The sequence below is a fragment of the Oncorhynchus clarkii genome, chromosome 3 (genome assembly GCF_045791955.1).
Source record: "Oncorhynchus clarkii lewisi isolate Uvic-CL-2024 chromosome 3, UVic_Ocla_1.0, whole genome shotgun sequence".
NCBI classification, from domain to species: domain Eukaryota; kingdom Metazoa; phylum Chordata; class Actinopteri; order Salmoniformes; family Salmonidae; genus Oncorhynchus; species Oncorhynchus clarkii.
In genome coordinates this window covers 89,939,152-90,083,330 of record NC_092149.1, presented here as the reverse complement: position 1 = coordinate 90,083,330, position 144,179 = coordinate 89,939,152, and the positions used below count along the sequence as shown (strand labels likewise).

The following is a 144,179-nucleotide window of genomic DNA, read 5'->3' as shown; positions in this document are numbered from 1 at the left end:
GCTAGATCTACTGTCTCTATTATAATACGACAGACCACAATTCAATATTGAATTAATTCTAACTGCAAGCAAATGATAGTCTACATTCACAGTAATGGACTTTAGACCCTGAACTATGAAACCAGATTTTCTGAAGGAAAGTTTTCTTAAAGCACACTTCCATTAGGATCCTGTTTGGCAACCACAAACATCCATAATTAAAGTAATCTTCAAAAAATGTATGTATATATGTATGTATGTATGTGTATATGTATGTATGTATGTATGTATGTATATGTATGTATGTATGTATATGTATGTATTTATGTATGTGTATATGTATTTATATGTGTATGTATATGTATGTATGTCTGTATGTATATGTATGTACATGTGCATGTACAGTGGGGCAAAAAAATATTTATTCAGCCACCAATTGTAAGTGGCAAGTGGCAAGTTCTCCCACTTAAAAAAATGAGAGGCCTGTAATTTTCATCAAAGGTACACTTCAACTATGACAGACAAAATGAGAAAAAAAATCCAGAAAATCACATTGTAGGATTTTTTATGAATTTATTTGCAAATTATGGTGGAAAATAAGTATTTGGTCAATAACAAAAGTTTATCTCAATACTTTGTTTTCTACCCTTTGTGGGCAATGACAGAGGTCAAATGTTTTCTGTAAGTCTTCACAAGGTTTTCACACACTGTTGCTGGTATTTTGGCCCATTCCTCCATGCAGATCTCCTCTAGAGCAGTGATGTTTTGGGGCTGTTGCTGGGCAACACAGACTTTCAACTCCCTCCAAAGATTTTCTATGGGGTTGAGATTTGGAGACTGGCTAGGCCACTCCAGGACCTTGAAATGCTTCTTACGAAGCCACTCCTTCGTTGCCCGGGCGGTGTGTTTGGGATCACTGTCATGCGGAAAGACCCAGCCACGTTTCATCTTCAATGCCCTTGCTGATGGAAGGAGGTTTTCACTCAAAATCTCACGATACATGGCCCCATTCATTCTTTCCTTTATACAGATCAGTCGTCCTGGTCCCTTTGCAGCTAAACAGCCCCAAAGCATGATGCTTCACAGTAGGTATGGTGTTCTTTGGATGCAACTCAGCATTCTTTGTCCTCCAAACACAACGAGTTTAGTTTTTACCAAAAAGTTCTATTTTGGTTTCATCTGACCATATGACATTCTGCCAATCTTCTTCTGGATCATCCAAATGCTCTCTAGCAAACTTCAGACGGGCCTGGACATGTACTGGCTTAAGCAGGGGGACACGTCTGGCACTGCAGGGTTTGAGTCCCTGGCGGCGTAGTGTGTTACTGATGGTAGGCTTTGTTACTTTGGTCCCAGCTCTCTGCAGGTCATTCACTAGGTCCCCCCGTGTGGTTCTGGGATTTTTGCTCACCGTACTTGTGAACATTTTGACCCCATGGGGTGAGATCTTGCCCCAGATCGAGGGAGATTATCAGTGGTCTTGTATGTCTTCCATTTCATAATAATTGCTCCCACAGTTGATTTCTTCAAACCAAGCTGCTTACCTATTGCAGATTCAGTCTTCCCAGCCTGGTGTAGGTCTACAATTTTGTTTCTGGTGTCCTTTGACAGCTCTTGGCCATAGTGGATTTTGGAGTGTGACTGTTTGAGGTTGTGGACAGGTGTCTTTTATACTGATTACAAGTTCAAACAGGTGCCATTAATACAGGAAACGAGTGGAGGACAGAGGAGCCTCTTAACCTGTTGCGACGACCAAACCCGGATCCGGGATTCTATTTATAGACCTAAGCTCATTACCATAACGCAACGTTAACTATTCATGAAAATCGCAAATGAAATGAAATAAATATGCTAGCTCTCAAGCTTAGCCTTTTGTTAACAACACTGTCATCTCAGATTTTCAAAATATGCTTTTCAACCATAGGAAAACAATCATTTGTGTAACAGTAGCTAGCTAGCGTAGCATTTAGCGTTAGCGTTAGCTTTAGCGTTAGCATTTAGCAGGCAACTATCACAAAAACAAGTAAAGCCTTCAAATAAAATAACTTACCTTTGAAGAACTTCTGATGTTTTCAATGAGGAGCCTCTCAGTTAGATAGCAGATGCTCCGTTTTTCCAAAAAGATTCTTTGTGTATTAGAAATAGCTCCGTTTTGTACATCACATTTGGCAACCAAAAAAAAAAAAAAAAAAAAAAACGAAAATTCAGCCCTCAAAACGCGAACTTTTTTCCAAATTAACTCCATAATATCGACTGAAACATGGCAAACGTGGTTTAGAATCAATCCTCAAGGTGTTTTTCCACATATCTCTTCAATGATATATCCTTCGTGGAAGCCTGGTTTCTCCTTGCTCTCAAATGGAAAAATAATTGCACCTGGCTTTACGCTCCAATTTCGACGCAGGGACACCAGGCGGACACTTGGAAAATGTAGTCTCTTATGGTCAATCTTCCAATGATATGCCTACAAATACGTCACAATGCTGCTAACACTTTGGGGGAACGACAGAAAGTGTAGGCTCATTCCTTGCGCAATCACAGCCATATAAGGAGACAATGGAAAACAGAGCTTCAGAAATTCTGCTCATTTCCTGGTTGATGCATCATCTTGGTTTCGCCTGTAGAATGAGTTCTGGGGCACTTACAGACAATATCTTTGCAGATTCTGAAACTTCAGAGTGTTTTCTTTCAAAAACTGTCAAGAATATGCATAGTCGAGCATCTTTTCGTGACAAAATATCGCGCTTAAAACGGGAACGTTTTTTATCCAAAAATGAAATAGCGCCCCTAGAGATCAAAGAGGTTAAAGAAGAAGTTACAGGTCTGTGAGAGCCAGAAATCTTGCTTGTTTGTAGGTGACCAAATACTTATTTTCCACCATAATTTGCAAATAAATTCATTAAAAATCCTACAATGTGGTTTTCTGTATTTTTTCCCTCATTTTGTCTGTCATAGTTGAAGTGTACCTATGATGAAAATTACAGGCCTCTCTCATCTTTTTAAGTGGGAGAACTTGCACAATTGGTGATTGACTAAATACTCCCCCCCCCCCCCCCACTGTATGTATGCATATGTATTTATATGTGTATGTATGTATGTATGTATATTTCTATGTGTATGTATGTACTTTATATGTACATATACACTACCGGTCAAAAGTTTAAGATCACCTACTCATTCAAGGGGTTTTCTTTATTTTTGCTATTTTCTTCATTGTAGAATAATAGTAAAGACATCAAAACTATGAAATAGCACATGTTGTTACGACTTCTGCCGAAGTCGGTTTCTCTCCTTGTTCGGGCGGTGTTCAGCGGTTGACGTCACCGGTCTTCTAGCCATCATCGATCTATTTTCATGTTCCTTCATGTTTGTTTTGTCTGGTTGTCGCACTCACCTGGTTTCAATTCCCTAATTACATGCTGTATATGTTCCCTCTGTTTCCCCCATGTCCTTGTCGGGAATTGTTTATTGTAAGTACGTGTGCTTTATGTGACTGGTGCGATACGGGTTTTTGTGCCCATGTGTTTTGTTACTTTTGTATGCCAGTAGATATGTACTTTAAAACATCTTATGGATAGGGGAGACGCTAGCGTCTCAACTGGCCAATTGCCGGGGGAAATTCAGAGCTCCAGATTAAAATAAAATGCTATAAAATTCAAACTTTCATTAAATCACACATGTAAGATACTCAATTAAAGCTACACTCGCTGTGAATCCAGCCAACATGTCAGATTTTTAAAATGCTTTTCGGCGAAAGCATAAGAAGCTATTATCTGATAGCCTCACCCATCTGCACCAGCAGTAAACAAAGGAGCTAGCGTAGCAGGCGCTACACAAAACGCTGAAATAAAATATAAAATATTACCTTTGATGAGCTTCTTTTGTTGGCACTCCAATATGTCCCATAAACATCACAATTGGTTCTTTTGTTCGATTAATTCCGTCCATATATATCCAAAATGTCCATTTATGAAGTGCGTTTGATCCAGAAAAAAACACCTTACAAAAACACAACGTCACTACAAAATTTGCCAAAATATTTTAAACTACTTTTGTAATACAACGTTAGGTATTTTTAAACGTTAATAATCAATCAAATTGTAGACGGGGCAATCTGTATTCAATACATGAACGAAAAGAAACCAGCTCTGCTTTTCACGTCTTGCGCAAACTCACAAAAGTGTCCCCAGTTCAGAGTTGGCCTACTTCTTCAATGCACAAAGGAATAACCTCAACCATATTCAAAAGACTGGCGACATTGTGTGGAAGCGGTAGGAACTGAAAATTGGTTTCTATTAAATATCCAATGGCAAAGACAATGTAGTGAACAGAGATGGGAAAAAAAGAAAAAAGATTCTGAACAGTTAGTCCTCAGGGTTTTGCCTGCTACATAAGTTCTGTTATACTCAGAGACATGATTCAAACAGTTTTAGAAACTTCAGAGTGTTTTCCATCCAAATCTATGAATAATATGCATATCTTATATTCTTGGCATTAGTAGCCAGAAGTTGAAATTGGGCACGCTATTTATCATTCCAGGTGAAGCTGGTTGAGAAAATGCCAAGAGTGTGCAAAGCTGTCATCAAGGCAAAGGGTGGCTACTTTGAAAAATCTCAAAAATAAAATATATTTAGATTTTGATTTAACACTTTTTTGGTTACTACATGATTACATATGTGTTATTTCATAGTTTTGATGTCTTCACTATTATTCTACAATGTAGAAAATAGTAAAAATAAATTAAAGGACATGAGTAGGTGTGTCCAAACTTGTTGTCCAATGCCTTTATTCATGTTATCCAATGCCCTTTATTCATGTTATCCAATGCCCATTATTCATGTTATCCAATGCCCTTTATTCATGTTATCCAATGCCCTTTATTCATGCTATCCAATGCCCTTTATTCATGCTATCCAATGCCCTTTATTCATGTTATCCAATGCTCTTTATTCATGCTATCCAATGCCCTTTATTAATGTTATCCAACGCCCTTTATTCATGCTATCCAATGCCCTTTATTCGTTATCCAATGCCCTTTATTCATACTGTCCAACACCCTTTATTCATGTTATCCAATGCCCTTTATTCATGCTATCCAATGCCCTTTATTCATGTTATCCAATGCTCTTTATTCATGCTATCCAATGCCCTTTATTCATGTTATCCAATGCCCTTTATTCATGTTATCCAATGCCCTTTATTCATGCTATCCAATGCCCTTTATTCATGTTATCCAATGCCCTTTATTCATGCTGTCCAATGCCCTTTATTCATGTTATCCAATGCTCTTCATTCATGTTATCCAATGCCCTTTACTCATGCTATCCAATGCCCTTTATTCATGTTATCCAATGCCCTTTATTCATGTTATCCAATGCCCTTTATTCATGTTATCCAATGCCCTTTATTCATGTTATCCAATGCCCTTTATTCATGCTATCCAATGCCCTTTATTCATGTTATCCAATGCCCTTTATTCATGTTATCCAATGCCCTTTATTCATGCTATCCAATGCCCTTTATTCATGCTATCCAATGCCCTTTATTCATGTTATCCAATGCCCTTTATTCATGTTATCCAATGCCCTTTATTCATGTTATCCAATGCCCTTTATTCATGTTATCCAATGCCCTTTACTCATGCTATCCAATGCCCTTTATTCATGTTATCCAATGCCCTTTATTCATGTTATCCAATGCCCTTTATTCATGCTATCCAATGCCCTTTATTCATGTTATCCAATGCTCTTTATTCATGTTATCCAATGCCCTTTATTCATGTTATCCAATGCCCTTTATTCATACTGTCCAACACCCTTTATTCATGCTGTCCAATGCCTTTTTGAGTTCATTGAGAGAGATTTGGGCTCCCTGCGAGGTGGCTTCCTCTGTTGAGAGAAGAGGAGTTCTTGATTCTTAAAGAACTTGGTGTGGATTTAAAATCAGAGGTGAACAGTTCTTTATAGAAGTGGGATAATCTTTGATTGATTAATTTGGGTTCCGATATTAAGTCCCCAGTTTCAGATACAATAGTTGCTTTATCAGCTAATTGATCATTACTACCTGGTCTGAAAAAGTGAACGCTCTAACGCAGCTAAACAACATTTCCAATTCTGATATCTTGTTTAATTGTGATTTATTCAGCCCAGATGTCACGACTTCCGCCAAAGTCGGTCCCTCTCCTTGTTCGGGCGGCGTTCGGCGGTCGACGTCACCGGCCTTCTAGCCATAGCCGATCCACTTTTCATTTTCCATTTTTTTTGTCTTTGTTTTACACACCTGTTTTCAATGCCAGCAATTACTTGTTCATTATTTAACCTTCTGTTCCCTCATGTTTTTTGTGAGTGAGTGATTGTATGTATTTGTTCCGTTATTGTAGGCTAAGTTTATTGCGTTGATTATATTTTGATTATTGAGTAAAGTAAGCTCATTACTAATTTCTGCTGTCCTGTGCCTGACTCTTCCACAGCAGCTACACACAGGGCGATTACACCAAATGCAGTTGCATTATTTTTAATAAAAACTTTGGTGGCATTCCAGAATCCGGGGGTCATCGACTGAATTTGTATTTGATCATTATGAATTAATTAAGTTAAATTTCAAATTGATCACAGAATATAGGATTTTGTAGTAATGAAACATTGAAACGCCAGCTTGTGGCTCTTTTAGTAGATTGTAAGATTTGAAGTTGGCAGTTGTAAGCGTGGTGATCGGACAACCTGTTGGTCAGACTCATGGTGGTCAAGCTCATATGTCGAATTTATATTTTCTTAATTTGAGAAAAAAAAGGCACTCGTTTGCTTCTGGATTATGTGCTCACCAGGCATCAATGAGGTTATAATCAGAGGATATGATGGAAAGCCTTGGTTTTCTGTGGATTGTATGTCTAAAATGGCCTTCATGTCTGTCCCAATAACCAGATGGAATTCTAGCAATAATGTTCAGAGAATCAAAACACTTAAGATCATATGAATTTGGAGCGTACACATTAAAAATGCCATTTTCTTTCCATTATGGACATCACTCCCTGATCTGTTTCACCTTTCTTGTGCTTGTCTCGACCCCCCACCAGGTGTCTCCCATTTGTCCCCATTATCCCCTGTGTATTTATACCAGTGTTTTCTGTTGCCTGTTCGTCTTGTCCCCTCAAGTCTTACCAGTGTGTTTTCCCGGTTTCTAGTCTTCTTGGTTCTGACCATACTGCCTGCCCGCTGTTCTTTACCTCGCTGACTCTGCCCTGGATTACTGACCTCTGCCTGCCCCCTTGTATAATACATATTATGAGAACTGTACTGTCCGCCTCCTACATCTGGGTCATGTCCTGAGTCGTGATAATGGATCCATTTAAGGAAAGTGATTCTGCCTTCTTGGTCTTCAACTTCACCCAATATGGTGAGTTTCTGATGCATCATCAACTACCTTTAGTTTGGTTTGAGGCTAATGAGAAGGCAGACAGTTGGTACAAATGCTTCTGCATTCTGTGTCCTTATGGAGCAGGTGTTGTCTATTCTATGAGTCCTTATGGAGCAGGTGTTGTCTATTCTATATGAGTCCTTATGGGGCAGGTGTTGTCTATTCTATATGGGTCCTTATGGAGCAGGTGTTGTCTATTCTATATGGGTCCATATGGAGCAGGTGTTGTCTATTCTATATGGGTCCTTATGGAGCAGGTGTTGTCTATTCTATATGGGTCCTTATGGAGCAGGTGTTGTCTATTCTATATGAGTCCTTATGGAGCAGGTGTTGTCTATTCTATATGAGTCCTTATGGAGCAGGTGTTGTCTATTCTATATGAGTCCTTATGGAGCAGGTGTTGTCTGTTCTATATGAGTCCTTTTGGAGCAGGTGTCCTTATGGAGCAGGTGTTGTCTATTCTATATGAGTCCTTATAGAGCAGGTGTCCTTATGGTGCAGGTGTTGTCTATTCTATATGAGTCCTTATGGACCAGGTGTTGTCTATTCTATATGAGTCCTTATAGAGCAGGTGTTGTCTATTCTATATGAGTCCTTATAGACCAGGTGTTGTCTATTCTATATGAGTCCTTATAGAGCAGGTGTCCTTATAGAGCAGGTGTAGTCTATTCTATATGGGTCCTTATGGAGCAGGTGGTGTCTATTCTATATGAGTCCTTATAGAGCAGGTGTCCTTATAGAGCAGGTGTTGTCTATTCTATATGAGTCCTTATAGAGCAGGTGTCCTTACAGAGCAGATGTTGTCTATTCTATATGAGTCCTTATAGAGCAGGTGTTGTCTATTCTATATGAGTCCTTATGGAGCAGGTGTTGTCAATTCTATATCGGTCCTTATGGAGCAGGTGTTGTCTATTCTATATGGGTCCTTATGGAGCAGGTGTTGTCTATTCTATATGGGTCCTTATGGAGCAGGTGTTGTCTATTCTATATGGGTCCTTATGGAGCAGGTGTTGTCTATTCTATATGGGTCCATATGGAGCAGGTGTTGTCTATTCTATATGGGTCCTTATGGAGCAGGTGTTGTCTATTCTATATGGGTCCTTATGGAGCAGGTGTTGTCTATTCTATATGAGTCCTTATGGAGCAGGTGTTGTCTATTCTATATGAGTCCTTATGGAGCAGGTGTTGTCTGTTCTATATGAATCAAATCAAATCAAATCAAATTTATGTATATAGCCCTTCGTACATCAGCTGATATCTCAAAGTGCTGTACAGAAACCCAGCCTAAAACCCCAAACAGCAAGCAATGCAGGTGTAGAAGCACGGTGGCTAGGAAAAACTCCCTAGAAAGGCCAAAACCTAGGAAGAAACCTAGAGAGGAACCAGGCTATGTGGGGTGGCCAGTCCTCTTCTGGCTGTGCCGGGTGGAGATTATAACAGAGCATGGCCAAGATGTTCAAATGTTCATAAATGACCAGCATGGTCGAATAATAATAAGGCAGAACAGTTGAAACTGGAGCAGCAGCACAGTCAGGTGGACTGGGGACAGCAAGGAGTCATCATGTCAGGTAGTCCTGGGGCATGGTCCTAGGGCTCAGGTCAGTTGAAACTGGAGCAGCAGCACGGCCAGGTGGACTGGGGACAGCAAGGAGTCATCATGTCAGGTAGTCCTGGGGCATGGTCCTAGGGCTCAGGTCCTCCGAGAGAGAGAAAGAAAGAGAGAAGGAGAGAATTAGAGAACACACACTTAGATTCACACAGGACACCGAATAGGAGTCCTTATGGAGCAGGTGTTGTCTTCTATGAGTTCTTATGGAGCAGGTGGTGTCTATTCTATATGGGTCCTTATGGAGCAGGTGTTGTCTATTCTATATGGGTCCATATGGAGCAGGTGTTGTCTATTCTATATGGGTCCTTATGGAGCAGGTGTTGTCTATTCTATATGGGTCCTTATGGAGCAGGTGTTGTCTATTCTATATGAGTCCTTATGGAGCAGGTGTTGTCTATTCTATATGAGTCCTTATGGAGCAGGTGTTGTCTATTCTATATGAGTCCTTATGGAGCAGGTGGTGTCTATTCTATATGAGTCCTTATGGAGCAGGTGTTGTCTATTCTATATGGGTCCTTATGGAGCAGGTGTTGTCTATTCTATATGGGTCCTTATGGAGCAGGTGTTGTCTATTCTATATGGGTCCTTATGGAGCAGGTGTATATTCTATATGGGTCCTTATAGAGCAGGTGTATATTCTATATGGGTCCTTATGGAGCAGGTGGTGTCTATTCTATATGAGTCCTTATGGAGCAGGTGGTGTCTATTCTATATGAGTCCTTATGGAGCAGGTGTTGTCTACTCTATATGGGTCCTTATGGAGCAGGTGTTGTCTATTCTATATGGGTCCTTATGGAGCAGGTGTATATTCTATATGGGTCCTTATAGAGCAGGTGTATATTCTATATGGGTCCTTATAGAGCAGGTGTTGTCTATTCTATATGGGTCCTTATGGAGCAGGTGTTGTCTATTCTATATGGGTCCTTATGGAGCAGGTGTTGTCTATTCTATATGAGTCCTTATGGAGCAGGTGTTGTCTATTCTATATGTGTCCTTATGGACCAGGTGTTGTCTATTCTATATGGGTCCTTATGGAGCAGGTGTATATTCTATATGAGTCCTTATGGAGCAGGTGTTGTCTATTCTATATGAGTCCTTATGGAGCAGGTGTTGTCTATTCTATATGTGTCCTTATGGAGCAGGTGTTGTCTATTCTATATGTGTCCTTATGGATCAGGTGTGTTTCTAAGAGCGTTGTTATGTTAATGTTCCTTTTCTAACGGTCCACATTTTTTCTATCTATTGTCACTTTCAAAATGTAATGTATTTACATGTTTTCTGTCTGGACATGATGAGGACATTTTGTCAATGAAAAGAACAAGTAAACAACCCAACGTGTGTTTTTTTCTGTTATTATTGATGAGGCTTCACAGTCACTAAATGTTTTTAAATGGACCAAAAATAAGAAACTCTTAGAACACAGAAACCCCAGAATAAGAAAATCTTAGAACAAAGAGAACCCAGAATAAGAAACTCTTAGAACACAGAAACCCCAGAATAAGAAAATCTTAGAACAAAGAGAACCCAGAATAAGAAACTCTTAGAACACAGAAACCCCAGAATAAGAAACTCTTAGAACACAGAAACCCCAGAATAAGAAAATCTTAGAACAAAGAGAACCCAGAATAAGAAACTCTTAGAACAAAGAGAACCCAGAATAAGAAACTCTTAGAACACAGAAACCCCAGAATAAGAAACTCTTAGAACACAGAAACCCCAGAATAAGAAACTCTTAGAACACAGAAACCCCAGAATAAGAAACTCTTAGAACAAAGAGAACCCAGAATAAGAAACTCTTAGAACACAGAAACCCCAGAATAAGAAACTCTTAGAACAAAGAGAACCCAGAATAAGAAACTCTTAGAACACAGAAACCCCAGAATAAGAAACTCTTAGAACACAGAAACCACAGAATAAGAAACTCTTAGAACAAAGAGAACCCAGAATAAGAAACTCTTAGAACACAGAAACCCCAGAATAAGAAACTCTTAGAACACAGAAACCCCAGAATAAGAAACTCTTAGAACACAGAAACCGCAGAATAAGAAACTCTTAGAACACAGAAACCCCAGAATAAGAAACTCTTAGAACACAGAAACCCCAGAATAAGAAACTCTTAGAACACAGAAACCGCAGAATAAGAAACTCTTAGAACACAGAAACCCCAGAATAAGAAACTCTTAGAACACAGAGAACCCAGAATAAGAAACTCTTAGAACACAGAAACCCCAGAATAAGAAAATCTTAGAACAAAGAGAACACAGAATAAGAAACTCTTAGAACACAGAAACCCCAGAATAAGAAACTCTTAGAACAAAGAGAACCCAGAATAAGAAACTCTTAGAACAAAGAGAACCCAGAATAAGAAACTCTTAGAACACAGAAACCCCAGAATAAGAAACTCTTAGAACACAGAAACCGCAGAATAAGAAACTCTTAGAACAAAGAGAACCCAGAATAAGAAACTCTTAGAACAAAGAGAACCCAGAATGAGAACCCAGAATAAGAAACTCTTAGAACAAAGAGAACCCAGAATAAGAAACTCTTAGAACACAGAAACCCCAGAATAAGAAACTCTTAGAATAAAGAGAACCCAGAATAAGAAACTCTGAGAACAAAGAGAACCCAGAATAAGAAACTCTTAGAACACAGAAACCCCAGAATAATAACTTTTTGAAAAACGTTCTTTATTGCTCTGATCCAGGCTGGTTAGCAACGGTCGGTGCAATCCGGGATCCTTGGGACATCCCAACTCTGATTTTATCTCATTGACGTTGAAATTTAAAAAGGGTGAGGTAAGGGTTGTGGTTAGGTTGTGAGTGAGCTGTATTACAGAATCTCCCGTTGTGAAACACTGTCTAAGAATGGATCCTCCTCAACTAGGACTGAACTGCAGTACAGACTCTAGCCTATGGACTAGTATATTAAATGAACTGCTGTACAGACTCTAGTCTATGACCATAGTTCTTATTCCATGCTTTCTTCGTATCATTTTCTCACTCGCAATAAAGCAGAAACAACTTAACGTGGCACTGTTTACAGCCGACTCTATAATTCTCAGCTGAGCCACGCCAATAACCTAAGGTGGTGTTTACGTCCCAAATGGCATCTTATTCTCTATATAGTGCACTACTTTAGACCAGAGCCCTATGGAACCCTATTCCCTATATAGTGCACTACTTTAGACCAGAGCCCTATGGAACCCTATTCCCTATATAGTGCACTACTTTAGACCAGAGCCCTATGGAACCCTATTCCCTATATAGTGCACTACTTTAGACCAGAGCCCTATGGAACCCTATTCCCTATATAGTGCACTACTTTAGACCAGAGCCCTATGGAACCCTATTCCCTATATAGTGCACTACTTTAGACCAGAGCCCTATGGAACCCTATTCCCTATATAGTGCACTACTTTAGACCAGAGCCCTATGGAACCCTATTCCCTATATAGCGCACTACTTTAGACCAGGACTCTATGGCACCCTATTCCCTAAATAGTGCACTACTATAGACCAGAGCCCTATTCCCTATATAGTTCACTACTTTAGACCAGGGACATGTAGTGCACTCTATAGGGAACAGGGTGCCATTCAAGGTATTTGAATGCCTCTGTTATTTTCATATTACAAAACGTTTTTCTGACTTGTTTCCTTTAAGGCCTACCTTTCAGGTGAGATGATATCAGCTATTCATTCGTTCTCCATCGAGCTGCTAAAACAGCACTTACACTATGGAGACATTAGACGTGAAGTGACAGTACTGTCTGTCCAGAGGTCTACAGACTGTCCTCCTGGAGACAGTCCTGTCTGTCCAGAGGTCTACAGACTGTCCTGTCTGTCCAGAGGTCTACAGACTGTCCTCCTGGAGACAGTCCTGTCTGTCCAGAGGTCTACAGACTGTCCTCCTGGAGACAGTCCTGTCTGTCCAGAGGTCTACAGACTGTCCTCCTGGAGACAGTCCTGTCTGTCCAGAGGTCTACAGACTGTCCTCCTGGAGACAGTCCTGTCTGTCCAGAGGTCTACAGACTGTCCTCCTGGAGACAGTCCTGTCTGTCCAGAGGTCTACAGACTGTCCTCCTGGAGACAGTCCTGTTTGTCCAGAGGTCTACAGACTGCCCTGTCTGTCCAGAGGTCTACAGACTGTCCTCATGGAGACAGTCCTGTCTGTCTAGAGGTCTACAGACTGTCCTCCTGGAGACAGTCCTGTCTGTCCAGAGGTCTACAGACTGTCCTCCTGGAGACAGTCCTGTCTGTCCAGAGGTCTACAGACTGTCCTCCTGGAGACAGTCCTGTCTGTCCAGACATCTACAGACTGTCCTGTCTGTCCAGAGGTCTACAGACTGTCCTCCTGGAGACAGTCCTGTTTGTTCAGAGGTCAACAGACTGTCCTCCTGGAGACAGTCCTGTCTGTCCAAACGTCTACAGACTGTCCTGCTGGAGACAGTCCTGTCTGTCCAGAAGTATACAGACTGTCCTCCTGTCCTCCCAGATGTCTGTATTCAGACCATCAGCCCCAGATGTCTATATTCAGTCCATCAGCCCCAGATGTCTGTATTCAGACCATCAGCCCCAGATGTCTGTATTCAGTCCATCAGCCCCAGATGTCTGTATTCAGTCCATCAGCCCCAGATGTCTGTATTCAGTCCATCAGCCCCAGATGTCTATATTCAGTCCATCAGCCCCAGATGTCTGTATTCATACCATCAGCCCCAGATGTCTGTATTCAGTCCACCAGCCCCAGATGTCTGTATTCAGTCCATCAGCCCCAGATGTCTGTATTCAGTCCATCAGCCCCAGATGTCTGTATTCAGTCCATCATCCCCAGATGTCTGTATTCAGTCCATCAGCCCCGGATGTCTGTATTCAGACCACCAGCCCCAGATGTCTGTATTCAGTCCATCAGCCCCAGATGTCTGTATTCAGTCCATCAGCCCCAGATGTCTGTATTCAGACCACCAGCCCCAGATGTCTGTATTCAGACCACCAGCCCCATATGTCTGTATTCAGTACATTAGCCCCAGATGTCTGTATTCAGTCCATCAGCCCCAGATGTCTGTATTCAGTCCATCAGCCCCAGATGTCTATATTCAGTCCATCAGCCCCAGATGCCTGTATTCAGTCCATCAGCCCCAGATGTCTGTATTCAGTCCATCAGCCCCAGATGTCTGTATTCAGTCCATCAGCCCCAGATGTCTGTATTCAGTCCATCAGCCCCATATGTCTGTATTCAGTCCATCAGCCCCAGATGTCTGTATTCATACCATCAGTCCCAGATGTCTGTATTCAGACCATCAGCCCCAGATGTCTGTATTCAGTCCATCAGCCCCAGATGTCTGTATTCAGTCCATCAGCACCAGATGTCTGTATTCAGACCATCAGCCCCAGATGTCTGTATTCAGTCCATCAGCCCCAGATGTCTGTATTCAGTCCATCAGCCCCAGATGTCTATATTCAGTCCATCAGCCCCAGATGTCTGTATTCATACCTTCAGCCCCAGATGTCTGTATTCAGTCCATCAGCCCCAGATGTCTGTATTCAGTCCATCAGCCCCAGATGTCTGTATTCAGACCATCAGCCCCAGATGTCTGTATTCAGTCCATCAGCCCCAGATGTCTGTATTCAGACCATCAGCCCCAGATGTCTGTATTCAGTCCATCAGCCCCAGATGTCTGTATTCAGTCCATCAGCCCCAGATGTCTGTATTCAGTCCATCAGCCCCAGATGTCTGTATTCAGTCCATCAGCCCCAGATGTCTGTATTCAGACCATCAGCCCCAGATGTCTATATTCAGTCCATCAGCCCCATATGTCTGTATTCAGACAATCAGCCCCAGATGTCTATATTCAGACCATCAGCCCCAGATGTCTATATTCAGTCCACCAGCCCCAGATGTCTGTATTCAGTCCACCAGCCCCAGATGTCTGTATTCAGTCCATCAGCCCCAGATGTCTGCATTCAGACCATCAGCCCCAGATGTCTGTATTCAGTCCATCAGCCCCAGATGTCTATATTCAGTCCATCAGCCCCAGATGTCTATATTCAGTCCACCAGCCCCAGATGTCTGTATTCAGTCCATCAGCCCCAGATGTCTGTATTCAGTCCATCAGCCCCAGATGTCTGTATTCAGTCCATCAGCCCCAGATGTCTGTATTCAGACCATCAGCCCCAGATGTCTGTATTCAGACCATCAGCCCCAGATGTCTATATTCAGTCCATCAGCCCCATATGTCTGTATTCAGACAATCAGCCCCAGATGTCTATATTCAGACCATCAGCCCCAGATGTCTATATTCAGTCCACCAGCCCCAGATGTCTGTATTCAGTCCACCAGCCCCAGATGTCTGTATTCAGTCCATCAGCCCCAGATGTCTGCATTCAGACCATCAGCCCCAGATGTCTGTATTCAGTCCATCAGCCCCAGATGTCTATATTCAGTCCATCAGCCCCAGATGTCTATATTCAGTCCACCAGCCCCAGATGTCTGTATTCAGTCCATCAGCCCCAGATGTCTATATTCAGACCATCAGCCCCAGATGTCTGTATTCAGTCCATCAGCCCCAGATGTCTATATTCAGTCCATCAGCCCCAGATGTCTGTATTCAGTCCATCAGCCCCAGATGTCTGTATTCAGACCATCAGCCCCAGATGTCTGTATTCAGTCCATCAGCCCCAGATGTCTGTATTCAGTCCATCAGGCCCAGATGTCTGTATCCAGTCCACCAGCCCCAGATGCCTGTATTCAGACCATCAGCCCCAGATGTCTGTATTCAGACCATCAGCCCCAGATGTCTGTATTCAGTCCATCAGCCCCAGATGTCTGTATTCAGTCCATCAGCCCCAGATGTCTATATTCAGTCCATCAGCCCCAGATGCCTGTATTCAGTCCATCAGCCCCAGATGTCTGTATTCAGTCCATCAGCCCCAGATGTCTGTATTCAGACAACCAGCCCCAGATGTCTGTATTCAGTCCATCAGCCCCAGATGTTTGTATTCAGTCCATCAGCCCCAGATGTCTGTATTCAGACCATCAGCCCCAGATGTCTGTATTCAGACCATCAGCCCCAGATGCCTGTATTCAGACCATCAGCCCCAGATGTTTGTATTCAGTCCATCAGCCCCAGATGTCTATATTCAGTCCATCAGCCCCAGATGTCTGTATTCATACCATCAGCCCCAGATGTCTGTATTCAGACCATCAGCCCCAGATGTCTGTATTCAGTCCATCAGCCCCAGATGTCTGTATTCAGACCATCAGCCCCAGATGTCTGTATTCAGTCCATCAGCCCCAGATGTCTGTATTCAGACCATCAGCCCCAGATGTCTGTATTCAGTCCATCAGCCCCAGATGTCTGTATTCAGTCCATCAGCCCCAGATGTCTGTATTCAGTCCATCAGCCCCAGATGTCTGTATTCAGACCATCAGCCCCAGATGTCTGTATTCAGTCCATCAGCCCCAGATGTCTGTATTCAGTCCATCAGCCCCAGATGTCTGTATTCAGTCCATCAGCCCCAGATGTCTGTATTCAGTCCATCAGCCCCAGATGTCTGTATTCAGTCCATCAGCCCCAGATGTCTGTATTCAGTCCATCAGCCCCAGATGTCTATATTCAGTCCATCAGCCCCAGATGTCTGTATTCATACCATCAGCCCCAGATGTCTGTATTCAGTCCATCAGGCCCAGATGTCTGTATTCAGTCCATCAGCCCCAGATGTCTGTATTCGGTCCATCAGCCCCAGATGTCTGTATTCAGTCCATCAGGCCCAGATGTCTGTATCCAGTCCACCAGCCCCAGATGCCTGTATTCAGACCATCAGCCCCAGATGTCTGTATTCAGACCATCAGCCCCAGATGTCTGTATTCAGTCCATCAGCCCCAGATGTCTGTATTCAGTCCATCAGCCCCAGATGTCTATATTCAGTCCATCAGCCCCAGATGCCTGTATTCAGTCCATCAGCCCCAGATGTCTGTATTCAGTCCATCAGCCCCAGATGTCTGTATTCAGACAACCAGCCCCAGATGTCTGTATTCAGTCCATCAGCCCCAGATGTTTGTATTCAGTCCATCAGCCCCAGATGTCTGTATTCAGACCATCAGCCCCAGATGTCTGTATTCAGACCATCAGCCCCAGATGCCTGTATTCAGACCATCAGCCCCAGATGTTTGTATTCAGTCCATCAGCCCCAGATGTCTATATTCAGTCCATCAGCCCCAGATGTCTGTATTCATACCATCAGCCCCAGATGTCTGTATTCAGTCCATCAGCCCCAGATGTCTGTATTCAGTCCATCAGCCCCAGATGTCTGTATTCAGTCCATCAGCCCCAGATGTCTATATTCAGTCCATCAGCCCCAGATGTCTGTATTCATACCATCAGCCCCAGATGTCTGTATTCAGTCCATCAGGCCCAGATGTCTGTATTCAGTCCATCAGCCCCAGATGTCTGTATTCGGTCCATCAGCCCCAGATGTCTGTATTCAGACCATCAGCCCCAGATGTCTGTATTCAGTCCATCAGCCCCAGATGTCTGTATTCAGACCATCAGCCCCAGATGTCTGTATTCAGTCCATCAGCCCCAGATGTCTGTATTCAGACCATCAGCCCCAGATGTCTGTATTCAGTCCATCAGCCCCAGATGTCTGTATTCAGTCCATCAGCCCCAGATGTCTGTATTCAGTCCATCAGCCCCAGATGTCTGTATTCAGACCATCAGCCCCAGATGTCTGTATTCAGTCCATCAGCCCCAGATGTCTGTATTCAGTCCATCAGCCCCAGATGTCTGTATTCAGTCCATCAGCCCCATATGTCTGTATTCAGTCCATCAGCCCCAGATGTCTGTATTCAGACCATCAGCCCCAGATGTCTGTATTCAGTCCATCAGCCCCAGATGTCTGTATTCAGTCCACCAGCCCCAGATGTCTGTATTCAGTCCATCAGCCCCAGATGTCTGTATTCAGACCATCAGCCCCAGATGTCTGTATTCAGTCCATCAGCCCCAGATGTCTGTATTCAGACCATCAGCCCCAGATGTCTTTATTCAGACCATCAGCCCCAGATGTCTGTATTCAGACCATCAGCCCCAGATGTCTGTATTCAGACCATCAGCCCCAGATGTCTGTATTCAGTCCATCAGCCCCAGATGTCTATATTCAGTCCATCAGCCCCAGATGTCTGTATTCAGTCCATCAGCCCCAGATGTCTATATTCAGTCCATCAGCCCCAGATGTCTGTATTCAGACCATCAGCCCCAGATGCCTGTATTCAGTCCATCAGCCCCAGATGCCTGTATTCAGTCCATCAGCCCCAGATGTCTGTATTCAGTCCATCAGCCCCAGATGTCTGTATTCAGACCATCAGCCCCAGATGTCTGTATTCAGACCACCAGCCCCAGATGTCTGTATTCAGTCCATCAGCCCCAGATGTCTGTATTCAGTCCATCAGCCCCAGATGTCTGTATTCAGTACAGCAGATAACACTACCTCTTCATCTGAAGACACTAAAACAACAGTCTTTTCTCTTTTAAACAAAACAATTATTTAACAGTACCAAAATCAAAACAGACACTAAACTTTCACTATCTTTTTATTTGATTTCTGAATGTCATTTTTCCCTACATGGGTTTAGCTGTAGTGGAAATATTTTGGGAGGTACTTGAGAAATGTACAACAAACAGGAAGTCCAATGGTTTCATTGACGAGAACCAAATGGACGAGCTCCCAAATGGAACACTATTTACTACATATAGTGCACTAGTTTAGACTGGGCTCCTTAGTGCACTACTGTTGACCAGAGCTCTATTTGTGGAATAGGGTGTCATTTGGGTGTCAATATAGACATCTGGGGCTGATGGACTGAATACAGACATCTGGGGCTGATGGTCTGAGTCACTCCGAGGCGATCTGATCACTGTGTCCAACAGACTGGTAAGTGTTGGGTTACGGAGAGACGATCTGACTACTGTGTCCAACAGACTGGTAAGTGTTGGGTTACGGAGAGACGATCTGACTACTGTGTCCAACAGACTGGTAAGTGTTGGGTTACGGAGAGATGATCTGACCAGTGTGTCCAACAGACTGGTAAGTGTTGGGTTACGGAGAGACGATCTGACCACTGTGTCCAACAGACTGGTAAGTGTTGGGTTACGGAGAGCCGATCTGACCACGATGTCCAACAGACTGGTAAGTGCTGGGTTACGGAAAGACGATCTGACCACTGTGTCCAACAGACTGGTAAGTGTTGGGTTACGGAGAGACGATCTGACCACTGTGTCCAACAGACTGGTAAGTGCTGGGTTACGGAGAGACGATCTGACCACTGTGTCCAACAGACTGGTAAGTGCTGGGTTACGGAGAGACGATCTGACCACTGTGTCCAACAGACTGGTAAGTGCTGGGTTACGGAGAGACGATCTGACCACTGTGTCCTACAGACTGGTAAGTGCTTGGTTATGGAGAGACGATCTGACCACTCTGTCCTACAGACTGGTAAGTGCTGGGTTACGGAGAGACGATCTGACCACTGTGTCCTACAGACTGGTAAGTGCTGGGTTACGGAGAGACGAACTGACCACTGTGTCCAACAGACTGTTAAGTGCTGGGTTACGGAGAGATGATCTGACCACTCTCCTACAGACTGGTAAATGCTGGGTTACGGAGAGATGATCTGACCACTGTCCTACAGACTGGTAAGTGCTGGGTTACGGAGAGATGATCTGACCACTGTCCTACAGACTGGTAAGTGCTGGGTTACGGAGAGATGATCTGACCACTGTCCTACAGACTGGTAAGTGTTGGGTTACGGAGAGACGATAAAATTGATGCATTGTGACTCTTGTACATGTTCTACAGATCTACAGTTATTAACCTGTACAGTGACAGTTGGTTCAACCATTGGTCTAGAGTTGTACTACCTTCTATTAGAGTTGTACTACATTCTGCATGTCCAGAAAACTGTTGAAACAGTCGGTCAGATTGTTTAACACAATAAAATAGGAAAATCTATAACGATACCATACTGGCTACTGGACATGTAAGGGTTGACATTTCTAAAAGGTTGCATCTTGGACATTCACAGCTGGCACGCCATTTTAGAAAGAGGCAGGTGTAAAGCCAAACGTGGTTCTCCGACCCCCCCACACAAACTCCCACTAACACTCTGCAACACATCACTCCCTCACAACACTACAACCCGACCCCAACACAGGCCCTTAAAGGGCGTTGTTGTTTAAACCTCCCCTCACCTCTTCATAAGGTACACATCATCCCATATTAAACATGGCTACCTCTTCATCTCAACAGGCACCATTTTAAGACCTTAATATCTCACTTTAGATCATCTTCAAGAAGGGTGTTGAAAACAACCACTGTAACTACATCCCTAATGAAACCCTATACCCTATATAGTGCACTACTTTTGACCAGGGGCCTATGGCACCGTATTTGGTATTTTATTAGGATCCCCATTGGCTGTTGCAAAAGCAGTAGCTACTCTTCCTGGGTTCCACACAAACATGAAACATAATACAGAACATCAGTAGACAAGAACAGCTCAAGGACAGAACTACATACATTTTTTAAAAAGGCACACATAGCCTACATATCAATGCATACACACAAACTGCCTAGATCAAATGGGGGAGAAGTGTTGTGCCGTGAGGTGTTGCTTTATCTGCCCTCATATCAATACATACACACAAACTATCTAGGTCCAATAGGGGAGAGGCGTTGTGCCATGAGGTGTTGCTTTATCTGTTTTTTGAAACCAGGTTTGCTGTTTATTTGAGCAATATGAGATGGAAGGAAGTTCCATGCAATAAGGGCTCTATATAATATTGTACGTTTTCTTGAATTTTATTTGGATTTGGGGACTATGAAAAGACCCCTGGTGGCATGTATGCTGGGGTAAGTGTGTGTATCAGAACTGTGTGTAAGTTGACTATGCAAACAATTTGGGACTTTCAACAGATTAATGTTTCTTATAAAAATAAATAATGCAGTCAGTCTCCTCAACTCTTATCCAAGAGAGACTGGCAGCATAGTATTTATATCAGTCCTCTGATTACAATGAAGAGCAAGACGTGCCGTTCTGTTCTGGACCAGCTGCAGCTTAACTAGGTCTTTCTTAGCAGCACTTGACAACATGGCTGGACAATAATCACGATAAGACCAAACTAGTTTCAGTGACTTCATTAGCTGTGGTTGCTGATGCGTATATGGTTGAATCAACAGCAAACATGGATACACATGCTTTGTTTAATGCCAGTGGCAGGTCAATGTCTATAAGCATGCAAAAAGTCTGTTAATTTGTTTACAGAGGGGCCTCCCGGGTGGCGCAGTGGTCTAAGGCACTGCATCGCAGTGCTAGCTGTGCCACTAGAGATTCTGGGTAAGAGACCATGGGGCGGCGCACAATTGGCCCAGCATCGTCCGGGTTAGGGAGGGCTTGGTCGGCAGGGATATCCTGGTCTCATCGCGCACTCCTGTGTTGGGCCGGGCGCAGTGCACGCTGACCAGGTGTTTCCTCTGACACATTGGTGCGGCTGGCTTCTGGGTTGGTTATGCATTGTGTCAAGAAGCAGTGAGGCTTGGTTGGGTTGTGTTTCGGAGGAAGCATGGCTCTTAACCTTCACCTCTCCCAAGGCTGTACGGGAGTTGCAGTGATGAGACAAGACTGTAACTACTACCAATTGGATACCATGACATTGGGGGATAAAAAAATAAAATTTACAGAGAAATAGCATTGTATTTGGTCAAACACAATTTTTCCCAACAGTTTTCTAAGAGCTGGCAGCAAGCTTATAGGTCTGCTGTTAGAACCAGTAAAGGCTGCTTTACCACTCTTAGGTAGCGGAATTACTTTGGCATCCCTTCAGGCCTGAGGACAAAGACTTGCCTCTAGACTCAGATTAAAAATATGACTGATAGGAGTGGCTATAGAGTCAGCCACCATCCTTAGTAGCTTTCCATCTAAGTTGTCAATGCCAGGAGGTTTTTCATTATTATTTTTTTTATGCATGAATATAATTGCTCACTGTTTGTCGTGGGCATTTCCTGCCTAAGTTTGCCCATTTTGCAAATGAAATAATCATTAAAATAATTGGCAACAAATTGTTTTGTGATGAATAAGTCATCTGATTTGATGAAAAATGGAGTTGAATTTGTCTTTCTGTCCATTATTTCATTTAAAATACTCCAAGTTTTTTTTCTCCATAATTCTTTATATCATTGATCTTGGCTTCATAATACAGTTTCTTCTTCTTTGTGTTGAGTTTAGTCACATCATTTCTAAATTTGCAGTAAGTAAGCAAGTCAGATGTGCAGCCAGACTTATTAGCCACTCCTTTTGCTCCATCTCTTTCAACCATACAGTTCTTCAACTCCTCATCAATCCATGGAGCCTTAACAGGTGCATGTTTATCAATAATTGGAAGAGGCAATTTCATAAATTCATCAAGTGCAGTTTCTGGATGCTGCTTATTAATCACATCAGACCAACAAATATTTTTAATATCATCCCCATAAGCAAAATCTTTTGTATGATCTCTTATACACTATTTTAGGCCCAGCTGTTGGAACTTTGTCTTTCCTGCATATAGCCACTATATTGTGATCACTGCATCCAATGGGTACTGATACAGGTTTAGAATAAAGTTCTACAGTATTAGTAAATATTTGATCGATACATGTGGATGATATTGTTCCTGTAGTGTTAGTAAACACCCTGGTAGGTCGATTAATAACCTGAACCAGATTAAAGACACTGGTTACAGTGAGAAGCTTCCTCTTGAGCAGACAGCTTGATGAAAACCAGTCAATATTCAGGTCCCCAAGAAAGTAGACCTCTCTGTTTACATCACATCCACTATCAAGCATTTCACACATTATTTAGATACTGACTGTTAGCACTTGGTGGCCTATAGCAACACCCCAAAGAAAAGGCTTCCCCCCCCCCATAACAATTACAGGGATATGACTGAATATATACAACAACACCTCCCCCATAAGCATTACAGGGATATGACTGAATATATACAACACCTCCCCTATAAACATTACAGGGATATGGCTCTGAATATATACAGCAACACCTCCCCCATAAGCATTACAGGGATATGACTGAATATATACAACACCTCCCCCATAAGCATTACAGGGATATGACTGAATATATACAACACCTCCCCTATAAACATTACAGGGATATGACTGAATATATACAACAACACCTCCCCTATAAACATTACAGGGATATGACTGAATATATACAACACCTCCCCCATAAGCATTACAGGGATATGACTGAATATATACAGCAACACCTACCCCATAAACATGCCTGTATCTTCTGTAAATGTTATATCCTTGTATTGCTACTGCTGTATCATCAAATTAATTATTTAAGTGAGTCTCAAATGGCTAATATATGAATGTTATCAAGTTATTGACTTTATTTCTAAAGCTGCATATATTAATATGAGCTATTTTCAGCCCTTTCCTGGGTAGCTTATCAGAGATAGACATAATACTGAAAAGAGCGAACAAAGCAAGAGAAAGACTTATACATTCAGCAGTCCATTAATCAGTTGGTGTGTGTGTGCTGCGGGGTTGAGGCTACGAGCCCATAGGCTCGGCTCTCTCATCCCTTCCAGGCTTCTGGGAGGGAGGGTGGACAATTAATCTGTCATAGTGGATGTACGCAATGTCCTCACGCACTCTGGCAGTTTCATGGCTGGGATCAGTTCTTTCCTCTTCTGGCGCACAGTTTCAGGATAGTCCTCGCTGAGGAAAATATACGTTCCTCTCAAGTTCTTGACTCTTTCCAAAACAGCTACCTTGTCCTTGAACCTCAGGAACTTGACCACTATCGGTCTGGGCCTGTCACCTGCAATTTTCCTGTGGTCCATCTTAAATTTCTCCAATAATTTCCCTCACTTTGCCCTCAGACTCCGTCCAGGTCTCATGTTGAGATTCTGCAATTCTGTCCACAACCATGTTCTGCCTTGATTATCATGGATTCACATACAAAACTGATGTCCTCTCTCAATGACTTTCAGATTGCTGTCATCTTGCCGTTCTCCTGTTTCAACTCGGCGAGCTGACCCTGGGAGAACTGCAAACTGTTCTTCAGGTCTTGGACCTCTCTGGTCAGGTCGTCCATTCTTGTATTAGTAGAATCCACGAGTATTTGGACAAAACACTTGAAGCTATTTTCTTGTTGTAACGACTGCTTGTAGGTATTTTTTCATTTTAAAAGATCCTTCACATGTGATAGAGAGACACCACTGTCCTCAACGGTACCCCTGACAGCTTTGGTCTTTGTCATGGTAGCTAGCAACGTAGGTTATGCTGTTACTCCTCTCAGTTCCAGACAGGGCAGGTCACAGGGAAGATTGAAAGCAACAAACAGCAGGGATCGAGACAGCCACAAACCCGGGTCAATCAGCGGTCCCAGCCACAATGGCTAACCGTGTCGCGAACTGCGTTCAATAACACCCCGCTAACTTGATATGCAGCTAGGCTAGCAGCTAGGCTAGCTGAGACGCCAAATAGCTCCTCAGACCCATCCTTGGTCGGCAGGATCACAGGAAAGAGACAAGCAGTCCCAGCAACTATTCCCTATATATAGTGCACTACTTTAGACCGCGGCCCTATGGCACCCTATTCCCTATTGATAGTGCACTACTTTAGACCGCGGACCTATGGCACCCTATTCCGTATGTATAGTGCACTATTTTAGACCGCGGCCCTATGGCACCCTATTCCCTATATATAGTGCACTACTTTAGACCGCGGCCCTATGGCACCCTATTCCGTATGTATAGTGCACTATTTTAGACCGCAGCCCTATGGCACCCTATTCCGTATGTATAGTGCACTATTTTAGACCGCGGCCCTATGGCACCCTATTCCCTATATATAGTGCACTACTTTAGACCGCAGCCCTATGGCACCCTATTCCCTATATATAGTGCACTACTTTAGACCGCGGCCCTATGGGCCCTGTATATGGAATAAAAGGATGCAAAAAATAATTATAATGTAAAAAACAAACACAAAGCCAGATGAGAGAGAGATGTGAAAATGAAGGAAGCAGAGATGCAGGAAGGAAAAGCAGAAAGTCAAATCAGATATGAACAGTAAGAAATGGGCGGCGGGGATGCCCTTAGCCCCTGGCGGAGGGGATGCCCTTAGCCCCTGGCGGAGGGGATGCCCTTAGCCCCTGGCGGAGGGGAGGGGATGCCCTTAGCCCCTGGCGGCGGGAATGTCCTTAGCCCCTGGCGGAGGGGATGCCCTTAGCCCCTGGCGGAGGGGATGTCCTTAGCCCCTGGCGGAGGGGATGCCCTTAGCCCCTGGCGGAGGGGATGCCCTTAGCCCCTGGCGGAGGGGATGTCTTTAGCCCCTGGCGAAGGGGATGCCCTTAGCCCCTGGCGGAGGGGATGTCCTTAGCCCCTGGCAGAGGGGATGCCCTTAGCCCCTGGCGGAGGGGAAGCCCTTAGCCCCTGGCGGAGGGGATGCCCTTAGCCCCTGGCGGAGGGGATGCCCTAAGCCCCTGGCGGAGGGGATGTCCTTAGCCCCTGGCGGAGGGGATGCCCTTAGCCCCTGGCGGAGGGGATGCCCTTAGCCCCTGGCGGAGGGGATGCCCTTAGCCCCTGGCGGAGGGGATGCCCTTAGCCCCTGGCGGCGGGGAAGCCCTTAGCCCCTGGCGGAGGGGATGCCCTTAGCCCCTGGCGGAGGGGATGCCCTTAGCCCCTGGCGGAGGGGATGCCCTTAGCCCCTGGCGGAGGGGATGTCCTTAGCCCCTGGCGGAGGGGAGGGGATGCCCTTAGCCCCTGGCGGCGGGAATGTCCTTAGCCCCTGGCAGAGGGGATGTCCTTAGCCCCTGGCGGAGGGGATGTCCTTAGCCCCTGGCGGAGGGGATGTCCTTAGCCCCTGGCGGAGGGGATGCCCTTAGCCCCTGGCGGAGGGGATGCCCTTAGCCCCTGGCGGAGGGGATGCCCTTATCCCCTGGCGGAGGGGATGTCTTTAGCCCCTGGCGGAGGGGAGGGGATGTCCTTAGCCCCTGGCGGGGGGGATGTCCTTAGCCCCTGGTGGAGGGGATGGCGGAGGGGATGTTCTTAGCCCCTGGCAGTGTGGATGTCCTTAGCCCCTGGCGGCGGGGATGTCCTTAGCCCCTGGCGGCGGGGATGTCCTTAGCCCCTGGCGGAGGGGATGCCCTTAGCCCCTGGCGGAGGGGATGTCCTTAGCCCCTGGCGGAGGGGATGCGCTTAGCCCCTGGCGGAGGGGATGCCCTTAGCCCCTGGCGGAAGGGATGTCCTTAGCCCCTGGCGGAAGGGATGTCCTTAGCCCCTGGCGGAAGTGATGTCCGTAGCCCCTGGCGGAAGGGATGTCCTTAGCCCCTGGCGGAGGGGATGCCCTTAGCCCCTGGCGGAAGGGATGTCCTTAGCCCCTGGCGGCGGGAATGTCCTTAGCCCCTGGCGGAGGGGATGTCCTTAGCCCCTGGCGGAGGGGATGTCCTTAGCCCCTGGCGGAAGGGATGTCCTTAGCCCCTGGCGGCGGGGATGTCCTTAGCCCCTGGCGGCGGGGATGTCCTTAGCCCCTGGCGGAGGGGATGCCCTTAGCCCCTGGCAGCGTGGATGTCCTTAGCCCCTGGCAGCGTGGATGTCCTTAGCCCCTGGCGGAGGGGATGTCCTTAGCCCCTGGCGGAGGGGATGTCCTTAGCCCCTGGCGGCGGGGATGTCCTTAGCCCCTGGCAGCGTGGATGTCCTTAGCCCCTGGCGGCGGGGATGTCCTTAGCCTCTGGCGGAGGGGATGCCCTTAGCCCCTGGCGGCGGGGATGTCCTTAGCCCCTGGCGGAGGGTCACACTGCTGTTGACACTGCTGTTGACACTGCTGTTGACACTGCTGTTCACACTGCTGTTGACACTGCTGTTCACACTGCTGTCTGTTCACACTGCTGTCTGTTCACACTGCTGTTGACACTGCTGTTGACACTGCTGTTCACACTGCTGTCTGTTGACACTGCTGTTCACACTGCTGTTGACACTGCTGTTGACACTGCTGTTCACACTGCTGTTGACACTGCTGTTGACACTGCTGTTGACACTGCTGTTGACACTGCTGTTCACACTGCTGTTCACACTGCTGTCTGTTGACACTGCTGTTCACACTGCTGTTGACACTGCTGTTGACACTGCTATTGACACTGCTGTTCACACTGCTGTCTGTTGACACTGCTGTTCACACTGCTGTTGACACTGCTGTTGACACTGCTGTTCACACTGCTGTCTGTTCACACTGCTGTTCACACTGCTGTTGACACTGCTGTTCACACTGCTGTTCACACTGCTGTTCACACTGCTGTTGACACTGCTGTTGACACTGCTGTTCACACTGCTGTTGACACTGCTGTTGACACTGCTGTTCACACTGCTGTTGACACTGCTGTTGACACTGCTGTTCACAATGCTGTCTGTTCACACTGCTGTTCACACTGCTGTCTGTTCACACTGCTGTTGACACTGCTGTTGACACTGCTGTTCACAATGCTGTCTGTTCACACTGCTGTTCACACTGCTGTTGACACTGCTGTTCACACTGCTGTTGACACTGCTGTTCACACTGCTGTTCACACTGCTGAAAATTACACTTTTCTCCTTATTCCATATACGGGCCTATAGGGCCCCGGTCTAAAGTTCCCCGTTCTACTGAAAGCCCATTTCAATTTAGGAAATATCCAGTTTTGTTAGATATTAAGCCACAACATGCGCTGTCATTCCATCTGCTGTGTAACCGAATACCAGGCCATAGTTTAGTATATACCATTGTATGTCTACGGGGCTCTGGTCAACAGTAGTGCACTATGTAGGGAATATGGTGCCACTTGGAAGGCACCATATGTTCTACTCTGTCTTAGTACTGTTAAGGATACTGACTTTTATTATTAATGTGAACCACAAGCGTCTCAGACAGTCCTCCCTGAATCACACCATCATACTCATCCTTCTACTAAACTACAGAACTACCTTCATAATGCCATCATGTCTGTTTTGATGTTGTCTGTCTGTTAGGCCTACTGTATGTTAGTTAGCCTACTTCATCTTGTTTTTTATATATGTTTTGTATTTTGACATTTCCGTTTCCTCTCCCCGTCCTCTCTCTCCGCTCTGGGCTGGCAGTGCACATAATGCCCCAAGCATTTGACTCTCATCACTTTTCCCCCCCGATCAATTAAGTTATTTGGTTTTGTTCCCGGTTCTGCTGTTCTGCTTTGCCTTGTCCCATTGGCTGGTCTGGTTGTCCGTCCAAGTGGGAGGGCTACATTCATTGGCTTGAGCCCGCTGGAGAGAGAGAGGGGGAGGGAGCCGCACCGCTCTACCTGCTGGTCACTTAGAGTGGTGCATGCTGGGAGCTCCCTGCTGCTGGTGTTTCTGTTCCTGCTGTTTCACCTGCTGGATGATCTCACGGATCTTCCTCTGAGCAGACTGGAAGAAACATACTGTATTTTAGGATGGAATCATGTCAAAGTGTTTTGACTTGAACATTACACTGGTCCTGTGTGGCTCAGTTGGTAGAGCATGGCAGCCATAGGAAAATGTATGCACAGACACCTGTAAGTTGCATTGGAAAAAAGGTGTCTGCTAAATGGCATATTATGATATATTATATATGACTAGAGCAGAAAATACATGATATCACCTGACTGGCGAAGAAATGCCCGCTGATCTTTACGAAGACCTCATCGTTCTCGTCTGGCGTTTGGTCTCGTGGCACGATGACTTCTGCACTGGTCAGGTTCTGCAGCTCATTGACCTAGAGAGGACACAGAGATCATGACTGGAAAGACACTGAGCGCATTTCAAAGAGCACCCGGCATGGCGCTGTGACTCCGACTGCATGTACAGTTGTTACTCACGGTTTTGCCTCCCTTGCCGATGACGCGTCCGGCTGCATTCGAGGGAACTTTGATATGTGTCTCTAGCTTCACTTCGTCCTTCGCTGTGAAGAAGTTCTCCTCTTTCAGCTTCCCAAATATCCTGCCCTGTGCCTGGAAGACACAACACAGGAGAAGACATATGGAAACTACAGGCTGGTACAGGTGAGCAGATGTTAAGGGTCTACCAGGCTGCTGACCTGGAATGGAACTGAGTCTGACATGGCTACAGGCCAGTACTGCTGAATGCTGATGGGTGAAGATGTTGACATAGACGTGTGTTTACCTTAAACTGAGCTGCTGGAGGTCCGGTGATCATGACCATCCTCTCAGTGACGCCAGGGTTCTCTGCTGGGGCGATCTTGGGGACAGGGAGAGGTTAGAGGGTCACCACCTCAATCATGCCTCGAAGAAACTCTGAGTCATGCAGTGTTATGGCCCAAGTTGACCACATTGCAATATTCACAGCCAGACCTGAGCCAAAGCTGTTGAGAGAACATGCCTTCCTCTTTAGGATGCCCGGTCCATTACGGTTAGAGAGGATCTTTAGGATCCCTGGTCTGTTACGGTTAGAGAGGATCTTTAGGATGCTTGGTCTGTTACAGTTAGAGAGGATCTTTAGGATGCCTGGTCTGTTACGGTTGGAGAGGATCTTTAGGATGCTTGGTCTGTTACGGTTAGCGAGGATCTTTAGGATGCCTGGTCTGTTACGGTTAGAGAGGATCTTTAGGATGCCTTATCCGTACGGTTAGAGAGGATCTTTAGGATGCCTGGTCTGTTACGGTTAGAGAGGATCTTTAGGATGCCTTGTCCGTTACGGTTAGAGAGGATCTTTAGGATGCCTGGTCTGTTACGGTTAGAGGGGATCTTTATGATGCTTGGTCTGTTACGGTTAGAGAGGATCTTTAGGATGCCTGGTCTGTTATGGTTAGAGAGGATCTTTAGGATGCTTGGTCTGTTACGGTTAGAGAGGATCTTTAGGATGCCTGGTCTGTTACGGTTAGAGAGGATCTTTAGGATGCCTGGTCCGTTACGGTTAGAGAGGATCTTTAGGATGCCTGGTCTGTTACGGTTAGAGAGGATCTTTAGGATGCCTGGTCTGTTAGTCAGCTGTCAACAGAGACCGTTTGTAGAGATACAGGAGTCTTAAGATCCTCAGCAGGAGTCCAGAAAGTCCCTGTGACTCAACCAACACTGACCACAGAACAGTGACTCAACCAACCCTTACCACAGAACAGTGACTCAACCAACCCTAACCACAGAACAGTGAGATTCAAGAGTTGGATGATCCAGGGATGCTTTCAAGGCCCTTTACTTTCCTTAGTCGCAGTAACATTTTCTAATGTAAATAGACCCCAAACCCTAACCCCTAACCCTTTCCTTAGTCGCAGTAACATTTTCTAATGTAAATAGACCCCAAACCCTAACCCCTAACCCTTTCCTTAGTCGCAGTAACATTTTCTAATGTAAATAGACCCCAAACCCTAACCCCTAACCCTTTCCTTAGTCGCAGTAACATTTTCTAATGTAAATAGACCCCAAACCCTAACCCCTAACCCTTTCCTTAGTCGCAGTAACATTTTCTAATGTAAATAGACCCCAAACCCTAACCCCTAACCCTTTCCTTAGTCGCAGTAACATTTTCTAATGTAAATAGACCCCAAACCCTAACCCCTAACCCTTTCCTTAGTCGCAGTAACATTTTCTAATGTAAATAGACCCCAAACCCTAACCCCTAACCCTTTCCTTAGTCGCAGTAACATTTTCTAATGTAAATAGACCCCAAACCCTAACCCCTAACCCTTTCCTTAGTCGCAGTAACATTTTCTAATGTAAATAGACCCCAAACCCTAACCCCTAACCCTTTCCTTAGTCGCAGTAACATTTTCTAATGTAAATAGACCCCAAACCCTAACCCCTAACCCTTTCCTTAGTCGCAGTAACATTTTCTAATGTAAATAGACCCCAAACCCTAACCCCTAACCCTTTCCTTAGTCGCAGTAACATTTTCTAATGTAAATAGACCCCAAACCCTAACCCCTAACCCTTTCCTTAGTCGCAGTAACATTTTCTAATGTAAATAGTTTATGATTTGCTGTAAGAAGAAAAAAAATATTTCTATGTTGTTAAAAAAGGAGATGTCCTCCTACCTTGATGGAGGCCCCAGCGAAGCGTGCTAGCTGTTTGATGTGCTGCCCCTTCTTCCCGATCAGAGCACCTACCGCCTGGGTTGGGATTAAGAGATACACCACCTCCTGCTCTGGAGACTGCTGAGAGACAACACACAGAACGTGTCTCTCTATCATTTTCACATTTAAAGTTCACCTCTGCTCTTGCTTCTATAATTATACAAAATTAAAACCAAGGTTATTAGATTAAACTGAAAATTAACTAAAAAAAAATAAAAATCATACATTATGTTTAGTTTTTGAACTTCTAAACTGTGGGAAAAAATCCAAATGGGGTTAAGCTTTTTTTCCTAATGGGGTTTTCAAGTTTCAATGTCACATACACAAGCCTTTCTTTCAAACTCGAAACCCAACAATGTAATAATCAATAACAATGTACTACTAGAAAAAACACACACGAAATATGAAGAACAAAGTAAGTAAGCATCCTATATACAGGGTCAGTTCCAGTACCATATTTATAATGTCAAATCAAATTGTATTTGTCACAAGCGCTGAATACAACTTTCTTACAAGCCCTTAACCAACAATGCAGTTTTAAGAAAACCTCCAAAAAGTAAGAGATGTGGAGACTATATACAGGGAGTACTGGTACAGAGTCAATGTGGAGGCTATATACAGGGAGTACTGGTACAGAGTCAATGTGGAGGCTATATACAGGGAGTACTGGTACAGAGTCAATGTGGAGGCTATATACAGGGAGTACTGGTACAGAGTCAATGTGGAGGCTATATACAGGGAGTACTGGTACAGAGTCAATGTGGAGGCTATATACAGGGAGTACTGGTACAGAGTCAATATGGAGGCTATATACAGGGAGTACTGGTACATATTCAATGTGGAGGCTATATACAGGGAGTACTGGTACAGAGTCAATGTGGAGGCTATATACAGGGAGTACTAGTACAGAGTCAATGTGGAGGCTATATACAGGGTGTTACGGTACAGAGTCAATGTGGAGGCTATATACAGGGGGTACCGGTACAGAGTCAATGTGGAGGCTATATACAGGGGGTACCGGTACAGAGTCAATGTGGAGGCTATATACAGGGGGTACCAGTACAGAGTCATTGTGGAGGCTATATACAGGGAGTACTGGTACAGAGTCAATGTGGAGGCTATATACAGGGAGTACTGGTACAGAGTCAATGTGGAGGCTATATACAGGGAGTACTGGTACAGAGTCAATGTGGAGGCTATATACAGGGTGTTACGGTACAGAGTCAATGTGGAGGCTATATACAGGGGGTACCGGTACAGAGTCAATGTGGAGGCTATATACAGGGGGTACCGGTACAGAGTCAATGTGGAGGCTATATACAGGGTATTACGGTACAGAGTCAATGTGGAGGCTATATACAGGGTGTTACGGTACAGAGTCAATGTGGAGGCTATATACAGGGAGTACTGGTACAGAGTCAATGTGGAGGCTATATACAGGGGGTACCGGTACAGAGTCAATGTGGAGGCTATATACAGGGGGTACCGGTACAGAGTCAATGTGGAGGCTATATACAGGGGGTACCAGTACAGAGTCAATGTGGAGGCTATATACAGGGGGTACCGGTACAGAGTCAATGTGGAGGCTATATACAGGAGGTACCGGTACAGAGTCAATGTGGAGGCTATATACAGGGTGTTACGGTACAGAGTCAATGTGGAGGCTATATACAGGGTGTTACGGTACAGAGTCAATGTGGAGGCTATATACAGGGAGTACTGGTACAGAGTCAATGTGGAGGCTATATACAGGGAGTACTGGTACAGAGTCAATGGGGAGGCTATAAACAGGGGGTACCGGTACAGAGTCAATGTGGAGGCTATATACAGGGAGTACTGGTACAGAGTCAATGTGGAGGCTATATACAGGGAGTACTGGTACAGAGTCAATGTGGAGGCTATATACAGGGTGTTACGGTACAGAGTCAATGTGGAGGCTATATACAGGGGGTACCGGTACAGAGTCAATGTGGAGGCTATATACAGGGGGTACCGGTACAGAGTCAATGTGAAGGCTATATACAGGAGGTACCGGTACAGAGTCAATGTGGAGGCTATATACAGGGTGTTACGGTACAGAGTCAATGTGGAGGCTATATACAGGGTGTTACGGTACAGAGTCAATGTGGAGGCTATATACAGGGAGTACTGGTACAGAGTCAATGTGGAGGCTATATACAGGGTGTTACGGTACAGAGTCAATGTGGAGGCTATATACAGGGGGTACCGGTACAGAGTCAATGTGGAGGCTATATACAGGGGGTACCGGTACAGAGTCAATGTGGAGGCTATATACAGGGGGCACCAGTACAGAGTCATTGTGGAGGCTATATACAGGGAGTACTGGTACAGAGTCAATGTGGAGGCTATATACAGGGAGTACTGGTACAGAGTCAATGTGGAGGCTATATACAGGGAGTACTGGTACAGAGTCAATGTGGAGGCTATATACAGGGTGTTACGGTACAGAGTCAATGTGGAGGCTATATACAGGGGGTACCGGTACAGAGTCAATGTGGAGGCTATATACAGGGGGTACCGGTACAGAGTCAATGTGGAGGCTATATACAGGGGGTACCAGTACAGAGTCAATGTGGAGGCTATAAACAGGGTATTACGGTACAGAGTCAATGTGGAGGCTATATACAGGGGGTACCGGTACAGAGTCAATGTGGAGGCTATATACAGGGGGTACCGGTACAGAGTCAATGTGGAGGCTATATACAGGGGGTACCAGTACAGAGTCAATGTGGAGGCTATATACAGGGTGTTACGGTACAGAGTCAATGTGGAGGCTATATACAGGGAGTACTGGTACAGAGTCAATGTGGAGGCTATATACAGGGGGTACCGGTACAGAGTCAATGTGGAGGCTATATACAGGGGGTACCGGTACAGAGTCAATGTGGAGGCTATATACAGGGGGTACCAGTACAGAGTCAATGTGGAGGCTATATACAGGGGGTACCGGTACAGAGTCAATGTGGAGGCTATATACAGGAGGTACCGGTACAGAGTCAATGTGGAGGCTATATACAGGGTGTTACGGTACAGAGTCAATGTGGAGGCTATATACAGGGAGTACTGGTACAGAGTCAATGTGGAGGCTATATACAGGGGGTACCGGTACAGAGTCAATGTGGAGGCTATATACAGGGGGTACCGGTACAGAGTCAATGTGGAGGCTATATACAGGGGGTACCGGTACAGAGTCAATGTGGAGGCTATATACAGGGGGTACCGGTACAGAGTCAATGTGGAGGCTATATACAGGAGGTACCGGTACAGAGTCAATGTGGAGGCTATATACAGGGTGTTACGGTACAGAGTCAATGTGGAGGCTATATACAGGGAGTACTGGTACAGAGTCAATGTGGAGGCTATATACAGGGGGTACCGGTACAGAGTCAATGTGGAGGCTATATACAGGGGGTACCGGTACAGAGTCAATGTGGAGGCTATATACAGGGGGTACCGGTACAGAGTCAATGTAGAGGCTATATACAGGAGGTACCGGTACAGAGTCAATGTGGAGGCTATATACAGGGTGTTACGGTACAGAGTCAATGTGGAGGCTATATACAGGGTGTTACGGTACAGAGTCAATGTGGAGGCTATATACAGGGAGTACTGGTACAGAGTCAATGTGGAGGCTATATACAGGGAGTACTGGTACAGAGTCAATATGGAGGCTATATACAGGGAGTACTGGTACAGAGTCAATGTGGAGGCTATATACAGGGAGTACTGGTACAGAGTCAATGTGGAGGCTATATACAGGGTGTTACGGTACAGAGTCAATGTGGAGGCTATATACAGGGGGTACCGGTACAGAGTCAATGTGGAGGCTATATACAGGGGGTACCGGTACAGAGTCAATGTGGAGGCTATATACAGGGGGTACCGGTACAGAGTCAATGTGGAGGCTATATACAGGGGGTACCAGTACAGAGTCAATGTGGAGGCTATATACAGGGTGTTACGGTACAGAGTCAATGTGGAGGCTATATACAGGGAGTACTGGTACAGAGTCAATGTGGAGGCTATATACAGGGGGTACCGGTACAGAGTCAATGTGGAGGCTATATACAGGGGGTACCGGTACAGAGTCAATGTGGAGGCTATATACAGGGGGTACCAGTACAGAGTCAATGTGGAGGCTATATACAGGGGGTACCGGTACAGAGTCAATGTGGAGGCTATATACAGGAGGTACCGGTACAGAGTCAATGTGGAGGCTATATACAGGGTGTTACGGTACAGAGTCAATGTGGAGGCTATATACAGGGAGTACTGGTACAGAGTCAATGTGGAGGCTATATACAGGGGGTACCGGTACAGAGTCAATGTGGAGGCTATATACAGGGGGTACCGGTACAGAGTCAATGTGGAGGCTATATACAGGGGGTACCGGTACAGAGTCAATGTAGAGGCTATATACAGGAGGTACCGGTACAGAGTCAATGTGGAGGCTATATACAGGGTGTTACGGTACAGAGTCAATGTGGAGGCTATATACAGGGTGTTACGGTACAGAGTCAATGTGGAGGCTATATACAGGGAGTACTGGTACAGAGTCAATGTGGAGGCTATATACAGGGAGTACTGGTACAGAGTCAATGGGGAGGCTATATACAGGGGGTACCGGTACAGAGTCAATGTGGAGGCTATATACAGGGGGTACCGGTACAGAGTCAATGTGGAGGCTATATACAGGGGGTACCGGTACAGAGTCAATGTGGAGGCTATATACAGGAGGTACCAGTACAGAGTCAATGTGGAGGCTATATACAGGGGGTACCAGTACAGAGTCAATGTGGAGGCTATATACAGGGGGTACCAGTACAGAGTCAATGTGGAGACTATATACAGGGGGTACTGGTACAGAGTCAATGTGGAGGCTATATACAGGGGGTACCGGTACAGAGTCAATGTGGAGGCTATATACAGGGGGTACCGGTACAGAGTCAATGTGGAGGCTATATACAGGGGGTACCAGTACAGAGTCAATGTGGAGGCTATATACAGGGGTACCAGTACAGAGTCAATGTGGAGGCTATATACAGGGGGTACCAGTACAGAGTCAATGTGGAGGCTATATACAGGGGGTACCGGTACAGAGTCAATGTGGAGGCTATATACAGGGGGTACTGGTACAGAGTCAATGTGGAGGCTATATACAGGGAGTACTGGTACAGAGTCAATGTGGAGGCTATATCCAGGGTATTACGGTACAGAGTCAATGTGGAGGCTATATACAGGGGGTACCGGTACAGAGTCAATGTGGAGGCTATATACAGGGGGTACCAGTACAGAGTCAATGTGGAGGCTATATACAGGGGGTACCAGTACAGAGTCAATGTGGAGACTATATACAGGGGGTACTGGTACAGAGTCAATGTGGAGGCTATATACAGGGTATTACGGTACAGAGTCAATGTGGAGGCTATATACAGGGTGTTACGGTACAGAGTCAATGTGGAGGCTATATACAGGGAGTACTGGTACAGAGTCAATGTGGAGGCTATATACAGGGGGTACCGGTACAGAGTCAATGTGGAGGCTATATACAGGGGGTACCGGTACAGAGTCAATGTGGAGGCTATATACAGGGGGTACCGGTACAGAGTCAATGTGGAGGCTATATACAGGTGGTACCAGTACAGAGTCAATGTGGAGGCTATATACAGGGGGTACCGGTACAGAGTCAATGTGGAGGCTATATACAGGGGGTACCAGTACTGAGTCAATGTGGAGGCTATATACAGGGGGTACCGGTACAGAGTCAATGTGGAGGCTATATACAGGGGGTACCGGTACAGAGTCAATGTGGAGGCTATATACAGGGGGTTGTTACCGAGTCAGTGTGGAGGCTATATACAGGTGGTACCGGTACAGAGTCAATGTGGAGGCTATATACAGGGGGTATCGGTACAGAGTCAATGTGGAGGCTATATACAGGGGTACTGGTACAGAGTCAATGTGGAGGCTATATACAGGGGGTACCGGTACAGAGTCAATGTGGAGACTATATACAGGGGGTACTGGTACAGAGTCAATGTGGAGGCTATATACAGGGGGTACCGGTACAGAGTCAATGTGGAGGCTATATACAGGGGGTACCGGTACAGAGTCAATGTGGAGGCTATATACAGGGGGTACCAGTACAGAGTCAATGTGGAGGCTATATACAGGGGTACCAGTACAGAGTCAATGTGGAGGCTATATACAGGGGGTACCAGTACAGAGTCAATGTGGAGGCTATATACAGGGGGTACCGGTACAGAGTCAATGTGGAGGCTATATACAGGGGGTACTGGTACAGAGTCAATGTGGAGGCTATATACAGGGAGTACTGGTACAGAGTCAATGTGGAGGCTATATCCAGGGTATTACGGTACAGAGTCAATGTGGAGGCTATATACAGGGGGTACCGGTACAGAGTCAATGTGGAGGCTATATACAGGGGGTACCAGTACAGAGTCAATGTGGAGGCTATATACAGGGGGTACCAGTACAGAGTCAATGTGGAGACTATATACAGGGGGTACTGGTACAGAGTCAATGTGGAGGCTATATACAGGGTATTACGGTACAGAGTCAATGTGGAGGCTATATACAGGGTGTTACGGTACAGAGTCAATGTGGAGGCTATATACAGGGAGTACTGGTACAGAGTCAATGTGGAGGCTATATACAGGGGGTACCGGTACAGAGTCAATGTGGAGGCTATATACAGGGGGTACCGGTACAGAGTCAATGTGGAGGCTATATACAGGGGGTACCGGTACAGAGTCAATGTGGAGGCTATATACAGGAGGTACCAGTACAGAGTCAATGTGGAGGATATATACAGGGGGTACCGGTACAGAGTCAACGTGGAGGCTATATACAGGGGGTACCGGTACAGAGTCAATGTGGAGGCTATATACAGGGGGTACCGGTACAGAGTCAATGTGGAGGCTATATACAGGGGGTACCGGTACAGAGTCAATGTGGAGGCTATATACAGGGGGTTGTTACCGAGTCAGTGTGGAGGCTATATACAGGGGGTACCGGTACAGAGTCAATGTGGAGGCTATATACAGGGGGTATCGGTACAGAGTCAATGTGGAGGCTATATACAGGGGTACTGGTACAGAGTCAATGTGGAGGCTATATACAGGGGGTACCGGTACAGAGTCAATGTGGAGGCTATATACAGGGGGTACCGGTACAGAGTCAATGTGGAGGCTATATACAGGGGGCACCGGTACAGAGTCAATGGGGAGGCTATGTGGACACCAAGGAACTTGAAGCTCTCAACCTGCTCCACTACAGCCCCGTCGATGACAATGGGGTCGTGCTCGGTCCTCCTTTTCCTGTAGTCCACAATGATCTCATTTGTCTTGATCACGTTGAGGGAGAGGTTGTTGTCCTGGCACAGGTCTCTGACCTCCTTCCTATAGGCTGTCTCATCGTTGTCGGTGACCAGGGGGTACGGGGGGGGGGGGGTGGGACTGAGCACGTACCCCTGAGGGGCCCCTGTGTTGAGGATCAGCGTGGCGGATGTGGTGTTACCTACCCTAACCACCTGGGGGCCGTCTGTCAGGAAGTCCAGGATCCAGTTTCAGAGGGTGGTGTTCAGACCCAGGGTCCTAAGCTTGGTGACAAGCTTGGAGTGGACAATGGTGTTGAACGCTGAGCTGTAATCAATGAACAGCATTCTTATCTAGGTGGGTGAGGGCAGGGGGGAGAGCAATTGCACCATCTATGGATCTATTGGGGTGGTATGCAAATTGTAGTGGGTCTAGGGTGTCTGGGATGGTGGAGTTCATGTGTGCCATAAGCCAATCTTCTGGGTCGGTGACGGCCCTCATACCCGGCACGATGTTGCCAAAGCGTGCATAAAATGCATTGAGTTCGTCTGGTAGAGAGGCATCATTGACTCTGCGGAGAACATAGCTGGACTTTTACTTATTCCTGTCTTCGGTCGTAGCCTCAGGGTTGTCTACAATAGCTCTGTGTGCAGTAGCCTTTAGTTTAGCACCAACCTCTGTTAATCCAGGGCTTCTGATTGGTGATGCGGCAAACCCTCACCGTGGGGACAACGTCGCTGATACATTTTGTAATGAAGCCAGTGACGGAGGTGGTTAGTGCGTCAATGTTATTGACGGAGTCTCGAAACAACATATCCCAATCAGCACTACAAAGCAGTCCTGTAGCATAATCTCTGATTCTGGTGACCAATTCTCAACGGAGCGAGTCATGGGTACTTCCTGTTGGGAGTTTCTGCTTGTAAACAGGAAGCAGGAGTACGGAGTCATGATCTGATTTGCCGAATTATGGAAAAGGGAGGGCCTTGTATGCTTGCGTGTTGGTAGAATAACAGTGGTCTAGAACTTTATCTCCCCATGTGTATTAGTGACACGGAATAAAAATTGCCGGCAAACACAAAAGCAGACTCTGGATGAAGGTTTTCTTGCTTGTTTATAGCTTTGTACAGTTTAAGTATCAGCTTGTTATTTTTCTTGTCCTGAAGTGGAATGTCTACAACAGTCACAATAACAGCTGAAAACTCCCTCGGGAGGTAGAAGGGTCGGCATTTGACCATCATGTAATCCAAGATGGGTGAACAATTGGTCGACACTTCCACCGCTCTGGAGTTAGCACACCAGTTGATGTAGAGGCAAACCCCCCCCCCCCCCCCCCTTGATTTCCCTGACTCTACTGTCCTGACCACCCGGTGAATGGAGAAGCCATTGAGTTCGATAGCCATGTCGGTATCTTGTTTCAGAAAAGCAGATATTATTGCTGTTTCAATAGTCCCATTGGTAGCAAATCTGCGATCGGAGGTCCTCCATCTTACTATCTAGTGACTGTATATTAGTCAGTAGAATGGAGGGACGATCAGAGGTCCTCCATCTTATTATCTAGTGACTGTACATTAGCCAGTAGAATGGAGGGACGATCAGAGGTCCTCCATCTTATTATCTAGTGACTGTACATTAGCCAGTAGAATGGAGGGACGATCAGAGGTCCTCCATCTTATTATCTAGTGACTGTACATTAGCCAGTAGAATGGAGGGACGATCAGAGGTCCATCTTATTATCTAGTGACTGTACATTAGCCAGTAGAATGGAGGGACGATCAGAGGTCCTCCATCTTATTATCTAGTGACTGTACATTAGCCAGTAGAATGGAGGGACGATCAGAGGTCCATCTTGTTATCTAGTGACTGTACATTAGCCAGTAGAATGGAGGGACGATCAGAGGTCCTCCATCTTATTATCTAGTGACTGTACATTAGCCAGTAGAATGGAGGGACGATCAGAGGTCCATCTTATTATCTAGTGACTATACATTAGCCAGTAGAATGGAGGGACGATCAGAGGTCCATCTTATTATCTAGTGACTGTACATTAGCCAGTAGAATGGAGGGACGATCAGAGGTCCTCCAACTTATTATCTAGTGACTGTACATTGGCCAGTAGAATGGAGGGACGATCAGAGGTCCATCTTATTATCTAGTGAATGTACATTAGCCAATAGAATGGAATGAAGAGGTGGCTGACAAAATAGCAAAGTTGGGTCGGAGCCTGCAAAACGGCGGCCATCCAGTACGGCGCCGTTTTATCTTCAAGCTTCTGAATCTGGCGGGTAAATGCTGACAGTAGATGCCAATGTTTCAAATACACCTACAGTAGCTGTGCATCACTAGCTATCAGTAGCTAACAGAGAAGACATCTGAGGGAGAACACAGAGCGTGACACTGAACAGCTTGTTGACCAGTGAACAGGCCAAGCTAGAACAGCTTGTTGACCGGTGAACGGGCCAAGCTAGAACAGCTTGCCGACCAGTGAACGGGCCAAGCTAGAACAGCTTGTTGACCAGTGAACGGGCCAAGCTAGAACAGCTTGCCGACCAGTGAACGGGCCAAGCTAGAACAGCTTGTTGACCAGTGAACGGGCCAAGCTAGAACAGCTTGCCGACCAGTGAACGGGCCAAGCTAGAACCGCTTGTTGACCAGTGAACGGGCCAAGCTAGAACAGCTTGTTGACCAGTGAACGGGCCAAGCTAGAACAGCTTGCTGACCAGTGAACGGGCCAAGCTAGAACAGCTTGTTGACCAGTGAACGGGCCAAGCTAGAACAGCTTGCTGACCAGTGAACGGGCCAAGCTAGAACAGCTTGCTGATCAGTGAACGGGCCAAGCTAGAACAGCTTGCTGACCAGTGAACGGGCCAAGCTAGAACAGCTTGTTGACCAGTGAACGGGCCAAGCTAGAACAGCTTGTTGACCAGTGAACGGGCCAAGCTAGAACAGCTTGCTGACCAGTGAACGGGCCAAGCTAGAACAGCTTGCTGACCAGTGAACGGGCCAAGCTAGAACAGCTTGTTGACCAGTGAACGGACCAAGCTAGAACAGCTTGTTGACCAGTGAACGGGCCAAGCTAGAACAGCTTGTTGACCAGTGAACGGGCCAAGCTAGAATAGCTTGCTGACCAGTGAACGGGCCAAGCTAGAACAGCTTGTTGACCAGTGAACGGGCCAAGCTAGAACAGCTTGTTGACCAGTGAACGGGCCAAGCTAGAACAGCATGCTGACCAGTGAATGGGCCAAGTTAGAACACACCGACCAACTTCCAACTGAAAGCCAGCAGCTGTCTGACGCGATGCCGTGCCTTCTCAATCTTGAGGCAGACTTGCAGTCAACTACTGTTGCAAAACCGTTGGCACAGGTCCTCCTGAAGTCACTGAATGAGGGCTTCGCATGCATACTGAATCCTCTGGCAGTCAACTTCGATCCAACCCCTACACCAGTATGCCTGATGGATCCAAGTGTCTCTGGCACTTCGCTCAACAGAGATGGAGCCACTAAGGGAAGCAGTCTTTTGTACTTAAGCAAATCAGAAAGTACAGCAGTGGAGCAGCAGGTCCCCAGGAAGATGATAGCACAATGAATTCAGCAAGCATCTCAACCACAGTGCTTCAGAAATATAGCTTCCTCGCATCAAAGATTGTGTCTGAGACCACTGTCTAGCCTGATGGTCAACCTGGCAGGGCATTAAGTGCCTGTGTGAGCTGTGGAAATACCTTGCAGCTGTTTTTATTAACCCTCAGTGATGCAAGTTTTCATATTACTTACACTACATGACCAAAAGTATGTTTGTGGACACCTGCTCGTTGAACATCCCATTCCAAAATCGTGGGCATTAATGTGGAGTTGGACCCCCCCTTTGCTGCTATAACAGCCTCCACTCTTCAGGGAAGGCTTTCCACTAGATGTTGGAACATTGCTGCAGGGACTTGCTTCCATTCAGCCACAAGAGCATTAGTGAGGTCGGGCACTGATGTTGGGCGATTAAGGCTCTTAGTCGGCGTTCCAATTCATCCCAAAGGTGTTCTATGGGGTTGAGGTAGGGGCTCTGTGCAGGCAGGTCAAGATCTTAACAAACCATTTCTGTATGGACCTCGCTTTGTGCACGAGGGAATTGTCATGCTGAAACAGGAAAGGGCCTTCCCAAAACTGTTGCCACACAGTTGGAAGCACAGAATCGTCTAGAATGTCATTGTATGCTGTAGCATTAAGATTTCCCTTCACCGAACCATGAAAAACAGCCATAGACCATTATTCCTCCTCCACCAAACTTTACAGTTGACACTATGCATTCGGGCAAGTAGCGTTCTCCTGGTATCCGCCAAACCCAGATGTCTGTCGGACTACCAGATGGTGAAGCGTGATTCATCACTCCAAAGAACGCATTTCCACTGCTCCAGAGTCCAATGGTGGCGAGCTTTCCAGCCGACACCATGCGCAATGCTAAGCGATCTAAGTGTGTGTCTGCTCGGACTTGGAAGTTCTTGTGCTAACATTGCTTCCAAAGGCAGTTTGGAACTCGGTTGTCAGTGTTGCAACCGAGGACATAAGATTAAAGGTACTTGATTCTTCTTACATCTGCTACTAAAGTTCAAGCATTGGATTGGTGTAAACATGGGCAAGAGTTTACTTCCTGCCATATTTATTGTACCAGTCTAGGTGCTTATCCTTTAAATCGAAGTCACATTAGGATGTATTTATCGTTTGGAGTTGTATGGAGTCCTCTAGTGGCCAGAAGTCTGTGTTTAGCATAGGCAGAGCCATTGGATACGAGTCATTTTGATTTAGTCAACTGGGCGGGACTTCCAACTTCACTGGCTGGTCCCTCATTCCCTTCTCACAGACACTATCATGACACCGATACAAAGATGTTATGTCTACCCTGCTGGTCCCTCATTCCCGTCTCACAGACATCATCATGACACCGATACAAATATGTTATGTCTACCCAATGGCAGGAAGTGACATCCCCCCAAAAAACTAACTATAGGCCTACAACACATACAGTAAATGGTTCCTAGCCTCCCATAGGCTACTTTCTAAAACTAAACACTAAAACTGATAACTAAATAGAAAGGTTTTTAATAAAACTAGTCAATCCAGTCTGAAAACTAACTGAAACTGAACTTCAAATAGAATGACTATAAAAAATTAAAAAATGACTATAAATAAAAACGAATATTCAATCACAAAACAATAATAACCTTGTTGAAACAAAGGCTAATTATCTTGGAGTTGCATGTCACTGTTCAGAAATAAAGTGAGGACCTAAAATGTGTGTGAAATGAGGACTTACTGAGTGCTGGCACTGTATGGCACTGGCTGGTAGAACCCCATACAAACCACCAAGATGTGAAGAGGGACACTGTGGAGACAGACTGGGGTGAGATGGGTTGTACAGAGGACACATCTCTTCCCCTCCTTGTATATAAGCACTGTGAGTCATTTATTAAATCACGTACATGCACAGATCTCACTCACACCAATTTACCTGCTTCAAGATTGATTCATTTCTCTGTGAAAATAAAATGATTTCTGCTCCTCCACATTGTATACAGAATTTCATGCCATGGAGTGTATTCACGAGGAAGGGCCTGTAGATTAGTGTAGTGTACTAGGAAGGGGCAGTAGTGTGTACTCACTAGGAAGGGGCTGTAGTGTGTAGTGTTCTCACTAGGAAGGGGCTGTAGTGTACAGTGTACTCACTAGGAAGGGGCTGTAATGTGTAGTGTTCTCACTAGGAAGGGGCTGTAGTGTAGTAGTGTTCTCACTAGAAAGGGGCAATAGTGTACAGTGTACTCACTAGGAAGGGGCTGTAGTGTAATAGTGTTCTCACTAGGAAGGGGCTGTAGTGTGTACTCACTAGGAAGGGGCTGTAGTGTAGTAGTGTTCTCACTAGGAGGGGCTGTAGTGTGTAGTGTACTCACTAGGAAGGGCAGTAGTGTGTACCCCCTAGGAAGGGGCTGTAGTGTAATAGTGTAATAGTGTTCTCACTAGGAAGGGGCTGTAGTGTGTAGTGTACTCACTAGGAAGGGGCTGTAGTGTGTAGTGTTCTCACTAGGAAGGGGCTGTAGTGTGTAGTGTACTCACTAGGAAGGGGCAGTAGTGTAGTAGTGTTCTCACTAGGAAGGGGCTGTAGTGTGTAGTGTTCTCACTAGGAAGGGGCTGTAGTGTGTAGTGTTCTCACTAGGAAGGGGCTGTAGTGTAATAGTGTTCTCACTAGGAAGGGGCAGTAGTGTAGTAGTGTTCTCACTAGGAAGGGGCTGTAGTGTGTAGTGTTCTCACAAGGAAGGGGCTGTAATGTACAGTGTACTCACTAGGAAGGGGCTGTAGTGTACAGTGTACTCACTAGGAAGGGGCTGTAGTGTGTAGTGTACTCACTAGGAAGGGGCAGTAGTGTAGTAGTGTTCTCACTAGGAAGGGGCTGTAGTGTGTAGTGTTCTCACTAGGAAGGGGCTGTAGTGTGTAGTGTTCTCACTAGGAAGGGGCTGTAGTGTACAGTGTACTCACTAGGAAGGGGCTGTAGTGTGTAGTGTTCTCACTAGGAAGGGGCTGTAGTGTAGTAGTGTTCTCACTAGGAAGGGGCTGTAATGTACAGTGTACTCACTAGGAAGGGGCTGTAGTGTAATAGTGTTCTCACTAGGAAGGGGCTGTAGTGTAGTAGTGTACTCACTAGGAAGGGGCAGTAGTGTAGTAGTGTTCCCACTAGGAAGGGGCTGCAGTGTGTAGTGTTCTCACTAGGAAGGGGCTGTAGTGTGTAGTGTTCTCACTAGGAAGGGGCTGTAGTGTGTTCTCACTAGGAAGGGGCTGTAGTGTAATAGTGTTCTCACTAGGAAGGGGCTGTAGTGTGTAGTGTTCTCACTAGGAAGGGGCTGTAGTGTGTTCTCACTAGGAAGGGGCTGTAGTGTAATAGTGTACTCACTAGGAAGGGGCTGTAGTGTGTAGTGTACTCACTAGGAAGGGGCTGTAGTGTGTAGTGTACTCACTAGGAAGGGTCCGGGGTGTGCTCCTCGGGGGCCTGTTGCTGGCGGTAAAACAGACAAACCAGTGGAGAAGATTCCCAGAGCATTCAGGTTCAGCCCCGGGATAAGGTTGGTTTGTTGCTAGAAGAGATGAACAGAGGCACACAGGAGTGTGTGTGTGTGTGTGTTTGTGTGTGTGTGTGTGTGTGTGTGTGTGTGTGTGTGTGACAGATCCATTTTTTATTTAATCTCCCAGAGAGTTAAGCATTTCACTGTACCTGAAATGCTGGAAACTTGAGACCATCTTCATAAAGCCATATTGTGTTGTAACCCTGGTGTCTGGCCAGATGTCCGTCTGACAGCAACACTATACCTTTCTGGTTCACCTGACCAGTCTACCTCATGCTTTAGGAAGCTTGATATCATTTAGCAAACACACTGAGCAGTAATGTTTTATCATTAAAACATCTTTATGTAAATGTCATAGATCTGGCATAAATATGACTGAAGATTATATTTTATGACATCTTAATTACAAAATGCATCTTGTGCCAGGAAATGTATCATTAGAGGTCACTGTGAAACTACTATTATTCTTTAGAATTTAACAAGCATAGATTTGTTTTTGTGTGCCAAATTTGAAAAAAAAAGTGACCAGAGGCCACAAGTAACTTGGTCAAAAATAATGGCACCGATCAGACTATAGGTGGCGCTGCTGTAAGCAGTCTCACTTAAACCCTCATCTCCTTCGCCCTGTTTGACCTATAGACTTTAAACTTTGTATGTAGGTGTTTTTCCTCATGCTGAACACATTTGCCTCAAGGACCCATAAGGTCCATCAGGATAGGTTTTCCTCGATCTTTTAAATTTTAGAAAATCTTTAAAAAAATATATTCTCATGAACCTTAAGTCCAAATAACACCAACTTTGGTAAGTAGTCCCTAAGGCTGGTCATGGCTCACATCAACACCATTATCCCAGAAACCCTAAACCCACTCCAATTTGCACACCAACCCAACAAACATATCCACAGATGACACAATCTCCATTGCACTCCACACTGCCCTTTCCCACCTGGACAAAAGGAACACCTATGTGAGAATGCTATTCATTGACTACAGCTCAGCGTTCAACACCATAGTGCCCTCAAAGCTCATCAATAAGCTAAGGACCCTGGGACTAAACACCTCCTTCTGCAATTGGATCCTGGACTTCCTGACAGGCCACCCCCAGGTGGTAAGGGTAGGTAACAACACATCAGCCACACTGATCCTCAACACGGGGGCCCCTCAGGGGTGTGTGCTCAGACCCTCCTGTACTCCCTGTTCACTCATGACTGCACGGCCAGGCACAAATCCTACACCATCATTAAGTTTGCCAGTGGTAGGCCTGATCACCGACAACGACGAGACAGCCTATAGGGAGGAGGTCAGAGACCTGGACGTGTGGTGCCAGTACAACAACCTCTCCCTCACTGTGATCAAGACAAAGGAGATGATTGTGGACTACAGGAAAAGGAGGACCGAGCGCTCCCCCATTCTCATCGAAGGGGCTGTAGTGGAGCAGGTTGAGAGCTTCAAGTTCCTTGGTGTCCACATCCCCAACAAACTATCATGGTCCAAACATACTAAGACAGTTATGAAGAGGGCACAACAAAGCTTATTCCCCCTCAGGAGACTGAAAAGATTTGGCATGGGTCCTCAGATCCTTAAGTTCTACAGCTGCACCATCGAGAGCATCCTGACTGGTTGCATCACTACCTGGTATGGGGCCAAGCTTCCTGCCATCCAGGACCTCTATACCAAGCGGTGTCAGAGGAAGGCCCTAAAAATTGTTAGACTCCAGCCACCCTAGTCATAGACTGTTCTCTCTGCTACCGCACGGCAAGTCTAGGTCCAAAAGGGTTCTTAACAGCTTCTACCCCCAAACCATAAGACTCTTGAACAGATAATCAAATGGCTACCAATGACTATTTTCATTGCCCCCCCCCCCCCCATCTTACACTGCTGCTACTTTCTTATTATCTATGCATAGTCACTTTAACTCTACCTACAGTACATGTACACTACCTTTCAAAAGTTTGGGGTCTCATAGGAATTTCCTTGTTTATGAAAGAAAAGCCAAAAAAAAAGGTCCATTCAAATTGATCAGAAATATGTGGACATTGCAAACCATAGTCTGTTTTTTTATGGCGGTTTTGGAGACGTGGCTTTGTACCCGTTTCTTCCAGCATCTTCACAAGGTCCTTTGCTGTTGTTCTGGGATTGATTTGAACTTTTCACACCAAAGTACGTTCATCTCTAGGAGATTTAACGCGTCTCCTTCCTGAGCGGTATGACAGCTGTGTGGTCCCATGGTGTTTATACTTGCGTACTATTGTTTGTACAGATGAACGTGGTACCTTCAGGCGTTTGGAAATTGCTCCCAAGGATGAACCAGACTTGTGGAGGTCTACAATTTTTTTTTCTGAGGTCTTGGCTGATTTCTTTTGATTTTCCCATGATGTCAAGCAAAGAGGCACTGAGTTTGAGGGTAGGCCTTGAAATACATCCACAGGTACACCTCCATTTGACTCAAATGATGTAATTTAGCCTATCAGAAGCTTCTAAAGCCACGACAGCATTTTCTGGAGTTTTCCAAGCTGTTTAAAGGCACAGTCAACTTAGTGTATGTAAACTTCTGACCTACTGGAATTGTGATACAGTGAATTATAATCTGTCTGTAAACATTTGTTGGAAAAATTACTTGTGTCATGTAGATGTCCTAACCGACTTGAAAAACAAGTTAGATGGCTGCACCAGACCAGCTAGTGGCACTGTAGAGGTCATTGGCACCAGTGGCACAATGGGATACTAGAACAATAACTGTTGATCAATTGGACTTTGTCTTATGCAAATTTATGTTAGATTTTAATTATGCAGATGACCAATGTGAAATTATGTGTTATCTATATATATATCACATATTGTTGCTGAAAAACAGTCTTAACGTAGTGAAAAATGTATATTGTATTGTGGAAAATGTGAAACTGGAAGTCCTACTACCACTTGCGCAATCAGCAGAGAGAGAGAGAGAGAGAGACTACACGATAGAGTGCCTGCTTTGTTACCCAACTGAGCTGCTCACAGCTATATTTATGAAATACTGTTTTCAGAATGAATTATTCTCAATGTTGCATAACATAATCAAGTCACCAGTTATGTCTCTGTGTGTGGAGCTGGGTGAGACAGGGCTGTGGTATCAGATCATGTGTATTGGAGCTGGGTGAAACAGGGCTGTGGTATCAGATCATGTGTGTGGAGCTGGGTGAGACAGGGCTGAGGTATCAGATCATGTGTGTGGAGCTGGGTGAGACAGGGCTGTGGTATCAGATCATGTGTGTGGAGCTGGGTGAGACAGGGCTGTGGTATCAGATCATGTGTGTTGGAGCTGGGTGAGACAGGGCTGAGGTATCAGATCATGTGTGTTGGGGCTGGGTGAGACAGGGCTGTGGTATCAGATCATGTGTGTTGGGGCTGGGTGAGACAGGGCTGTGGTATCAGATCATGTGTGTTGGAGCTGGGTGAGACAGGGCTGTGGTATCAGATCATGTGTGTTGGGGCTGGGTGAGACAGGGCTGTGGTATCAGATCATGTGTGTTGGGGCTGGGTGAGACAGGGCTGAGGTATCAGATCATGTGTGTGGGGCTGGGTGAGACAGGGCTGTGGTATCAGATCATGTGTGTGGGGCTGGGTGAGACAGGGCTGAGGTATCAGATCATGTGTATTGGAGCTGGGTGAGACAGGGCTGAGGTATCAGATCATGTGTGTGGAGCTGGGTGAGACAGGGCTGAGGTATCAGATCATGTGTATGGAGCTGGGTGAGACAGGGCTGAGGTATCAGATCATGTGTGTTGGAGCTGGGTGAGACAGGGCTGAGGTATCAGATCATGTGTGTGGGGCTGGGTGAGACAGGGCTGAGGTATCAGATCATGTGTGTGGAGCTGGGTGAGACAGGGCTGTGGTATCAGATCATGTGTGTTGGAGCTGGGTGAGACAGGGCTGAGGTATCAGATCATGTGTGTGGGGCTGGGTGAGACAGGGCTGAGGTATCAGATCATGCGTGTGGGGCTGGGTGAGACAGGGCTGAGGTATCAGATCATGTGTGTGGGGCTGGGTGAGACAGGGCTGAGGTATCAGATCATGTGTGTGGGGCTGGGTGAGACAGGGCTGTGGTATCAGATCATGTGTGTGGAGCTGGGTGAGACAGGGCTGAGGTATCAGATCATGTGTGTGGGGGCTGGGTGAGACAGGGCTGAGGTATCAGATCATGTGTATTGGGGCTGGGTGAGACAGGGCTGAGGTATCAGATCATGTGTGTGGGGGCTGGGTGAGACAGGGCTGAGGTATCAGATCATGTGTGTGGGGCTGGGTGAGACAGGGCTGAGGTATCAGATCATGTGTGTGGGGCTGGGTGAGACAGGGCTGAGGTATCAGATCATGTGTGTGGGGCTGGGTGAGACAGGGCTGTGGTATCAGATCATGTGTGTGGGGCTGGGTGAGACAGGGCTGTGGTATCAGATCATGTGTGTGGAGCTGGGTGAGACAGGGCTGAGGTATCAGATCATGTGTGTGGGGGCTGGGTGAGACAGGGCTGTGGTATCAGATCATGTGTGTGGGGGCTGGGTGAGACAGGGCTGAGGTATCAGATCATGTGTGTGGAGCTGGGTGAGACAGGGCTGAGGTATCAGATCATGTGTGTGGAGCTGGGTGAGACAGGGCTGAGGTATCAGATCATGTGTGTGGGGCTGGGTGAGACAGGGCTGAGGTATCAGATCATGTGTATTGGAGCTGGGTGAGACAGGGCTGAGGTATCAGATCATGTGTGTGGAGCTGGGTGAGACAGGGCTGTGGTATCAGATCATGTGTGTGGAGCTGGGTGAGACAGGGCTGTGGTATCAGATCATGTGTGTTGGAGCTGGGTGAGACAGGGCTGAGGTATCAGATCATGTGTGTTGGGGCTGGGTGAGACAGGGCTGAGGTATCAGATCATGTGTATGGAGCTGGGTGAGACAGGGCTGTGGTATCAGATCATGTGTGTGGAGCTGGGTGAGACAGGGCTGTGGTATCAGATCATGTGTGTTGGGGCTGGGTGAGACAGGGCTGTGGTATCAGATCATGTGTGTGGAGCTGGGTGAGACAGGGCTGTGGTATCAGATCATGTGTGTTGGGGCTGGGTGAGACAGGGCTGAGGTATCAGATCATGTGTGTTGGAGCTGGGTGAGACAGGGCTGAGGTATCAGATCATGTGTGTTGGGGCTGGGTGAGACAGGGCTGTGGTATCAGATCATGTGTGTGGAGCTGGGTGAGACAGGGCTGAGGTATCAGATCATGTGTGTGGGGCTGGGTGAGACAGGGCTGAGGTATCAGATCATGTGTGTGGGGCTGGGTGAGACAGGGCTGAGGTATCAGATCATGTGTGTGGAGCTGGGTGAGACAGGGCTGTGGTATCAGATCATGTGTGTGGAGCTGGGTGAGACAGGGCTGAGGTATCAGATCATGTGTGTTGGGGCTGGGTGAGACAGGGCTGAGGTATCAGATCATGTGTGTGGGGCTGGGTGAGACAGGGCTGAGGTATCAGATCATGTGTATTGGGGTTGGGTGAGACAGGGCTGAGGTATCAGATCATGTGTGTGGGGCTGGGTGAGACAGGGCTGTGGTATCAGATCATGTGTGTTGGAGCTGGGTGAGACAGGGCTGTGGTATCAGATCATGTGTGTGGAGCTGGGTGAGACAGGGCTGAGGTATCAGATCATGTGTATTGGGGTTGGGTGAGACAGGGCTGTGGTATCAGATCATGTGTGTGGAGCTGGGTGAGACAGGGCTGAGGTATCAGATCATGTGTATGGAGCTGGGTGAGACAGGGCTGAGGTATCAGATCATGTGTGTGGGGCTGGGTGAGACAGGGCTGTGGTATCAGATCATGTGTGTGGAGCTGGGTGAGACAGGGCTGAGGTATCAGATCATGTGTGTGGGGCTGGGTGAGACAGGGCTGAGGTATCAGATCATGTGTGTGGGGTTGGGTGAGACAGGGCTGTGGTATCAGATCATGTGTGTGGGGCTGGGTGAGACAGGGCTGAGGTATCAGATCATGTGTGTTGGGGCTGGGTGAGACAGGGCTGTGGTATCGGGTGGGTGGGGTGGGAAGTGAAGTGTTAGAGTTTGTGCTGCTATAAGAATGAGTCAGAGGCCAAGCTAACCAACTGACACAGCCAGACAGACAGCAAGACTGACAGACAGCCAGTGTTTACATGAAGCCTTACGTTAACAGCAGCGATGTCGTTCTCGTAGGCGTCCCTCAGTTTCCTCATGACCTCCCCCTCAGCCTTACAGCACGCCTCCATACTGCCCTTCACTGTGATGGTCCTCTCTGGGTTACAGATGGTTATGTCCTGTAACCTGGAACACATACATCAAGTCAGCAAGTAACCCTAACGCTTCCCTGGGTTACAGATGGTCCTGGACACATCTGGATTATCTTATAGATGGTCCTCTCTGGGTTAGATGGTCCAGACACATCTGGATTCCCTTATAGATGGTCCTCTCTGGGTTACAGATGGCCGGCCCAGACACAACTGGATTCCCTTATAGATGGTCCTCTCTGGGTTAGATGGTCCAGACACATCTGGATTCCCTTATAGATGGTCCTCTCTGGGTTACAGATGGTCCAGACACATCTGGATTCCCTTATAGATGGTCCTCTCTGGGTTACAGATGGTCCAGACACATCTGGATTCCCTTATAGATGGTCCTCTCTAGGTTACAGATGGTCCAGAAACATCTGGATTCTCTTATAGATGGTCCTCTCTGGGTTAGATGGTCCAGACACATCTGGATTCCCTTATAGATGGTCCTCTCTGGGTTAGATGGTCAAGACACATCTGGATTCCCTTGTAGATGATCCTCTCTGGGTTAGATGGTCCTGGACACATCTGGATTCCATTATAGATGGTCCTCTCTGGGTTAGATGGTCCAGACACATCTGGATTCCATTATAGATGGTCCTCTCTGGGTTAGATGGTCCAGACACATCTGGAGTCCCTTATAGATGGTCTTCTCTGGGTTACAGATGGTCCTGGACACATCTGGATTCCCTTATAGATGGTCCTCTCTGGGTTACAGATGGTCCAGGACACATCTGGATTCCCTTATCGATGGTCCTGTTTGGGTGACAGATGGTCCAGACACATCTGGATTGTGATGTCACTACAGGAGGAAAGGATGGAGAGTAGAAACCCTTCTCAGAACACTCAGTCGCGCTCACACCCTCTCTGTCACACACCCTCTCTGTCACACACCCTCCCATTCATTACCCCCCCCAACACAATGATTCAGTGCCATTCATTACCCCCCCCCCCCCCCAACACAATGATACAGAGCCATTCATTACCCACCCCCCCAACATAATGATACAGAGCCATTCATTACCCCCCCCCCAAAACAATGACACAGAGCCATTCATTACCCCCCCCAAAACAATGATACAGAGCCATTCATTACCTCCCCCCAACACAATGATACACAGCCATTCATTACCCCCCCAACACAATGATACAAAGCCATTCATTACCCCCCCCCAACACAATGATACAGAGCCATTCATTACCCCCCCCAACACAATGATACAGAGCCAATCATTACCCCCCCAACACAATGATACAGAGCCATTCATTACCCCCCCCCCAACACAATGATACAGAGCCATTCATTACCCCCCCCCAACACAATGATACAGAGCCATTCATTACCCCCCCCCCAACACAATGATACAGAACCATTCATTACCCCCCCCCCAACCCAATGATACAGAGCCATTCATTACCCCCCCCCCCAACCCAATGATACAGAGCCATTCATTACCCCCCCAACACAATGATACAGAGTCAACTAAAGTAAAAAAATAAAACAACGAGGCTATAAACAGGGAGTACCGATTCAATGTGTGGGGGTACAGGTTAGTCAATACATTTTTCCACATAGGTAGGGGTAAAGTGACTATGCATAGATAATAAAAAGTGAGTAGCAGCAGTGTAAAAACAAAGGGCGGGGGGGGGGGTGTCAATGTAAATAGTCCTGGTGGCCATTTTGATCAGCAGTTTAATGGCTTGGTGGTAGAAGCTGTTAACCTTTGTAGCGCAGGGCATAGCATATAGATCCTGGATGGCAGGAAGCTTGGCCCCAGTGATGTACTGGGCCGTATGCACTACTCCCTGTAGCACCTTACGGTTGGATGCCGAGCAGGTGTCATACAAGGCGGTGATGCAACTGGTCAGGATGCTCTTGATGGTGCAGCTGTAGAACTGTTTGAGGATCTGGGGACCCATGCCAAATCTATTCAGTCTCCTGAGGGGGAAAAGGTGTTGTCGTGCCCTCTTCACAACTGTCTTGGTGTGTTTGGACCATGTTAGTTTGTTGGTGATGTGGATGTGGAACTTGATGCTCTCAACCTGCTCCACTGCAGCCCCCTCGATGAGAATGGGGGCGTGCTCGGTCCTCCTTTTCCTGTAATCCATGATCAGCTCCTTTGTCTTGATCACGTTGAGGGAGAGGTTTTTGTCCTGGTACCACACTGCCAGGTCTCTGACCTCCTCCCTATAGGCTGTCTCATCGTTGTCGGTGATCAGGCCTACTACTGCTGTGTCATCTGCAAAACTTAATGATGGTGTTGGAGTCGTGCCTGACCAAGCAGTCGTGCGTGAACAGGGAGTACTGGAGGGGACTAAACGCGCACCCCTGAGGAGCCCCCGTGTGAGGATTAGCGTGGCGGATGTGTTTTTGCCTACCCTTACCACCTGGGGGCGGCCCATCAGGAAGTCCAGGATCCAGTTGTAGGGGGAGGTGTTTAGTCCCAGGGTCCTTAGCTTAGTGATGAGCTTTGTGGGCACTATGGTGTTGAATGCTGAGCTGTAGTCAATGAACAGCATTCTCACATCAGTGTTCCTTTTGTCCAGGTGGGAAAGGGCAGTTTGGAGTGCGATTGAGATTGTGTCACCTGTGGATCTGGGCGGTATGCGAATTGGAGTGGGTCTAGGGTTTCTTGGATGATGGTGTTGATGTGAGCCATGACCAGCCTTTTAAAGCACTTCATGGCTACTGACGTGAGTGCTATGCACCATAGCACTCACATCAGTAGCCATGAAGTGCTTTTTAGTCATTTAGGCAGGAACAGGAACTGGGATTTGTCAGACCAGGCAATGTTTTTCCACTCGCGTGCCCATAGGAGCTGCTTGTTCTTGCTAATAGGAGTGGAACCCGGTGTGGTCGTCTGCTGCAATAACCCATCCGTGACAAGGACCGACAAGTTGTATGTTCCGAGATGCCATTCTGCACATTGTTGTACAGCTCCATTATTTGCCTGTTTGTGGCCCGCCTGTTAACACGATTCTTGTCCTTCTCATCAACAAGCTGTTTTCACCCATAGGACTGCCACTGACTGAATGTTTTTTGTTTGTCGCCACATTCACCTGGCTATCCGTCAAAAAAAATGGGGCCATCTGGTTTGTTTAATATATATACTGTCCTTTAACTTTTTATACTTAAGTACATTTTAAAACCAAATACTTTTAGACTTTTATTCAAGTAATATTTTACTGGGTGACTTTCACTTTTACTTGAGTATGAACATTTTTCCACCACTGCTAGGCAGTCTGTGACTGAGTCTGTACACTAGGCAGTCTGTGACTGAGTCTGTACACTAGGCAGTCTGTGACTGAGTCTGTACACTAGGTAGTCTGTGACTGAGTCTGTACACTAGGCAGTCTGTGACTGAGTCTGTACACTAGGCAGTCTGTGACTGAGTCTGTACACTAGGTCGTCTGTGACTGAGTCTGTACACTAGTCAGTCTGTGACTGAGTCTGTACACTAGGCAGTCTGTGACTGAGTCTGTACACTAGGCAGTCTGTGACTGAGTCTGTACACTAGGCAGTCTGTGACTGAGTCTGTACACTAGGTAGTGAACAGACTCAGTTGGGACGTCATTTCCGGTCACAACTTGTAGACTTGTTTACATGCTGCTGTGCGGCGTGTTGCTAACCTTACTTTGCTACCTGCCAACTTATCGGTTTTTACTTTTTAATTGCCGTTTTATATATTTTTTTAATTGCTGTAGGAATGCTCAACCGGTGTCGCTCATTCAGCCAAAATAAACTTTCAACCGGTTCTCCTCATTAAGCAACAGGTCAGAGACAGAGCCTTCTCTGGTCTCTGTTCCTCCCGCTACGGGGTCTGAGATGCCGAAGCTTCCCACCATTAGCTCTGACAAATAGAAAACTCTAGTCATTGGCGAAACCATTACCATTAAGTATTACACTTAAAACAAATCATCCAGCACTGTTTACCAGGGGGCAGGGCTACCAACGTTAAGGCTAATCTGAAGATGGTGCTGGCTAACGCTAAAACTGGCGAGTGTAGAGAGTATAGAGATATTGTTATCCACGTCAGCACCAACGATGTTAGGATGAAACAGTCAGAGGTCACCAAGCACAAAATAGCATCTGCGTGTAAATCAGCTAGAAAGATGTTTCGGCATCGAGTAATTGTCTCTGGCCCCCTCCCAGTTAGGGGGAGTGATGAGCTCTACAGAAGTCTCACAACTCAATCGCTGATTGAAACTGTTTTCTGCCCATCCCAAAATATAGAATTTGTAGATAATTGGCCCTCTTTCTGGGACTCACCCACTAACAGGACCAAGCCTGGCCTGCTAAAGAGTGACGGACATCCTAGCTGTAGGGGTGCTCTAATCTTATCTACCAACATAGACAGGGCTCTAACTCCCCTAGCTCCACAATGAAATAGGGTGCAGGCCAAGCAGCAAACTGTTAGCCAGCCTGCCAGCTTAGTTGAGTCTGCCACTAGCACAGTCAGTGTAGTCAGCTCAGCTATCCCCATTGAGTGTCTGTGCATCTATCTAGATTGGGCAAAACAAAACATGGCGGTGTTCGCCTTAGCAATCTCACTAGAATAAAGACCTTAAGCCGTATGAATTTACTGTGTTAAATGAGGCCTCACCTCCTGGTTACACTAGTGAGCATACCCCCCGTGCATCCCGCAAAGGCAGAGGTGTTGCTAACATTCACAATAGAACATTTCAATTTACAAAAAAAAACGCCTGCGTTTTCGTCTTTTGAGCTTCTAGTCATGAAATTTATGCAGCCTACTCAATCACTTTTTATAGGTACTCTTTACAGGCCTCCTGGGCCATATACAACGTTCCTCACTGAGGTCCCTGAATTCCTATCGGACCTTGTAGTCATGGCAGATAATATTCACATTTTTGGTGAATTTAATATTCACATGGAAAAGTCCACAGACTCACTCCAAAAGGCTTTCGGAGCCATCATCGACTCAGTGGGTTTTGTCCAACATGTCTCCGGACCTACTCACTGCCACAGTCATACTCTGGACCTAGTTTTGTCCTGTGGAATAAATGTTGTAATGTTTTTCCTCATAATCCTGGACTATCAGACCAACATTTTATTATGTTTGCAATCGCAAAACAAATCTGCTCAGACCCCAACCAAGGATCATCAATATCCGTGCTATAAATTCTCGGACAACCCAAAGAGTCCTAGATGCCCTTCCAGACTCCCTCCACCTCCACAAGGACGTCAGAGTACAAAAATCAGTCAACCAACTAACTGAGGAACTCAATTTAACGTTGCGTAATACCCAAGATGCATTTGTCATAAGAAACTGTCTCCCTGGTATACAGAAAATACCCGAGCTCTGAGCAAGATTCCAGAAAATTGGAGCGGAAATGGCGCCACACCAAACTGGAAGTCTTCTGACTAGCTTGGAAAGACAGTACCATGCAGTGTCGAAGAGCCCTCACTGCTGCTCCACCAAACTGGAAGTCTTCTGACTAGCTTGGAAAGACAGTACCGTGCAGTGTCGAAGAGCCCTTACTGCTGCTACACCAAACTGGAAGTCTTCAGACTAGCTTGGAAAGACAGTACCGTGCAGTGTCGAAGAGCCCTCACTGCTGCTCGATCATCCTAACTTAATTGAAGAGAATTAGAACAATACCAAATTTAATTTTGATACTGTTGCAAAGCTAACTAAAAAGCAGCATTCCCCAAGAGAGGATGGCTTTCACAGCAGTGATAAATTCATGAACTTCTTTGACGAAAAGATCATGATCACAAGAAGGCAAATTACAGACTCCTCTTTCAGTCTATGTATTCCTCCAAAGCTCAGTTGTCCCGAGTCTGCACATCACTGCCAGGATCTAGGATCAAGGGAGACACTCAAGTTTTTAATACTAGATCTCTTGACACATTGACAAAAATAATCATGGCTTCTAAACCTTCAAGCTGCATGCTGGAACCTATTCCAACTAAACTACGGAAAGAGCTGCTTTCTGTGCTTGTCCCTCCTATGTTGAATATAATAAACGGCTCTCTATCCACTGGATGTGTACCAAACTCACTAAAAGTGGCAGTAATAAAGCCTCTCTTGAAAAAGCCAAACCTTGACCCAGAAAATATAAAAAACTATCGGCCTATATCGAATATCCAATTCCTCTCAACATTTTGAAAAGCTGTTGCGCAGCAACTTACTGCATTCCTGAAGACAACCAATGTATACGAAACGCTTCGGTCTGGTTTTAGACCCCATCATAGCACTGAGACTGCACTCGTGAAGGTGGTAACTGACCTATTAATGGCATCAGACCAAGGCTCTGCATCTGTCCTCGTGCTCCTAGACCTTAGTGCTGCTTTTGATACCATTGATCTGCTTTCACTGCTTTGCGGACAACACACAGCTGTACATTTCGATAAAACATGGTGAAGCCCCAAAATTGCCCCCCCTGGAAGCCTGTGTTTCATAAGGAAGTGGATGGCTTCAAATGTTTTACTTTTAAACTCGGACAAAACAGATATGCTAGTTCTAGGTCCCAAGAAACAAAGAGATCTTCTGTTGGATCTGACTATTAATCTGGATGGTTGTACAGTCGTCTCAAATAAAACTGAAGTACCTCGGCGTTTCTCTGGACCCTGATCTCTCTTTAGACGAACATATCAAAACTGTTTCAAGGACAGCTTTTTTCCATCTACGTAACATTGCAAAAATCAGAAACTTTTTGTCCAAAAATGATGTAGAAAAATGAATCGATGCTTTTGTCACCTCTAGATTAGACTACTGCAATGCTCTACTTTCCGGCTACCCAGATAAAGCAGTAAATAAACTTCAGTTAGTGCTAAACACGGCTGCTAGATACCTGACTAGAACCAAAACCAAAAAATGTGATCATATTACTCCAGTGCTAGCCTCTGGCTTCCTGTTAAGGCAAGGGCTGATTTCAAGGTTTTACTGCTAACCTACAAAGCATTACATGGGCTTGCTCCTACCTATCTCTCTGATTTGGTCCTGCCGTACATACCTACATGTACGCTACGGTCACAAGACGCAGGCCTCCTAATTGTCACTAGAATTTCTAAGCAAACAGCTGGAGGCAGGGCTTTCTCCTATAGAGCTCCATTTTTATGGAATGGTCTGCCTACCCATGTGAGAGACGCAGATTCGGTCTCGACCTTTAAGTTTTTATTGAAGACTCCTCTCTTCAGTAGGTCCTATGACTGAGTGTAGTCTGGCCCAGGAGTGTGAAGGTGAACGGAAAGGCTCTGGAGCAACGAACCGCCCTTGCTGTCTCTGCCTGGCCGGTTCCCCTCTTTCCACTGGGATTCTCTGCCACTGACCCTATTACAGGGGCTGAGTCACTGGCTAACTGGTGCTCTTCCTTGCCGTCCCTAGGAGGGGGGCGTCACTTGAGTGGGTTGAGTCACTGACATGATCGTCCTGTCCGGGTTGGCGCACCCCTCGGGTTCGTGCCGTGGGGGAGAACTTCGTGGGCTATACTCGGCCTTGTCTCAGGATAGTAAGTTGGTGATTGAAGATATCCCTCTAGTGGTGTGGGGGCTGTGCCTTGACAAAGTGGGTGGGGTTATATCCTGCCTGGTTGGCCCTGTCCGGGGGTATCGTTGGATGGGGCCACAGTGTCTCAGGACCCCTCCTGTCTCAGCCTCCAGTATTTATGCTGGTCAGTCTGTTATATCTGGAGTATTTCTCCTGTCTTATCCAGTGTCCTGTGTTAATTTAAGTATGATCTCTCTAATTCTTTCTTTCTTTCTTTCTTTCGTCGTGCTGCTGCTCCAGTTTCAACTGTTCTGCCTGCGGCTATGGAACCCTGACCTGTTCACTGGACGTGCTACCTGTCCCAGACCTGCTGTTTTCAACTCTCTAAAGACAGCAGGAGCGGTAGAGATACTCTGAATGATCGGCTATAAAAAGCCAACTGACATTTACTCCTGAGGTGCTGACCTGTTGCCCCCTCGACAACTACTGTGATTATTATTATTTGACCCTGCTGGTCATCTATGAACATTTGAACATCTTGGCCATGTTCTGTTATAATCTCCACCCGGCACAGCCAGAAGAGGACTGGCCACCGCTCATAGCCTGGTTCCTCTCTAGGTTTCTTCCTAGGTTCTGGCCTTTCTACTGAGTTTTTCCTAGCCACCGTGCTTCTACACCTGCATTGCTTGCTGTTTGGGGTTTTAGGCTGGGTTTCTGTACAGCACTTTGTGACATCAGCTGATGTAAGAAGGGCTTTATAAATTCATTTGATTGAGGTAGTTGGTGACTGAGTCTGTACACTCGGTAGTTGTGACTTGCTATAGTGACTGGTGTGTGTGTATGTGCGTGCGTGCGTGTGTGTGTGTGTAAGTTGATTTAGGATGTATAAACGGCTGAAGTGAATTGAGCATTATTTTACATGCAACACTGTGGGAAGAACAGCACAGTGAAACCAAACACAGAGAGAGAGGTAGCTGGCTCTTACGAGGAGATAGTAATCTTGGTCCCTGTCTCTTCTTCTATCTTCTTCAGGTTTCTTCCCTCCTTACCGATCAGTCGTCCCACCAGACTGTTGTGGGCCAGGATCTTCAGAGGAATCTCCTCCTCCCTGTAGGAAGAGAGGGTTAGGGTTAGTGAATCAATAACAGCTGCATTGAATAAAAGGCCACGGCTCCAGACCATTGATGTGGCATGAGGAATGTAATGTTGGGGTGGGATGAGTTGGCATGTGTGTGCGTGCACACACGCTTGTGTGTGTCAGAATGAACTGGCTGGGAAGTGAAACACTGATTAGAATGTGAAAGCTTCATGAGGGCTGAGGGAGGAAGGAGAGGAGACAGAGAGGGGGGATAATGAGGAGGAGGAGGTGTTAGAGGAGGGGGTGGAGGAGAGGATAGAGGTGAAAGAAGAAGGGAAGGAGGTGGGGGTAGAGGGGAGGAGGTGGGGGTAGAGGAGAGGGGTGGAGAGGAGGGAGAGAGGTGAGGGGGTGTCGTAATGGTGTAGTATGGGTTTGTAGTAGTGATGGTGTTTGGGTAGTAATGGTGTAGTAGTGACGGTGTTGGGGGGTAGTAATGGTGTAGTAGGTTTGTAGTAGTGAGGGTGTTGGGGTAGTAATGGTGTAGTATGGGTTTGTAGTAGTGAGGGTGTAGTAGTGAGGGCGTTGGGGGTAGTAATGGTGTAGTAGGGGTGTAGTATTAATGGTGTAGTAGTGACGGTGTTGGGGAGTAGTAATGGTGTAGTAGGTTTGTAGTAGTGAGGGTGTTGGGGTAGTAGGGTGTAGTAGTGAGGGTGTTGGGGTAGTATTAATGGTGTAGTAGTGAGGGTGTTGGGGGTAGTAATGGTGTAGTAGGGGTGTAGTATTAATGGTGTAGTAGTGACGGTGTTGGGTGGTAGTAATGGTGTAGTAGGTTTGTAGTAGTGAGGGTGTTGGGGTAGTAGGGTGTAGTAGTGAGGGTGTTGGGGTAGTAATGGTGTAGTAGTGAGGGTGTTGGGTGGTAGTAATGGTGTAGTAGGTTTGTAGTAGTGAGGGTGTTGGGGTAGTAGGGGTGTAGTAGTGAGGGTGTAGTAATGGTGTAGTGTGTAGTAGAGGTGTAGTAATGGTGTGGGGTGTAGTGTAGATGTAGTGGTGAGGGTGTGGTAATGGTGTAGTAGGGGTGTAGTAATGGTGTAGTGTGTAGTAGTGAGGGTGTAGTGTGTAGTGGGGGTGTAGTAATTGTGTAGGGGTGTAGTGTAGGTGTAGTAGTGAGGGTGACAGACTTCTCCCCATTTTAGCTACTGTTGTATCAATATGTTTTGACCATGACAGTTTACAATCCAGGGTTTCTCCAAACAGTTTAGTCACCTCAACTTGCTCAATTTCCACATTATTCATTACCAGATTTAGTTGAGGTTTAGGGTTTAGTGAATGATTTGTCCCAAATACAATGCTTTTAGTTTTATAAATATTTAGGACTAACTTATTATTTGCCACCCACTCTGAAACTAACTGCAGCTCTTTGTTGAGTGTTGCAGTCATTACAGTCTCTGTGGTAGCTGACGTGTATAGTGTTGAGTGTTGCAGTCATTACAGTCTCTGTGGTAGCTGACGTGTATAGTGTTGAGTGTTGCAGTCATTTCAGTCACTGTAGTAGCTGACGTGTATAGTGTTGAGTGTTGCAGTCATTACAGTCTCTGTAGTAGCTGATGTGTATAGTGTTGAGTGTTGCAGTCATTTCAGTCTCTGTAGTAGCTGACGTGTATAGTGTTGAGTGTTGCAGTCATTTCAGTCTCTGTAGTAGCTGACGTGTATAGTGTTGAGTGTTGCAGTCATTTCAGTCTCTGTAGTAGCTGACGTGTATAGTGTTGAGTGTTGCAGTCATTTCAGTCACTGTAGTAGCTGACGTGTATAGTGTTGAGTGTTGCAGTCATTACAGTCTCTGTAGTAGCTGATGTGTATAGTGTTGAGTGTTGCAGTCATTTCAGTCTCTGTAGTAGCTGACGTGTATAGTGTTGAGTGTTGCAGTCATTTCAGTCTCTGTAGTAGCTGACGTGTATAGTGTTGAGTGTTGCAGTCATTTCAGTCTCTGTAGTAGCTGACGTGTATAGTGTTGAGTGTTGCAGTCATTTCAGTCTCTGTAGTAGCTGACGTGTATAGTGTTGAGTGTTGCAGTCATTTCAGTCTCTGTAGTAGCTGACGTGTATAGTGTTGAGTGTTGCAGTCATTACAGTCTCTGTAGTAGCTGACGTGTATAGTGTTGAGTGTTGCAGTCATTTCAGTCTCTGTAGTAGCTGACGTGTATAGTGTTGAGTGTTGCAGTCATTTCAGTCTCTGTAGTAGCTGACGTGTATAGTGTTGAGTGTTGCAGTCATTACAGTCACTGTAGTAGCTGACGTGTATAGTGTTGAGTGTTGCAGTCATTACAGTCTCTGTAGTAGCTGACGTGTTGAGTGTTGCAGTCATTTCAGTCTCTGTAGTAGCTGACGTGTATAGTGTTGAGTGTTGCAGTCATTTCAGTCTCTGTAGTAGCTGACGTGTATAGTGTTGAGTGTTGCAGTCATTTCAGTCTCTGTAGTAGCTGACGTGTATAGTGTTGAGTGTTGCAGTCATTTCAGTCTCTGTAGTAGCTGACGTGTATAGTGTTGAGTGTTGCAGTCATTTCAGTCTCTGTAGTAGCTGACGTGTATAGTGTTGAGTGTTGCAGTCATTACAGTCACTGTAGTAGCTGACGTGTATAGTGTTGAGTGTTGCAGTCATTTCAGTCACTGTAGTAGCTGACGTGTATAGTGTTGAGTGTTGCAGTCATTTCAGTCTCTGTAGTAGCTGACGTGTATAGTGTTGAGTGTTGCAGTCATTTCAGTCTCTGTAGTAGCTGACGTGTATAGTGTTGAGTGTTGCAGTCATTACAGTCTCTGTAGTAGCTGACGTGTATAGTGTTGAGTGTTGCAGTCATTTCAGTCACTGTAGTAGCTGACGTGTATAGTGTTGAGTGTGGCAGTCATTTCAGTCACTGTAGTAGCTGACGTGTATAGTGTTGAGTGTTGCAGTCATTTCAGTCACTGTAGTAGCTGACGTGTATAGTGTTGAGTGTTGCAGTCATTTCAGTCGCTGTAGTGGCTGACGTGTATAGTGTTGAGTCATCCGCATACATAGACAGAATGGCTTTGGCATGTTGGAAGTAAGTAAAGACTGAAAAAAGCAAGGGCCCTGGGGATTTCCTGATTCTGCCTGGATCATTTTTGGAGAGGCTTCCATGAAAGAACAGCCTCTGTGTTCTGTTACAAAGGTAACTCTCTATCCACAATATAGCAGGGGGTGCAAAGACATATATGTAGCTTTAGAAATAAGGTTCATGAAATCAATAACTTGCTAACATCAGATAACATTCATATATTAGCCATTTCTGAGACTCACTAAGATAATTAATTTGATGATACTGCAGTAGCAATACAAGGATATAAAATCTATAGAAGAGACAGACATGCTTATAGGGGAGGTGTTGTTGTATATATTCAGTCATATCCCTGTAATGCTTATAGGGGAGGTGTTGCTGTATATATTCAGTCATATCCCTGTAATGTTTATAGGGGAGGTGTTGCTGTATATTCAGAGCCATATCCCTGTAATGTTTATAGGGGAGGTGTTGCTGTATATTCAGAGCCATATCCCTGTAATGTTTATGGGGGAGGTGTTGCTGTATATATTCAGTCATATCCCTGTAATGTTTATAGGGGAGGTGTTGTATATATTCAGAGCCATATCCCTGTAATGTTTATAGGGGAGGTGTTGTTGTATATATTCAGCCATATCCCTGTAATGTTTATAGGGGAGGTGTTGCTGTATATATTCAGTCATATCCCTGTAATGTTTATAGGGGAGGTGTTGTATATATTCAGAGCCATATCCCTGTAATGTTTATAGGGGAGGTGTTGTATATATTCAGAGCCATATCCCTGTAATGTTTATAGGGGAGGTGTTGCTGTATATATTCAGTCATATCCCTGTAATGTTTATAGGGGAGGTGTTGTATATATTCAGTCATATCCCTGTAATGTTTATGGGGGAGGTGTTGCTGTATATTCAGAGCCATATCCCTGTAATGTTTATAGGGGAGGTGTTGTATATATTCAGAGCCATATCCCTGTAATGTTTATAGGGGAGGTGTTGCTGTATATATTAAGAGCCATATCCCTGTAATGTTTATAGGGGAGGTGTTGTATATATTCAGTCATATCCCTGTAATGTTTATGGGGGAGGTGTTGCTGTATATTCAGAGCCATATCCCTGTAATGTTTATAGGGGAGGTGTTGTATATATTCAGAGCCATATCCCTGTAATGTTTATAGGGGAGGTGATGCTGTATATATTCAGTCATATCCCTGTAATGTTTATAGGGGAGGTGTTGTATATATTCAGTCATATCCCTGTAATGCTTATGGGGGAGGTGTTGCTGTATATATTCAGAGCCGTATAATGCTTAGAGAAGATCTTAAGTGTTATTGAAGTGTTGTGGTTGCAGGTTCACTTGGCACATCTAAAGCCTTTTCGTTTTGGGGTGTTGCTAACGGTCAGTATCTAAATCATATGTGTGAAATAACAAAGAGTTGCAGTCTGTTTTGGAATGGGTGGCTAGTAATAAACTGGTCCTGAACATCTCTTAAAGTAAGAGCATTTGGTAAAAATCCTTCCCTAAGTTCGAGACCTCAGCTGAACCTGGTAATGAATGGTGTGGTGTGGCTGTTGAACAAGTTGAGGAGACTCAATTACTACGTGTGCCTTTTTATTTATCAAGTTCTGTCCTGGAGCTGTTCTTGTCTATTTAATGTTCTGTATTATGTCATGTTTTTCCTATGATAATGTCAAAAGCCACACTAAAGTCTAACAAAACAGCCCCCACAATCATTTTTATACCAATTTCTCTCAGCCAATCATCAGTAATTTGTGTAAGTGCTGTGCTTGAATGTCCCTCCCTACATGTGTGCTGAAAGTCTGTTGTAAATTTGTGAAAATACCATTGAATCTGGTCAAACATTTTTTCCAGAAGTTTACTAAGGGTTGGTAAGAGGCTGATTGGTTGGCTGTTTGAGCCAGTAAAGGGGGCTTTACTATTCTTAGGTAGCAGAAAGACTTTAGCTTCCCTCCAGGCCCGAGGGCACACACTCCATTAGGCTTCAATTGAAGATGTGCAATACCGTACTCTATTATCCTCAGTCATTTTCCAAGTCTTCAGACCCCGGTGGCTCGTCATTGTTGATAGACAACAATTTTCACCTCTTCCACACTAACTTTACGGAACTCAAAATTACAGTGTTTGTCTTTCATAATGTGGTCAGATATACTTGGACGTGTAGTGTTAGTGTTTGTTGCTGGCATGTCATGCCTAAGTTTGCTAATCTTGCCAATTCAAAAAAGTATTAAAGAAGTTGGCAATATCAGTAAGTTTTGTGATGAATGAGCCATCTGATTCAATTAATGATGGTGCTGAGTTTTTTAAATATAATTTAAGGTGCTACAAAGCTTTTTACTATCATTCTTTATATAATTTATCTTTGTTTCATAATATAGTTTCTTCTTTTTATTCAGTTTAGTCACATGATTTCTCAATTTGCAGTACGTTTGCCATACCCATGTGGCTCAGTTGGTAGAGCATAGGAAATCAAACCAAATCAAATGTAATTGTCACATGCACATGGTTAGCAGATGGATCTGGATCATCCAGATGGTCATTGTCAAACTTCAGACGGGCCTGGACATGTGCTGGCTTGAGCAGGGGGACCTTGAGCAGCGCTGCAGGATTTTAATCCATGACGTGTGTTACTAACGGTTTTCTTTGAGACTGTGGTCCCAGCTCTCTTCAGGTCATTGACCAGGTCCTGCCGTGTAGTTCTGGGCTGATCCCTCACCTTCCTCATGATCATTGATGCCCCACGAGGTGAGATCTTGCATGGAGCCCCAGACCGAGAGTGATTGACCGTCATCTTGAACTTCTTCCATTTTCTAATAATTGCGACAACAGTTGTTGCCTTCTCACCAAGCTGCTTACCTATTGTCCTGTAGCCCATCCCAGCCTTGTGCAGGTCTACAATTTTATCCCTGATGTCCTTACACAGCTCTCTGGTTTTGGCCATTGTGGAGAGGTTGGAGTCTGTTTGAGTGTGTGGACAGGTGTCTTTTATAGAGGTAACGAGTTCAAACAGGTGCAGTTAATACAGGTAATGAGTGGAGGGCGGAGGGCTTCTTAAAGAACAACTAACAGGTCTGTGAGAGCCAGAATTCTTACTAGTTGGTAGGTGATCAAATACTTATGTCATGCAATAAAATGTAAATTAATTACTTAAAAATCATACAATGTGATTTTCTGGATTGAAGTGTACCTATGATAAAAATTACAGGCCTCTACATGCTTTGTAAGTAGGAATACCTGCAAAATCGGCAGTGTATCAAATACTAGTTCTCCCCACTGTACATATGAGATGAGTAATGTAGGGTATCTAAACATTATATAAAGTTACATAGTTTAAAGTGACTAGTGATACATTTATTACATCCAATTTTTTATTATTAAAGTGGCTAGCACTTGCAACGCCAGGGTTGTCGGTTTGATTCCAAAGGGGGACTAGTATGGAAATGCATGCACTCACTACTATAAGTTGCTCTGGATAAGAGCGTCTGCTAAATGACTATAATATAACATGTAAATGCCGTATTCCTCTCAACCATAACATTTTTCAATTCCACATCAATTGAACAGGATTTCAGTTTTTACAGTCATTTTCTTCATGGAATAATGTGTCAAGTGCATCGTGCGTCTGTTTGCTCCTACACCACGGACCAACAAACATATGAATCACTACAAAACTTCTTGTATGACCTTTTGTACACTTTAGGCCCAGCCTTTGGAGCTTTGGTTTTCCTAGATATGGCTACTATATTGTGATCACTACAACCTATGGATCTGGATACTGCTTTGAAGCAGATTTATGCAGCATTAGTGAAGGTGTGATCAATGAATGTTGATGATTTAATTCCTGTGCTGTTTGTAACTACCCTGGTAGGTTGACTGATATCCTGATCCAGGTTGGAGGCACTGGTTACAGTTAGAAGCTTTTTCCTGAGTGGACAGCTTGATGAAAGCCAGTCAATATTTAAATCCCCCAGAAAATATACTTCGCTGTTGATATCACATATATTATCAACCATTTCACACATGTTATCCAGATGCTGACTGTTAGCAACTTGGTGGTCTGTAGCAGCTTCCCACCAGAATGGGCTTTAGGTGAGGCAGATGAACCTGTAGCCATATGACTTCAACAGTATTTAACATGACATCCTCTCTATGCTTTACAGGAATGTGGTTCTGAATATAAACAGCAACACAAATCAAAGAAAACAAACAAATCAACCTGTCACAACTTTACAAAAACAACGAACCGAGGTCTCTCATTCAGTGTTCAACATACGTTGAGCTCTGATGTCGCGCTCTGATGTAGGCCTACCAAATGGTGGAGTGTTGGGGTGTTGTAGTGAGGGTGTAGTAATGGTATAGTAGGTTGTAGTAGTGAGGGTGTTGGGGTGTAGTAAAGGTATAGTAGGGATGCTATAGTAGACTCACTCCTTGGTCTCGCTGGCCTCTTTCTGCATGATATCCAGGATCATGCGGCAGGCAGAGGAGCAGCCCTCTGGGGTGGCGTGGATGGTGATGGGCTTCCCTGCTGCTCCCACATTCTCCTTACGATGGATGTCCACCCTGATGGAGAGAGACAGACAGGTCACTGAAAGGCTGTTCACCCTGATGGAGAGAGACAGGAGGTCACTGAAAGGCTGTCCACCCGGAGGGAGACAGACAGGTCACTGAAAGGCTTTCCACCCTGATAGAGACAGACAGACAGGTCACTGAAAGGCTTTCCACCCTGATAGAGACAGACAGACAGGTCACTGAAAGGCTTTCCACCCTGATAGAGACAGACAGACAGGTCACTGAAAGGCTTTCCACCCTGATAGAGACAGACAGACAGGTCACTGAAAGGCTTTCCACCCTGATAGAGACAGACAGACAGGTCACTGAAAGGCTTTCCACCCTGATAGAGACAGACAGACAGGTCACTGAAAGGCTGAGACTGCATACATAATCATATTCAAGAATGGGGTCAATGCCATGTTAATTCAGCAACTGATTTAACTGAAATGTAATTAACCCCATACTTCATATTGGATATTTGACCAACAAAGGACTGTGTCTATTGCAGATCGACCCATTCTGATCCAACAACGTACTTGGACTGTGTCTGTTTAGTGACGTTCTTGATGGTTTGGCCCTCCTTGCCGATGATGGCTCCTACGAACTGTGTGGGGACCAGCATGCGGAGGGGGAAGTTATGCTGTTTGTGTCGGGGCCCTCCGAAGCCCCCCGAGGGCCCTGGCTGGGGCCCGTCCTGGTCCCTGGACGACCGACATCCCCGACGCATCCGCGGGGCAGGTAGGGGCGGAGCTGCATCCATATCCAGGATGTACGACACCCTGAAGGAGTAGCCCTCAAACTGCTGACCCGTCAACTTCTCTATGGCTCTGTGAGGGGAGAGGAGAGTCAACTTCTCTATGGCTCTGTGAGGGGAGAGGGTTAGCCCTCAAACTGCTGACCCGTCAACTTCTCTATGGCTCTGTGAGGGGAGAGGAGAGTCAACTTCTCTATGGCTCTGTGAGGGGAGAGGAGAGTCAACTTCTCTATGGCTCTGTGAGGGGAGAGGAGAGTCAACTTCTCTATGGCTCTGTGATGGGGAGAGGGTTAGCCCTCAAACTGCTGACCCGTCAACTTCTCTATGGCTCTGTGAGGGGAGAGGAGAGTCAACTTCTCTATGGCTCTGTGAGGGGAGAGGAGAGTCAACTTCTCTATGGCTCTGAGAGGGGAGAGGGTTAGCCCTCAAACTGCTGACCCGTCAACTTCTCTATGGCACTGTGAGGGGAGAGGGTTAGCCCTCAAACTGCTGACCCGTCAACTTCTCTATGGCTCTGAGAGGGGAGAGGGTTAGCCCTCAAACTGCTGACCCGTCAACTTCTCTATGGCTCTGTGAGGGGAGAGGAGAGTCAACTTCTCTATGGCTCTGTGAGGGGAGAGGAGAGTCAACTTCTCTATGGCTCTGAGAGGGGAGAGGGTTAGCCCTCAAACTGCTGACCCGTCAACTTCTCTATGGCTCTGTGAGGGGAGAGTCAACTTCTCTATGGCTCTGTGAGGGGAGAGGAGAGTCAACTTCTCTATGGCTCTGAGGGGAGAGGAGAGGAGAGGGCAAGGGCTCTGACTTGCCGAGTTAAATAAAGGTTTAAAAAATATAAAAAGGTTTAGGGTGGCTCTGATACTCTTCTTCAGTGCCAAAACACTGTCTGAGCATATCTGACTAGTCTTAGATTAATTATCCCCTCGTTGAAAAAATATTCTAACGTTTCTGCCATACTGATAGTGACAGGTGGGACATCATTTAAACACAGTAATACCACCGACAGATGACTCTACTCACACTTTGGCCTCCTCCTTGGTTGAGTATGTGGCATTCACCACAGCTGTTTCTGTGTCCGTGGTAACTGTGGATGGAGAATGAGAGAGAGAGAGAGAAAGGGTTAGGGTTAGAAACACCACGGCTGTTTCTGTGTCCATGGTAACTGTGGATGGAGAATGAGAGAAAGGGTTAGGGTTAGAAACACCACGGCTGTTTCTGTGTCCATGGTAACTGTGGATGGAGAATGAGAGAAAGGGTTAGGGTTAGAAACACCACGGCTGTTTCTGTGTCCATGGTAACTGTGGATGGAGAATGAGAGAAAGGGTTAGGGTTAGAAACACCACCGCTGTTTCTGTGTCCATGGTAACTGTGGATGGAGAATGAGACAGAGAGAGAAAGGGTTAGGGTTAGAAACACCACGGCTGTTTCTGTGTCCATGGTAACTGTGGATGGAGAATGAGAGAAAGGGTTAGGGTTAGAAACACCACCTCTGTTTCTGTGTCCATGGTAACTGTGGATGGAGAATGAGACAGAGAGAGAAAGGGTTAGGGTTAGAAACACCACGGCTGTTTCTGTGTCCGTGGTAACTGTGGATGGAGAATGAGAGAGAGAGAGAGAAAGGGTTAGGGTTAGAAACACCACGGCTGTTTCTGTGTCCGTGGTAACTGTGGATGGAGAATGAGAGAGAGAGAGAGAAAGGGTTAGGGTTAGAAACACCACCGCTGTTTCTGTGTCCATGGTAACTGTGGATGGAGAATGAGAGAAAGGGTTAGGGTTAGAAACACCACGGCTGTTTCTGTGTCCATGGTAACTGTGGATGGAGAATGAGAGAAAGGGTTAGGGTTAGAAACACCACCGCTGTTTCTGTGTCCATGGTAACTGTGGATGGAGAATGAGAGAAAGGGTTAGGGTTAGAAACACCACCGCTGTTTCTGTGTCCATGGTAACTGTGGATGGAGAATGAGAGAAAGGGTTAGGGTTAGAAACACCACAGCTGTTTCTGTGTCCATGGTAACTGTGGATGGAGAATGAGAGAAAGGGTTAGGGTTAGAAACACCACGGCTGTTTCTGTGTCCATGGTAACTGTGGATGGAGAATGAGAGAAAGGGTTAGGGTTAGAAACACCACCGCTGTTTCTGTGTCCATGGTAACTGTGGATGGAGAATGAGAGAGAGAGAGAGAAAGGGTTAGGGTTAGAAACACCACCGCTGTTTCTGTGTCCATGGTAACTGTGGATGGAGAATGAGAGAAAGGGTTAGGGTTAGAAACACCACAGCTGTTTCTGTGTCCATGGTAACTGTGGATGGAGAATGAGAGAAAGGATTAGGGTTAGAAACACCACAGCTGTTTCTGTGTCCATGGTAACTGTGGATGGAGAATGAGAGAAAGGGTTAGGGTTAGAAACACCACAGCTGTTTCTGTGTCCATGGTAACTGTGGATGGAGAATGAGAGAAAGGGTTAGGGTTAGAAACACCACAGCTGTTTCTGTGTCCATGGTAACTGTGGATGGAGAATGAGAGAAAGGGTTAGGGTTAGAAACACCACCGCTGTTTCTGTGTCCGTGGTAACTGTGGATGGAGAATGAGAGAAAGGGTTAGGGTTAGAAACACCACCGCTGTTTCTGTGTCCGTGGTAACTGTGGATGGAGAATGAGAGAAAGGGTTAGGGTTAGAAACACCACCGCTGTTTCTGTGTCCGTGGTAACTGTGGATGGAGAATGAGAGAAAGGGTTAGGGTTAGAAACACCACGGCTGTTTCTGTGTCCATGGTAACTGTGGATGGAGAATGAGAGAAAGGGTTAGGGTTAGAAACACCACGGCTGTTTCTGTGTCCGTGGTAACTGTGGATGGAGAATGAGAGAAAGGGTTAGGGTTAGAAACACCACCGCTGTTTCTGTGTCCGTGGTAACTGTGGATGGAGAATGAGAGAAAGGGTTAGGGTTAGAAACACCACCGCTGTTTCTGTGTCCATGGTAACTGTGGATGGAGAATAAGAGAAAGGGTTAGGGTTAGAAACACCACCGCTGTTTCTGTGTCCATGGTAACTGTGGATGGAGAATGAGAGAAAGGGTTAGGGTTAGAAACACCACAGCTGTTTCTGTGTCCATGGTAACTGTGGATGGAGAATAAGAGAAAGGGTTAGGGTTAGAAAAACCACGGCTGTTTCTGTGTCCATGGTAACTGTGGATGGAGAATGAGAGAAAGGGTTAGGGTTAGAAACACCACGGCTGTTTCTGTGTCCATGGTAACTGTGGATGGAGAATGAGAGAAAGGGTTAGGGTTAGAAACACCACGGCTGTTTCTGTGTCCATGGTAACTGTGGATGGAGAATGAGAGAAAGGGTTAGGGTTAGAAACACCACGGCTGTTTCTGTGTCCATGGTAACTGTGGATGGAGAATGAGAGAAAGGGTTAGGGTTAGAAACACCACGGCTGTTTCTGTGTCCATGGTAACTGTGGATGGAGAATGAGAGAAAGGGTTAGGGTTAGAAACACCACGGCTGTTTCTGTGTCCATGGTAACTGTGGATGGAGAATGAGAGAAAGGGTTAGGGTTAGAAACACCACCGCTGTTTCTGTGTCCATGGTAACTGTGGATGGAGAATGAGAGAAAGGGTTAGGGTTAGAAACACCACAGCTGTTTCTGTGTCCAAGGTAACTGTGGATGGAGAATGAGAGAAAGGGTTAGGGTTAGAAACACCACGGCTGTTTCTGTGTCCATGGTAACTGTGGATGGAGAATGAGAGAGAGAGAGAGAAACGGTTAGGGTTAGAAACACCACCGCTGTTTCTGTGTCCATGGTAACTGTGGATGGAGAATGAGAGAAAGGGTTAGGGTTAGAAACACCACGGCTGTTTCTGTGTCCATGGTAACTGTGGATGGAGAATGAGAGAGAGAGAGAGAAAGGGTTAGGGTTAGAAACACCACCGCTGTTTCTGTGTCCATGGTAACTGTGGATGGAGAATGAGAGAAAGGGTTAGGGTTAGAAACACCACAGATGTTTCTGTGTCAATGGTAACTGTGGATGGAGAATGAGAGAAAGGGTTAGGGTTAGAAACACCACAGCTGTTTCTGTGTCCATGGTAACTGTGGATGGAGAATGAGAGAAAGGGTTAGGGTTAGAAACACCACAGCTGTTTCTGTGTCCATGGTAACTGTGGATGGAGAATGAGAGAAAGGGTTAGGGTTAGAAACACCACAGCTGTTTCTGTGTCCATGGTAACTGTGGATGGAGAATGAGAGAAAGGGTTAGGGTTAGAAACACCACCGCTGTTTCTGTGTCCATGGTAACTGTGGATGGAGAATGAGAGAAAGGGTTAGGGTTAGAAACACCACAGCTGTTTCTGTGTCCATGGTAACTGTGGATGGAGAATGAGAGAAAGGGTTAGGGTTAGAAACACCACAGCTGTTTCTGTGTCCATGGTAACTGTGGATGGAGAATGAGAGAAAGGGTTAGGGTTAGAAACACCACCGCTGTTTCTGTGTCCATGGTAACTGTGGATGGAGAATGAGAGAAAGGGTTAGGGTTAGAAACACCACCGCTGTTTCTGTGTCCATGGTAACTGTGGATGGAGAATGAGAGAAAGGGTTAGGGTTAGAAACACCACCGCTGTTTCTGTGTCCATGGTAACTGTGGATGGAGAATGGGAGAAAGGGTTAGGGTTAGAAACACCACGGCTGTTTCTGTGTCCATGGTAACTGTGGATGGAGAATGAGAGAGAGAGAGAAAGGGTTAGGGTTAGAAACACCACAGCTGTTTCTGTGTCCATGGTAACTGTGGATGGAGAATGAGACAGAGAGAGAGGTGTTCTGTCATTTCTCTGCTGTACTGTAGGGGAGATATAGAGAACCACTACTGTAGGGGGATATAGAGGACCACTACTGTAGGGCGATATAGAGGACCACTACTGTAGGGGGGATATAGAGATCCACTACTGTAGGGGCATATAGAGGACCACTACTGTAGAGGAGGTATAGAGGACCACTACTGTAGGACCACTACTGTAGGGGAATATAGAGGAGCACTACTGTAGAGGAGGTATAGAGGACCACTACTGTAGGACCACTACTGTAGGGGAATATAGAGGCCCACTACTATAGAGGAGATATAGAGGTCCACTACTGTAGAGGAGATATAGAGGACAACTACTGTAGGGGAGATATAGAGGACAACTACTGTAGAGGAGATATAGAGGACCACTACTGTAGGACCACTACTGTAGGACCACTACTGTAGGGGTGATATAGAGGACCACTACTGTAGGGGGATATAGAGGATCACTACTGTAGAGGAGGTATAGAGGCACACTACTGTAGGACCACTACTGTAGGGGTATATAGAAGACCACTACTGTAGGACCACTACTGTAGAGGAGGTATAGAGGACCACTACTGTAGAGGAGATAGAGGCACACTACTGTAGGACCACTACTGTAGGGGTATATAGAGGAGCACTACTGTAGAGGAGGTATAGAGGCACACTACTGTAGGACCACTACTGTAGGGGTATATAGAAGACCACTACTGTAGGACCACTACTGTAGAGGAGGTATAGAGGACCACTACTGTAGAGGAGATAGAGGCACACTACTGTAGGACCACTACTGTAGGGGTATATAGAGGAGCACTACTGTAGAGGAGGTATAGAGGACCACTACTGTAGGACCACTACTGTAGGGGAATATAGAGGCCCACTACTGTAGAGGAGATATAGAGGTCCACTACTGTAGAGGAGATATAGAGGACAACTACTGTAGGGGAGATATAGAGGACAACTACTGTAGAGGAGATATAGAGGACCACTACTGTAGGACCACTACTGTAGAGGAGATATAGAGGACCACTACTGTAGGACCACTACTGTAGGGGAGATATAGAGGACCACTACTGTAGGACCACTACTGTAGAGGAGATATCGAGGACCACTACTGTAGGACCACTACTGTAGAGGAGATATAGAGGGCCACTACTGTAGGACCACCACTGTAGAGGAGATATAGAGGACCACTACTGTAGAGGAGATATAGAGGACCACTACTGTAGGGGAGATATAGAGGACCACTACTGTAGGGGAGATATAGAGGACCACTACTGTAGAGGAGATATAGAGGACCACTACTGTAGGACCACTACTGTAGAGGAGATATAGAGGACCACTACTGTAGGACTACCACTGTAGAGGAGATATAGAGGACCACTACTGTAGAGGAGATATAGAGGACCACTACTGTAGGGGAGATATAGAGAACCACTACTGTAGGGGAGATATAGAGGACCACTAATGTAGGGGAGATATAGAGGACCACTACTGTAGGACCACTACTGTAGAGGAGATATAGAGGACCACTACTGTAGGGGAGATATAGAGGACCACTACTGTAGGACCACTACTGTAGAGGAGATATAGAGGACCACTACTGTAGAGGAGATAGAGGCACACTACTGTAGAGGAGATATAGAGGACAACTACTGTAGAGGAGATATAGAGGACAACTACTGTAGAGGAGATATAGAGGACCACTACTGTAGGACCACTACTGTAGAGGAGATATAGAGGACCACTACTGTAGGACCACTACTGTAGAACCACTACTGTAGGGGAATATAGAGGCCCACTACTGTAGAGGAGATATAGAGGTCCACTACTGTAGAGGAGATATAGAGGACAACTACTGTAGAGGAGATATAGAGGACCACTACTGTAGGACCACTACTGTAGAGGAGATATAGAGGACCACTACTGTAGGACCACCACTGTAGAGGAGATATAGAGGACCACTACTGTAGAGGAGATATAGAGGACCACTACTGTAGGGGTGATATAGAGGACCACTACAGTAGGGGAGATATAGAGGACCACTACTGTAGGACCACTACTGTAGAGGAGATATAGAAGACCACTACTGTAGAGGAGATATAGAGGTCCACTACTGTAGAGGGGATATAGAGGACCACTACTGTAGGGGAGATATAGAGGTTCACTACTGTAGAGGGATATTAGAGGACCACTACTGTAGAGGAGATATAGAGGACCACTACTGTAGGGGAGATATAGAGGACCACTACTGTAGAGGAGATATAGAGGAACACTACTGTAGAGGAGATATAGAGGACCACTACTGTAGAGGAGATATAGAGGACCACTACTGTAGGGGAGATATAGAGGACCACTACTGTAGGGGAGATATAGAGGACCACTACTATAGGACCACTAAAATAGGGAGAAATATAGAGGACCACTACTGTAGGACCACTACTGTAGGGGAGATATAGAGGACCACTACTGTAGGACCACTACTGTAGGACCACTACTGTAGGACCACTACTGTAGGGGAGATATAGAGGACCACTACTGTAGGACCACTACTGTAGGACCACTACTGTAGGGCAGATATAGAGGACCACTACTGTAGGACCACTACTGTAGGGGAGATATAGAGGACCACTACTGTAGGACCACTACTGTAGGACCACTACTGTAGGGGAGATATAGAGGACCACTACTATAGGACTACTACTGTAGGACCACTACTGTAGGGCAGATATAGAGGACCACTACTGTAGGACCACTACTGTAGGACCACTACTGTAGGGGAGATATAGAGGACCACTACTGTAGGGGTGATATAGAGGACCACTACTGTAGGACCACTACTGTAGGGGAGATATAGAGGACCACTACTGTAGGACCACTACTGTAGGACCACTACTGTAGGGGAGATATAGAGGACCACTACTGTAGGACCACTACTGTAGGACCACTACTGTAGGGGAGATATAGAGGACCACTACTGTAGGACCACTACTGTAGGGGTGATATAGAGGACCACTACTGTAGGACCACTACTGTAGGACCACTACTGTAGGGGAGATATAGAGGACCACTACTGTAGGACCACTACTGTAGGACCACTACTGTAGGGGGGATATAGAGGACCACTACTGTAGAGGGGATATAGAGGACCACTACTGTCGGGGGATAAGAGGACCACTACTGTTGGGGGATATAGAGGACCACTACTGTAGGACCACTACTGTAGGACCACTACTGTAGGGCGATATAGAGGACCACTACTGTAGGGGAGATATAGAGGAGCACTACTGTAGGGGAGATATAGAGGACCCCTACTGTAGGGGGATATAGTGGACCACTACTGTAGGACCACCACTGTAGAGGAGATATAGAGGTCCACTACTGTAGGGGAGATATAGAGGACCACTACTGTAGGGGAGATATAGAGGACCACTACTGTAGGGGAGATATAGAGGACCACTACTGTAGGACCACTACTGTAGGGAGATATAGAGGACCACTACTGTAGGGGAGATATAGAGGACCACTACTGTAGGGGAAATATAGAGGACCACTACTGTAGGGGAAATATAGAGGACCACTACTGTAAGTGATGCAGCCTCCTCCAGTCCATCCCCTTTAAAGCCCTGCCTCCTCCAGTCCATCCCCTTTAAGCTCTGTCTCCTCCAGTCCATTATTAAGCCCTGCCTCCTCCAGTCCATTATTAAGCCCTGCCTCCTCCAGTCCATCGCCTTTAAGCCCTGCCTCCTCCAGTCCATTATTAAGCCCTGCCTCCTCCAGTCCATTATTAAGCCCTGCCTCCTCCAGTCCATTATTAAGCCCTGCCTCCTCCAGTCCATTATTAAGCCCTGCCTCCTCCAGTCCATTATTAAGCCCCGTCTCCTCCAGTCCATTATTAAGCCCCGCCTCCTCCAGTCCATTATTAAGCCCTGTCTCCTCCAGTCCATTATTAAGCCCCGCCTCCTCCAGTACATTATTAAGCCCCGCCTCCTCCAGTCCATTATTAAGCCCCGCCTCCTCCAGTCCATTATTAAGCCCTGCCTCCTCCAGTCCATTATTAAGCCCTGTCTCCTCCAGTCCATTATTAAGCCCTGTCTCCTCCAGTCCATTATTAAGCCCTGCCTCCTCAAGTCCATTATTAAGCCCTGCCTCCTCCAGTCCATTATTAAGCCCTGCCTCCTCCAGTCCATCCCCTTTAAATCCTGCCTCCTCCAGTCCATTATTAAGCCCTGCCTCCTCCAGTCCATTATTAAGCCCTGCCTCCTCCAGTCCATTATTAAGCCCTGCCTCCTCCAGTCCATTATTAAGCCCTGTCTCCTCCAGTCCATTATTAAGTCCTGTCTCCTCCAGTCCATTATTAAGTCCTGTCTCCTCCAGTCCATTATTAAGCCCTGCCTCCTCCAGTCCATTATTAAGCCCTGTCTCCTCCAGTCCATTATTAAGTCCTGTCTCCTCCAGTCCATTATTAAGCCCTGTTGGGAAGAGAGCAATTGAGAATTCATGCATCACAAATGGCAACCAGGGTTGGTCCTGGTCAGTCCCTGGATGGGAGACCAGATGCTGCTGGAAGTGGTGTTGGAGGGCCAGTAGGAGGCACCCTTTCCTCTGGTCTAAAGAAAATATCCCAATGCCCCAGGGCAGTGATTGGGGACACTGGGACACTGGTGGCATGTCTGCTGGGGTGTGTGTAAGTTGACTTGATGTTTTGACCATGACAGTTTACATTCTAAGGTAACATCATGTAATTGAGTCTCCTAAACTTGTTCAACAGCCACACCATTCATTACCAGATTCAGCTGAGGTCTAGAACTTAAGGAATGATTTGTTCCAAAGACAATGCTCTCAGTTTTAGAGATGTTCAGGACCAGTTTATTACTGGCTACCCATCCAAAACAGACTGCAATTCTTTGTTAAGGGTTTCAGTGACTTCATTAGCTGTGGTTGATGATGTGTATATTTGTTGAATCAGCATACATTGACACACATGTATGCTAAAAACATAAAAAGTATAGGACCTAGAGAGCTGCCCTGTGGCATGTTTGACATTAGAGAAGATTCCATTAATGAAAACTCTGTTCTATTAGATAGATAACTCTGAATCCACGATATGGCAGAGGTTCAAAAGTGATAAAACACATGTTTTTTTCAACAACAGGTTATGGTAAATAATATCAAAGGCTGCACTGAAATCTAACAGTACACCTCCTACAATCGTATTATCAATTTCTTTCAACCAATCATCCGCCATTTGTGTCAGTGCAGGTAGTAGTAAATTTAACATTTTAGTAATTTTGCAGACTAACAGGATCAATTAGGGTTACGTGCCTTGGTCAAGGGCACAATAACAGATTTTTCACATAGTCGGCTCAGGGATTCGAACCAGCAACCTTTCGGTTACTGGCCCAACGCACTTAAATGCTATGCTAGACTATCTACGACTACCTGGTAGAGGTGGTGGTAGAGGTAGAGATGGTGGTGGTGGAGGTAGTGGTGGAGGTGGAGGTAGTGGTGGAGGTAGCGGTAGTGGTGGAGTTAGTGGTGCTGGTGGTGGAGGTAGTGGTGGAGGTAGTGGTGGAGGTAGTGGTAGTGGTGGAGGTAGTGGTGGTGGTGGAGGTAATGGTGGAGGAAGTGGTGGTGGTGAAGGTAGTGGTGGAGGTAGTGGTGGAGTTAGTGGTGGTGGTGGTGGAGGCAGTGGTGGAGGTAGCGGTAGTGGTGGAGTTAGTGGTGCTGGTGGTGGAGGTAGTGGTGGAGGTAGTTGTGCTGGTGGTCGAGGTAAAGGTAGTGGTGAAGGTGGAGGTAGTGGTGGAGGTAGTGGTGGTGGTGGTGGAGGTAGTGGTAGAGTTGGTGGGGGAGGTAGTGGTGCTGGTGGTGGAGGTAGTCGTGGAGGTAGAGGTAGTGGTAGTGATGGTGGAGGTAGTGGTGAAGGTGGAGGTAGTGGTGGTGGAGGTAGTGGTAGTGGTAAAGTGAGTTGTGGTGGTGCTGGAGATAGTGGTGGTGGTGCTGGAAGTAGTGGTGGAGGTGGAGGTAGTGGTAGAGGTAGTGGTGGTGGTGGAGGTAGTGATGGAGATAGTGGTGGAGGTAGTGGTGGTGGTGCTGGAGGTAGTGGTGGAGGTGGTGGTAGTGGTAGAGGTAGTGGTGGTTGCGGAGGTAGTGATGGAGGTAGTGGTGGAGGTAGAGTTAGTGGTGGAGATAGTGGAAACAACATACCCTGAGGCCGCATTTATTGTAGTTGGCGATTTTTACACAGCAAATTTGAAGAAAACGCAACCAAAGTTCTATCAACACATTGACTGTAGTACTCTTAGGGCTCCCGAGTGGCGCATCACTGTAGTTCCTGGTTCGAATCCAGGCTGTATCACATCCGGCTGTGATTGGGAGTCCCATAAGGTGAAGCACAATTGGCCCAGCGTCATCCAGGTTTGGCCGGCGTAGGTCGCAATTGTTCTTAACTGACTTGCCTAGTTAAATAAAGGTTCCTTGCCAATAATATCCAAGATGGTGTAGATGTCTTTTGTCGTGTCCCGTGTAAATATATTTTTTCTTCGCATATATATTTTATATTTTTCTTAACCCCAACTTCAACATACTCTCCTGCAATCCGCTTCAACCAATGTGGTATGGATCTGCTATTTTCTTTATTTTTGAACCGGAACCCCCAACAGAAGCTAGCCAGCTAACTAGCTACTAGCTAGTAGTCAGCTAGCCACTGCTAGCGGGCATCAGCTACCTTTAGCCCAGACAACTCTCACCAGTCTGCACAGCGCGACTCAAACAGGACGTATTTTTCTCCATATCTCCGGATTCCTACCACAAGCTCTGAACCTTTTCACCTGGATCATCGCAGCTAACTAGCTGCTATCCAAGTGGCCACTCCTGGCTAACGTCTCTGTCCTGAAGCAAGACCCGATTAGCCCGGAGCTAGCCTTGCTAGGGCCATCTCCCGGCTCAGCCACTCCTTGGACTAAAATACCTATTCTGCCAATTGGCCTGGACCCCTTTTACTGCCGACACGGAGCCCTGCCGACTCATCACGACTAGACTACCGACGTAATTCACCCGAGGGGGATTTTCCCCTGAATGCCCATCTGCTAGCCGCGGCCCGCTAGCTGTCTGAAGCATATCGGACTGTTAGCTAAAGAGGCCAATCGGACAAATTCCTTGGCTACTATACCTATTTTGCCAATTGCCCTGGACCCTTTTACCTCACTGAATCCTGCTGATCCATGACAACTTGTCTGCCAGCACGAGGGGGCTACAACAGACATCTTCCGTCGCGACGTCCCTCTAATGCCCTTCTGCTAGCTTGCTAACCCCGGCCTGCGAGCTGGCTGAATCGCAGTGTCTCCGGCCTGCCGAGCAACTCACTGGAGCCCTATGATCACTCGGCTACGCATGCCTCTCCCTAATGTCAATATGCCTTGTCCTTTGCTGTATTGGTTAGTAATTATTGTCTTATTTCATTGTAGAGCCTGTAGCCCTGCTCAATACGCATTCGTTAACCCTTTTAGTTCCACCTCCCACACATGCGGTGACCTCACCTGGCTTAAACTATGTTTCTAGAGACAACATCTCTCTCATCGTCACTCAATGCATAGGTTAACCTCCACTGTATTCACATCCTACCATACCTTTGTCTGTACATTATGCCTTGAATCCATTCTACAACGCCCAAAAACCTGCTCCTTTTACTCTCTGTTCCGAACGTACTAGACAACCAGTTCTTATAGCCTTTTGCCTTTAGCCGTACCCTTATCCTACTCCTCCTCTGTTCCTCTGGTGATGTAGAGGTTAATCCAGGCCCTGCCTAGCTCCACTCCCATTCCCCAGGCACTCTCATTTGTTGACTTCTGTAAACATAAAAGCCTTGGTTTCATGCATGTTAACATTAGAAGCCTCCTCCATCAGTTTGTTTTATTCACTGCTTTAGCACACTCTGCCGACCCGGATGTCCGAGCCGTGTCTGAATCCTGGTTTAGGAAGACCACTAAAAACCTTGAAATTTCCGTCCCTAACTATAACATTTTCCGACAAGATAGAACTGCCAAAGGGGGCGGAGTTGCAATCTACTGCAGAGATAGCCTGCAGAGCTCTGTCTTAATATCCAGGTCTGTACCCAAACAATTTGAGCTTCTACTTTTAAAAATCCACCTTTCCAGAAACAAGTCTCTCACCATTGCCGCTTGCTATAGACCACCTTCTGCCCCCAGCTGTGCCCTGGACACCAGGGGCGGCAGGGTAGCCTAGTGGTTAGCGCATTGGACTTGTAACCGAAAGGTTGCAAGTTCAAATCCCAGAGCTGACAAGGTACAAAATCTGTCGTTCTGCCCCTGAACAGGCAGTTAACCCACTGTTCCTAGGCCGTCATTGAAAATAAGAATTTGTTCTTAACTGACTTGCCTAGTAAAATAAAATAAAAATAAAAATAAAATATGTGAATTGATTTACCCCCCATCTATCTTCAGAGCTCGTGCTGTTAGGTGACCTAAACCGGGACATGCTTAACTCCCCGGACATCCTACAATCTAAGCTTGATGTCTTCAATCTCACACAAATTATCAATGAACCCACCAGGTACAACCCCAAATCCGTAAACATGGGCACCCTCATAGATATCATCCTAACTAACCTGCCCTCCAAATACACCTCTGCTGTCTTCAACTAGGATCTCAGCGATCACTGCCACATTGCCTGCGTCCGTAATGGGTCTGCAGTCAACCGACTACCCCTCATCACTCATCACTCATCACAGCTCATCACTCATCACAGCTCCCTAAAACGCTCCCTAAAACACTTCAGTAAACAGGCCTTTCTAATCGACCTGGCCCGGGTATCCTGGAAGGATATTGACCACATTCCGTCAGTAGAAGATGCCTGGTTATTCTTTAAATGTGCTTTCCTCACCATCTTAAATAAGCATGCCCCATTCAAAAAAATGTTCACTCCAGACTTGACTGCCCTTGATCAGCACAAAAACATCCTGTGGCGTTCTGCATTAGTATCAAATAGCCCCCGCGAAATGAAACCTTTCAGGGTAGTTAGGAACCAATATACACAGGCAGTTAGGAAAGCAAAGGCTAGCTTTTTCAAACAGAAATTTGCATCCTGTAGCACAAACTCCAAAAAGTTCTGGGACACTAAAGTCCATGGAGAATAAGAACACCTCCTCCCAGCTGCCCACTGCACTGAGGCTAGGAAACACTGTCACCACCGATAAATCTGAGATAATTGAGAATTTCCTCCGATACACCTCTACGCAGACAACACCATTCTGTATACTTCTGGCCCTTCTTTGGATATTGTTAACAAACCTCCAGACGAGCTTCAATGCCACACAACTCTCCTTCCGTGGCTTTCAACTGCTCTTAAATGCAAGTAAAACTAAATGCATGCTCTTCAACCGATCGCTGCCCACACCTGCCTGCCCGTCCAGCATCACTACTCTGGACAGTTCTGACCTAGAATATGTGGAGAACTACAAATGCCTAGGTGTCTGGTTAGAATGTAAACCCTCCTTCCAGACTCACAAGAAGCATCTCCAATCCAAAATTAAATCTAGAATCGGCTTCCTATTTCACATACAAAGCCTCCTTCACTCATGCTGCCAAACATACCCTCATAAAACTGACTACCCTACCGATCCTTGACTTCGGCGATGTAATTTACAAAATAGCCTGCAAGACTCTACTCAGCAAATTGGATGCAGTCTATCACAGTGCCATCAGTTTTGTCACCAAAGCCCCATATACTACCCACCACTGCGACCTGTATGCTCTCGTTGGCTGGCCCTCGCTTCATATTCATTGCCAAACCCACTGGCTCCAGGTCATCTATAAGTCTCTGCTAGGTAAAGCCCCGCCTTATCTCAGCTCACTGGTCACCATAGCAACACCCACCCGTAGCACGCGCTCCAGCAGGTAGATTTAACTGGTCACCCCCAAAGCCTATTCCTCCTTTGGCCGTCTTTCCTTCCAGTTCTCTGCTGCCAATGACGGCAACGAATTGAAAAAATCACTGAAACTGGAGTCTCATATCTCCCTAACTAACTTTAAACATCAGCTGTCAGAGTAGCTCACAGATCATTGCACCTGTTCATAGCCCATCTGTAAATAGCCCATCCAACTACCTAATCACCATTGCACATAGCCCTACCTCCCTAATCTTACCTCATTTGCACACACTGTATATACATTTTTTCTATTGTGTTATTGATTGTACATTTGGGAATTTCATGTGTTACTCTGTGTTGTTGTTTGTGTCGCACTGCTTTGCTTTATCTTGGCCAGGTCGCAGTTGTAAATGAGAACTTGTTCTCAACTGGACTACCTGGTTAAATAAAGGTGAAATAAAAATAAAATCAGATGACCTGGCCTCCGCAATCCCCTGACCTCAACCCAATTAAGAAGGTCTGGGATGGGTTGGAGTGAAGTGAAGGAAAAGCAGCCAACAAGTGCTCAGCATATGTGGGAACTGTTTCAAGACTGTTGGAAAAGCAGTTTTGGTTACTACATGATTTTATATGTGTTCACTATTATTATACTATGAAACAAATAGTAAAAATAAAGAAAAACCCTTGAATGAGTAGGTGTGTCCAAACTTTTGACTGGTACTGTATTATAGTCAATGCCACTCCAACATTGCTCGTCCTAATATTTATATATTTTTTAATTCCATTCTTTTACTTTTAGATTTGTGTATGGTTGTGAATTGTTAGATATTACTGTAGTGTTGCTGCTATAAACACAAGCATTTCGCTACACCCGCAATAACATCTGCTAACAGTGGTAGAGGTAGATTTAGTGGTAGAGGTAGAATTCCCTGCGTCCCTGGTTCGCGCCCAGGTCGGGGAGAGGGGACGGACGTAAAGTCTATACTGTTACATAGAGTCGCAATTCAATGGCTCAGACAAGAGAGGTATGTGGCAGGGTCTACAGTCAATCACGGACTACAAAAGGAAAGCCAGCCCCGTCGCAGACCACGATGTCTTGCTCCCAGACAAACTAAACAACTTCTTTGCTCGCTTTGAGGACAATACAGTGCCACTGACATGGCCCGCTACCAAAACCTGCGGGCTCTCCTTCACTGCAGCCAACGTGAGCAAAACATTTAAACGTGTTAACCCTCGCAAGGCTGCCGGCCCAGACGGCATCCCCAGCCGCGTCCTCAGAGCATGCGCAGACCAGCTGGCTGGTGTGTTTACAGACATATTCAATCAATCATTATCCCAGTCTGCTGTTCCCACATGCTTCAAGAGGGCCACCATTGTTCCTGTTCCCAAGAAAGCTAAGGTAACTAAGCTAAATGACTATCGCTCCGTAGCACTCACTTCCGTCATCATTAAGTGCTTTGAGAGACTAGTCAAGGACCATATCACCTCCACCCTAGCTGACACCTTAAACCCACTCCAACTTGCTTACCGCCCCATTAGGTCCACAGAAGATGCAATCACACTGCACACTGCCCTAACCCATCTGGACAAGAGGAATACCTATGTAAGAATGCTGTTCATCGACTACAGCTCAGAATTTAGCACCACAGTACCCTCCAAACTCGTCATTAAGCTCGAGACCCTGGGTGTCAACACCGCCCTGTGCAACTGGGTCCTGGACTTCCTGACTGGCTGACCACAGGTGGTGAGGGTAGGAAACAACATCTCCACCCCGCTGATTCTCAACACTGGGGCCCCACAAGGGTGAATTCACAGCCCTCTCCTGTACTCCCTGTTCACCCATGACTGCGTGGCCATGCACGCCTCCGACTCAGTCATCAAGTTTGCGGACAACACTACAGTGGTAGGCTTGATTACCGAGACGAGACGGCCTACAGGGAGGAAGTGAGGGCCCTCGGAGTGTGGTGTCACGAAAATAACCTCACACTCAATGACAAAACAAAGGAGATTATCGTGGACTTCAGGAAACAGCAGAGGGAGCAGCCCCCTATCCACATCGACGGGACAGTAGTGGAGAAGGTGGAAAGTTTTAAGTTCCTCAGCGTACACATCACTGACAAACTGAAATGGTCCACCCACACAGACAGCGTGGTGAAGAAGGCGCAACAGCGCCTCTTCAACCTCAGGAGACTGAAGAAATGTGGCTTGTCACCAAAAACACTCAAACTTTTACAGATGCACAATCGAGAGCATCCTGTCGGGCTGTATCACCGCCTGGTACGGCAACTGCTCTGTCCACAACCGTAAGTCTCTCCAGAGGGTAGTGAGGTCTGCACAACGCATCACCGGTGGCAAACTACCTGCCCTCCAGGACACCTACACCACCCGATGTCACAGGAAGGTAAAGATCATCAAGGACAACAACCACCCGAGCCACTGCCTGTTCACCCCGCTATCATCCAGAAGGCGAGGTCAGTACAGTTGCATCAAAGCTGGGACCGAGAGACTGAAAAACAGCTTCTATCTCAAGGCTATCAGACTGTTGAACAGCCATCACTAACATTGAGTAGCTGCTGCCAACATACTGACTCATCTCCAGCCACTTAAATAATGAAAAATTTGATGTAATAAATGTATCACTAGCCACTTTAAACAATGCCACTTAATATAATGTTTACATACCCTACATTACTCATCTCATATGAATACTGTACTCTATACCATCTACTGCATCTTGCCTATGCCGTTCGGCCATCGCTCATCCATATATTTATATGCACATATTCTTATTCATTCCTTTAACCTTGTGTGTATACGGTAGTTGTTGTGAAATTGTTAGATTACTTGTTTGATATTACTGCATGGTCGGAACTAGAAGCATAAGCATTTCACTATACTCGCATTAACATCTGCTAAGTATGTGACAAATACAATTTAATTTGATTTAGTGGTAGAGGTAGATTTAGTGGTTGTGGTAGATTTAGAGGTAGAGGTAGATTTAGTGGTCCTGGTATAGGTAGATTTAGTGGTATTGGTCGTGGTAGAGGTAGATTTAGTGGTAGTGGTAGAGGTAGATTTAGTGGTAGTGGTAGAGGTAGATTTAGTGGTAGTGGTAGAGGTAGATTTAGTGGTACTGGTAGAGGTAGATTTAGTGGTATTGGTCGTGGTAGAGGTAGATTTAGTGGTAGATTTAGTGGTAGTGGTAGAGGTAGATTTAGTGGTAGAGGTAGATTTAGTGGTAGATAGATTTAGTGGTAGAGGTAGACATAGATTTAGTGGTACAGGCAGAGGTAGTGGTAGAGGTAGATTTAGTGGTAGTGGTAGAGGTAGGGGTAGATTTAGTGGTAGAGGTAGATTTAGTGGTAGTGGTAGATTTAGTGGTAGTGGTAGAGGTAGATTTAGTGGTAGAGGTAGTGGTAGAGGTAGATTTAGTGGTAGAGGTAGATTTAGTGGTAGAGGTCGAGGTAGATTTAGTGGTAGAGGTAGATTTAGTGGTAGAGGTAAATTTAGTGGTAGAGGTACATTTAGTAGTAGAGGTAGAAGTAGATTTAGTGGTAGAGGTAGAAGTAGATTTAGTGGTAGAAGTAGATTTAGTGGTAGAGGTAGATTTAGTGGTAGAGGTAGATTTAGTGGTAGAAGTAGATTTAGTGGTAGAAGTAGATTTAGTGGTAGAGGTAGATTTAGTGGTACAAGTAGATTTAGTGGTAGAGGTAGATTTAGTGGTACTGGTATAGATAGAGGTAGTGGTAGAAGTAGATTTAGTGGTAGAGGTAGATTTAGTGGTACTGGTATAGGTAGAGGTAGAGGTATATTTAGTGGTAGTGGTAGATTTAGTGGTAGTGGTAGAGGTATTGGCAGAGGTAGATTTAGTGGCAGAGGTAGATTTAGTGGTAGTGGTAGATTTAGTGATAGTGGTAGAGGTAGATTTAGTGGTAGAGGTAGTGGTAGAGGTAGATTTAGTGGTAGTGGTAGAGGTAGATTTAGTGGTAGAGGTAGATTTAGTGGTAGAGGTCGAGGTAGATTTAGTGGTAGAGGTAGATTTAGTGGTAGAGGTAAATTTAGTGGTAGAGGTAAATTTAGTAGTAGAGGTAGAAGTAGATTTAGTGGTAGAGGTAGAAGTAGATTTAGTGGTAGAAGTAGATTTAGTGGTAGAGGTAGATTTAGTGGTAGAGGTAGATTTAGTGGTAGAGGTAGATTTAGTGGTAGAAGTAGATTTAGTGGTAGAAGTAGATTTAGTGGTAGAGGTAGATTTAGTGGTACAAGTAGATTTAGTGGTTGAGGTAGATTTAGTGGTACTGGTATAGATAGAGGTAGTGGTAGAAGTAGATTTAGTGGTAGAGGTAGATTTAGTGGTAGAGATAGAAGTAGATTTAGTGGTAGAAGTAGATTTAGTGGTAGAGGTAGAAGTAGATTTAGTGGTAGAAGTAGATTTAGTGGTAGAGGTAGAAGTAGATTTAGTGGTAGAGGTAGATTTAGTGGTACTGGTATAGGTAGAGGTAGAGGTATATTTAGTGGTAGTGGTAGATTTAGTGGTAGTGGTAGAGGTATTGGCAGAGGTAGATTTAGTGGCAGAGGTAGATTTAGTGGTAGTGGTAGATTTAGTGATAGTGGTAGAGGTAGATTTAGTGGTAGAGGTAGTGGTAGAGGTAGATTTAGTGGTAGAGGTAGATTTAGTGGTAGAGGTCGAGGTAGATTTAGTGGTAGAGGTAAATTTAGTGGTAGAGGTAGAAGTAGATTTAGTGGTAGTGGTAGAGGTAGAAGTAGATTTAGTGGTAGAAGTAGATTTAGTGGTAGAGGTAGAAGTAGATTTAGTGGTAGAAGTAGATTTAGTGGTAGAGGTAGATTTAGTGGTACTGGTATAGGTAGAGGTAGTGGTAGAAGTAGATTTAGTGGTAGAGGTAGATTTAGTGGTAGAGATAGAAGTAGATTTAGTGGTAGAAGTAGATTTAGTGGTAGAGGTAGAAGTAGATTTAGTGGTAGAAGTAGATTTAGTGGTAGAGGTAGATTTAGTGGTACTGGTATAGGTAGAGGTAGTGGTAGAGGTCTATTTAGTGGTAGTTGTAGATTTAGTGGTAGTGGTAGAGGTATTGGCAGAGGTAGATTTAGTGGCAGAGGTAGATTTAGTGGCAGAGGTAGTGGTGGAGTATGAGGTAGTGATAGAGGTAGATCTCGACAAACCATTTCTGTAGGGACTTCGCTTTCTGCACAGGTGCATTGCTGAAACAGGACTTCCCCAAACTTTTGCCACAAAGTTGGAAGCACAGAATAGTCTAGAATGTCATTGTATGCTGTAGCGTTTACAATGTAAGGGGAACTAAGGGGCAAAGTCCCAACCATGAAAAACAGCCCTAGACCATTATTCCTCATCCACCAAACTTTAAAGTTGGCAGTATACATTCGGGCAGGTAGCATTCTCCTGGCATCTGCCAAACCCAGATTCATCCGTCGGACTGCCAGATGGTGAAGCGTGATTCATCACTCCAGTGAACGCATTTCCACTGCTCTAGAGTCCAATGGCGGTGAGCTTTACACCCCTCCAGCCGACACTTGACATTGTGCATGGTGATCTTAGGCTTGTGTGCAGCTGCTTGGCCATAGAAACTGATTTCATGAAGCGAACAGTTCTTGTGCTGACGTTACTTCAGCACTCTGCAGTCCCGTTCTGTGAGCTTGTGTGGCCTACCACTTTGCGTCTGAGCCGTTGTTGCTCCTAAACGTTCCAACTTCACAATAACAGCACTTTCATTTGACCGGGACAGATCTAGCAGGGCATACATTTGACGAACTGACTCCTATGACAGTGCCACTTTGAATGTCATTGAGCTCTTCTGTACTGGCCATTCAACTGCCAATGTTTGTCTATGGAGATTGCATGGCTGTGTGCTCGATTTTATACACCTGTCAGCAAAGGGTGTGGCTGAAATAACCAAATCCACTAATGTGAAGGGGTGTCGACTTACTTTTGTGTATTTAAAAAAGCATATTGATAATATTTAAGGAAAAAAAACAGTTGAAGAGATTGTAATGATATAAAAGATAATGTATTGTAATGTCTCACCTTGTTCCACGTTGTCTACAGTACCATACTGAGCTAGAAGGCCGTCCAAAACCTGAGGGAAAGACGGAACACAATCAATTACACACACACAGTTACTGTCAGCCCTGGGTTACGGCTGAGTTACTGTCAGTCCTGGGATACGGCTGAGCTACTGTCAGTCCTGGGATACGGCTGAGTTCCTGTCAGCCCTGGGATACGGCTGAGTTACTGTCAGCCCTGGGATACGGCTGAGTTACTGTCAGCCCTGGGATACGGCTGAGTTACTGTCAGTCCTGGGATACGGCTGAGTTACTGTCAGTCCTGGGATACGGCTGAGTTACTGTCAGTCCTGGGATACGACTGAGTTACTGTTAGCCCTGGGTTAGGGCTGATTTACTGTTAGCCCTGGGATACGGCTGAGTTACTGTCAGCCCTGGGTTACGGCTGAGTTACTGTCAGTCCTGGGATACGGCTGAGTTACTGTCAGTCCTGGGATACGGCTGAGTTACTGTCAGTCCTGGGATACGGCTGAGTTACTGTCAGCCCTGGGATACGGATGAGTTACTGTCAGTCCTGGGATACGGCTGAGTTACTGTTAGCCCTGGGTTAGGGCTGAGTTACTGTTAGCCCTGGATTACGGCTGAGTTACTGTTAGCCCTGGGTTACGGCTGAGTTACTGTTAGCCCTGGGTTAGGGCTGAGTTACTGTTAACCTTGGGTTAGGGCTGAGTTACTGTTAGCCCTGGGTTACGGCTGAGTTACTGTTAGCCCTGGGTTAGGGCTGAGTTACTGTTAGCCCTGGATTACGGCTGAGTTACTGTTAGCCCTGGGTTACGGCTGAGTTACTGTTAGCCCTGGGTTAGGGCTGAGTTACTGTTAACCTTGGGTTAGGGCTGAGTTACTGTTAGCCCTGGGTTACGGCTGAGTTACTGTTAGCCCTGGGTTAGGGCTGAGTTACTGTTAGCCCTGGGTTAGGGCTGAGTTACTGTTAGCCCTGGGTGAGGGCTGAGTTACTGTTAGCCCTGGGTTAGGGCTGAGTTACTGTTAGCCCTGGGTGGCTGTCTGCTCGTCTGGGTTAGTGTGTTAGAGCCCTTGACTGCTGGGTTAGTGTTACTGTTAGGCTGATGTCATGATGTCAGAGACAGCTAGATGCCTTCAATCTCACACAAATTATCAAGGAACCCACCAGGTACAACCCTAAATCTGTAAACATGGGCACCCTCATAGATATTATCCTGACCAACTTGCCCTCCAAATACACCTCTGCAGTTTTCAATCAGGATCTCAGCGATCACTGCCTCATTACCTGCATCCACTATGGGTCTGCGGTCAAATGACCAACCCTCATCACTGTCAAAACACTTCTGCGAGCAGGCCTTTATAATCGACCTGGTCTGTCACGTTCTGACCTCTATTTCCTTTGTTTTGTATGTCGTTTGTATGGTCAGGGTGTGAGTTGGGTGGGCAGTCTATGTTTGTTTTTCTATGATTTGGGGATTTCTATGTTTCGGCCTAGTATGGTTCTCAATCAGAGGCAGGTGTCATTAGTTGTCTCTGATTGAGAATCATACTTAGGTAGCCTGGGTTTCACTGTGTGTTTGTGGGTGATTGTTCCTGTCTCTGTGTTTGTTGTCACAGGATAGGCTGTATAGGCTTTCACGTTCCGTTTGTTGTTTTGTAGATTTGAGTTATTTCATGTATCGTTCAGTTTTCCATTAAAGAACATGAGTAACCACCACGCTGCTTTTTGGTCCGCTTCTCCTCCTACAGACGAACGTCGTTACATGGTCCGGGTATCCTAGAAGGATATTGACCTTATCCCGCCAGTAAAGGATGCCTGGTCATTCTTTGAAAGTAATTTCCTCACTATCTTAAATAAGCATGCCCCTTTCAAAAAATGTAGAACTAAGAACAGATATAGCCCTTGGTTCACTCCAGACCAGACTGCCCTTGACCAGCACAAAAACATCCTGTGGTGGACTGCACTAGCATCGAATAGTCCCCGCGATATGCAACTTTTCAGGGAAGTCAGGAACCAATACACGCAGTCAGTCAGGAAAGTAAAGGCTAACTTTTTCATTCAGAAATGTGCATCCTGTAGCTCTAACTCGGAAAAGTTTTGGGACACTAAAGTCCATGGAGAATAAGAGACCTCCTCCCTGCTGTCAGATCACTGACCATTTCGAATCCCACCATACCTTCTCCGCTGTGCAATCCAGTTTACGAGCTGGTCATAGGTGCACCTCAGCCACTCTCAAGGTACTAAACGAAATCTCAAATGGCATCGATAAAAGACAGTACTGTGCAGCAGTCTTCATCGACCTGGCCAAGGCTTTCGACTGTCAATCACCACATTCTTATCAGCAGACTCAACAGCCTTGGTTTCTCAAATGACTGCCTCGCCTGGTTTACCAACTACTTCTCAGACAGAGTTCAGTGTGTCAAATCGGAGGGCCTGTTGTCCGGACCTCTGGCAGTATCTATGGGGGTGTCACAGGGTTCAATTCTTTTCTCAGTATATATCAACGATGTCGCTCTTGCTGCTGGTGATTCCCTGATCTACCTCTATGCAGACGACACCATGGAGAGGAGAAGGTCGTGAGCCATGCGTCCTCCGAAACATGACTCTGCTAAGCCTCACTGCTTCTTGACACACTGCTCGCGTAATCCGGACGCCAGCCGCACCAACGTGTCGGAGGAAACACCGTACAGCTGGTGACCGAAGTCAGCGTGCATGCGGCCCGCCACAAAGAGTCGTTAGAGCACGATGGGACAAGGACATCCAGGCCAGCCAGACCATCCCCTAACCCAGACGACACTGGGCCAATTGTATGCCGTCAAATGGGTCTCCCGGCCGCGGCCGGCTGTGAAACAGCCTGTGATCGAACCCGGGTCTATAGTGATGCCTCACCACTGCACCACTCGGGAGCAGTCAAATTTATACACGGAGGGAAAGAGCATAAATTTGCACATCCCATATAATGTGGTAACGAGTCCAAATCCACTTACCTATTGTTTTCTGGCAGATTCACCTATTTTCTTTTGAGGTCCAACATTAATGATGGCCCGCTGGGGCCAGTAAAAACAGTGTAGAGAAAGTGGATCTCGTGAGTTACTGGCCCGATTTCCAGCTCAACATTTACCTGCTCTGTCGCAGTCTACCATTAAAAACCATTGAAGAACACACTTAAATGGCATGCCATTTGTATTTGAGCAATATGATTGGCCATTCAGTGAAGCACCACCACCCGCCAGTCAACTTCTTGAGCAGTACATGAGTACTGAAGCGGCCATCAATCTACTCGCTGAGCTTATTTATTTTAGGGAAAGTGATTTACAAAAGTAAACCTTCTATAGTGAACATACTATCAATATGCTAATTACTGTTGATACTTAGTCTGCTAAAAGAAAGCTACAGAAAGAAAGCTAGCATTCATCTTGGCTAGCCTACTGTACTTTATCTTAAAGGGGCAGCGTCCTATTTTCAAATATTCTCAAGATGACATACTTTAGAATCAAAGCATGAAAGGAAATATATATGAAAGTAGGTTACTGCCCCCCCCCCCCCCCAAAAAAAGAGGTTAAAGCCTCCCAAGTGCATCGCTGTGCTTGAGGTGTCACTACAGACCCGGGTTCGAGTACAGGCTGTGTCACAACTGGCCGTGACCGGGAGTCCAATAAGTCGGCACACAATTGGCCCAGCGTCACCAGGGTTAGAGGAGGGTTTTTCCGGGGGCGGGGCTTGACTTGGCTCATCACACTCTAGCAACTCCTTGTGGCGGGTCGGACACCTGCAGGCTGACTTCAGTCGTCAGTTCAACGGTGTTTCCTCCGACACATTGGTGTAGCTGGCTTCTGGGTTAAGAGGTCATGCTTCGGATGACGCATGACCTTCGCCTCCACCGAGCCCGTTGGGGAGTTGCAGAGATTTTTATTTTTAATTTAACCTTTATTTAACTAGGCAAGTCAGTTAAGAACAAATTGTTATTTACAATGACGGCCTTGGAATAGTGAGTTAACTGCCTTGTTCAGGGGCAGAACGACAGATTTTTTTACCTTGTTAGCTCAGGGATTCAATCTAGCAACCTTTCGGTTACTAGCCCAACGCTCTAACCACTAGGCTACCTGCCACCTCTACACTCTAACCAATGGGTAGGCTGGCATTCATCATATCCTTCCTGTTTGGCCCTGTCCGGGGGTGTCCTCGGATGGGGCCACAGTGTCTCCTGACCCCTCCTGTCTCAGCCTCCAGTATTTATGCTGCAGTAGTTTATGTGTCGGGGGGCTAGGGTCAGTTTGTTATATCTGGAGTACTTCTCCTGTCCTAATCGGTGTCCTGTGTGAATCTAAGTGTGCGTTCTCTAATTCTCTCCTTCTCTCTTTCTTTCTCTCTCTCAGAGGACCTGAGCCCTAGGACCATGCCCCAGGACTACCTGACATGATGGCTCCTTGCTGTCCCCAGTCCACCTGGCCTTGCTGCTGCTCCAGTTTCAACTGTTCTGCCTTATTATTATTTGACCATGCTGGTCATTTATGAACATTTGAACATCTTGGCCATAGTCTGTTATAATCTCCACCCGGCACAGCCAGAAGAGGACTGGCCACCCCACATAGCCTGGTTCCTCTCTAGGTTTCTTCCTAGGTTTTGGCCTTTCTAGGGAGTATTTCCTAGCCACCGTGCTTCTACACCTGCATCGCTTGCTATTCGGGGTTTTAGGCTAGGTTTCTGTACAGCACTTTGAGATATCAGCTGATGTACGAAGGGCTATATAAATAAATTTGATTTGATTTAGGCTACCTGCCGCCCCTACACTCTAACCGCTAGGCTACCTGCCGCCCCTACACTCTAACCGCTAGGCTACCTGCCGCCCCAACGCTCTAACCACTAGGCTACCTGCCGCCCCTTACACTGTAACCACTAGGCTACCTGCCACCCCCTACACTCCAACCACTAGGCTACCTGCCGTCCCTACACTCTAACCACTAGGCTACCTGCCGCCCCAACGCTCTAACCACTAGGCTACCTGCCGCCCCTACACTCTAACCACTAGTCTACCTGCCTCGCCAACACTGTCCTGGCCCTCACGACACAGGGACACTGTCCTAGCCCTAACCACAACACCACACAGGGACACTGTCCTAGCCCTCACCACACCACCACACAGGGATACTGTCCTAGCCCTCACCACGCCATCACACAGGGACACTGTCCTAGCCCTCACCACACAGAGACACTATCCTAGCCTCACCACACAGGGACACTGTCCTGGCCCTCACGACACAGGGACACTGTCCTAGCCCTAACCACAACACCACACAGGGACACTGTCCTAGCCCTCACCACACCACCACACAGGGATACTGTCCTAGCCCTCACCACGCCACCACACAGGGACACTGTCCTAGCCCTCACCACACAGAGACACTATCCTAGCCTCACCACACAGGGACACTGTCCTAGCCCTCACCACACAGGGACACTGTCCAAGCCTTCACTAAAACACCACACAGGGACACTGTCCTAGCCCTCACCACACCAACACACAGGGACACTGTCCTAGCCCTCACCACACCAACACAGGGACACTGTCCTAGCCCTCACCACACCACCACACAGAGACACTGTCCTAGCCTTCACCACACCACCACACAGGGACACTGTCCTAGCCTTCACCACACCACCACACAGATAAATTTTCCTAGCCTTCACCATACCACCACACAGGGACACTGTCCAAGCCTTCACCACAACACCACACAGGGACACTGTCCTAGCCCTCACCACACAGGGACAGTGTCCTAGCCCTCACCACACAGGGACACTGTCCAAGCCTTCACTAAAACACCACACAGAGACAGTATCCTGGCCTCACCACACAGGGACACTGTCCAAGCCCTCACCACACCACCACACAGGGACACTGTCCAAGCCCTCACCACAACACCACACAGGGACACTGTCCAAGCCCACACCACGCAGGGACACTGTCCTAGCCCTCACCACACCACCACACAGGGACACTGTCCTAGCCCTCACCACACCACCACACAGGGACACTGTCCCTCGCCTTCACCACACCACCACACAGAGACACTGTCCTAGCCCTCACCACACCACCACACAGGGACACTGTCCCTCGCCTTCACCACACCAGCACACAGGGACACTGTCCTAGCCCTCACACACCACCACACAGGGACACTGTCCAAGCCCACACCACGCAGGGACACTGTCCTAGCCCTCACCACACCACCACACAGGGACACTGTCCTAGCCCTCACCACACCACCACACAGGGACACTGTCCCTCGCCTTCACCACACCACCACACAGAGACACTGTCCTAGCCCTCACCACACCACCACACAGGGACACTGTCCCTCGCCTTCACCACACCAGCACACAGAGACACTGTCCTAGCCCTCACCACACCACCACACAGGGACACTGTCCCTCGCCTTCACCACACCACCACACAGGGACACTGTCCAAGCCTTCACCACACTACCACACAGGGACACTGTCCAAGCCTTCACCACAACACCACACAGGGACACTGTCCAAGCCCTCACCACAACACCACACAGGGACACTGTCCAAGCCCTATCCACACCACCACACAGGGACACTGTCCAAGCCCTCACCACACCACCACACAGGGACACTGTCCTGGCCCTCACGACACAGGGACACTGTCCTAGCCCTAAACACAACACCACACAGGGACACTGTCCTAGCCCTCACCATACCACCACACAGGGACACTGTCCTAGTCCTCACCACACCACCACACAGGGACACTGTCCTAGCCCTCACCATTACCACCACACAGGGACACTGTCTTAGTCCTCACCACACCACCACACAGGGACACTGTCCTAGCTCTCACCACACCACCACACAGGGACACTGTCCTAGCCCTAACCACAACACCACACAGGGACACTGTCCTAGCCCTCACCACACCACCACACAGGGACACTGTCCTAGCCCTAACCACAACACCACACAGGGACACTGTCCTAGCCCTCACCACACCACCACACAGGGACACTGTCCCTCGCCTTCACCACACCAGCACACAGAGACACTGTCCTAGCCCTCACCACACCACCACACAGGGACACTGTCCCTCGCCTTCACCACACCACCACACAGGGACACTGTCCAAGCCTTCACCACACTACCACACAGGGACACTGTCCAAGCCTTCACCACAACACCACACAGGGACACTGTCCAAGCCCTCACCACAACACCACACAGGGACACTGTCCAAGCCCTCTCCACACCACCACACAGGGACACTGTCCAAGCCCTCACCACACCACCACACAGGGACACTGTCCTGGCCCTCACGACACAGGGACACTGTCCTAGCCCTAAACACAACACCACACAGGGACACTGTCCTAGCCCTCACCATACCACCACACAGGGACACTGTCCTAGTCCTCACCACACCACCACACAGGGACACTGTCCTAGCCCTCACCATTACCACCACACAGGGACACTGTCTTAGTCCTCACCACACCACCACACAGGGACACTGTCCTAGCCCTCACCACACCACCACACAGGGACACTGTCCTAGCCCTAACCACAACACCACACAGGGACACTGTCCTAGCCCTCACCACACCACCACACAGGGACACTGTCCTAGCCCTAACCACAACACCACACAGGGACACTGTCCTAGCCCTCACCACACCACCACACAGGGACACTGTCCTAGCCCTCACCACACCACCACACAGGGACACTGTCCTAGCCCTCACCACACCACCACACAGGGACACTGTCCTAGCCCTAACCACAACACCACACAGGGACACTGTCCTAGCCCTCACCACACCACCACACAGGATCACTGTCCTAGCCCTAACCACAACACCACACAGGGACACTGTCCTAGCCCTCACCACACCACCACACAGGGACACTGTCGTAGCCCTCACCACACCACCACACAGGGACACTGTCCTAGCCCTAACCACAACACCACACAGGGACACTGTCCTAGCCCTCACCACACCACCACACAGGGACACTGTCCTAGCCCTCACCACACCACCACACAGGGACACTGTCCTAGCCCTCACCACACCACCACACAGGGACACTGTCCTAGCCCTCACCACAACACCACACAGGGACACTGTCCAAGCCCTCACCACACCACCACACAGGGACACTGTCCTAGCCCTCACCACACCACCACACAGGGACACTGTCCAAGCCCACACTTTGTTTTAATCACACACAGAGGACACGCTAAACAGGGATCCCACAAAACTAACATCTTTCACAGCCGCTCTGTGCCAGCACAGCTGAAACTCTCATGGCCAGCCGCTCTGTGCCAGCACAGCTGAAACTCTCATGGCCAGCCGCTCTGTGCCAGCACAGCTGAATCTCTCATGGCCAGCCGCTCTGGGCCAGCACAGCTGAATCTCTCATGGCCAGCCGCTCTGGGCCAGCACAGCTGAAACTCTCATGGCCAGCCGCTCTGGGCCAGCACAGCTGAAACTCTCATGGCCAGCCGCTCTGGGCCAGCACAGCTGAAACAAAATACTAACTAACGAGGCGACAGGTCCTACACATCCTGGCCAATGAGGATGATTACAATCAGGGCAAGCCACACCTAAACAGAACTAACCTCAAACTTGAAATCCAAAATGAAATCGAGCAAACCCCCAAAGACTATAACACCAGGCACAGACTGACTGACTGACTCACCTCCCACTGTAGATGAGGGGGAATGTTCCTGATCTGGATCTTGCGACTCCTGCAGAGATTACAAAAGCGGAGGGGAAGGATAAAAATGAGTTAATAGCTGAACCACAGGGTCAATCAGGAGAGAAGGGTTAACAGCTCAACCACAGGGTCAATCAGGAGAGAAGGTGTTAACAGCTGAACCACAGGGTCAATCAGGAGAGAAGGGTTACAGCTCAACCACAGGGTCAATCAGGAGAGAAGGTGTTAACAGCTGAACCACAGGGTCAATCAGGAGAGAAGGGTTAACAGCTGAACCACAGGGTCAATCAGGAGAGAAGGGTTAACAGCTGAACCACAGGGTCAATCAGGAGAGAAGGTGTTAACAGCTGAACCACAGAGTCAATCAGGAGAGAAGGGTTAACAGCTGAACCACAGGGTCAATCAGGAGAGAAGGGTTAACAGCTGAACCACAGGGTCAATCAGGAGAGAAGGTGTTAACAGCTGAACCACAGGGTCAATCAGGATAGAAGGGTTAACAGCTGAACCACAGGGTCAATCAGGAGAGAAGGGTTAACAGCTGAACCACAGGGTCAATCAGGAGAGAAGGGTTAACAGCTGAACCACAGGGTCAATCAGGAGAGAAGGGTTAACAGCTGAACCACAGGGTCAATCAGGAGAGAACTAGTGGAGGCGAAGGGAAAGAGGCGAAGGGAAAGAGGATTGTACTATATCTCCGGCGCCGACAGAGATGGCCGCCTCGCTTCGCGTTCCTAGGAAACTATGCAGTTTTTTGTTTTTTTACGTGTTATTTCTTACATTAGTACCCCAGGTCATCTTAGGTTTCATTACATACAGTCGAGAAGAACTACTGAATATAAGATCAGCGTCAACTCACCATCAGTACGACCAAGAATATGTTTTTCGCGACGCGGACCCTGTGTTCTGCCTTACAAACAGGACAACGGAGTGGATCCTATGCAGCGACCCAAAAAAACGACTCCGAAAGAGAGGGAAACGAGGCGGTCTTCTGGTCAGACTCCGGAGACGGGCACACCGTGCACCACTCCCTAGCATTCTTCTTGCCAATGTCCAGTCTCTTGACAACAAGGTTGATGAAATCCGAGCAAGGGTAGCATTCCAGAGGGACATCAGAGACTGTAACGTCCTTTGCTTCACTGAAACATGGCTCACTGGAGAGACTCTATCCGAAGCGGTGCAGCCAACGGGTTTCTCCACGCATCGCGCTGACAGAAACAAACATCTTTCTGGTAAGAAGAGGGGCGGGGGCGTATGCCTCATGGCCAACGTGACATGGTGTGATGAAAGAAACATACAGGAACTCAAATCCTTCTGTTCACCTGATTTAGAATTCCTCACAATCAAATGTAGACCGCATTATCTACCAAGAGAATTCTCTTCGATTATAATCACAGCCGTATATATCCCCCCCCAAGCAGACACATCGATGGCTCTGAACGAACTTTATTTAACTCTCTGCAAACTGGAAACGATTTATCCGGAGGCTGCATTCATTGTAGCTGGGGATTTTAACAAGGCTAATCTGAAAACAAGACTCCCTAAATTTTATCAGCATATCGATTGCGCAACCAGGGGTGGAAAGACCTTGGATCATTGTTACTCTAACTTCCGCGACGCATATAAGGCCCTGCCCCGCCCCCCTTTCGGAAAAGCTGACCACGACTCCATTTTGTTGATCCCTGCCTACAGACAGAAACTAAAACAAGAGGCTCCCACGCTGAGGTCTGTCCAACGCTGGTCCGACCAAGCTGACTCCACACTCCAAGACTGCTTCCATCACGTGGACTGGGAGATGTTTCGTATTGCGTCAGATAACAACATTGACGAATACGCTGATTCGGTGTGCGAGTTCATTAGAACGTGCGTTGAAGATGTCGTTCCCATAGCAACGATTAAAACATTCCCTAACCAGAAACCGTGGATTGATGGCAGCATTCGTGTGAAACTGAAAGCGCGAACCACTGCTTTTAATCAGGGCAAGGTGTCTGGTAACATGACCGAATACAAACAGTGCAGCTATTCCCTCCGCAAGGCTATCAAACAAGCTAAGCGCCAGTACAGAGACAAAGTAGAATCTCAATTCAACGGCTCAGACACAAGAAGCATGTGGCAGGGTCTACAGTCAATCACGGACTACAGGAAGAAATCCAGCCCAGTCACGGACCAGGATGTCTTGCTCCCAGGCAGACTAAATAACTTTTTTGCCCGCTTTGAGGACAATACAGTGCCACTGACACGGCCTGCAACGAAAACATGCGGTCTCTCCTTCACTGCAGCCGAGGTGAGTAAGACATTTAAACGTGTTAACCCTCGCAAGGCTGCAGGCCCAGACGGCATCCCCAGCCGCGCCCTCAGAGCATGCGCAGACCAGCTGGCCGGTGTGTTTACGGACATATTCAATCAATCCCTATACCAGTCTGCTGTTCCCACATGCTTCAAGAGGGCCACCATTGTTCCTGTTCCCAAGAAAGCTAAGGTAACTGAGCTAAACGACTACCACCCCGTAGCACTCACATCCGTCATCATGAAGTGCTTTGAGAGACTAGTCAAGGACCATATCACCTCCACCCTACCTGACACCCTAGACCCACTCCAATTTGCTTACCGCCCAAATAGGTCCACAGACAATGCAATCTCAACCACACTGCACACTGCCCTAACCCATCTGGACAAGAGGAATACCTATGTGAGAATGCTGTTCATCGACTACAGCTCGGCATTCAACACCATAGTACCCTCCAAACTCGTCATCAAGCTCGAGACCCTGGGTCTCGACCCCGCCCTGTGCAACTGGGTACTGGACTTCCTGACGGGCCGCCCCCAGGTGGTGAGGGTAGGCAACAACATCTCCTCCCCGCTGATCCTCAACACTGGGGCCCCACAAGGGTGCGTTCTGAGCCCTCTCCTGTACTCCCTGTTCACCCACGACTGCGTGGCCACGCACGCCTCCAACTCAATCATCAAGTTTGCGGACGACACAACAGTGGTAGGCTTGATTACCAACAACGACGAGACGGCCTACAGGGAGGAGGTGAGGGCCCTCGAAGTGTGGTGTCAGGAAAATAACCTCACACTCAACGTCAACAAAACTAAGGAGATGATTGTGGACTTCAGGAAACAGCAGAGGGAACACCCCCCTATCCACATCGATGGAACAGTAGTGGAGAGGGTAGCAAGTTTTAAGTTCCTCGGCATACACATCACAGACAAACTGAATTGGTCCACTCACACAGACAGCATCGTGAAGAAGGCGCAGCAGCGCCTCTTCAACCTCAGGAGGCTGAAGAAATTCGGCTTGTCACCAAAAGCACTCACAAACTTCTACAGATGCACAATCGAGAGCATCCTGGCGGGCTGTATCACCGCCTGGTATGGCAACTGCACCGCCCTCAACCGTAAGGCTCTCCAGAGGGTAGTGAGGTCTGCACAACGCATCACCGGGGGCAAACTACCTGCCCTCCAGGACACCTACACCACCCGATGTCACAGGAAGGCCATAAAGATCATCAAGGACATCAACCACACGAGCCACTGCCTGTTCACCCCGCTATCATCCAGAAGGCGAGGTCAGTACAGGTGCATCAAAGCTGGGACCGAGAGACTGAAAAACAGCTTCTATCTCAAGGCCATCAGACTGTTAAACAGCCACCACTAACACTGAGTGGCTGCTGCCAACACACGCTTGATTACCAACAACGACGAGACGGCCTACAGGGAGGAGGTGAGGGCCCTCGAAGTGTGGTGTCAGGAAAATAACCTCACACTCAACGTCAACAAAACTAAGGAGATGATTGTGGACTTCAGGAAACAGCAGAGGGAACACCCCCCTATCCACATCGATGGAACAGTAGTGGAGAGGGTAGCAAGTTTTAAGTTCCTCGGCATACACATCACAGACAAACTGAATTGGTCCACTCACACAGACAGCATCGTGAAGAAGGCGCAGCAGCGCCTCTTCAACCTCAGGAGGCTGAAGAAATTCGGCTTGTCACCAAAAGCACTCACAAACTTCTACAGATGCACAATCGAGAGCATCCTGGCGGGCTGTATCACCGCCTGGTATGGCAACTGCACCGCCCTCAACCGTAAGGCTCTCCAGAGGGTAGTGAGGTCTGCACAACGCATCACCGGGGGCAAACTACCTGCCCTCCAGGACACCTACACCACCCGATGTCACAGGAAGGCCATAAAGATCATCAAGGACATCAACCACCCGAGCCACTGCCTGTTCACCCCGCTATCATCCAGAAGGCGAGGTCAGTACAGGTGCATCAAAGCTGGGACCGAGAGACTGAAAAACAGCTTCTATCTCAAGGCCATCAGACTGTTAAACAGCCACCACTAACACTGAGTGGCTGCTGCCAACACACGCTTGATTACCAACAACGACGAGACGGCCTACAGGGAGGAGGTGAGGGCCCTCGAAGTGTGGTGTCAGGAAAATAACCTCACACTCAACGTCAACAAAACTAAGGAGATGATTGTGGACTTCAGGAAACAGCAGAGGGAACACCCCCCTATCCACATCGATGGAACAGTAGTGGAGAGGGTAGCAAGTTTTAAGTTCCTCGGCATACACATCACAGACAAACTGAATTGGTCCACACTGACACTGACTCAACTCCAGCCACTTTAATAATGGGAATTGATGGGAAATGATGTAAATATATCACTAGCCACTTTAAACAATGCTACCTTATATAATGTTACTTACCCTACATTATTCATCTCATATGCATACGTATATACTGTACTCTATATCATCGACTGTATCCTTATGTAATACATGTATCACTAGCCACTTTAAACTATGCCACTTTGTTTACATACTCATCTCATTTGTACATACTGTACTCGATACCATCTACTGTATCTTGCCTATGCTGCTCTGTACCATCACTCATTCATATATCCTTATGTACATATTCTTTATCCCCTTACACTGTGTACAAGACAGTAGTTTTGGAATTGTTAGTTAGATTACTTGTTATTACTGCATTGTCGGAACTAGAAGCACAAGCATTTCGCTACACTCGCATTAACATCTGCTAACCATGTGTATGTGACAAATAAAATTTGATTTGATTTTGATTTGATTTGAGAAGGTGTTAACAACTCAACCACAGGGTTAATCAGGAGAGAAGGGTTAACAGCTCAACCACAGGGTCAATCAGGAGAGAAGGGTTAACAGCTGAACCACAGTGTCAATCAGGAGAGAAGGTGTTAAGAGCTGAACCACAGGGTCAATCAGGAGAGAAGGGTTAACAGCTGAACCACAGGGTCAATCAGGAGAGAAGGTGTTAACAGCTGAACCACAGGGTCAATCAGGAGAGAAGGTGTTAACAGCTGAACCACAGGGTCAATCAGGAGAGAAGGTGTTAACAGCTGAACCACAGGGTCAATCAGGAGAGAAGGTGTTAACAGCTGAACCACAGGGTCAATCAGGAGAGAAGGTGTTAACAGCTGAACCACAACCTCTGTCCCTACACCAAGGGACCATTTCTGTGGTCTGGGAAAAATGTAAGAAATTTGTATTTTTCCTTTAATTCAAATGTGCACTATTGTTTGGTAGTGATGCCACTGACCAGCGAACAATGGGTGAATTAACCTTTATTCCTGGAAATGTAAATTAGTGAAGTGTTCAGCAAGATTACATGTCTACCTTAATCGTTATTTAAGATACTTGCATAACAACTGCTAGCTAGCTAGCATTAGAGGTGGTAGGTAGCCTGTTAAAGCGTTGAGGTATTAACCAAACGGTTACTTGTTTGAATCTCCGAGCTGGCAAGGTGGACTAATGTTCCGTTCTGCCCTTGAGCAAAGCAGTTAACCCCCACCTCCCTGGGTGCTGATGATTCAGAAAGATTTGGTTAAATGCAGAAAACATATTTCGGTTGAATGCATTCAGTTGTTAGGGAAAGGGGATACCAAGTCAGTTGCACGTTAGCAGCATTAGCTAGCTATATCAAATTTAGCTAGCAGGCTCAGCTAAATAAAAAACCCCCTAGATACTTTACTACAGTATATCTCCTAGCCATGTCATTAGATTTGTAATTGAAAGAGGACAAGGTTGTCTCTATTCTTATTGGTTCTTATTGGTTATTATTGCATTGGTTCTTATTGGTTCTTATTGCATCCACACAACGAAGTGTGGAAAAGGTCAAGGGGTCTAAACACTTTCCGAATGCACTGGAGAGTGATGTACTCAGTGAATTCTACCTGGATGGATGGAGAGTGATGTACTCAGTGAATTCTACCTGGGTGGATGGAGAGTGATGTACTCAGTGAATTCTACCTGGATGGCTGGAGAGTGATGCACTCAGTGAATTATACCTGGATGGGTGGATGGCTGGAGAGTGATGTACTCAGTGAATTCTACCTGGATGGCTGGAGAGTGATGCACTCAGTGAATTCTACCTGGATGGATGGATGGCTGGAGAGTGATGCACTCAGTGAATTCTACCTGGATGGATGGATGGCTGGAGAGTGATGTACTCAATGAATTCTACCTGGATGGATGGATGGCTGGAGAGTGATGCACTCAGTGAATTCTACCTGGATGGATGTATGGCTGGAGAGTGATGTACTCAGTGAATTCTACCTGGATGGATGGATGGCTGGAGAGTGATGCACTCAGTGAATTCTACCTGGATGGATGGCTGGAGAGTGATGCACTCAGTGAATTCTACCTGGATGGATGGCTGGAGAGTGATGTACTCAGTGAATTCTACCTGGATGGATGGCTGGAGAGTGATGTACTCAGTGAATTATACCTGGATGGATGGATGGCTGGAGAGTGATGTACTCAATGAATTCTACCTGGATGTCTGGAGAGTGATGCACTAAGTGAATTCTACCTGGATGGATGGATGGCTGGAGAGTGATGCACTCAGTGAATTCTACCTGGATGGATGGCTGGAGAGTGATGCACTCAGTGAATTCTACCTGGATGGATGGCTGGAGGGTGACGCACTCAGTGAATTCTACCTGGATGGATGGATGGATGGATGGCTGGAGAGTGATGCACTCAGTGAATTCTACCTGGATGGATGGATGGCTGGAGAGTGATGTACTCAATTAATTCTACCTGGATGGGTGGATGGCTAGAGAGTGATGTACTCAGTGAATTCTACCTGGATTGAGGGATGGCTGGAGAGTGATGTTTCAGTGTATACTACATGGATGGATGGAGGGATGGATGGATGGATGGAGAGTGATGTACTCATTGTATTCTTCCTGGATGGATGGCTGGAGAGTGATGTACTCAGTGAATTCTACCTGGATGGATGGATGGCTGGAGAGTGATGCACTCAGTGTATTCTACCTGGATTGAGGGATGGCTGGAGAGTGATGTTTCAGTGTATACTACATGGATGGATGGATGGATGGATGGATGGATGGAGGGAGGGAGGGAGGGAGGGATGGATGGAGGTATGGATGGATGGATGGATGGAGGGATGGAGGGATGGATGGAGGGATGGAGGGATGGATGGAGGGATGGATGGATGGATGGAGGGATGGAGGGATGGATGGATGGAGGGATAGATGGATGGATGGAGGGATGGATGGATGGAGAGTGATGCACTCATTGTATTCTACCTGGATGGATGGCTGGAGAGTGATGTACTCAGTGAATTCTACCTGGATGGAGGATGGACACAGGACTGCTGCTCAGACTGACAGTAACTACCAAAAACAGCAACACAACAGTAACTACCAAAAACAGCAACACAACAGTAACTACCAAAACAGCAACACAACAGTAACTACCAAAAACAGCAACACAACAGTAACTAACAAAACAGCAACACAACAGTAACTACCAAAAACAGCAACACAACAGTAACTACCAAAAACAGCAACACAACAGTAACTACCAAAACAGCAACACAACAGTAACTACCAAAACAGCAACACAACAGTAACTACCAAAAACAGCAACACAACAGTAACTAACAAAACAGCAACACAACAGTAACTACCAAAAACAGCAACACAACAGTAACTACCAAAAACAGCAACACAACAGTAACTACCAAAAACAGCAACACAACAGTAACTACCAAAACAGCAACACAATGAGGATTTGGTGTGACAACAGAGCGCTAAAGGTGCTGGGAAACAATCTCACACTTATTATGAATTCATTTCTGGCGGTTAAATAACTTTGCCCAGAAAAACACGACACACATAACTACTAACTGACTTGGTCTACGTGAGATGGAACCAATGGGGCAACAACCATGTAGCTCACGGGAGAGAGGACGGAATCATGTGAAATAACAAGTCTCTCTCTGACGCTCCATCATTCCCGTAGTGAAAAAGCCAATTCCACAAGACCGACTCACATCTGTGGCTCCCTGTTGTCAGCTAGGAATCAGTGTCAGAGTCAAGGCTCTGTGAGAGGATCCCACAGCAAAACCTTTAAAATGTTTTTTTTTTTAAATGCTACCAAATATAATTTACAGAAACTTGTTACAAATGACGGAGTCACCCATGATTCACCAAACAATATTTAGAAAGAGGAAGCAGAGTACTTTAAGCAAATGTTTTCATTTCAGTCTCCTCAATTTCCACTAACTGAAGGTAACTGCCAGAAATAGTTTATATTAATAATGTAACATTAACAGCCATACAGAAAGACTCATGTGAAGGTGAATTACAGAGAAGGAACTTCTTGATGCAATTAAAGCCTTTAAGTCTGGGAAAACTCCAGGGCTGGATGGCATACCAGTTTAGGTTTACCAAACTCCAGGGCTGGATGGCATACCAGTTGAGGTTTACCAAACTCCAGGGCTGGATGGCATACCAGTTGAGGTTTACCAAACTCCAGGGCTGGATGGCATACCAGTTGAGGTTTACCAAACTCCAGGGCTGGATGGCATACCAGTTGAGGTTTACCAAACTCTAGGGCTGGATGGCATACCAGTTGAGGTTTACCAAACTCCAGGGCTGGATGGTATACCAGTGGAGGTTTACCAAACTCCAGGGCTGGATGGCATACCAGTGGAGGTTTACCAAATTCCAGGGCTGGATGGCATACCAGTGGAGGTTTACCAAACTCCAGGGCTGGATGGTATACCAGTGGAGGTTTACCAAAATCCAGGGCTGGATGGTATACCAGGGGAGGTTTACCAAACTCCAGGGCTGGATGGCATACCAGTGGAGGAATATCAGACCTTTTCGATGTACTCAGAGGACCATTATTAGCATGTTTTAAGCACTCCTACATAAATGGTTGACAATCAGATACTCAGCAAGAAGGTCTGATTTCACTATTACTGAAACAGGATCGAGGTGGTAAATATAACAGGGCTGTCCAAGACTAAAACAAATCTTGGTCGACCAAGAGTTTTCTGTTCTTTTGACCAATCGATTGGTTGACATTTTTAAACATGTATTTTTCCATATATTGACACATCCTACGTGTTTTAATGAAATCAACTATATTCACTGAGCTTGTCTGATTCTTTACGCACACGGTTTGATTAAATAATTAAGACACACAAATTACTAGAGGGAGTCTGACCAGCAATTGATTTGTGACATGATGATTCATTACATGTTTGGTGGTGATGGCAGCAGTAGTAATGTGAATTAATGGTTTCCTCTGCGATGTTTGAAATAGCCCACAGCGTCGGTTAAACAATCCTCATGGTTTCCTCTGCGATAGTTGATTTAGCCCACAGCGTCGGTTAAACAATCCTCATGGTTTCCTCTGCGATAGTTGATTTAGCCCACAGCGTCGGTTAAACAATCCTCATGGTTTCCTCTGCGATAGTTGATTTAGCCCACAGCGTCGGTTAAACAATCCTCATGGTTTCCTCTGCGATAGTTGATTTAGCCCACAGCGTCGGTTAAACAATCCTCATGGTTTCCTCTGCGATAGTTGATTTAGCCCACAGCGTCGGTTAAACAATCCTCATGGTTTCCTCTGCGATAGTTGATTTAGCCCACAGCGTCGGTTAAACAATCCTCATGGTTTCCTCTGCGATGGTTGAATTAGCCCACAGCGTCGGTTAAACAATTCTCATGGTTTCCTCTGCGATAGTTGAATTAGCCCACAGCGTCGGTTAAACAATCCTCATGGTTTCCTCTGCGATAGTTGAATTAGCCCACAGCGTCGGTTAAACAATCTTCATGGTTTCCTCTGCGATAGTTGAATTAGCCCACAGCGTCGGTTAAACAATCCTCATGGTTTCCTCTGCAATAGTTGAATTAGCCCACAGCGTCGGTTAAACAATCCTCATGGGTTCCTCTGCGATAGTTGATTTAGCCCACAGCGTCGGTAAAACAATCCTCATGGTTTCCTCTGCGATAGTTGAATTAGCCCACAGCGTCGGTAAAATAATCCTCATGGTTTCCTCTGCGATAGTTGAATTAGCCCACAGCGTCGGTAAAACAATCCTCATGGATTCCTCTGCGATAGTTGAATTATCCCACAGCGACGGTAAAACAATCCTCATGGTTTCCTCTGCGATGGTTGAATTAGCCCACAGCATCGGTTAAACAATCCTCATGGTTTCCTCTGCGATGGTTGAAATAGCCCACAGCATCGGTTAAACAATCCTCATGGTTTACTCTGCGATGGTTGAATTAGCCCACAGCGTCAGTAAAACAATCCTCATGACTCCTTGAAATGACATTTTCGTTGTCAGTTAACACTATAAATATGGAGTAGAATTAAATTGGCACATGGTTTCAATCGAGGTAAAAGCAAGCTCACTCAAGCATTTTGTTGAAAGCATACGTGGTTTAGTTTGTTTTGATAAGTACATTCATCCGCTGGGAAGTTCTTCCAGTAGTGACCCATTAGTAGAGTCTCACGGGTATTCATGTCCGTCTTAACGGTTAAATATATGTATGTCTTATTTTACTGTCAGGTGGGTGTACCTTTATTTACAATTGGGGAAATGGAAAATGTAATGAAAATATCAATAAAATTTTCATTTTAACCAGAAATCTAATCAGAACAGAGTATCATTTTGAACTGATATGCACCCAGGACACTTCAACTGTAAATTACCTCAATAAGAAACAATATTGTTGCTTTGATAACATCAGAAGATATCCTCCTCGCAATCTCCAAAATACAACAGCCACAATACAACTTTGTTTGGACGTTCGTAAAGGACTATTCGCCGAAACTGAAGAGACACAGCTAGCTAACAACCTCCCTTTGCAAGTTGGAAAAAAACAGTGGACAGAGACTTGCTAGCTACATTAGCTAGCTAGCTGGGATTTTCCACAAGGAATCTGCCTCCTGAAAAAAAGCTTCTCCCAAGCAGGTGTGACACCTACTCCCATTACCTGCTGCACTGCTGCTTTGATTCCACCTGGCGATCTGTTCATCGTCTGTCCTGCCTATCTCCCCCTGTCTGGTACCCCTGCCACACTCCCCCCTCTCTCCCGAGCGTCGCTCGCCTCCAGCACACACACACCGCAGACTTTGGACTGATCAGAAATGTAAGTAGGCTAATTACCTTGTGATGCTTACCCAACTAGCAATGAGGAATCGACCCAGAAGCTGCTCTCTTCCGGGGGGCCGGAACTGATTGAATCGGCCCGGAATCGGGTGTCGGACTCGGCCCGGAATCAAAATGAATGACTGCCCAGAGTCGGCCCAAGTACTGTACATCGGGTCGTTTCCGTCTACCGGATTTCAGCCGACGTTGCCGGCATCTTCCAACATCCCCCCAGAAGCGGCCCAATGCAAATTTAAATAAATGTATACAGAATTATCAGATTTAGCCATTTTAAATATTACTACTATACAAATTATAACCATCCACAAAAAAAAACATTTTGTATCAGAAGAAACACCATACACCTGGTGACCGCCACAGGAGTCACGAAAGCGCAATGGGACAAGGGCATCCCGGCCGGCCAAACCCTCCCCTAACTCGGACAACGCTGGGCCAATTGTGCGTCGTCTCATGGGTCTCCCGGTCGCTGCCGGCACGGGTCTCGAACGAGCATCTGTAGCAACGCAGATTGCACTGCGATGCAGTGTCTTAGACCGCTGCGCCACCCAGGTGGTTCCAGCACAAAGTATTAAAATACTACACAGGACCCTTAAATAATTTAATTTAAATGTTAATTGTATTTTTTGATCACAGAAACTATGAGGAAAATATGGAAAAGTAAAGAAATAATGAAATGTTAATTATGTAAAGAAGCCCATGTAATCATCTGCCAGAGAGTATCCCCAATCGGCCATTTGGGCCAGATAACTCACACCGAAATCGGCCCGAGCTCAATCCCCACATTTTAGCCATAAGTAATACTTCCGAAGGCGGCTCGGACTTGGACCACATGACGGCGGCCGAGTCTGACTCTCAGCCGAGTGCCCCAACTCTCAGACGGAATCGGCCCAGATCCACTGTGCTAGCTGGGTATTATGTGAGCTTACTCAAACACTTTAACTTGTATAGGCCTACTATACTAGCCTACTGGATTTTTATAGACTACTCTCTGAAGTTATCTGGTTGGGGCAAGTGACTCTTTGAACTTGTGGCTAGCTCCAAGTCATAATATTTTTTACTTGTGCTTTATGCTATTTGCTTCAAGACTCCAGCAGGCTTTGTTGACTATGAACTTGCTTGTTTACCCAACCATGGGACAGACTATGTTTGTTCCCACACTCTGACTCTATTGGTTACACAGACTCTTGGCCTCCCATCCTATTCTAACCACATCTCGGCGGCGTTGTATTCATGTTACCTGATGAAACTGCTGTACAATATGATATTGTAGCCGCCATCTGATGCACATTCAAATGGCATAATAAATCAACACTGCAGAGCTCTCCCTGTCCTCTGCCGTGCCCTGATTGTATTACTGCTGATTACAGTGCCTTGCGAAAGTATTCGGCCCCCTTGAACTTTGCGACCTTTAGCCACATTTCAGGCTTCAAACATAAAGATATAAAACTGTATTTTTTTGTGAAGAATCAACAACAAGTGGGACACAATCATGAAGTGGAACGACATTTATTGGATATGTCAAACTTTTTTAACATATCAAAAACTGAAAAATTGGCCGTGCAATGACTGGGCAGTGGCACAGCAATGGGTGGGCCTGGGAGGGCATTGGCCTAACCACTTGGGAGCCATGACCAGCCAATCAGAATTAGTTTTATTACAGACAGAAATACTCCTCAGCACCCACCCCCCACCCCACTACAGTGTTTTATTACAGACAGAAATACTCCTCAGCACCCACCCCCCACCCCACTACAGTGCTTTATTACAGACAGAAATACTCCTCAGCACCCACCCCCCACCCCACTACAGTGCTTTATTACAGACAGAAATACTCCTCAGCACCCACCCCCCACCCCACTACAGTGTTTTATTACAGACAGAAATACTCCTCAGCACCCACCCCCCACCCCACTACAGTGCTTTATTGCAATAACCTTTAAATTAATATGTAAATAGTTAATTAACATTAGTTAATATGTAAATATATCCCATTAGAAAATGATGAACATGTAAATGATCTGCATTTTTTTCCTTCTAATTATACATATAATGACGCAAATTAATGGATGTTAATTTATACGGATATTAAGATATCTACTAATACTTTTCAGAAACTGCCCTGTACTCTGTTTAAATATGTTTAATATGCTTTAAATTAGAATATGACAATATATCAAATTACTATAAAAGACGAAGTGAAAACACAAAATGATTGTTCAGATACATTTTCATCTTTCCACACGAAGAAGTAAGTTTCCATCCAAATGTCAATGTTCATAATACAAAATAAGGATAAATGCAACATTCAATAATAACTTGTATTTAATATGGGAAGTGTTTCAAAACTCCACTTGTTAGTAACCACGTCCTTTACTAACATGTAGAAAGGCATTGCATGTGAAGTCATATATTTATTACAATGAAATACAATATCATTCAATTGCCAAATTGCCACGCTGTCCTCACCATATTGTGGAGAATCCCACTAACGCTGTCCTCCCCATAATGTGGAGAATCCCACTAACGCTGTCCTCCCCATATTGTGGAGAATCCAACTAACGCTGTCCTCCCCATATTGTGGAGAATCCCACTAACGCTGTCCACCCCATATTGTGGAGAATCCCACTAACGCTGTCCTCCCCATATTGTGGGGAATCCCACTAACGCTGTCCTCCCCATATTGTGGAGAATCCCACTAACGCTGTCCACCCCATATTGTGGAGAATCCCACTAACGCTGTCCTCCCCATATTGTGGAGAATCCCACTAACGCTGTCCTCCCCATATTGTGGAGAATCCCACTAACTCTGTCCTCCCCATATTGTGGAGAATCCCACTAACGCTGTCCTCCCCATATTGTGGAGAATCCCACTAACGCTGTCCTACCCATATTGTGGAGAATCCCACTAACGCTGTCCTCCCCATATTGTGGGGAATCCGATGTACTCAGAGGACCATTATTAGCATGTTTTAAGCACTCCTACATAAATGGTTGACAATCAGATACTCAGCAAGAAGGTCTGATTTCACTATTACTGAAACAGGATCGAGGTGGTAAATATAACAGGGCTGTCCAAGACTAAAACAAATCTTGGTCGACCAAGAGTTTTCTGTTCTTTTGACCAATCGATTGGTTGACATTTTTAAACATGTATTTTTCCATATATTGACACATCCTACGTGTTTTAATGAAATCAACTATATTCACTGAGCTTGTCTGATTCTTTACGCACACGGTTTGATTAAATAATTAAGACACACAAATTACTAGAGGGAGTCTGACCAGCAATTGATTTGTGACATGATGATTCATTACATGTTTGGTGGTGATGGCAGCAGTAGTAATGTGAATTAATGGTTTCCTCTGCGATGTTTGAAATAGCCCACAGCGTCGGTTAAACAATCCTCATGGTTTCCTCTGCGATAGTTGATTTAGCCCACAGCGTCGGTTAAACAATCCTCATGGTTTCCTCTGCGATAGTTGATTTAGCCCACAGCGTCGGTTAAACAATCCTCATGGTTTCCTCTGCGATAGTTGATTTAGCCCACAGCGTCGGTTAAACAATCCTCATGGTTTCCTCTGCGATAGTTGATTTAGCCCACAGCGTCGGTTAAACAATCCTCATGGTTTCCTCTGCGATAGTTGATTTAGCCCACAGCGTCGGTTAAACAATCCTCATGGTTTCCTCTGCGATAGTTGATTTAGCCCACAGCGTCGGTTAAACAATCCTCATGGTTTCCTCTGCGATGGTTGAATTAGCCCACAGCGTCGGTTAAACAATTCTCATGGTTTCCTCTGCGATAGTTGAATTAGCCCACAGCGTCGGTTAAACAATCCTCATGGTTTCCTCTGCGATAGTTGAATTAGCCCACAGCGTCGGTTAAACAATCTTCATGGTTTCCTCTGCGATAGTTGAATTAGCCCACAGCGTCGGTTAAACAATCCTCATGGTTTCCTCTGCAATAGTTGAATTAGCCCACAGCGTCGGTTAAACAATCCTCATGGGTTCCTCTGCGATAGTTGATTTAGCCCACAGCGTCGGTAAAACAATCCTCATGGTTTCCTCTGCGATAGTTGAATTAGCCCACAGCGTCGGTAAAATAATCCTCATGGTTTCCTCTGCGATAGTTGAATTAGCCCACAGCGTCGGTAAAACAATCCTCATGGATTCCTCTGCGATAGTTGAATTATCCCACAGCGACGGTAAAACAATCCTCATGGTTTCCTCTGCGATGGTTGAATTAGCCCACAGCATCGGTTAAACAATCCTCATGGTTTCCTCTGCGATGGTTGAAATAGCCCACAGCATCGGTTAAACAATCCTCATGGTTTACTCTGCGATGGTTGAATTAGCCCACAGCGTCAGTAAAACAATCCTCATGACTCCTTGAAATGACATTTTCGTTGTCAGTTAACACTATAAATATGGAGTAGAATTAAATTGGCACATGGTTTCAATCGAGGTAAAAGCAAGCTCACTCAAGCATTTTGTTGAAAGCATACGTGGTTTAGTTTGTTTTGATAAGTACATTCATCCGCTGGGAAGTTCTTCCAGTAGTGACCCATTAGTAGAGTCTCACGGGTATTCATGTCCGTCTTAACGGTTAAATATATGTATGTCTTATTTTACTGTCAGGTGGGTGTACCTTTATTTACAATTGGGGAAATGGAAAATGTAATGAAAATATCAATAAAATTTTCATTTTAACCAGAAATCTAATCAGAACAGAGTATCATTTTGAACTGATATGCACCCAGGACACTTCAACTGTAAATTACCTCAATAAGAAACAATATTGTTGCTTTGATAACATCAGAAGATATCCTCCTCGCAATCTCCAAAATACAACAGCCACAATACAACTTTGTTTGGACGTTCGTAAAGGACTATTCGCCGAAACTGAAGAGACACAGCTAGCTAACAACCTCCCTTTGCAAGTTGGAAAAAAACAGTGGACAGAGACTTGCTAGCTACATTAGCTAGCTAGCTGGGATTTTCCACAAGGAATCTGCCTCCTGAAAAAAAGCTTCTCCCAAGCAGGTGTGACACCTACTCCCATTACCTGCTGCACTGCTGCTTTGATTCCACCTGGCGATCTGTTCATCGTCTGTCCTGCCTATCTCCCCCTGTCTGGTACCCCTGCCACACTCCCCCCTCTCTCCCGAGCGTCGCTCGCCTCCAGCACACACACACCGCAGACTTTGGACTGATCAGAAATGTAAGTAGGCTAATTACCTTGTGATGCTTACCCAACTAGCAATGAGGAATCGACCCAGAAGCTGCTCTCTTCCGGGGGGCCGGAACTGATTGAATCGGCCCGGAATCGGGTGTCGGACTCGGCCCGGAATCAAAATGAATGACTGCCCAGAGTCGGCCCAAGTACTGTACATCGGGTCGTTTCCGTCTACCGGATTTCAGCCGACGTTGCCGGCATCTTCCAACATCCCCCCAGAAGCGGCCCAATGCAAATTTAAATAAATGTATACAGAATTATCAGATTTAGCCATTTTAAATATTACTACTATACAAATTATAACCATCCACAAAAAAAAACATTTTGTATCAGAAGAAACACCATACACCTGGTGACCGCCACAGGAGTCACGAAAGCGCAATGGGACAAGGGCATCCCGGCCGGCCAAACCCTCCCCTAACTCGGACAACGCTGGGCCAATTGTGCGTCGTCTCATGGGTCTCCCGGTCGCTGCCGGCACGGGTCTCGAACGAGCATCTGTAGCAACGCAGATTGCACTGCGATGCAGTGTCTTAGACCGCTGCGCCACCCAGGTGGTTCCAGCACAAAGTATTAAAATACTACACAGGACCCTTAAATAATTTAATTTAAATGTTAATTGTATTTTTTGATCACAGAAACTATGAGGAAAATATGGAAAAGTAAAGAAATAATGAAATGTTAATTATGTAAAGAAGCCCATGTAATCATCTGCCAGAGAGTATCCCCAATCGGCCATTTGGGCCAGATAACTCACACCGAAATCGGCCCGAGCTCAATCCCCACATTTTAGCCATAAGTAATACTTCCGAAGGCGGCTCGGACTTGGACCACATGACGGCGGCCGAGTCTGACTCTCAGCCGAGTGCCCCAACTCTCAGACGGAATCGGCCCAGATCCACTGTGCTAGCTGGGTATTATGTGAGCTTACTCAAACACTTTAACTTGTATAGGCCTACTATACTAGCCTACTGGATTTTTATAGACTACTCTCTGAAGTTATCTGGTTGGGGCAAGTGACTCTTTGAACTTGTGGCTAGCTCCAAGTCATAATATTTTTTACTTGTGCTTTATGCTATTTGCTTCAAGACTCCAGCAGGCTTTGTTGACTATGAACTTGCTTGTTTACCCAACCATGGGACAGACTATGTTTGTTCCCACACTCTGACTCTATTGGTTACACAGACTCTTGGCCTCCCATCCTATTCTAACCACATCTCGGCGGCGTTGTATTCATGTTACCTGATGAAACTGCTGTACAATATGATATTGTAGCCGCCATCTGATGCACATTCAAATGGCATAATAAATCAACACTGCAGAGCTCTCCCTGTCCTCTGCCGTGCCCTGATTGTATTACTGCTGATTACAGTGCCTTGCGAAAGTATTCGGCCCCCTTGAACTTTGCGACCTTTAGCCACATTTCAGGCTTCAAACATAAAGATATAAAACTGTATTTTTTTGTGAAGAATCAACAACAAGTGGGACACAATCATGAAGTGGAACGACATTTATTGGATATGTCAAACTTTTTTAACATATCAAAAACTGAAAAATTGGCCGTGCAATGACTGGGCAGTGGCACAGCAATGGGTGGGCCTGGGAGGGCATTGGCCTAACCACTTGGGAGCCATGACCAGCCAATCAGAATTAGTTTTATTACAGACAGAAATACTCCTCAGCACCCACCCCCCACCCCACTACAGTGTTTTATTACAGACAGAAATACTCCTCAGCACCCACCCCCCACCCCACTACAGTGCTTTATTACAGACAGAAATACTCCTCAGCACCCACCCCCCACCCCACTACAGTGCTTTATTACAGACAGAAATACTCCTCAGCACCCACCCCCCACCCCACTACAGTGTTTTATTACAGACAGAAATACTCCTCAGCACCCACCCCCCACCCCACTACAGTGCTTTATTGCAATAACCTTTAAATTAATATGTAAATAGTTAATTAACATTAGTTAATATGTAAATATATCCCATTAGAAAATGATGAACATGTAAATGATCTGCATTTTTTTCCTTCTAATTATACATATAATGACGCAAATTAATGGATGTTAATTTATACGGATATTAAGATATCTACTAATACTTTTCAGAAACTGCCCTGTACTCTGTTTAAATATGTTTAATATGCTTTAAATTAGAATATGACAATATATCAAATTACTATAAAAGACGAAGTGAAAACACAAAATGATTGTTCAGATACATTTTCATCTTTCCACACGAAGAAGTAAGTTTCCATCCAAATGTCAATGTTCATAATACAAAATAAGGATAAATGCAACATTCAATAATAACTTGTATTTAATATGGGAAGTGTTTCAAAACTCCACTTGTTAGTAACCACGTCCTTTACTAACATGTAGAAAGGCATTGCATGTGAAGTCATATATTTATTACAATGAAATACAATATCATTCAATTGCCAAATTGCCACGCTGTCCTCACCATATTGTGGAGAATCCCACTAACGCTGTCCTCCCCATAATGTGGAGAATCCCACTAACGCTGTCCTCCCCATATTGTGGAGAATCCAACTAACGCTGTCCTCCCCATATTGTGGAGAATCCCACTAACGCTGTCCACCCCATATTGTGGAGAATCCCACTAACGCTGTCCTCCCCATATTGTGGGGAATCCCACTAACGCTGTCCTCCCCATATTGTGGAGAATCCCACTAACGCTGTCCACCCCATATTGTGGAGAATCCCACTAACGCTGTCCTCCCCATATTGTGGAGAATCCCACTAACGCTGTCCTCCCCATATTGTGGAGAATCCCACTAACTCTGTCCTCCCCATATTGTGGAGAATCCCACTAACGCTGTCCTCCCCATATTGTGGAGAATCCCACTAACGCTGTCCTACCCATATTGTGGAGAATCCCACTAACGCTGTCCTCCCCATATTGTGGGGAATCCCACTAACGCTGTCCTCCCCATATTGTGGAGAATCCCACTAACGCTGTCCTCCCCATATTGTGGAGAATCCCACTAACTCTGTCCTCCCCATATTGTGGAGAATCCCACTAACTCTGTCCTCCCCATATTGTGGAGAATCCCACTAACTCTGTCCTCCCCATATTGTGGAGAATCCCACTAACGCTGTCCTCCCCATATTGTGGAGAATCCCACTAACGCTGTCCTCCCCATATTGTGGAGAATCCCACTAACGCTGTCCTCCCCATATTGTGGAGAATCCCACTAACTCTGTCCTCCCCATATTGTGGAGAATCCCACTAACTCTGTCATCCCCATATTGTGGAGAATCCCACTAACGCTGTCCTCCCCATATTGTGGAGAATCCCACTCCCCACTAACGCTGTCCTCCCCATATTGTGGAGAATCCCACTAACGCTGTCCTCCCCATATTGTGGAGAATCCCACTAACGCTGTCCTCACCATATTGTGGAGAATCCCACTAACGCTGTCCTCCCCATATTGTGGAGAATCCCACTAACGCTGTCCTCACCATATTGTGGAGAATCCCACTAACGCTGTCCTCCCCATATTGTGGAGAATCCCACTAACGCTGTCCACCCCATATTGTGGAGAATCCCACTAACGCTGTCCACCCCATATTGTGGAGAATCCCACTAACGCTGTCCACCCCATATTGTGGAGAATCCCACTAACGCTGTCCTCCCCATATTGTGGAGAATCCCACTAACGCTGTCCTCCCCATATTGTGGGGAATCCCACTCCCCACTAACGATGTCCTCCCCATATTGTGGGGAATCCCACTAACGCTGTCCTCCCCATATTGTGGAGAATCCCACTAACTCTGTTCTTCCCATATTGTGGAGAATCCCACTAAATCTGTCCTCCCCATATTGTGGAGAATCCCACTAACTCTGTCATCCCCATATTGTGGAGAATCCCACTAACGCTGTCCTCCCCATATTGTGGAGAATCCCACTAACGCTGTCCTCCCCATATTGTGGAGAATCCAACTAACGCTGTCCTCCCCATATTGTGGAGAATCCCACTAACTCTGTCCTCCCCATATTGTGGAGAATCCCACTAACTCTGTCCTCCCCATATTGTGGAGAATCCCACTAACTCTGTCCTCCCAATATTGTGGAGAATCCCACTAACTCTGTCCTCCCCATATTGTGGAGAATCCCACTAACTCTGTCCTCCCCATATTGTGGAGAATCCCACTAACTCTGTCTTCCCCATATTGTGGAGAATCCCACTAACTCTGTCCTCCCCATATTGTGGAGAATCCCACTAACTCTGTCCTCCACATATTGTGGAGAATCCCACTAACTCTGTCCTCCCCATATTGTGGAGAATCCCACTAACTCTGTCCTCCCCATATTGTGGAGAATCCCACTAACTCTGTCTTCCCCATATTGTGGAGAATCCCACTAACGCTGTCCACCCCATATTGTGGAGAATCCCACTAACTCTGTCCTCCCCATATTGTGGAGAATCCCACTAACACTGTCCTCCCCATATTGTGGAGAATCCCACTAACTCTGTCCTCCCCATATTGTGGAGAATCCCACTAACTTTGTCCTCCCCATATTGTGGAGAATCCCACTAACTCTGTCCTCCCCATATTGTGGAGAATCCCACTAACGCTGTCCTCCCCATATTGTGGGGAATCCCACTAACTCTGTCCTCCCCATATTGTGGAGAATCCCACTAACTCTGTCCTCCCCATATTGTGGAGAATCCCACTAACGCTGTCCTCCCCATATTGTGGGGAATCCCACTAACTCTGTCCTCCCCATATTGTGGGGAATCCCACTAACTCTGTCTTCCCCATATTGTGGAGAATCCCACTAACTCTGTCCTCCCCATATTGTGGACAATCCCACTAACTCTGTCCTCCCCATATTGTGGAGAATCCCACTAACTCTGTCTTCCCCATATTGTGGAGAATCCCACTAACTCTGTCCTCCCCATATTGTGGAGAATCCCACTAACTCTGTCCTCCCCATATTGTGGAGAATCCCACTAACTCTGTCCTCCCCATATTGTGGAGAATCCCACTAACTCTGTCCTCCCCATATTGTGGAGAATCCCACTAACTCTGTCTTCCCCATATTGTGGAGAATCCCACTAACTCTGTCCTCCCCATATTGTGGAGAATCCCACTAACTCTGTCCTCCCCATATTGTGGAGAATCCCACTAACGCTGTCCTCCCCATATTGTGGAGAATCCCACTAACTCTGTCCTCCCCATATTGTGGAGAATCCCACTAACGTTGTCCTCCCCATATTGTGGAGAATCCCACTAACTCTGTCCTCCCCATATTGTGGAGAATCCCACTAACTCTGTCCTCCCCATATTGTGGGGAATCCCACTAACTCTGTCCTCCCCATATTGTGGAGAATCCCACTAACGCTGTCCTCCCCATATTGTGGAGAATCCCACTAACGCTGTCCTCCCCATATTGTGGGGAATCCCACTAACTCTGTCCTCCCCATAGTGTGGGGAATCCCACTAACTCTGTCTTCCCCATATTGTGGAGAATCCCACTAACTCTGTCCTCCCCATATTGTGGAGAATCCCACTAACTCTGTCCTCCCCATATTGTGGAGAATCCCACTAACGCTGTCCTCCCCATATTGTGGAGAATCCCACTAACTCTGTCCTCCCCATATTGTGGAGAATCCCACTAACTCTGTCCTCCCCATATTGTGGAGAATCCCACTAACTCTGTCCTCCCCATATTGTGGAGAATCCCACTAACGCTGTCCTCCCCATATTGTGGGGAATCCCACTAACTCTGTCCTCCCCATATTGTGGGGAATCCCACTAACTCTGTCTTCCCCATATTGTGGAGAATCCCACTAACGCTGTCCTCCCCATATTGTGGAGAATCCCACTAACTCTGTCCTCCCCATATTGTGGAGAATCCCACTAACGCTGTCCTCCCCATATTGTGGAGAATCCCACTAACGCTGTCCTCCCAATATTGTGGAGAATCCCACTAACTCTGTCCTCCCCATATTGTGGAGAATCCCACTAACGCTGTCCTCCCCATATTGTGGAGAATCCCACTAACTCTGTCCTCCACATATTGTGGAGAATCCCACTAACTCTGTCCTCCCCATATTGTGGAGAATCCCACTAACTCTGTCCTCCCCATATTGTGGAGAATCCCACTAACGCTGTCCTCCCCATATTGTGGGGAATCCCACTAACTCTGTCCTCCCCATATTGTGGGGAATCCCACTAACTCTGTCTTCCCTATATTGTGGAGAATCCCACTAACTCTGTCCTCCCAATATTGTGGATAATCCCACTAACTCTGTCCTCCCCATATTGTGGAGAATCCCACTAACGCTGTCCTCCCCATATTGTGGAGAATCCCACTAACTCTGTCCTCCCCATATTGTGGAGAATCCCACTAACTCTGTCCTCCCCATATTGTGGAGAATCCCACTAACTCTGTCCTCCCCATATTGTGGAGAATCCCACTAACTCTGTCCTCCCCATATTGTGGAGAATCCCACTAACTCTGTCCTCCCCATATTGTGGAGAATCCCACTAACGCTGTCCTCCCCATATTGTGGGGAATCCCACTAACTCTGTCCTCCCCATATTGTGGGGAATCCCACTAACTCTGTCTTCCCTATATTGTGGAGAATCCCACTAACTCTGTCCTCCCCATATTGTGGATAATCCCACTAACTCTGTCCTCCCCATATTGTGGAGAATCCCACTAACGCTGTCCTCCCCATATTGTGGAGAATCCCACTAACTCTGTCCTCCCCATATTGTGGAGAATCCCACTAACTCTGTCCTCCCCATATTGTGGAGAATCCCACTAACTCTGTCCTCCCCATATTGTGGAGAATCCCACTAACTCTGTCCTCCCCATATTGTGGAGAATCCCACTAACTCTGTCCTCCCCATATTGTGGAGAATCCCACTAACTCTGTCCTCCCCACTTCACATGGGCAGAGAAAATAACAATCCTTTCTTTACAACAAGCAGGGATTGAAATGGCATGTGGTGTGGTGAAATAAACTAACAATCCTTTCTTGACAACAAGCAGGGATTGAAATGGCATGTGGTGTGGTGAAATAAACTTGATAATCCCAGAAGATTCACTACAAATCCACCATAATTACTGTCATAACAGTCCTGAAAATACATACATAAATATACAAATGTTTTCCTATTTTACCAAATCAAAGTTGAAAATCAGACGCTCACTTTTCTCTAACATTTTGATCAAGTCTGAATGAGAGTAGTGAATACATGTGCAGACAGTCTGGCGTTCCATACCACTTATTCCAGCGAGTGGCATAGAAGAGAACATAGAGACATATCATATATCATATCATATCATAATCATATAGAGACAGTCCTCTAAGCACTGGTGCAAAAGGAAGGTTTTTGAAAGGGCTACACAAGATATATATATATATATATATATATATACATATACATATACATATACATATATATACATACATACACACAGTCCCAGTCAAAAGTTTGGACACACCTACTCATTCAAGGGTTTTTCTTTATTTTTTACTATTTTCTACATTGTAGAATAATAGCGAAGATATCAAAACAATGAAATAACACATAATGGAATCATGTATTAAACCAAAAAAGTGTTAAACAAATCAAAATATACTCATATATATATATATATATATATATAAGGAACATATTTGACAAAGAAGGAGAGTGATGGAGTGCTGCATCAGATCACCTGTCCTCCACAATCCCCCGACCTCAACCCAATTGAGATGGTTTGGGATGAGTTGGACTGCAGAGTTACTACGTTTTTGGTTACTATATGATTCCATATGTGTCATTTCATAGTTGACATCTTCACTATTATTCTATAATGTAGAAAATAGTACAAATAAAGAAAATCCCTTGAATGAGTAGGTGTGTCCAAACTTTTGACCTCAGATCCTCAAAAAGTTCTACAGCTGCACCATCAAGAGCATCCTGACCAGTTGCATCACCGCCTTGTATGGCAACTGCTCGGCATCCAACCGTAAGGTGCTACAGGGGGTAGTGCATACGGCCCAGTACATCACCGGGGCCAAGCTTCCTGTCATGCAGGACCTCTATACCAAGCGGTGTCAGAGGAAGGCCCTAAAAATTGGCAAAGACTCCAGCCACCCTAGTCATAGACTGTTCTCTCTGCTACCGCACGGCAAGCGGTACCGGAGCACCAAGTCTAGGTCAAAATGGCTTCTAAACAGCTTCTACCCCCCAAGCCATAAGACTCTGACATGAACAGCTAATCAAAGGGCTACCCAGACTATTTGCATTGCCCCCCCCCCCCCTCATTTATGCTGCTGCTACTCTCTTATAATCTATGCATATTCACTTTAACGCTGTAACTCTGTACCGGTACCCCCTGTATATAGCCTCCACATTGACTCTGTACCGGTACCCCCTGTATATAGCCTCCACATTGACTCTGTACCGGTACCCCCTGTATATAGCCTCCACATTGACTCTGTACCGGTACCCCCTGTATATAGCCTCCACATTGACTCTGTACCGGTACACCCTGTATATAGTCTCCACATTGACTCTGTACCGGTACCCCCTGTATACAGCCTCCACATTGACTCTGTACCGGTACCCCCTGTATATAGCCTCCACATTGACTCTGTACCGGTACCCCCTGTATATAGCCTCCACATTGACTCTGTACCGGTACCCCTTGTATATAGCCTCCACATTGACTCTGTACCGGTACCCCCTGTATATAGCCTCCACATTGACTCTGTACCGGTACCCCCTGTATATAGCCTCCACATTGACTCTGTACCGGTACCCCCTGTATATAGCCTCCACATTGACTCTGTACCGGTACCACCTGTATATAGCCTCCACATTATCTCTGTACCGGTACACCCTGAATATAGCCTCCACATTGACTCTGTACCGGTACCCCCTGTATATAGCCTCCACATTGACTCTGTACCGGTACCCCCTGTATATAGCCTCCACATTGACTCTGTACCGGTACCCCCTGTATATAGCCTCCACATTGACTCTGTACCGGTAGCCCCTGTATATAGCCTCCACATTGACTCTGTACCGGTACCCCCTGTATATAGCCTCCACATTGACTCTGTACCGGTATCCCCTGTATATAGCCTCCACATTGACTCTGTACTGGTACCCCCTGTATATAGCCTCCACATTGACTCTGTACCGGTACCCCCTGTATATAGCCTCCACATTGACTCTGTACTGGTACCCCCTGTATATAGCCTCCACATTTACTCTGTACCGGTACCCCCTGTATATAGTCTCCACATTGACTCTGTACCGGTACCCCCTGTATATAGCCTCCACATTGACTCTGTACCGGTACCACCTGTATATAGCCTCCACATTATCTCTGTACCGGTACCCCCTGTATATAGCCTCCACATTGACTCTGTACCGGTACCCCCTGTATATAGCCTCCACATTTACTCTGTACCGGTACCCCCTGTATATAGCCTCCACATTTACTCTGTACCGGTACCCCCTGTATATAGCCTCCACATTGACTCTGTACCGGTACACCCTGTATATAGCCTCCACATTGACTCTGTACCGGTACCCCCTGTATATAGCCTCCACATTGACTCTGTACCGGTACCCCCTGTATATAGCATCCACATTAACTCTGTACCGGTACCCCCTGTATATAGCCTCCACATTGACTCTGTACTGTAACACCCTGTATATAGCCTCCACATTGACTCTGTACCGGTACCTCCTGTATATAGCCTCCACATTGACTCTGTACCGTAATACCCTGTATATAGCCTCCACATTGACTCTGTACTGTAACACCCTGTATACAGCCTCATTATTGTTATTTTACTGCTGCTCTTTAATTATTTTGTACTTTTATTTATTTTTAACCTGCTCCCAAAAAGGTCTGTGCACGGCCCTGCCTTGGCCCTGGCCATGTCAGAGGGGTATTCTGCATGCAGGAGAGGCTACCAGCATCGGTGAGAGGGGGAGGTGGGGGAGGAAACACATAAAGCAGAGGTCACTTCCCAAACAAGGGGTTTGAATATTTACCTTAATGTCAAACAATGCCGTCTTTTGAAAATCCCTGAGGTGGTGCATGAGGAAGGGAATTGTTGCTTCAAATGTGATTAATCAATCAGTGATTCTGAGCCAATGAATCAATCAAGTGTTTCTGAACCAATGAAGCAATCAAGTGTTTCTGAACCAATGAATCAATCAAGTGTTTCTGAGCCAATGAATCAATCCCGTGTTTCTGAACCAATGAATCAATCCCGTGTTTCTGAACCAATGAATCAATCAGTGTTCCTGAGCCAATAAATCAAAACCAACTACAAAAAAACAGCACACAAAATGAACTACAAAGTGTTGACAAATGTATGCATATGTGTTTATCATCTAGTATTTGTATGGGCCACCTAAAACCAGGAGTAGGCTCTGAACATGGATTACATAATTCAGCGAGGCCATTGAAACAGGAAGTGCTACACTTCACCCATTTTATATATAATAAATGTATAAAGTGTTATTCCATTGCATTTACATCGAAAATGTTATATTTAAAACAACTTCTGGACTGATACAAATACTTAGATCATATTTGCATTACAAACAACACAAAGCAACAAAAACAACATGTCACACCGTTGCACAGCTATGCTACAGCTATGCTACAGGTTTGAGGACAGTTGTCCCAGAGTCGTCCTGGTTAGGGTTTGGCCTGTGTAGGCGTCATTGTAAATAAGAATTTGTTCTGAACTGACTTGTTAAATAAAGTTTCAATACAAATAAAAAATAAAACAGACAGGGACAACAGACAGATAAGACCAGGTGATCAGATATAAAGAAACATTAAGAAATAAATAATTACCGTAGCTTTTTGGGAACAGAGTAGTCTACCTCAAGCACCTTCCCATGTAATTCAACTTTACCTGTAAGGATGAGACGAATATGGCATTGTTAACAATGTAATATTGCATATGGCTACTGTAGCATGTTGCCATTGACAAGACTGATAATGTAGGCAATAAGGATCTGCTTTTCTTTGTAAAGAATGTAAGATTAGAGGTGAGCCTGAGAGAGAGAGGAATGCCTTGCTCTCTTTCCTATGTGTTCTTTATGTCCATAAATCTGTTGTGTTTCTGTGTAGAACTACTAAACTCCGACATGTTTCCCTCTTCTAGCAGCGTTGTTTTAGTGGCCTGGCGCAGCTCAGAATAAGCCTCTCACCTCGTCCCCCCAGCTACCTGTTTATTCGCACTTATCGCCGGACCCCCATCACCTACCTTTAAGACACCTCGTAAAAACATACCCAGGCATCATAGGAACATGGCTTTGACACATTCTCTACGGTTACTTTGGTCGGTTCTTTTCAATAAAATCAAGAAAAATATACTGAAAAATAATGATGCCTTCCCGAACATCAGAGCATCCCGTACATTCCAATGGTTGATTACAAAGTAGCGCCCCTCTGTAATTTACAAAATATAACTATTATGCGATAATTACGTTACAATGAGTCCTGTTTTAGTTACGCATACAGGGATGACATTGGTGAGTGTATATGATCTGTAATTTGCGATATATGTGTTTGACCATGACGGAGTGAGTGTGAGTCAACTCTGGCACTGATGTAACAGCGCGTATCCAATACAGTCCCGAGCCAAAAACGGGTTAGGTAATAATAATTTATCCTTTATTTTCCCACTAATTGTTTTGAGCGTTTCAGCCCAGTCGCGGAGACATTCCTGCATCAGCCCCTGCAGATAGACACTTACCAGAGAGTGTCTCAATAGCTTTTATGGCCCAGTTTTGGTCGGGGAAGTCCACAAAAGCATAGCCGGATTTGAGCAGAACCTGCTCGGCCCCAGGAAGCTTCTTCTCGCCAAAGAGCTCCTTCAAATCCTCGACAGTGACCAAAGGACTCAAATTCCCCACATATAGTTTGTTCATGATCTTAAGGCAAATCTTTGATATGGAATCAAATCACAAGGAAATTAAATTCAACTGTAAAGTATTTTTTTAAAAGCAATCACCCCCCAGATGCAGTCGACCCCAGCTCGAAATGTGCTCTGGACAAACTCTTTTTACTGGGATTGAAAAGTGTCGTTTCGACGCCACTCTAGAGCCAACAAGCGCCGCCTCTAAATAAAATCTGACTGAAATATAAAAACAATTGTTTGGAGATGTTTGTTAGACCGGAGCATCAGTGCTTCCACATCATGGCCAGCAGGCAGGTATAAAGGTGGCATCAGGACCATGTGGAAGGTTAACTATGGGGTTGGATCAGTAGCGCCTGGAGGGGCTGTAAACCCCTCCACTGCTACGCCTGGGCTATAGTGAAACGTGGCAGGTACGGTAGGCTACTAAAACAATCAGTCCTGGATGAATAACATGCGTCACATTATGACACTGACTCCCATGAGAGGAGCAGAGGGAAATAAAAGGTAAATTACTTAAATCACAAACATATGGGTTTGACTGCAAAACGTGTCCTCCAAAAAGTATTCCTCTGATGGACGTTGTCTGGAGATGGCTGGCATTAATGTTCACACCTGACCGGATGTTGGATAATCTGGACCATTCAATACATAAATGAATAACCCCTGGTTAGACCTGGTTAGGCCGGCTCTATTGATGAAGGCACAGGAGAAGGGATGGAGCTGCTTGCCCCTAGCCCTTACTGACGTTTCGCAGCCCAGTCACGGGCGACTCTCCTTTACAGAGGAACACGCCCACACGCATGGTAAAGTACTGACATGTTTATGGTAGTAGTTGAGAGGTCCAGGTGGATTATGTAGACTGGCTAGGCCCAAACACTGCTCTGTGTAGGCCTATAGTTCAATTGAATGAACACCTGCCATGGCATGGACAATTTAAGATGTTGTAGTCTTTCAGTTTCAGGCCTTAAGTTTTTTTTAATAAAAAAAAAAAAAAGTTTTTAAATTATCAGTTGTACTCTACGATGTATTTTTAAATTGGGATATATTGATTAGCACTCCCTCTGTCATTATGCTGATAGTGTTTTCATTCATTTGGATTGTTCTTCCATTTCTACAATCATTTCAGAGAAAGCATAATGGTGAAAATGATGATGGAATCATTGCATTTAATGATTACTGTGCTAATCTTTATCACAATGTGTGGAAACATTGTAACACCTATACTCAAGATATTGCAGGTTGGCTGGTTTGGAACCCAGCAACTCCCTGAGAGTAACAAGCTTGTTGTGCATGCTACTGCACATGCTGTCATGGACTGTATGGGGAAGCAATACACAGGAGAATGTTCATGTTGCCCAATGAGTAGATATAACGCATCCATAGTAGTGACTCTCCAGTACAAAATATATATGTTACAGAATTGCAGAATGATTGAAAATATAATGTAAAGTAATTGCTGGTATATATCTCTTGTACCATTGCACACAATGCTAAGCACCTAAATAACTGAACTTATTACCAAAGTACTCATATCAAGGAATATAACAGGACATTTAAAAAAATGAATATTCTCATCTTAATTTTAAAACAAGTATTGATGACAGGACAAAGAAGTTTAAAGAAGCAGTTTGTTTATTGCAGAGTAACTGGCAGACTAAAACATATACTGTACATTGGAGCTGCTGAACTACAATCTCTGTACCAAAACATTCCTGGCTTTTGCCAAGGATGAAACATGGGAGAGAATATATATATATATCCTTCGTATTTGGCCCTGTCCGGGGGTGTCCTCGGATGGGGCCACAGTGCCTCCTGACCCCTCCTGTCTCAGCCTCCAGTATTTATGCTGCAGTAGTTTATGTGTCGGGGGGCTAGGGTCAGTTTGTTATATCTGGAGTACTTCTCCTGTCCTATTCGGTGTCCTGTGTGAATCTAAGTGTGCGTTCTCTAATTCTCTCTTTCTCTCTTTCTCTCTCTCGGAGGACCTGAGCCCTAGGACCATGCCCCAGGACTACCTGACATGATGACTCCTTGCTGTCCCCAGTCCACCTGGCCGTGCTGCGGCTCCAGTTTCAACTGACCTGAGCCCTAGGACCATGCCCCAGGACTACCTGACATGATGACTCCTTGCTGTCACCAGTCCACCTGGCCGTGCTGCTGCTCCAGTTTCTTTCAACTGTTCTGCCTTATTATTATTTGACCATGCTGGTCATTTATGAACATTTGAACATCTTGGCCATGTTCTGTTATAATCTCCACCCGGCACAGCCAGAAGAGGACTGGCCATCCCACATATGCTCTCTCTAATTCTCTCTTTCTTTCTCTCTCTCGGAGGACCTGAGCCCTATGACCATGCCCCAGGAATACCTGACATGATGACTCATTGCTGTCCCCAGTCCACCTGACTGTGCTGCTGCTCCAGTTTCAACTGTTCTGCCTTATTATTATTCGACCATGCTGGTCATTTATGAACATTTGAACATCTTGACCATGTTCTGTTATAATCTCCACCCGGCACAGCCAGAAGAGGACTGGCCACCCCACATAGCCTGGTTCCTCTCTAGGTTTCTTCCTAGGTTTTGGCCTTTCTAGGGAGTTTTTCCTAGCCACCGTGCTTCTACACCTGCATTGCTTGCTGTTTGGGGTTTTAGGCTGGGTTTCTGTACAGCACTTTGAGATATCAGCTGATGTACGAAGGGCTATATAAATAAATTTGATTTGATTTGATATATGAAACATGGGAGAGAATATATATGAAACATGGGAGAGAAGAGAGATCAAAGTTCATTCGAAAAGCAAACCATTTATAGAACCTAATTTACTACAAGGGATCTCATTGTGCACTAACTAACAACACATTAAGATGATGAGACACTTCCATCTTCTGAAATCAGCCAAACTCACATCCTTGATACGGTTCCATTCTTAGGGCAATATTCTGATGTTCAATAACCATCTGTGAAAACAACATTTATTACTAAAATTGTCACAACCTGATCTGTTTCCCCTGTCTTTGTGCTTGTCTCCACCCTCCTCCAGGTGTCGCCCATCTTCCTCATTATCCCCTGTGTATTTATACCTTTGTTCTCTGTTGGTCTTGTCTTACCAGCGTGTTTTCCCATCTCCCTGCTTTCTCAAGTTCTGTTTCCCCGGTTCTGACCATTCTGCCTGCCTGACCCCGAGCCTGCCTGCCGTTCTGTACCTGCCGTTCTGCACCTGCCTGACTCTGACCCATTTACCAACCTCTGCCTGTCCTGACCCCGAGCCTGCCTGCTGTTCTGTACCTTATTGACTCTGCCCTGGATTACGGACCTCTGCCTGCCTATGACCTGTCTTCTGCCTGCCCCCTGTTTGGGTCAATAAACATCTGTTACTCTAGCTGTCTGCATCTGGGTCTTATCATGAGTTCTGGTAAAAATAGAACATGCAGTATTATCAACAGTTGACCATGGATTCTCAAACATTGGGGCAATAATCCATTACTGTCACATGGTGCCTCTTCCTGTTCGGGCGGCGCTCGGTGGTCGTCGTCGCCGGCCTATTAGCTGCCATCGATTCCCTTTCCGTTTGTTTCGGTTTATTGGGTTTAATTGGGTACACCTGTTTTGAGTTAGTGTTGTTTGTAGGCTATTTAAGGGCACTAGGCCCGCTGGGTATTTGTGCGGGCTTGTTCTCTGTTATTTGGTGTTGGTGTATTAGTGTGATCTATATTTTTCTGGACAGTTTTAGTCCTTTGTATTTGGACGGGTTGTTTCATGCGCCCTTGTGTTTTGCATGTCCGTGTCTCCACTGTCCCTTGTGTTTCGCATGTCCGTGTCTCCGCTGTCCCTTGTGTTTCGCATGTCCGTGTCTCCGCTGTCCCTTGTGTTTCGCATGTCCGTGTCTCCACTGTCCCTTGTGTTTCGCATGTCCGTGTCTCCACTGTCCCTTGTGTTTCGCATGTCCGTGTCTCCACTGTCCCTTGTGTTTCGCATGTCCGTGACTCCACTGTCCCTTGTGTTTCGCATGTCCGTGTCTCCACTGTCCCTTGTGTTTCGCATGTCCGTGTCTCCGCTGTCGTTGGAATAAAATATCCACATACGGAATTACCTGCTTATCTGCTCTCTCAACTCCACTCACCATTCATAGAAGCCGTAACAATTACATTCCTTTTGAGATGTCCTTTTTATATTGTCAAATAAATGTAATAATAAAACAAGTGTCACTCTTTAAATATCCAGAAACCATGTATTTTCATGCTGCTGATGATTAGCATATATTTGTGGTTTTCATGTCTGGCGGTCATGCTGCTGATGATTAGCATGTATTTGTGGTTTTCATGTCTGGCGGTCATGCTGCTGATGATTAGCATGTATTTGTGGTTTTCATGTCTGGCGGTCATGCTGCTGATGATTAGCATGTATTTGTGGTTTTCATGTCTGGCGGTCATGCTGCTGATGATTAGCATGTATTTGTGGTTTTCATGTCTGGCGGTCATGCTGCTGATGATTAGCATGTATTTGTGGTTTTCATGTCTGGCGGTCATGCTGCTGATGATTAGCATGTATTTGTGGTTTTCATGTCTGGCGGTCATGCTGCTGATGATTAGCATGTATTTGTGGTTTTCATGTCTGGCGGTCATGCTGCTGATGATTAGCATGTATTTGTGGTTTTCATGTCTGGCGGTCATGCTGCTGATGATTAGCATGTATTTGTGGTTTTCATGTCTGGCGGTCATGCTGCTGACGATTAGCATGTATTTGTGGTTTTCATGTCTGGCGGTCATGCTGCTGACGATTAGCATGTATTTGTGGTTTTCATGTCTGGCGGTCATGCTGCTGACGATTAGCATGTATTTGTGGTTTTCATGTCTGGCGGTCATGCTGCTGACGATTAGCATGTATTTGTGGTTTTCATGTCTGGCGGTCATGCTGCTGACGATTAGCATGTATTTGTGGTTTTCATGTCTGGCGGTCATGCTGCTGACGATTAGCATGTATTTGTGGTTTTCATGTCTGGCGGTCATGCTGCTGACGATTAGCATGTATTTGTGGTTTTCATGTCTGGCGGTCATGCTGCTGACGATTAGCATGTATTTGTGGTTTTCATGTCTGGCGGTCATGCTGCTGACGATTAGCATGTATTTGTGGTTTTCATGTCTGGCGGTCATGCTGCTGACGATTAGCATGTATTTGTGGTTTTCATGTCTGGCGGTCATGCTGCTGACGATTAGCATGTATTTGTGGTTTTCATGTCTGGCGGTCATGCTGCTGACGATTAGCATGTATTTGTGGTTTTCATGTCTGGCGGTCATGCTGCTGACGATTAGCATGTATTTGTGGTTTTCATGTCTGGCGGTCATGCTGCTGACGATTAGCATGTATTTGTGGTTTTCATGTCTGGCGGTCATGCTGCTGACGATTAGCATGTATTTGTGGTTTTCATGTCTGGCGGTCATGCTGCTGACGATTAGCATGTATTTGTGGTTTTCATGTCTGGCGGTCATGCTGCTGACGATTAGCATGTATTTGTGGTTTTCATGTCTGGCGGTCATGCTGCTGACGATTAGCATGTATTTGTGGTTTTCATGTCTGGCGGTCATGCTGCTGACGATTAGCATGTATTTGTGGTTTTCATGTCTGGCGGTCATGCTGCTGACGATTAGCATGTATTTGTGGTTTTCATGTCTGGCGGTCATGCTGCTGATGATTAGCATGTATTTGTGGTTTTCATGTCTGGCGGTCATGCTGCTGATGATTAGCATGTATTTGTGGTTTTCATGTCTGGCGGTCATGCTGCTGATGATTAGCATGTATTTGTGGTTTTCATGTCTGGCGGTCATGCTGCTGATGATTAGCATGTATTTGTGGTTTTCATGTCTGGCGGTCATGCTGCTGATGATTAGCATGTATTTGTGGTTTTCATGTCTGGCGGTCATGCTGCTGATGATTAGCATGTATTTGTGGTTTTCATGTCTGGCGGTCATGCTGCTGATGATTAGCATGTATTTGTGGTTTTCATGTCTGGCGGTCATGCTGCTGATGATTAGCATGTATTTGTGGTTTTCATGTCTGGCGGTCATGCTGCTGATGATTAGCATGTATTTGTGGTTTTCATGTCTGGCGGTCATGCTGCTGATGATTAGCATGTATTTGTGGTTTTCATGTCTGGCGGTCATGCTGCTGATGATTAGCATGTATTTGTGGTTTTCATGTCTGGCGGTCATGCTGCTGATGATTAGCATGTATTTGTGGTTTTCATGTCTGGCGGTCATGCTGCTGATGATTAGCATGTATTTGTGGTTTTCATGTCTGGCGGTCATGCTGCTGATGATTAGCATGTATTTGTGGTTTTCATGTCTGGCGGTCATGCTGCTGATGATTAGCATGTATTTGTGGTTTTCATGTCTGGCGGTCATGCTGCTGATGATTAGCATGTATTTGTGGTTTTCATGTCTGGCGGTCATGCTGCTGATGATTAGCATGTATTTGTGGTTTTCATGTCTGGCGGTCATGCTGCTGATGATTAGCATGTATTTGTGGTTTTCATGTCTGGCGGTCATGCTGCTGATGATTAGCATGTATTTGTGGTTTTCATGTCTGGCGGTCATGCTGCTGATGATTAGCATGTATTTGTGGTTTTCATGTCTGGCGGTCATGCTGCTGATGATTAGCATGTATTTGTGGTTTTCATGTCTGGCGGTCATGCTGCTGATGATTAGCATGTATTTGTGGTTTTCATGTCTGGCGGTCATGCTGCTGATGATTAGCATGTATTTGTGGTTTTCATGTCTGGCGGTCATGCTGCTGATGATTAGCATGTATTTGTGGTTTTCATGTCTGGCGGTCATGCTGCTGATGATTAGCATGTATTTGTGGTTTTCATGTCTGGCGGTCATGCTGCTGATGATTAGCATGTATTTGTGGTTTTCATGTCTGGCGGTCATGCTGCTGATGATTAGCATGTATTTGTGGTTTTCATGTCTGGCGGTCATGCTGCTGATGATTAGCATGTATTTGTGGTTTTCATGTCTGGCGGTCATGCTGCTGATGATTAGCATGTATTTGTGGTTTTCATGTCTGGCGGTCATGCTGCTGATGATTAGCATGTATTTGTGGTTTTCATGTCTGGCGGTCATGCTGCTGATGATTAGCATGTATTTGTGGTTTTCATGTCTGGCGGTCATGCTGCTGATGATTAGCATGTATTTGTGGTTTTCATGTCTGGCGGTCATGCTGCTGACGATTAGCATGTATTTGTGGTTTTCATGTCTGGCGGTCATGCTGCTGACGATTAGCATGTATTTGTGGTTTTCATGTCTGGCGGTCATGCTGCTGACGATTAGCATGTATTTGTGGTTTTCATGTCTGGCGGTCATGCTGCTGACGATTAGCATGTATTTGTGGTTTTCATGTCTGGCGGTCATGCTGCTGACGATTAGCATGTATTTGTGGTTTTCATGTCTGGCGGTCATGCTGCTGACGATTAGCATGTATTTGTGGTTTTCATGTCTGGCGGTCATGCTGCTGACGATTAGCATGTATTTGTGGTTTTCATGTCTGGCGGTCATGCTGCTGACGATTAGCATGTATTTGTGGTTTTCATGTCTGGCGGTCATGCTGCTGACGATTAGCATGTATTTGTGGTTTTCATGTCTGGCGGTCATGCTGCTGACGATTAGCATGTATTTGTGGTTTTCATGTCTGGCGGTCATGCTGCTGACGATTAGCATGTATTTGTGGTTTTCATGTCTGGCGGTCATGCTGCTGACGATTAGCATGTATTTGTGGTTTTCATGTCTGGCGGTCATGCTGCTGACGATTAGCATGTATTTGTGGTTTTCATGTCTGGCGGTCATGCTGCTGACGATTAGCATGTATTTGTGGTTTTCATGTCTGGCGGTCATGCTGCTGACGATTAGCATGTATTTGTGGTTTTCATGTCTGGCGGTCATGCTGCTGACGATTAGCATGTATTTGTGGTTTTCATGTCTGGCGGTCATGCTGCTGACGATTAGCATGTATTTGTGGTTTTCATGTCTGGCGGTCATGCTGCTGACGATTAGCATGTATTTGTGGTTTTCATGTCTGGCGGTCATGCTGCTGACGATTAGCATGTATTTGTGGTTTTCATGTCTGGCGGTCATGCTGCTGACGATTAGCATGTATTTGTGGTTTTCATGTCTGGCGGTCATGCTGCTGACGATTAGCATGTATTTGTGGTTTTCATGTCTGGCGGTCATGCTGCTGACGATTAGCATGTATTTGTGGTTTTCATGTCTGGCGGTCATGCTGCTGACGATTAGCATGTATTTGTGGTTTTCATGTCTGGCGGTCATGCTGCTGACGATTAGCATGTATTTGTGGTTTTCATGTCTGGCGGTCATGCTGCTGACGATTAGCATGTATTTGTGGTTTTCATGTCTGGCGGTCATGCTGCTGACGATTAGCATGTATTTGTGGTTTTCATGTCTGGCGGTCATGCTGCTGACGATTAGCATGTATTTGTGGTTTTCATGTCTGGCGGTCATGCTGCTGACGATTAGCATGTATTTGTGGTTTTCATGTCTGGCGGTCATGCTGCTGATGATTAGCATGTATTTGTGGTTTTCATGTCTGGCGGTCATGCTGCTGACGATTAGCATGTATTTGTGGTTTTCATGTCTGGCGGTCATGCTGCTGATGATTAGCATGTATTTGTGGTTTTCATGTCTGGCGGTCATGCTGCTGATGATTAGCATGTATTTGTGGTTTTCATGTCTGGCGGTCATGCTGCTGATGATTAGCATGTATTTGTGGTTTTCATGTCTGGCGGTCATGCTGCTGATGATTAGCATGTATTTGTGGTTTTCATGTCTGGCGGTCATGCTGCTGATGATTAGCATGTATTTGTGGTTTTCATGTCTGGCGGTCATGCTGCTGACGATTAGCATGTATTTGTGGTTTTCATGTCTGGCGGTCATGCTGCTGATGATTAGCATGTATTTGTGGTTTTCATGTCTGGCGGTCATGCTGCTGACGATTAGCATGTATTTGTGGTTTTCATGTCTGGCGGTCATGCTGCTGATGATTAGCATGTATTTGTGGTTTTCATGTCTGGCGGTCATGCTGCTGATGATTAGCATGTATTTGTGGTTTTCATGTCTGGCGGTCATGCTGCTGATGATTAGCATGTATTTGTGGTTTTCATGTCTGGCGGTCATGCGCAGGATGAAATGTTTTTATATCTGCACTGCTGCCTACATTATTACCACTTGTGGGATAAATTAAGTATTATTAATTTAATCCGTATTTAATTGAAAGCATTACTGAAAATACTTATTTCCAAAGTGGTCCTCAATGGTGCTTTTATTTTCATTTACTTGGACAAAATCATACTGTTGCAAGTTGAACAGGAAATTCACTTCCCTATCGAGGTAAAATAGTATTTTCCATTGTCATTGCCTTTTTATTCAGGTCCAATAATCCAGAACAGGTGTATACCACACCTCTATGGCCGGTAGTAGTCCCTGTTGTCATAGCGATCGTAGCCTCGGTCATATTCTCGATCGTAGCCACGTGACACCGTCGGCCACTGCTAAGGCCACGTCCCCCACCACCACTAGATGGGACAACAAGAGACAGAACCACCACTAGATGGGACAACAAGAGACAGAACCACCACTAGATGGGACAACAAGAGACAGAACCACCACTAGATGGGACAACAAGAGACAGAACCACCACTAGATGGGACAACAAGAGGCAGAACCACCACTAGATGGGACAACAAGAGACAGAACCACCACTAGATGGGACAACAAGAGACAGAACCACCACTAGATGGGACAACAAGAGACAGAATCACCACTTGATGGGACATCAAGAGACAGAACCACCACTTGATGGGACAACAAGAGACAGAACCACCACTAGAAGGGACAACAAGAGACAGAACCACCACTAGATGGGACATCAAGAGACAGAATCACCACTTGATGGGACATCAAGAGACAGAACCACCACTAGATGGGACAACAAGAGACAGAACCACCACTAGAAGGGACAACAAGAGACAGAACCACCACTAGATGGTACAACAAGAGACATGGAAAGTAGTTTTTATCAAAGATTCCCTGTAATTAGTTATTACACGATTAGACTGATTAATCATGTAACCGTAATTACTAGGATGTCGGGGCACCAAGGAAAAATATTCAGATTACAAAGTTATCATTTCCTAAAATAACTTTTCAGATATTTTATCTGATCAGTTAGTCTTCGAATTAATGAATTATTTACTTTACCTCACGTTAGTCTCATTCCAAACGTCTTAAATTGTTGGGTATCTGCACAAACCCAGTCTTCACTATGAGTCGTCCATACATCAATTGTCTTAAATCATTTATTTATTACTAACTAAGTAATTTACAGAAATGCATAAACAAACAAACAAACAAGGTAAATGTGGTTACATGTAATGAAATGAGAATGTGCCCTAGTGGGCTGAACCGGCATGGTGGCTTGTTAGACAAAAGGGGAAGTGGGGGTCGACTAAGAAATCACTACAAAGTGATAATTATAACAACTGAAATGAACTCTCACTCATTCGGGAACAATTGCAATCAATATATATGTTTACGCTCAGTGCGTCGTCTTGATTGATGGTGAAAAGTTAATTTCTTTTGTAGAATTGCCCGTCTCTCTCCCTCTCTCTCTCTGTCGTGGTTATAGTGGTTAGTTCAGAGTGACATTCGTTATAGAATGGATGTTTCGGCGGTTGTCGTTCTTCGCGTTCAATGATACCGAATTCCTAGCTGCAGACTAGTAATTAATATCAAAGACTTGTTCTTATTCTGTCGGTATCGATAGTCTAAGAGTTTAACCACGTGGTATGGTTAAAAGATTCAGCAATGGTCTACAACCTTTGTCCCCCTCCTAATGGAGAAAAACATGGTCTGCAACCTTTAGCCATCTCGTAATTGAAGTAGACTCGGTCTGCTGATCGAAAACCCGAGTGGGAGTTTTATTTGGAATGGCAGAAAAGCGCTGTCCCAGGATGCCTGACCCTAGCTGGGCTCAGGGACGGACCTCTGATTTAGTTCAAATCCAATTCCTTTTTTGAGTTTTCCTTCATTAAACAGTCCAAAATCACATTGTAAACTTGTGTAAACAGTATCATACTCACTCATTCATCTTAAGCAACAATTAGATGTAAACCTCATGTCTGGGGCTGTTATATAAACAGCGTTATTTATCTTAATGTTCTTGTTGTTTGCAGATGCACTATCGTTCTGACACTATGCAGCAAGGTCATCAACTACATGCACCATTTCTTCACCAACTACGGAGTTGGGGGAACATGTGGGGACCTGAATTGTGATAACTGCAGTGGCCAAAACAAGAACACTTTTGTGTTCTGATATTGTGACTGGCAGACCATACACCAGCTCCACTGCAGTCTTGGACTTCACTTCTTTGTTGTCTCTACTTTGTTTTTGCCTTTTGTGCTGTTGTCTGTGCCCTATAATGTTTGTACCATATTTGTGCTGTTGTCTGTGCCCTATAATGTTTGTACCATATTTGTGCTGTTGTCTGTGCCCTATAATGTTTGTACCATATTTGTGCTGTTGTCTGTGCCCTATAATGTTTGTACCATATTTGTGCTGTTGTCTGTGCCCTATAATGTTTGTACCATATTTGTGCTGTTGTCTGTGCCCTATAATGTTTGTACCATATTTGTGCTGTTGTCTGTGCCCTATAATGTTTGTACCATATTTGTGCTGTTGTCTGTGCCCTATAATGTTTGTACCATATTTGTGCTGTTGTCTGTGCCCTATAATGTTTGTACCATATTTGTGCTGTTGTCTGTGCCCTATAATGTTTGTACCATATTTGTGCTGTTGTCTGTGCCCTATAATGTTTGTACCATATTTGTGCTGTTGTCTGTGCCCTATAATGTTTGTACCATATTTGTGCTGTTGTCTGTGCCCTATAATGTTTGTACCATATTTGTGCTGTTGTCTGTGCCCTATAATGTTTGTACCATATTTGTGCTGTTGTCTGTGCCCTATAATGTTTGTACCATATTTGTGCTGTTGTCTGTGCCCTATAATGTTTGTACCATATTTGTGCTGTTGTCTGTGCCCTATAATGTTTGTACCATATTTGTGCTGTTGTCTGTGCCCTATAATGTTTGTACCATATTTGTGCTGTTGTCTGTGCCCTATAATGTTTGTACCATATTTGTGCTGTTGTCTGTGCCCTATAATGTTTGTACCATATTTGTGCTGTTGTCTGTGCCCTATAATGTTTGTACCATATTTGTGCTGTTGTCTGTGCCCTATAATGTTTGTACCATATTTGTGCTGTTGTCTGTGCCCTATAATGTTTGTACCATATTTGTGCTGTTGTCTGTGCCCTATAATGTTTGTACCATATTTGTGCTGTTGTCTGTGCCCTATAATGTTTGTACCATATTTGTGCTGTTGTCTGTGCCCTATAATGTTTGTACCATATTTGTGCTGTTGTCTGTGCCCTATAATGTTTGTACCATATTTGTGCTGTTGTCTGTGCCCTATAATGTTTGTACCATATTTGTGCTGTTGTCTGTGCCCTATAATGTTTGTACCATATTTGTGCTGTTGTCTGTGCCCTATAATGTTTGTACCATATTTGTGCTGTTGTCTGTGCCCTATAATGTTTGTACCATATTTGTGCTGTTGTCTGTGCCCTATAATGTTTGTACCATATTTGTGCTGTTGTCTGTGCCCTATAATGTTTGTACCATATTTGTGCTGTTGTCTGTGCCCTATAATGTTTGTACCATATTTGTGCTGTTGTCTGTGCCCTATAATGTTTGTACCATATTTGTGCTGTTGTCTGTGCCCTATAATGTTTGTACCATATTTGTGCTGTTGTCTGTGCCCTATAATGTTTGTACCATATTTGTGCTGTTGTCTGTGCCCTATAATGTTTGTACCATATTTGTGCTGTTGTCTGTGCCCTATAATGTTTGTACCATATTTGTGCTGTTGTCTGTGCCCTATAATGTTTGTACCATATTTGTGCTGTTGTCTGTGCCCTATAATGTTTGTACCATATTTGTGCTGTTGTCTGTGCCCTATAATGTTTGTACCATATTTGTGCTGTTGTCTGTGCCCTATAATGTTTGTACCATATTTGTGCTGTTGTCTGTGCCCTATAATGTGTGTACCATATTTGTGCTGTTGTCTGTGCCCTATAATGTTTGTACCATATTTGTGCTGTTGTCTGTGCCCTATAATGTTTGTACCATATTTGTGCTGTTGTCTGTGCCCTATAATGTTTGTACCATATTTGTGCTGTTGTCTGTGCCCTATAATGTTTGTACCATATTTGTGCTGTTGTCTGTGCCCTATAATGTTTGTACCATATTTGTGCTGTTGTCTGTGCCCTATAATGTTTGTACCATATTTGTGCTGTTGTCTGTGCCCTATAATGTTTGTACCATATTTGTGCTGTTGTCTGTGCCCTATAATGTTTGTACCATATTTGTGCTGTTGTCTGTGCCCTATAATGTTTGTACCATATTTGTGCTGTTGTCTGTGCCCTATAATGTTTGTACCATATTTGTGCTGTTGTCTGTGCCCTATAATGTTTGTACCATATTTGTGCTGTTGTCTGTGCCCTATAATGTTTGTACCATATTTGTGCTGTTGTCTGTGCCCTATAATGTTTGTACCATATTTGTGCTGTTGTCTGTGCCCTATAATGTTTGTACCATATTTGTGCTGTTGTCTGTGCCCTATAATGTTTGTACCATATTTGTGCTGTTGCCGTGTTGTGTTGCTACCATGTTGTTGTCATGTGGTGTTGCTACCATGCTCGTGTTGTCATGTGTTGCTGCCATGCTATGTTGTTGTCTTAGGTTTCTCTTCATGTAGTGTTGTCTCTCTTGTCGTGATGTGTGTTTTGTCCTAAATTTTTATTTGATTATTTTTAGTCCCCCGTCCCCGCAGGAGGCCTGTTGCCTTTTGGTAGGCCGTCATTGTAAATAATAATTTGTTCTTAACTGACTTTCCTAGTTAAATAAAGGTTAAATGAATACAAATACAATCAAATTCCTAATCACAGGCCACACCAAGTTTATCTGGTGCTTCGGCCTCATCAAGCAGCGCTTCAGAAAGACCAGAGTCAACACTTTGTCTGAGATTGCTGGTGTTGTGAAGGACAGCACTGTGACAAGGGTCAACATCTCACAGCTGTTTGGATTGGAGGATGGTATGGTGCTGGTGGAAAGCTATGGCTAGTAACAACACCTGACTCCATACTTCAGGCCACTGCCACAGATCAGGCAGTACCAGTACTTCAGGGGCCTCATTTATAAAACGGATTTATGCAGAAAACCACTGTATAAGTAGTCATTTATAAAACTTTACTTTGACATGGAAATGATCTTATCTCTATGCAAAGTCTGGACTTGAAGTGATTTTCCTGCTGGTTATGTAAGGGTTATTGCAGTTTGGGACGCATATGCATCCAAGCCTGTGGTGAACTTTGTATTAGCTTTATGAACAATTTGTTCAGAATTATCAGTGTGAGGAATTAATTGCCAGACACAAGGTGTGTTGAATTAAAAACAGGATGCGGTGTTCTATAAATAGTGTGTCAAATTAGAAAACATAACCATGGCTGTTCTTGTTTTATTGGAAGACATTGAAACCCGTGCTTTTAGAATGAAGAGAGTTTTCAGAGACCGGAATTACTTTTTGTTGCGCATTATGATCCATGGTTTATAAATCGCTATAGACTCCCAAGAAATGTTCTGTTAGTTTTGTGCGCGGATTAAGCCCCTAGTCTGGAAAGGAAGACACCTGTAAGCATACCATACCCGTATCTGTCCAAGTACTGTCCACTCTGTCCACTCTGGGATTCCTCGCTACTGGGACATTCCAGAGGGAAATTAGTGACAGGTCGGGTATATCACAGCCATCATTCAGCCGCATCCTGCCACAAGTGATCGAGGCGATTCTACACATATTGTCCACGAGATACATTAGTTTCCCATTTACAGCCGACGAACAGGCGCGCGTCAAAATCGAGTTTGTCCGCTCATTTAATTTCCCATGGGTCATCGGTGCAGTTGACTGCACGCATATTGCCTTACACTCACCGTCTGTAGATGTACATGTGGACGTTAACAGGAAGAATTTCCATTCATTGAATGTTAAGATCTGCGATGCCCGTATGCAACTACTCAATGTGGCCAGGGTCTACCCACAACTCAAACGTTCAACAATTGCATTATGTAAATGAATCAAAACCCTACGTATTCTTCTGAGTTCAGTCACAATCTGCCCAACCGATGTGTTCAACTCGTTCTGGGTTTGCAGGATTAAGGCGGTCAACACGCGAGCAGAGGACATGGACACAGATGTGGATGGACCCTCGACACCTGTGGTCAAACATTCCCCTTCGCTCCTGGTACCTGCTGATTTGGGAGCCTCACGCACTTTATCCCACCGAGGTGAAGTTGGTTTTACACATTCAACAGCCATTCATCAGACATTCCAAAACCACAACAGGTAGCATGGGAGCTGCAGTGAACGAGGTGGGGCAGCAAGACAGAACTGTGGCTGATGTGAGAAAGAAATTGTCTGACCTTAAACTGCAAGGGAAAAGAATGGCCCTACATAACCGCAGCATTAAGGCACCGGGAGGGGGGCACGTCGGAGCTCTCCCAAATGGTCGAGCGCATCGGGGCAATCACTGGGGAAAGCGCATACACTGGGCACATGCTCCGACGGCGACAGAGAATGTTTAAAAAAATATACATTTTCTCTTTTGCTTTATTTTCAAATGGTTTAATCCCAACTTTTACATCGTATAGCAGCAGTAACTTCGGAAACGGTTAAATTGGCTTGCGAAACCACCACGACTGGATCACGGTAAGTATTTAACAGAAAGTTAAACTTTTTTATTATATTCACGACACTGATTTATTATATTCACGTAGAAACGCTGGAAGCTGCGTTGCAGCCTGTGCGCCCTCCACCCAGAGATAAAGACCGAGGGTGAGTTGACTTTATATTCACACATTCAGACTTCCAAAAGCCATTTAAAAAAGTAAAAATGAATAACTAATTCACAGTTTGTCACAAACTAGGTATGATATATTCCATAAAATGTCTAGCATTCTTTTATCACTTTCGTTTTGATTCGATAGAGGGCATGTAGTCCGTCTAGAGGGCGTGTGGTCGAAGTTTTAACGAGTCTGTTGTACCCTACTAGAAGGGACCTGGCAGAAAATTTTGCTTCTTCAGTCATTAAATTAGATTACAGGAAAAAACTACGCGATGAAGGGGTCAGGACTGACTAACAAGGAAGACAGGTGGATGGATCAAGATAACCAAGAGGATCAACAAAGACATTCCACAGAAGCAGAGTGGAGATAAGGAAAACTAAGAGTGAACCATAACATAGTATTTACTGTGTGTGTTATATATACATATATATTAGCATGAGTATTGAAAGATACCAGAGGGTGGATAACAAAAAAAAGCACTAATTTAATGGAAGGTACATGTTTGGTTTTTGGCCTAGATGTATACATTATAATTGACCTCTGAACTGTATGTGAACCCCTCTGCAATCTACTGGCACTAACCATTAAAAACTAGGACTTCAACCAGGCTGTCCGTATGCTATTTGCTCTCTCTCTTTTAAACTGCTAGCACAAAGCCTATGTGAAAATGTGGTTTGTCCACAAAAGAAAATGAAAAAATAAATAAATAAATAAAAGTCAACTGGGCCAAATCAGCTCTACATAATTCAGCAGGGAGGTGTGCAACTACCACACATTGTACCAGTGGAGAAACTACGTCACCTACATAGGTATTACCAAATCCCTTTCAATTCACATTCCTTGCAGAAAGAACTATTTGCAAACCTTTTAAAACATCCAGAAAGACAGTGGTCTTAGAAGGGTATTTATACTTTAAAATACATTTTATGTGAATGGATGAAAGAATTCTGCCAGTGTTTTAATGTCCTAGTTCCATATTTTCTCCTTTATCTCCAACTCATATATCCAAGTGAGTCTGAGGACCTTGGGGATCAGATTGACCATTATACCCATTGATCAAACATATAACAGACAGACACTGCTCACAAGGAGTTGTTTGTGATATCTACACTCAGTTGACACTTTATTAGGTTCACCACCCTATTCGCGATAATAAACTGCTCCTACATACATCAAGTCCCGTCGTCTTGGTTTGCTGGACACTGA

The 144,179-nt window shown here is 45.8% G+C and overlaps 1 protein-coding gene across 1 annotated transcript; it reads right to left on the bottom strand.

Moving 5' to 3' along the window:
- Nucleotides 1-28,346: 28,346 nt before the first annotated feature.
- On the bottom strand, nt 28,347-127,023 carry LOC139405549 (insulin-like growth factor 2 mRNA-binding protein 2). Its single transcript, XM_071147965.1, has 16 exons — nt 126,786-127,023; nt 125,879-125,939; nt 98,273-98,321; nt 89,552-89,603; nt 69,817-69,880; nt 68,582-68,872; nt 67,920-68,054; nt 60,317-60,439; nt 51,740-51,875; nt 45,463-45,579; nt 43,773-43,841; nt 31,081-31,200; nt 29,217-29,291; nt 28,913-29,044; nt 28,696-28,809; nt 28,347-28,481 (listed from the first exon to the last, which is right to left on the bottom strand). The coding sequence occupies exons 1-16, from the start codon at nt 126,958-126,960 to the stop codon at nt 28,383-28,385; spliced, it is 1,812 nt and encodes a 603-aa protein (XP_071004066.1). The 5' UTR covers nt 126,961-127,023; the 3' UTR covers nt 28,347-28,382.
- Between the last annotated feature and the right edge of the window lie 17,156 nt (nt 127,024-144,179).

Bases quoted from the DNA above. Each gene is read 5' to 3' on its own strand.
- LOC139405549 (XM_071147965.1), bottom strand. From the start codon at position 126,960: ATGAACAAACTATATGTGGGGAATTTGAGTCCTTTGGTCACTGTCGAG. The intron at 125,940-126,785 runs GTAAGTGTCTAT...TCATCCTTACAG, and splicing joins AGCTATTGAGACACTCTCTG to GTAAAGTTGAATTACATGGG. The intron at 69,881-89,551 runs GTGAGACATTAC...CTCCATCCACAG, and splicing joins TGTAGACAACGTGGAACAAG to TTACCACGGACACAGAAACA.